The sequence below is a fragment of the Protopterus annectens genome, chromosome 1.part1 (genome assembly GCF_019279795.1).
Source record: "Protopterus annectens isolate FY-2018-M chromosome 1.part1, PAN1.0, whole genome shotgun sequence".
NCBI classification, from domain to species: domain Eukaryota; kingdom Metazoa; phylum Chordata; order Ceratodontiformes; family Protopteridae; genus Protopterus; species Protopterus annectens.
The window spans coordinates 1907997373-1908141551 of record NC_056726.1 but is presented as its reverse complement, the minus strand read 5'-3'; positions in this window follow the sequence as shown (position 1 = coordinate 1908141551).

Genomic DNA, 144179 nt, shown 5'->3' with positions numbered 1-144179 from the left:
TCAGGGAAGTATTTCTGATCATCCAAAACCACCAAACCACTCACAAAGAAAAAAATAACAAAATACCGATCCAAATTACAAGTTTATTGCACTTTAGTGCCTTGGCCAAACAGCCTTCAAGAAGTGATACTCATTAGAAAAAAAACTCCCCTATATATACAAACCTAATTAACAATTATTCAATAAAACAATAACACAATTAAACAATAAAATAAGTAATTAAACCAAATATTTCCAATTCATCTCATGATTCAACCCTGCTGGTAAAAGAGTGTTATACTTTAAAATAAAAACAGCTTCCTTATACAATAATATATTTTTTAACAATGCAGCATCTCCCACTTTAGCAAACACTTTTCCCAAAACTGTTGCTTGTAATAATGTGCAATCACTATTGTGACTTTCCATAAAATTGACAGTGATGGAACTTTCTGCTTTTTTTATGTCTCTAATGTGTTTCTGCAACTGAATTTTTAACTTTCTGTTACTCTAACCAATATAAAAAAAAGGTTGCAGGGACACCTAAGACAATACATAATACCTTCAGTATCACAAGATAATCTGCCAACAGGGTTAAATTTGCTGCAATTAATTTTTTGAAAATTTGGAAATACAAACTTACGTACATTACAATTATTGCAGGAGACAGTACCTGCACATTCTAAAGTCAGCGTAAAATTTTCTTTAGGTAACACAAAATATGCTTTTACCAATCTATCTTTCAGGCTCTGTCCTCTTCCATATGAGATGAATGGCCTTTTACATATAATTTTCTGTAACTTGTCATCCCGCTTTAAAGAAATCCCAATAATAATTGACTAACTTCCATAAACTTTCACTTAAGTCATTCTAAGTTGTTACAAAAATATTTTATCCTTAGTATCCACCTTCTGTAAACTCCTTTTATATTTATATTCATGATGCTGTGTAGAATTCAAAGCATCAATTTTACTTAAAGACTCAACAATGATGTCCTTATCATAACCCCTCTGAAGAAACATTAATAATGTCTGACAAACGTCCATATGCAAATCTTCATCATTGTTACAAATCTTAAGTAACCTTAATAATTCACCATAGGGAAGAGATCTTATTGTATGGGAGGGGGGGACAGCTGGTACCGTACAGATACTGGCCCCATCAATAAATTTACTGCGTATGGATGTATGAATAAATCCACCATCAGAGCAACTCAAATAGAAATTCAGAAAACGTGTTTCTTTACCACACCGTAAATCATCAAATTTCAAATCATATATATTATTGTGTAAATCTTTAACAAAATTCTGGACCTCCAAAATACCATTCTTACATACAAATATTAAATCATCTATATTATCTATAACAGAATAAAACATATTTTTGAACAAATTTATGTTTCTAGATGTAATAGGTTCAAAGGTTCATAGATTAGTACTAGGCTAACTGCCCTTTTGGGCCATTTGAAGCATAGCTAGTTACCCCATGTGAGAATCAAACCCTGCACTTTGTGTCTTTAAGGTAAACACCTTAACCATTATGTCATCCTCCCATTTCAAATTTCGCCATTAACAAACTTGTGTACATGGGGGCAGAATTGTCCCCATAGCTGTGCCCTGTAGCTGATGGTAATAACATTGTTAAAACTAAAGAAATTATTTAATAAGCAGAAATGTAATAATTCTATAATATAGTGGGATAATGGAGTATCTTTCAAAAAGTAATGCAAGGCTGCTATTCCATCCCTATGTTTAATATTATTGTATAGGCTCTTCACATCCAAAGAAATTCAATACATATTAGAATTCCATTTCACTCTTGCCATCTTACTAAGAAAATCAGAAGAATCCTCAATAAAAGAGGGAAGCTTCTCAACATAAGGCAACAAAAATTATGTAATATTGAATGGATGTGCCTTCCTTAAAGGTTGGGCATTGGGCTGGCAACTCAGCACCATAAAAATCCACTGCCAATCATTAGCGGACCGGAGTTCAACTGTGGCGACCCCTAACCAGAAAAAGCTGAAAGGCATTACTATCACAATTTTATGGAGAAAATAGTTAGTGTCTGACAAAATTGTCTACCCGGAGGATTACTACTATCCTTATGTATTTTGTGTAGACAGTAAAACATGGCCATATTACAGCCCTCAATACAAAATTTTGTGTCCACCTCACTTTTAGTTAAATATCCTAATTGACAACCTTTCTCCATTAAACACTGATTTTTTTTCTAGCTTCCTTATAGGTATTAACATCACTAACTTCATATACTGCACTATCATTTAAATGTTGGAAACACATACACAAATATTGAGAATAATGTAAAACCACAATTCTGTTGCCTTTGTCACCTGGCTTAATAAATCAATCTTTTCTGTCAGCCAAACTTTTTAAAGCAGCCCATCCATTCTTAGTCAAATTATACTGAATATTACATTTATTGCTGAAAAAATCAGTATATAACTGCTCAAAGGCAAAATTCAACATCTGCAAAAACTGTTTAGCACACTCATTGATATAAGGGGGAATAAAAATACTCTTAAAATTAACATTAACAGTATCAAGTAAACAATATACATTAGACTTATCCTCAATATCCAAAATATCAGATGAACAAAAATAAAACCTGTCGTCTTCACTCACAGCTACTAAGGACTTATTAAATACATGTTGGTTAGTTTTATCAAAGAAAAAACATTTTAAATGCAACTTCCTAACAAATTGAAATATTTCTTATTTCAAAATGTGCAACCTAGGTAGAACAGTCGATATAAATTTTAAGCCCAAATTAAGGACACTCAATTGTTCCTAAGATAGTATATAACCTGATAGATTCACAAGATATGCATCATGAGAAATACAAGAATTACTGCCATCTGCCTTCGATTTGTTTAAAATGTCCTTCATTCGCTGCTGAAGCATTTGAGGTTCCTCTTTTCTTGTAGTTAGTACTACTTGCACCTTCTCTGTTGTTTTGAAACTGTTGCTGATGTACATCTGGTTCCTGTGCTGGAGGAAGTGGTGACTGTCACAGCTAGAGAGATAAGTGGTAGTCAGATGTGTGCAGGAGGTAGAGGATAGGTGTTAGGTTCATTTTATGGACATAAAAAAGAAAATTCTGATCATTTAGAGCATTTGTTGAATCTGAGATAAGAATGTTAGGTACAGGAGATATAGCAATTATGGGAGGAGATTCTAAGTTTACATTGGAAGGTGGAGGATAAAACTGCATGGGAAAAGGGAATTCATTTAAAACACAAGAATAGTTTGCAGAAGACGTCATAGAGATCCAGCTTAGGGAAGTCAGGAGAGTCAATCAAGGGAGAGAAGTATGGAATACTTTTGCTAGGTAAAAGGACAGACAGGCCAGCAAAAGGCTTCTAGACTGCAAATGAAAATGTCTTAAAGAATGCAGAGATTATCACAGTCAGGGAAGTATTTCTGATCATGGCTTGCCATAAAGTGACACAGGACAGAAAAAAATTCAAGTCTGTAGGTAGAAAGTATTTTACTCATGTGGAATCTGATAGAACAAAATGGCTTCAAGATATGGTAGTTCCAGTTAAGAAAGGAGAATAGCAAATTTTCAAAGAGTAACACAGGTATTTGGTGAGATGGATGAAGGAAGCAGGGAGAGGAAGTATAATGAAAGAAAGAGGGAGACAGAACAGCAGGAAATATTTAGCTAGAAAGTGAGATAAGAGGTTCAAAAACATTTATAGTGAGAAGGCCCAGATATAGATAAACTTAACATAGTTGAAAAAAGAAAGGTGTCTGCAGAACAGACTAACAGACTCAAAGTTTGTTTGTGAAGCATTGGGGAAAAAATCACATAGTAGTGGGCACTAGGTAAGTTTAATTGAAAGCTTCCAGCTCTGAAACTGAGGGATATTAAAGCAGACAGTGATGTTCAGTGAGTGACATATATGGAAGGCATATTTCATAAAAAAATATGTTGAGCAGAGAGTTGTTATCATGACTTATACTGGGGGTTATAGATTTTGTAAGGATAGTCCCATAAAGTGTGTTCTATATTTAGAAGGACTAAGGTTAAGCCAGCCTGAATGAGATTTGCTGGCTGTAGATGTTTTTCATGCAGATTTCTGCAAAACTGCTAAGGCATCAGTTAGGCCCAGGTATGGTTGCCATGCTTAGTGCAGTTTTAAGAGGAGAATGTGTTCTTCTTTATGGACAGAAGTTCACAATATTGCATTTCTTAAATGTAAGTCAGCATGAAAAGACATTGTTAATTACTAGCTTATATCTTTGATAAATAAAGTTGAAAATGTATACAGAGGTATTTGCACTATGCTTCAAAATGTTAAGTAAAATAATCTAGGAAGAACAGGTCATTTTTGTTAAAGGAAGACTTTCTGAAGACAACTGGAGACCTTTGATCAATTTCTTAGAAGCTGTTAAAAGCAAAATCAAAATAAAGCAGGGTGGTTATATTTGATATTAAGAAAGCATTTGACACTGTGAGATGGGGCTTTGTAAAAGACATCTAGGAAGGTTGTGGGTCTGGAATATTTTTTGAATGGCAGCTATGGCAATTTATATTCAGCTATCACTAGAATAATTAGAAATATATCTATAGATCAATCAATATTGAAAGAAATTCCACATAAAGGATACCTATTGCTTCTTTTATTTTATTTCTAAAAATAAATAAAGGGCTTAGCACAGTGCATTTGCAGATGTTTAAATGGTCATTTTTTTCTAAGGGACTGAAGGTACATGAAAATGTATAATTATTCACATTTAATTGCGTGGTTCTTCTCTGTAAAGTGAAATATCTTACCAGTTACTTTGGAAGAGTTTTTACTTTTTGACGAGCAATTTGGACTTCAGAATTCTCCCTAAATGTATGTGATCATTCAGTCATATCCATGGATAATGTAAGGGTAGATATTCCAGCTAAGAACAAGAGAACAGAGAATATCAACCTGAAGCATTGCACAACCAAGTCTGAGAAGTGTGGACAAATTGGAAGAATGTATTGTTTAATGTGCCTTCCTTTTAAGACAGATGAGGTCCTGTGAGAATACAGTAACAGAATAAATGTCAGAAAGATGGTGGCTCTACATCATGCTTTGAATCTAGCTTGTCAAACTTCTATTTTATCAGGTAAAAAAAATACCTTTTTACAGCAATGTATGAAATGTTTATTTAGAGAGGCAAATGTAAGAGGACTAGTAAAGGTATAAAGACAGCCTAGAAGCAATTGTGGTCTATCAGACCTTCCTAAATATGTTGCAATGGTAAATTTAGCAGCTTTACAAACGACAGTATGAGATTCATCCCTGCATTGTGTTTCATGGGATAAGCATTAGTTAAACAACTATTAAAAAGATGAAAGCAGGCTCTGAAACATTTAACAATAGTGAAGCTACTCTAGCCAGAGGAGAAATCATTTCAGATAAATATATATAGACTGACTGCCTATGTGAATTGAAAGCAGTAGCTGATCAGAAGATTTTTTTATGGCATAGTGTGGAAAAAAATGTGGGAATCTCTTGTAAGACGGATTGCACCAACAAGAAAAGGAAAAAGGTGGTGATCATGGCAGTGGGGCTTGAAGTAGGAATCCAAGTGCAATTCACTGAAAGAAGGAATTGAAGAAGACATATATTAAAGGTAATTGCACTCTGTTGATTGGAAGGCTATGGGGATGAATTGTGCTAGCAGTGTATTGGTCAGCTGAGTGGAGGAATTAATTTAAAAGTGAAGTGGGCTATCAGAGGAAAACTCTGGTAAATAAGTTTAAGGAAGTTATTTTTGTATGACTTTCTAGAAGTGTGTTTTCTTGACCTAATCTAATATTAATTTAAATTTATTGTCCAACTTATCTATACTGTTATGCCAATGATTGTAGTATAATAATGGGTGGGAGGAGCACTTTCTTAGAGTGATGAATTCTCCTACTTCACTATGATATTATTTTTTCTGTGTAGGCATTGATAATTGATGGGGTTATAAGTACTGTGCCAATACTCCCTTTAGGGGCATGTGCAATGTCAATATGTCTAAACTTAACTGCTGCCACATTACTAAATTTGTTTTACTTTTGTTTGAAAGCAGAGTTGATAAGAGGCCTATGAAATTTAATTGGGAGGAGTAAGAAGGATGTCTGATATATCTGTGCTGGATTATAAATAAGACGGGAGTAGCTACTGGCCCTGTTTATATCTTTGTCTTATTTTTTTGTCTCTTCTTGAACTTGTTAAAGCTATGCTATCTCCCTCCCCCACACAACTGCTAAATGTATGCAGTACAATTTAGACATTTTTTCAAGCCATCATTTTCCATAAACAGTGACAGGCATGGCAGGGTTGTGGTTTACTATTATAAATTCAGCATATATTGTCAAGTCTAAGTCTACAGTTTCCACATTATAGCAATCAGATTGTCAAAAACAGCATTACTGACTGTCCAAACATGCCCCCCTTCTAGAAATATGTTAGCACTTGTTCTTGGGTCCAGTGTGGTAGGATGTTTCAGGATTTGGTGTATGTGTCAGGTATACTGGCATTCTGCATGCTGACTTTGGGGGAATGGGCACTGGTTAATTTGATCGCCTCTGTGTCGAGTTAGTAAACCCAGGGTTGCTATATCTGCCAACTGATGCCTACTGCTGAAAGTCTTTTCAATTACATTTCACACACTGCATATTACTGTATTTTACATGAAAAACAATATTCTAAATAATACTCTAACTGTACTTGTTTTTGATGAGTAAAAGTGGTGGTGGGGTGGGGGAGTTAATTTTCTTTTTTTTTTCTTTATTATTTTTCCATGGCAATCCATTATTATGTTATATCTCACAAGTGTTGAAATCTGTAACTGCACATTTGTTCAGGTCATGACTGAAAATTGGTCTGTGGACCAGTCCACCAGCCCAATTAACAAGTGAATAGGTAAAGAAATGCTCACAAGTAAAAATGTATGCATATATATATATATATATATATATATATATATATATATATATATATATAGATAGATAGATAGATATATATATATCTGTTTATATATATCTGTTTATATATATATATATATATATATATATATATATGTGTGTGTGTGTGTGTGTGTGTGTATATACATATATATATATATATATATATATATATATATATATATATATATATATATATATATATATAGACACATACACACACACATACATATATATAAAAAACAGCTTGCTTCTCCATACTGGGGATTGATTCTGCCAGTACTATTATATACCATCAATTACAACATAGTCAGCTGGTTAAACTACCACAGATCATACTCATCAAATGCAAAAAAAGCAAAACAGTACAAATGAAACTCTGGAATTTTATTTTCATTTTTACTTTGAATAATAAGAAGCACAAATAATAAAACCTTTGGGTAAGTGATAAAGTATTGAATAGTCGTAAACTGAAAAACATACTGAATTCAAACTCCAGAAATGTTAACACATTGAGCTCAAAATGCCTACTTGTAACATACATGTAGTACATAATGTATACTGAGCCAGTACACAGCTAGTCAACAAATAATATCATGCCAGTTAGCGAAACTTGAATCTAGGAGTTAACATGGGCCTTGCAATGGAGGGATAAGTCAAGCTCTTCACACATATACAAGATTTTGATTTCAGCATTTTAATATTTTGAAACATCAACACTGTACATTCAGTATAATGACTTTTGGTATATTCCTTCTCAGTAAGTTAACATTAACCCGAAACCTTTAAATGTAGAACTGAATGTGTAATATATGTGATTAGTCATAGATGTCTGCTCAAAAATGGTGCATTCAGAAGCAGGAAAGTAATCAAAATACAGATAAAAGGCATCTGAACTATAATTAGGGAAAGTTAACTCATTTAAAGAAGTGAGCTGTTGAGAGTATTACTTCTTTTAAGTATGTGATGCGTCTACAATCTGATTTTTGTACAGAAACAAGAAGGAAGAACGTTTTGAGACAAAGGTTAAATGTGTTCTAAAATATTAAACTTAATGAGTTCTGCAAGATTAAATCATCTTCAGACTTAAGATATTCAAGATTTCAGCTATACTCTGCAGTTATTTAAATATGTATTCATATATTTGTTTTCAGTCATTTATAGTACATTATTCGTAAGGAGAGGTTTAGCTTTTAAAAGGTTTTACAGAGGTCAAGTCGTATTTGATCATAATCAAGTGTTTTCATTTTGAATAAAATCTGTATTTTCATTAGATGAATTCCATTAACTGGTATCCTTTGAAAAAATGTCATGTATGTTAGTTTTGCACCTTTACATGCAAAAAAAGCTGGGGCACAAGGAATCAATTTATTTATTCAAGAATAAAGAAGACAAAAGACATATATTCCTGGCACCTTCCATATATTACTTGTAATTTTAAACTTCAGTGGATCCCCACTGGGCTGTATGAGGTTCATTCTGTTCCCAAACAAGAAAATATGCATTTATTTAGTTAGTTATTGACATGTGATTACTGGAAAATTCCAAATGGGTAGGAGACCCTTTTCAGCACAGGCCGAGGGAGAAAAGCTTCAACATATTACAAAGCATTTTAAGAACAATAATTTTACAGTCTTTCAAAATAATACAAAAAACACAGTTTAAATAATTATACTAAATTAGACATACTATGAAAATATTGGTTAAAAACAGTTATATGTTATATGACAATGATTTAATACATACATACATTTTAGCCAGTTTATAGGGAAATAAAAGGTAAGTTAGTATAATACAAAAAGGACTTGCAATATGAAGTGAGAAAAAAACACAGGTTTATGGTATATTTAGAGAGAAAGCCAGGGGAAATAAATTGATAGAAGTAAGGAAGTGAATGAGGAAGGGAGAGTAAGGAGATGTAAAATAAGAATAGGTATTTGTTCACATTTAGGTATATAGTTTAGCCAGGCATTGAGCAACAATGGAGGCAGCTTTTGCCTAGGAAGTCTATCAGAATGGTTTTGATGGATGGGAAGGAGGGCACTGACCTGATGCCTCACAGTCACAGCCCTTAAGGCTAAACAATACACCAAATACACTCGTTATAGGGGACTCTATTGTCTGGTGCACTGATGTCCCGCTCACCATACTGAACAAGGAGAAGGCCACTGTAAACTGCCTGTCAGGTGCCAGGATCCGCCACATAATGCAAGCACTCAAGTCACTCCAAAGCAAGTACAAATATGACTCCATCATTGTACATGCTGGTGTGAATGACCTGAGACGTACCTCCCTGGACTACATGAAAAGAGACATAGAGGAGCTCTCTGATCATGTAGCCCAGGCTGGTATGACCCTGACCTTGAGTAGCATCTTGCCCTCACCAAGAATGATACCACAGTATAAAGACAAAATGATCAGTTTCAACAATTGGCTAAAGTATTGGTGTCATTCAAAGGGGATCCAGTGTCTGTCAGCCTGGGATGACATGCTCGACAAGCCACGTTGCTTCGCTAGGGATGGCTTGCACCTGTTACCCTTAGGCTTTTGTATACTGACCAAGGCTCATGCCACCCCCATAGTGCATTTTTTTAGGCAAGGCTCAAAGGACAAACCCACCTCCATAGACAGCCCAAGGATAAAAAAACTAACGGTAATGCTACTCAATGCTAGAAGTCTAAACCTCAAGATGCACGCACTCGAGGCTCTCCTCAGTTTGGAGAAAATCGATGACTGCGCAGTAACAGAAATCTGGTTCAAGGCTCCTGAGAGCACCCCAGCACTACCAGGTTATAACTCATACCATGCTTTCTGGCCCCAAAACTGGGACCGAAGCACAAAAGGAGGGGGAGTATCTATATTCATCAAAGATACCTACACCTCCAGGTTAGTGGCACTGCACGAAGCATCGGAAACCATCCATGTGCAACTAACAATGGGCAAAACTGCCTTTCAGTTTATAGCCTGCTACAGATCACCCTCCCTTTCACAGGAACCCCACTTGGCATTCCTGAGAACACTGGAGAATATGAAGGTCTCTCCAAACACTATGTTATTGGGTGACTTCAACTACCCAAACTTTGACTGGGAAAACTACTCAAGCCCAAACACCCTCGCCCAACGGTTCCTTGAATTTATAAACTCTAACGCGATGGAACAACTGGTCACCACTCCCACAAGAGGGAACAACATATTGGACCTGGTCATCACCAACATGGGGACTCTATGTTCCACACCAGAGGTAAACCCCTCATTGGTAAGATCAGACCATAAACTAATTTCCCTGGACATCCATATCCCATCCCCACCCCCAGCCAAGGAAAGCACTGTAAAGAATTTCTCAAAAGCTAACTTCACACTTCTCAAGACTGAGGTGGAATCCTTCAAAGCCCCTGGGCCAGAGGATAATACAGCCCAATCTGCAGAATCCTTTACAATTGCATTCTATGAGCACCTGCAGGAATGCATGGATCATGCTATCCCATATAAAACCAAGACCCACTTCTCCAAAAACAGGAGACCTGTCTGGTGGACCCCGGCCATAAATAAGCTATACAAGAGAAGGAGGAAGCTACTACATGACAGAGCAAAATCCCAAAAAGGGAAGGCATCTCTGATCAGTATTAGCAAGAAACTACGATCCCTCATAAAATCATCAAAGGCCAGTTTCGAAAGAAAAATTGCCCTAGACACTAAAGATAATCATAAGGCCTTCTTTAGTTATGTCAGGAATATGGGTGGAAACTCCCAGATATGCTCTGAATTGTTGCATAACGGTACAAATTATACCAAACCTACAGACATAGCCAACATCCTGTCAGACAGATTCAGTGATAACTTCTCCCCCCTTTCCCCCTCAAAGGAGCAAATGCCTATCCCTCCTGAATGTAACCTCCCTGACATCACAGATGCACAGGTGAAAGCTGCCCTCTCCAAAGCAAAAAACACAGCATCTATGGGACCGGATGGTGTCCCAGGCTGTGTCTTACATGAGCTCCAAGAAGAACTGAACCCTCACATTAAGTCACTGTTCAAACTTAGCCTTACTACAGGATATGTACCCAAAGAATGGCGTACAGCCACAGTGGTCCCACTCCACAAAGGTGGCGTGACAACGGACCCTGGGAACTATCGCCCCATAAGCCTGACTAGTCTGGTCTGTAAAGCTATGGAGCGTATTATCATGGAACTCATAAACAAAGACATTGGAAGCCTCCAGACACTGGACCCTACCCAATTCGGCTTTGTTAAGAGCAGATCTTGCCTCTTAAACCTAGTTGATTTCTTTGAAACAGTTACCAAAGCCATAGATGAGGGCAAGGTAGTCCACACAGCCTACCTGGACCTCACAAAAGCCTTCAACACAATACCCAACTTGGGCATCATAAATAAGCTTACCAGCTTAAATATCAACTCCTATATCACAAGATGGGTTGCAAACTGGCTCAGGAATAGAAACCACATGGTCAGAATCAAAGGTGCCATGTCTGAATCCAAACCAGTTAAAAGTGGCGTCCCACAAGGCTCAGTTCTGGGACCTCTCTTATTTGGTATATACTTCTCTGAGGTTCAGGCTAACACGGGGGGACTATGGCTGACAATGTTCACAGATGACCGCAAACTGGGAGCCATAATCGACTCTCCAGCTGACACAAGCATCCTCCAAAAGGGTCTCACGGAGATGGATGCTTGGTGCCTGAACTACGGCCTCAAGCTAAATGCTAAAATGTGCATAGTCATCCCCTTTGGGATAAACAAAGTGCTCACAAATTACCACATAAGTGGTAATCCATTAAGTACGGAAGAAGTAATTAGAGATTTGGGGACCAGCGTAGATAGTAATCTCTCCTTTGATAATCACATTGCCAAAGTGGTTAGAAAGACCTTCTATATAGCCCACCTTATCACGAAAGGGTTCGCATCTAGATCAAGAGAGGTCATTGTGCCCCTCTACTCGTCACTCATCAGGTCCATAATTGAATACAATGCCCCTTTTGGGATGTACCTTACCCGACACCTGCAGCAACTGGAGAGACCCCAAAAGTACCTCACCAAGAGGATCATGGACTACAAACAAATGTCCTATGCAGCTAGACTAAAGAAACTCCAGCTCTACTCAGTTGCTTACCGCCTACTCAGAGGCGATTTATGCCTGACGTACAAAGCCATGTCTAACCCAGAATTAATGGACATGCTCCACCTCAAAAAATCCAGATCCCTTAGAGCTACACGCTCCAGGGACTTAAACCTTAGCACAAAAATAAATAGGACATGCTGGAGGGACAGATTAATTTCCCAGAGGCTCCCCTCACTCTGGAATAAAATACCAATTCATGTTAGACATAGCCCCTCGCTGACCCTCTTCAAGCGAAATCTGGATGCGTGGATGGGAAATCGCAAATTCACCCCTGGGATCTCTTCTGTGTCCCTGCTAGACAGAGGCATGGTAAACTAATCTTAAAGGGCTACCTTCTGTGACCTACTATACAGAGGCACAGTAGGCTAATCTAATAGGGAGATGAAAGCCAAATACACTCGGGCTAGGCTTATAAATGCCCTAGGGCAGATAGCCTAGTATCTACCTATGAACCTATGAACCTATAATACATATAAGGAGTTCCAGGCCTTAACAACACAGTGTGAGTACAGACAATGCCCAGCAGATTTGATAGGTTTGTGAGCAGACAGGAGTTTTGATTACTGGATCATAAGGACCAACTAACAACATAGTTGTGTAGAATGTTATTTAGAGCTCGACTAGCAGATGGATTCTGGATAATTTTATAGGTGGTAAGAAGCTGAGTATATATTAGTTGATGGGGTAGTTCTAACCAATTTAAGCTTTTTAGTGCTATACGATAGTGGTTCTAAAAGGGCTATTTGCTGCAAATTGAACAACTTTTTATAGCATTGTTCAAGCTTTGATTTTTGTGATAAGTGAAGGTTATTAAGGATGGGAGCACCATAAAGAAGTGTGGGGAGGAGATAAGTAGTGACAAGTGTAGCTTTTGTTGCACTGGTCAAAAAGTGTTTGGCTTTATAAAGCATCCCTAGTGTTCCATGAGTTTTTCTTATGCAATGCTTATTTTCTTCTAAACTAAGGACTCATTCGTTGCTCTCCATTTCCTGCGGGCATTCTATAGGGAGTTCTATAGCATCTTTGTGTGGCACATTCTCTTCAGTTTCATCCTGTGTCATCTATTACTCTGTTACATAGGAACTCACTGGTCTATCACTCCTCACATTGATTTTGTCACAGTTGCCACAGTTTCCTGTTTTTTCCATTGCTGTCCAGCTGCAAATGAACATTTATATGGGTTTCCTGTGGAAGGTTCCAAAATATCTTCATATGGCAACTGCCTAATTGCTTTCCATTCCACTGGTTTCTCCTTAATTTTGATGTCTACTGCTCTATCCTGTTGTGGTGCTTTCTGAGATAAATTTGTTATACCGAATTCTTCACTTTGCAGGTACTCCATAACCTCACTCTCTATTTCTTTAACTTCTCCATTACTAATCTTCTTTTCTACTTTTTCTCTTTGTCTTCTTATTTTTTGTATTGTAAAGATATCCTTGTCTGGATTCCTTTGCCTGTATTTGTCTTCAAATATCTTTGACGCCACTCTTTTTGTATTAATTTTGCTTTCTCCTTTGCATAAATATTACACCATATTAAATCTCTTTTATTTTCCCATGTGTATATTTCTTCTTCAGATGTCTTCTGATCTTCCTGCTTCTTCTTAGTTTGTGAACTGCTACTTTCTACTACAACAGGGGTCCATCCCCTCTCTTTTTTAAATTTTCCAAGTCTTTTGGGTTTCTAATAACTTTACAGGAATGGACCCCATTCCTAAGCCAAAGTACAATTAAAGTTCATGAAATTAGTATTGTTTCAATCTTTGATATCAGCCAAAAGTGCTCTTTTGTGGCACCCACAATGTGCCCAGTAATGACTTCTTCTGCAATTCGTATGGAGTTACATGTATTGATAACATATCTAAATGTGATTGTAGATTCTTTTTTTATAGGACCCGTTGCTCCTACTACTATTGGAACTGTTTGGGCATCTTTCTTCCACATTGCTCTCATTGCTGACTGCAAATCCTGATATTTTATGACTTTATGTTTCTCTGTACACAAGACACTCTAGTTGTTAGGTGTGGTAATTTCAGTGATCAATGCTAAATTTATCTTCTTTTCATGGACCACTATATCCAGTTTTCTAGCATCTGTCTTTTGAGCTGTTAGTAATGGTTGATTGCATGTAATGTAGACTTCATCATTTTCTATGATGCTTTATGGCTCATGTTTCCAGTGTTTTTCAGCGACTTCAGTACCATAATGTTTGCACAATCCCCAGTGCAACAGTTTTGCCACATTATTATGCCTTTCAGTACACAGTCCTTTTGTCATTAGTATGTCATAAACAGCAACAAAGTGTGCAACTATTTCCTGTTCTGTTTTACAAAACCTATATTTGTATGTTTCTCCCAAAGGTTCAATGGACTTTGTAAACTAATGTGTACATAGCCCACTATCTTGGGCTGCCAATATTAATGTTTCATCCCTTGGTTTGAATTCACCTCTCCTTAACCATTATTGCATTCGATCCTGGTCTACATGAGGTTCTTACAGAAGATTTCTATAGTCGCAACTATATTTATGCATTTAACATATTTGTTGGCTTCTCATCTGGTACTTCACCTTATATTCTTTCTTTTGTTTTTTGGCACATTTAGTTGTTGCCTGATTTTTATCTACTTCTGGTTTGATTTCCATTCCTGTTTGACACTAATATGCTTCAGCCAGACTAAGCTGGGAAGTCATCTTAGATTTATTCTTCTTGTGTTTCAAAACATTGACTAGATTTGGGTCTTGTGAGGTCAGCAGATATGTGTGCAGTCCCACGATTGCAGATCTATACATGCAATAAATTTCAAGAAGGCCCATGCTTCCTCCAGAATGGGGAATATATAATCTTTAGAAATCATTTGGTGAGCATGAAGCATCCTTCTTGTTTCCCTGTCTAATCTGTCCGCACATGTAGGGGCCAGTCAGTCATTCCAAAACTGTAAGTTAGGATAGGAAGATCAAATTGCTTTAGAGCTTGAATTTTGCTCCTAGATGCCAATTTCAGAATTAATTTAAGACTTCTAAACTATTCCTTACAAAGTTTTATTCACATTTGTTCATGTTTTATTGTTGACCCTTCATCACTTCCCAAACATTTATACACTACCTCTTGCTCATGTTCTTTTATATCACATTCTTGCCCCAAACTGATGTTTTCTTGGTGCTGCAGTTTTCCTGCTTTAAAGGTTGCTTTTGCACATTTATCAAGACCAAATGACATTCTTATATCATCTGAATAAGTTTTGACAACTAGCAGTTGTGCTTTCAGTTTCTCATCTGATGAGCTATACAGTTTTAAATCATAGACAAAGAGAAAATTAGAAGTCTTTATATTTTAATGTTTTCTAGGAACAAAGGTATAGCCATGGTTTAAGCTGTTAAGTAGACAGCTTAACGGGTTAAGGGCAAGACAGATAGCATTGGTGACAGAGTCATCCCGTATTATCCCCCTTTGAATTTTTATCCCTGGAATAATAACTTGTCCTTTATCATGGCTTAATTGCAAAGTGGTCTGCCATTGTTTTATGGTCACTGTAATGTAGTTGATCAGAGTAGGGTGTATCTTATACATTTTTAAGCACTCCTTTTTTTATGAATGTGGGATACTGTGACATGCTTTTTTGTAGTCAATCCATGCCATACTTACATTCCTCCTCTTTTTACAGTTCTCCACTATGACTTTGTTTAACAACAAAATATCATTTGTTCCATATGACTTTTTTTTATTGCTCTTTTGTTCTATTGCCATAATTGAGTTTTCTTCTAAATGACTGTAAACTTTGTCGGCAACAATTCCAGTGTATAGTTTATATGTCGTTGGAAGGCAAATTATTCATCTATAATTCGTGGTTAGCTTGCAGGTTCACTCTTAAGTAGGAGCATTGTTTTTCCTGTTGTTAGCCAGATTGGTGTCTGTTCTGGGTGTGCATATAAATAGTTCTTACTCATGGCTAAATCTTCATTCAAAGATGTTAATACTTTTAACCAGAAGTTAGGTGATGCATCTGGGCCTGGGGTTTAACAATTACAGGCTTTTTCTTAACTTTTTTTAAATCTCCCTGGTTTTTACTTCATCCCATTTCATATCCTGTACCTTTATACCTTCTTATTATTTATTTTACTTATTCTATCCCTTTAGCATCTTTGTTGTGTTCCAAAGGATCTTCATAAATACTTCTCCAAACTGTATCTATTTCTTCTTTTTAGTGGTCTTTTAATTCCTTGCACCTTGTTTCCAAGTTCTCTATAAAACTTATTTGGGTCATCAATACATTGCTTATTTTGTACTTTTCTTTTATATTTATTTCCATATCTTTTAAGGTTTTTTGTGTGTCCTGAGATTTTTAATTCATTATTTGCAATAGTACATGATAGATCCTGATCTGTTCTAATACTGCACTTTTCTTTTATATTTCTAAGAAGTTTTGTTGATCCTTTCCCTCTTCTATACTCTTCTAACAGTGACAATTCTTATCTTAATTCCTTTATAGTTTTCTCTATTTGATACTTCCATGATGGTATACAAGTTCTCCCCTCCCTTTCCCTCACTACCCTGTGTTCTTGTGGTAGAAATTTATCAGTTATTAATTTAGCTGCACAATAACATACCCTGTTTACTTCTGTTATATTGCATGGATCTATATGGTCAGTCCTAATTGCTGTATTCATTTGTTTTATCAAACTTCTGATATTCTGGGTTTTACTGACCGTCTCCAGTCTATTTCTTTTATTGATCTTAATATATCAATCTACCTCTATAAAATCAAGCAACTCTTCTCTTAGCTCATTTTCTTCTAAACTGAGGGCACATTTGCTGTTTTCCATTTCCTGTGGGCATTCAACAGAAAGTTTTATTGCATCTTCCTGCAGCACATTTTCTTCAATTTCATCCTGTGCTATCCCTTCCTTTGTCGTAACTCACTGGCCTATCACTCCTCAACATTGACTGTGTCAGAGTTTCTGCAGTTTCCTGTTCCTTCCCTTGTTGTCCAGCTTTAAGTGAATGTTTTTACTGGTTTCCTGTGGAAGATTACAAACTATCTTCATATGGCACCTGACCAATTGCTTCCCATTCCATTGGTTTCACCTTAATTTGGATGTCCTTTGCTCTATCCTGTTTTAGTGCTTTCTGAATTAGATTTCTTACCCTGAATCCTTCACTTTGCAGGTACCCTATAACCTCAGTTTCTATTTCTTTAACTTCTCCATTACTAATCTCCTTTTCTACTTTTCCTCTTTGCCATCTTATTTTTGTATTGTAAAGTTTTCCATGTCTGGATTATTTTGCCTGTATTTCTTTTCAAATATCTTTGGTGCTGATCTTTTTATATTGACTTTTCCTTTGCATAGATATTATATCACATTAAATGTCTTTTTCTTTCCCATGTCCATATTTCTTCTTCAGATGTCTCCTGATCTTCTTCACTTAGTAGGCACTCCATAACTTCAAACTTCACCTTCTATTTTTTTAACTTCTACTTTACTAATCTTGTTTGCATTCCCTCTTATTGATATTATTTTTTATTGTGAAATTTTCCATATCTGGATGCCTTTGCCTTTATTTCTGTTTGAATATCTTTGGGTCTACCTTCTTTATATTGATTAATTTGGCTTTCGCCTTTGTATGAATATTGCATCATATTGAATCTCTCTTTCTTTCCCATGTCCATATTTCTTTTTTATACTTTTCAACAATCACTAGGTTTTGTTTTCTATATTTTTCCACTTCTTCAGATTCTTCTTTTTCCAAACAGATCAAAGTTTCTTGGTCTATGTACTGTTTTTCACAAGTTTATTGTATTAATGAACACACTTTTTTATTTGAAGCTTTTGATAGTTTTTCTTGAGGAAGTATTTTTCTTTCCTCTAATTTCTCTCTTAATCTTTTTGTATATATTGAGTCTGGAAATTATGATATTTTTGCATAATATTAACAATACATAATTTCATTCTTATCCTCAATAGTCCACTCTATCATCTTTATGGCTCTTCTTTGGCCTATCAGTTTTTGTGATTTTTGTGGACTGCTACTTCCTTCTATAACAGGGGGACCGTTTACAACAGGGGAGGCCATATTTTCTTTCCCATGTCCATATTTCTTCTTCCGATGTCTTCTGATCTTCCTGTTTCTTCTTACTTTGTGGACTGCTACTTCCTTCTACAACAGGGGTCCACCCCCTCATTCTGTATAGATTGAGAGATGATAACTGAGATAGTCAGATATACTAGGATCTGATGCTAGGATCCAATCTGATAACGAATTTGATATCTTGCTATAATATGTGAGGCTACTAATTACCTGTGTGAAACCATAAGTTCACACTAGACCTAGGGTAGTTAGTGTCTATGTCCTACCAAATGGCATTCACATTACATAGTAGTATTATTTCTTGTGGAATTGTTATGGATATCCAATGTAAAATATCTTCAAGTATAGCTGTATTGTCATCAGGAGGGATGTAAAGAACATAAACGTATATTTGTTTATAATTGTTTAATTTCAGGAAAGTAATAAGAAGCTCTGCTGAATTGAATTTTGGTATTTATTTTGTAAGGGGACATGTGATAGTTGTTGGGAAATAATAGATCAATACCGCCACCTTTCCTCTTTATACAGTCATTACAGAGGCTATTATAGTTGGGACGTATCATTTTGGAGTTATTTATGTTCATAGGTTCATAAGTGTTTACTAGGCTAAAGACCACAAGGGCCTTTTTAAGCCTAGCCATGCATCCCAAATCTCTGACAAGTTCTGATACCCTTGATAAGTGAAATTATTGTAATAAGAGATTAACTATTTACATGTTACCTGTTTGCATTAGAGTCATAGGTGCCAAACCAGGAATGGAGTTCCATTTTCCCATCCAATTATGTAATTTCCACTTGAATTGGCTTAGGGAGGAACTCTGCTTCACATGGATGTGGAGCCTGTTCCATAGACGTGGTAGTCTCTGGGATATATCACAATCTCTCCAGCAGGTCTTATTTATATCACAGGCAAGTTTTACGTCTTCAGAATGGGTAATTCTGGCACTGTTTGTTTTGTGGATATACAGGAGGTCCATCAGAGTGGGGTCTGACAATGCTCTGTATCCCAGACACAGATCTCCCCTCAAAAGCATGTAGGAGACAGAATACAGAGACAGGGCCTTGAGGTGGTCTGCATAGGAGATATTACTTACACCCTGTATTTTTTTAGTGAGGAACCTCTGTGGACATTCCAGTTATGCTTGGCTTAAGCCATATTTCAGTTAAAGAGAGAAAGTCAAGTTTATTGTGGGTAATTCAGGCATGTAGTTCAGCAATTTTATTTCTTGTGCTTCTAACGTTTATGGTAGCAAAAGTCAGTTTACTGAGGTTGGGGGTTGACCATTGTAGGGTTAGAGTAGTATGTAGAAGAGAACTGTCTTGATGTTCATTGTGATTGGTGGGGTCAAGATTTGGGGGAATGTCTCCTCCTAGAATTGTAGCATATTGGGTATTATTGATACTTGTGTTTAGCAGAGTATTTTTCTAACTAATTTTGGTTTAGGTTGAGTTTAAATGGAATTAATCAGCCTAGATTTTGAGCAAAGGTGAGAGACATCATTGCATATGTTTAGTTTGATATGTTGAGAGTGTAGGGAGGAAGTATGAATAGGTAGCTGGGACAAAGTTGGGGATATGTTGAGAGCTTTTATAGAGTCATGATAGGATAAAAGATGGCCCAGTACCAGGAGAGGAATACAGGATAAGCTGAGTAGTAGCATAGGTCACTGTGGCATAGCAGCAACAGCTGAAATTTATGAAGGGATGGAGTTATTCAACTTAACAGTGGTAAAATGTTATATACATTATATATATATATATATATATATATATATATATATATATATATATATATATATATATCATTGAATTTCATAACATCTAGCACTACAAATCACAAGAAAATAACATCCCCTCCATATATAATGACATCAAACTACCAAACACACTTTTTGCTATGTTTCTGCTGGGAGGCAAGCCCCCCTGCACCCCCATGTGGGAGGCTCCGCCCCCACACACACCAGTAAATTAAATAGACCAACTCCAAGATCGCACTACATTGGGAAAAAGTTAATTTCCTAACCCCACTGTATCAAGCCCCCCTGCAGAAGCATAGTAAAAAGTGTGTTTGGTAGTTTGGTGTCATTATATGTGAAAGGGATGTTATTTTCATGTGATTTGTAGTATTAGATGGTATGAAATTCAATGTTATGGGTTTTATATGTTTTGGGTTTTAGATGTTCTGGTTATGAAATTAGATGTTATGGGTTTTAGATGTTTTGAAGGGGACCTATATATATATATATATATATATATATATATATATATATATATATATATATATATATTGATGACCAGCTAAAAGGGTGGTCTGAGAATGCCCATCAAGTTACTGACAGCACCTGTTCTCCAGCAATGACCTGCTGTCATACTCCTAAGGATTTCACTATTCAGCCTCAGAGCCAAATTGTCATCCAAATGATGTATAATGTCTATTAGGATCCTGTATATATTCCCTGCTTTGTTTTTCAGCCATTGTCTGGCTGGGGTACTTTCAACCACCAAAGTGGATGAGCAACAACTGTGGCCAATATTCACAGCTCCATGCTTTTGCAACTTTAATGCGATCTTTGATAATCTTTTCTTAAGGAAGGAATGAGGCATACAATTTGTGTTCCCAGCTTTAACCTTTCTGTGTTAGTTGCCATAGTTTTAAAACCAAAAATTATGTGTCTAACAGTTGTAAACAATAAACTGTAATCTGAAAGTTTAAAAAATAAATTACACAAATTTCCCCCAAAGTAATGAATAATAAATTGTGATTTGAGCATTTAAAAAGTGAATTCTGAAACTGGGTGCTACACATTCAAACTATTTCTAGATACAGATATTCTGATTGCTCTGTCTATTTGCTTACCTTGCAGTCTGTAGGTTAATTTGTTACCTTACCTCCAGATCTCCAGTCACTGCTTTTAGTTATGCTCCCATTAGCGGTCTCACAGCAGATCATTGGTCCACAGAACAAGTGGCGGTAGAGTTTTACAGTGTTAATCTGTCAGCCCAGTGCTCAACCTTCCACAGATGGCACACACATGAACACATTCACACCTAGGGCTAATTTAGAATGTCCAATCCACCTGCAGCATGTCTTAGGAATGTGGGAGGAAACCAGAACTGCGAGAGGATGCTCACACTAACACAGGAAGGACATGCAGACTCCACACAGAAGATACCCCAGCCAAGAATCAAATGGGAGAACCTCTTGCTGGGAGGTGACAACGCTAATCGCTGCATCACTATGCCGCCCAAAATTTAAAAATCACATGCCTGTTATTATTTAGTTGACACAATCTGAAAGAATTTGCAAGAAAGACCTAAATTTTACAAGGAGCAGACCACAATACTTCCCAAAAAAGCAGTTTCATACTGCTTATGTCTATAGTAGGTAGTCATCCTTTGCTGGCCTCACAGTGTGTTTTTCCACTTGCTCCCTAAATTGCTGTGCATTACCAGCATCTGTAACACTGCTACAGCTCATTTTACTGCACAATATCCACCTCTGTGAAACCTAAAAGAGACCGAGAGTTTATGCTATCCTGATGAACCAAACACTGTTATATCCCTAAATTGCTGTGCATTCACAGTGTTTGTGACACTGCTACAGCTGCTTTTACTGCACAAAAATCTAGCTTTGTGAAACCTAAAAGATACAGGGAGTTTATGCTGCCCTGATGAACCAAACACTATTATATGTATGTTTCACCACATAAAGGTTATTTTGAAAGCTGTATTTTATGATAATCCTTAACTTGTTAAATACAAACACCTGAGCCGGCAGCAGGGATTTTTCATTCTAGTTCTTCCCCCTCTAATATTATTACAGTAGCTTGCACATGACACTGGATTATAGTTTTTCCTCTAGTCCCTATAGTAATTTGGTCATTAGATGTCTTTTCAATTTTATATCTTCCCTATAGTCTCCCTTATTACCTTAAACAGATTTTGTTTCACTTTTTCTATCATTCTATTTAACCGAAACTCTCTTACTATATATATATATTTAGACTCCTAGCTGCCCATACCAATATAGTCTCATTAATATCTAAAATAACAAGTGTTATAGCTTAATGGACAAATTAATTTACTACTAAAAAGCCAACTGTTCAGAGCAAGTTATAATTTTTACTTGCACATACCTGGAATTTGGCTCTTCCAGCTCTGTTCTTCCTTCGCTATGCTCAGGCTCAATCCGCTCCCCTACCTTACCCCCATTTCCACCCACCCCCAGGCTTACCCAGCTAGCCACTCCACTACGCCTCTCTCTTACACCAATCTCATTTGTATATAGCCACTCCTCTTCTCACACTCTTCAATTCACATCACCATCTACCTTCACTCCACATCAGCTCACTCACACAATACCGAAATTGTACTATCTCAACAGGCTAATATCCCCTACATAATACCCCCAATCTAACCACAACCTACATTAAGTGCAGCCACACTGAAATGTCTACTCACTCCTGTAAAGATACCTACTAAAACTTTTTGACAATACAGCAACACGTTGTCTAAGCAAAATGTGGCCCCTAACCTTTACATTAATAATAAGCCTCACTATCACCTCACACGTAACCTCCTACCACTGTACTAGCAAGTCAAAATTTCAGACTAAATCCCCTACCCATTCACAAGATAGACCAGTATTCTCAGTAATAACTCCTTCTGTCTACAACATCTCAAATCTTGACCATGCCACATACAAAGTAACCGCACACCATCTAAACAACCACATTTCCTCAAACTATAACACATCTATAATCAAATGCCTAAAAAACTATAATTCAAATAGCATCCAAAATCATACATAGTGGAGATGTGCACCCAAACCCTGCCCCTACAAAAATAACAACCCCCCGCTACCAGACAAATATTCTAACCTCCCCCAGGAAACCAACAGATCTCCTTATACTCACCATAAACATAAGGAGCATACTGAACAAAATCCCAGAACTAGACTTTACCCTGGCCCTCTACTCCCCTGACATAGTCATTCTCACAGTGACCAGGCTAAAACCAATAAACAATAATAATGACTTTGTTCGACCTGGTTACAATGTTCTTAGACAAGATAGAATATACAAAACAGGCAGAGGCATTGCTCTCCTCTTCAAAAACAACTTAATCACTTAACTGTTATCCACTGAACAACCCAAGTTCAATAATGCAGAAACTATGTTCACTGAGCTGGAAATCAACTTAAAAAAAACACTTACATATAATTGGTACCTATATTCCCCCCAGCAATAACACTAACACAGTAGAATCCATTGTAGACTGGACATCCCAAAAATTTACCCAAAAAACAATCATGCTAGGTGATGCTAATATTGGCTAGTCCCATACCTCTCAATCTGGAAACATCAAAAACCTGGACAAGACCCATGAAAAATAGATACAAATCTGTATGCTGATTAACATAAAATTTGCATACATAATTATGTAACCCCACCCACTCCACTGGAATTGTGGGATATAAACTTACAAATGCAAACTGAAGAACAGACAACCAAAATATGGCACCAAAGTCCTCCTGCAGCAATTCCAATGTCCCATTACCTGGCTATTTTGCCCCATTTACCATAAACACTAATGTGTGCATACTGCTTTACTTCTACAATGATTATTTGGATTTTATTTTTACATTTTATAGCCCAATGCACAAACACCAATAGACATCTGATAAACAAAGCAACATTGTCTCACAATGAAAATAGACGTGGCATTAAAACTTGTCTGCCCTTGAAACTCACATTCATTGAAACAGCATTGAAACCCACACCACATCCAAAGAAAATGCATCTGGCCAGTGGTGGATAAAGATTACCTTTGGGCTGTTTTCAGACCATTGGCCCCTTGCACACAAAACAAGAAACATACATGTGTTCTTTGATATACCTTCCTAACTTTATTAAATTATATTCCTTGTATAATACCGCACACTTGTTAGACAGACGCAGAGTGCATTTTACATTTATTGTTTGAACATTTTTCCAGTAGGCTGTAGGCAATGAAACAAAATGCATGATGAACCAATAATGACAAAACTGCCCAATTCAGAACATTTCCATCATAAAAGTCTACTTCCACACCCACACTATAAATAGAATGACAGTAGTGTAAGCCATAGGCATCTTGCACAGCTTCTCGCACTTATTTTCAATTTCAGTTTTGTTGGAGGGAACAAAAGTCCAAAAACCAGGGACACATTTTAGACATTGCTTGTATAATTTTGGAAAGTTGCTAGAATAAAATGTGTCACCACCATGCATTTCACTGGCAAATCTTGAACCCAGGACCATGTGTACTACAGTCAGAGCAACATACCACTATGCAAAATCAGCAGTTTCCTGAAAAATCGGAAGACTGAAACTTAAATGGCTATCATTTAGTGAATGCAGTTCTCACTTCTCACCATAGCTCTCAACCTCTTAGCACAAAAAACCTGGACAAAGCCAATAATGGAGGAATAAGGAATACAGTCCCAAAATAGGGACAAATTTCAAATACTGATCTTATAAATGTAGAAAATTCCAAAGAAAGCCTGGAACACACAAATAAGTGCCAACGACTGCCAATAATAATCCACAATTTAATGTCAAGAAATACAAACATGAACACGGACAGTAACGACAAGCAGACTTGCAAACAAACGAATAAACAATCATTGCATACGAAGAGAGTTAAGCGCTTTCAACCATTACTGGTCTTCATCAGAACTACTGCTTACATGCTAATCTGCTGCTTAAATAACCTTTGTGGCACCAAAACCACTCATTACTTTTTAAAAATATACTAACACATGTATACAAGTTTGTGAATAAATAGCAGAATGACTACAAAAGAGTCTCCTACCCATAATATTCACAATACATAAATAACAATACTTTAAAAATGCTTTAAAAAATGCATCAATTAAAATACAATGCCTTAATTAAATACAGTCATATTGGTACGTAAACATGTTATGTGCAAACATCAACAAACCTATTAATATTTATAAGTATGTAGGTTAATAAGGTATTGTCAGGCGACAAACCTGGTAGAACAACTACAACTAATTTTACGCACAATTCATCAGCGGAGATTTCTGAAGTTTTAGCTCCACCAATGGGCTTAACTGATTCGAGTTGTTCAACTAGGGAAATGTACAACGAAGTGAAGACTGGCAAAAATATTAATGTACCAGACAGCGAAGGTGAGACGTTGAATGATAGTTTAGACATACCAAATGGGCAGAAAGAACACAGTCAAGGTCAAGGTAATGTACTTGACATTACAGCACCATTTTCGAGTAGCAACATCAACATGACTGATATCACTTTTGAATTCTCCATTTATGACATTGATTTGGAAGCTAAAAGAACAGGTACTAAACCTAAGCGAGCACTTCCAACTAAGACTTATTCAGCAGTTTCTGAGAATAACATTAAGAGTACTGTTCCATCTACTTTTAAACCACGTGTTATTGCAACACAGCATGAGTTGAGTTCTAAAGAAAAACTATTCAATCAGTTTTTAAACTGCAATTATGATATAGATTATACTGCAGTTAAGAACACCAACGACAACAAGAAAATTAATGTTAATATTGACTATGATGAGACTGGGAATCTCAAAAGTTTGATTTTTGCATTGGGAAAGAAGTTAAAAACTATCAATGGACTTAAAATTGATAATGTATATTTATCTAAATGTGTTGATAGTAAGATTGTCCCGATGGGCTTGAGATTTTTTAAACAAGCCATGGGTATTGATTTAACTGGTGCAGTTAAAGATGAATTCAATTTGTTTTTGATGAATGTGGGTTTAATTATATGCGTTTAATTATTAAAAATAATGATGAAAGACTAAGTAATTTAATACAGGAAGCTGAGAAGCTCAATACACATATAGTTCATGATTTATTATTTACAGAATGGGAAAGGTTATACAATAAGCAATTTTCAGAAGCAGAAAAATTGATTGACAAGGCAAGTCAACGTAAATCAAAAAAATTGTTAAGAGATAGGGAACAATATAGCAAAGGGATAGCATATTCTTGGCCTAGTGCTAGGAATGATATGAAACAAGGATTTAACAATCGTAATAAAAATTATTATAAGTATAACCATTCTAATTACAATCGGGTTAATTATAACAATAATGATGATTATGGATATCAGGAACGAGAAGGGATAAGGGGTCAATATGTAAGACAGGATTTTCAGAGACATCCAAAGGATACAAGTCCACCGTATCAGAGAAAAAAATCCCTTCAACAGGAAGGGATACAATTAGGACTACCAGAATTATTGACCCCAAGCCATAACATTAATAATGATGTGACTGAAGGAAAATATGAACAACCTGTACAAAGTACTAATCAACATCTTGTGAAATCTAGTCACATGTTGATGAATATAAACAGCATCAAGATGATGAAATATTTATCAATGGAAATGTTTACACTTACAAAAATTTTAATATATATAATTATTCTAATATTGTAATTAACAGCATTTATTTTGATTTATTTGTGAAGGGTATGAAATTTATTCCTAATCCAAATTTTAACTTAACTGAATTATTGATAGATTTTAAGAAATATGTTAGAAAGATCAATTTGGAAGTATTTTTTAATAATTCACTTAAAACTGAACATACTAATACTAGATTTAGTAATTTGTGTAATAAACCTAGTACTTTTACACCACCTAATCATCCTACCATAGACACTTTTGATAGAGTAGTAACAAGGGAATTATATCAGGAATGTATTAATTTGAAACAGATCACTAATATTAATAATTTATCACAAAATGAATTGAAGTTATTAAATGAAATTAGGAATGATAATAATATTAGAATTATGAAACCAGACACGGGGGAGGGATAGTACTTTATGATAATTTACAATACACTAAGAAAATATATGATATTTTGTATTTATCAGGTAATTATGCGATGATCTCCCTTAATGAATTACATATAGCTTATCAACGCATTGATTCGTATATAGAGGAATATTTATTAGATGGTCATATTACTGAAGAAATTTATAAATTTATAAAGGTTAAATATCCTAAAGTAGCTTCACTTATAGGAATACCTAAAATACATAAAAATACTATAGACCCTCCGTTTAGACCAATAGTCGCGGGTAGTCACTCCAAAACATTTTTTATTGGCAAGTATATAGACATTCAATTAAAAAGTATGTATTCGACTATCAGGCATATGGTTAAGGATTCCTGGGTGTTTCTAGCTAATTTTCCAATAGATATAGTAAAAAACAGCAATAATTTCACTACTTGTATAACCACAGTTACAGTGGATGTTATTGACTTATTCTCATGCATCCCAAAGCAGGAAGGTTTAGAGGCATTTAAAAATAGTATAGTAAAACATACCAATTTTGACTGGGATGAAATATGTCTATTGGTGGAAATGATGTCCATTGTCTTAGATAATAATTTCATATATTTCGAAGGAGAATATTTTAAGCAAACGAGGGGGGTAGCTATGGGGGCAGCCTGTGCCCCCATATATGCAAACCTTGTTATGCTACATTGGGAGGACACCATTTTGTTCCCCAGTCAATATTTCACATACGTGAGATATTATTCAAGGTTCCTTGATGATATTTATATCCTATGGGAAGGTGAGCAAGAAATGTTGCAACAATTTATAGGATTTTTAAATACAAGTAGTGAATATTTAAAATTTACTCATACTGAAGGTAAATATGGACTAGCGTATTTGGACACCCATATCTCTTATAATGATGGTAATGTTTATTCTACTATCCACAGGAAAAGCACATTCTCTAACAGCTACTTAGCATATAGTAGTTGTCATCCACACAAAGTTAAACAAAACGTTTTTAAGGGGCAATGCATTCGTGCAGCACGCATGGTATCTAATTTTGAGGATATGAAAAAAGAATTACAGTTTATTAAATGTTTATTTATTCAAAGAGGATATCCTGAAGAAATGATGGACGCAACAATAACATATGTTACAAACCAATGGAATATTAAGTATAGACCACTTTTGGGAGTTGGTGATATAATTTTTCAAAATGATGATACAAATTCCCTTACAAACACATCCAATAATAACTATCATATAATGTTAATATTACAATATAATATAGGTGTAGACCAGATCAAAAAAATTATTTATAAATTTTGGTATTTGATTAGTAGTGATACAAGTTTAATAAAATTATTGGGATCCAAACCCAATTTCATATATAAAATGGGCAAAAATATGAAATATCTTTTGGAACACAGACATATAGAGGAGAAAAATAAAAACTTTTTGAGTAATAATACAAGAAGTAGTAAATGTGGATTCTGCAATCAATGCAGATATATGTCTTTGGAAAATAAAATAAAATTACGGAACGGTTTAAAATCTAATATAAAATGTAGATATGGTAACTGTAATACAAAAAATGTAATATATTTAGCTAAATGTAGAAAATGCTCAGGCTTTTACGTTGGAAAGACAGAAAGATGTCTTAAAAAACGTATTTATGATCATATATACAGTATTAAGACCAAGGATAAAACTAATGCACTATCTAGACATGTAGAGACTGAAGGTGTTGACCATAATTTTATGTTTAGCATTCTTGACACTATTGAAATAGGTCCTAGAGGTGGTGATATTAAAAGTTTACTTGCATATAAAGAAACATGGTGGCAGATATATTTAGATGCCACCACTTTTCCTGGTTTAAATGTATTTATATCTACTAAATCGTTATTAGTATAAAGTGAGTTATTTAACAAGAACTACAAGATATATATATATTTATTTATTTATTTATTATTTTCAGTTAAGGTTTTTAAACAAGTTTTAAATAATTTCAACAACTATTTAAAATATTTATTAAATAATTTTTTTAGATTCGTAGTTTGTAGTATGAACATATAATAGTCCATGCTCATCTTCGCTGTTTATTTTGCTGTTACAGTTATTATTACTATTACCACTATTATTAATATTATTATCATTATCATTATTATTATTGCTACTTAAATACCCAGTTATTTAATTATCTATTTATTTTCATATATTATAAAGTATTAGGTTACATATATCATCTAAAATATTTTTAACAACAATTTTGAAAACATTTTTAGTAATTTAATAAAATAAACAATTTGTAATTGTCATAGAAACAAATTCATCTGCACATAAATATACACATTTTGCTATCATTATTTTACATATATCCATTACATATTTTTTATATATTCTTTATCCACATACAACATACTTATAAATATTAATAGGTTTGTTGATGTTTGCACATAACATGTTTACGTACCAATATGACTGTATTTAATTAAGGCATTGTATTTTAATTGATGCATTTTTTAAAGCATTTTTAAAGTATTGTTATTTATATATTGTGAATATTATGGGTAGGAGACTCTTTTGTAGTCATTCTGCTATTTATTCACATACTTGTATACATGTGTTAGTATATTTTTAAAAAGTAATGAGTGGTTTTGGCGCCACAAAGGTTATTTAAGCAGCAGATTAGCATGTAAGCAGTAGTTCTGATGAAGACCAGTAATGGTTGAAAGCGCTTAACTCTCTTCGTATGCAACGATTGTTTATTCGTTTGTTTGCAAGTCTGCTTGTCGTTACAGTCCGTGTTCGTGTTTGTATTTCTTGACATTAAATTGTGGATTATTATTGGCAGTCATTGGCACTTATTGGTGTGTTCCAGGCTTTCTTTGGAGGTACTGTGAAGTATATCTTTTTTTCAAATGTAGAAAATTGCTAGAATAAAAGGTTTTGTATTACCATTTATTTTCTGAAAAATATGAAGTCTGAAATTCAAATGCCTGTCATTATTTAATGAATTCAATCCTGCAGTGATTTGCCACAAAAATCCTGAAAAACCACAGATTTTATGAGGAACAGATAAAAAATATGAGGTACAAATGTAGAAGTTGTGGTGGCTAGGTACTCTGGGCTCTTTTTACCTTGTACCCAAGGTACAGGGTTTGAGCCTGAGTACCTCTAGCCACCAGATGTTTAGAATAGGGGTATTTTCACACACACACACACACACACACACCCGCTCCTGGTTTCATCCCTTTATGCCATGCATCCCTAAATCATGCTCAGTCAACTGCTAAAATTATTTTAAGTTCTTTTCAAGCCATAGCAAACTGAGTTCATATCCAAGCAAATCTCCTTGCTGTGCTTGCAAATAAGAATGACACAGCATATCTGTTATTTACATTTTATCTCTCCATTTATAATTCACTGTCAAATTCTGTTTCTGTAAATGCAGTAATTTTCATTAGAACCTGGGCAATGTCCTTCACAACTTCTTAAATATAGTTTGCAATGGTTTAAGGTATTTTTCCACTATCATTTTCTTCACGTAATTATACTTATAGGACTTTTTACAAGCATATATTTTGGATAGCAGCTGTTTCTTTCTGTCAGAACACATTTTGCTAACAATCAGCAAAAACTCTTTATCCATAAGCAACTGGATAGTTCTCTGACTGCATTAGTCATACACATGCACACACACACACACACACACACACACACACACACACACACACACACACACACACACACACACACACACACACTTTCAGTTTCCTTACTTTTCATGCTTGCATTTTGCCAGCCCAGTCATGAATATAAAATCATCCTTTCAGAAATAGACCAGCCATCTAAATCTTTTCCATTCAACCCTTCTAAATCCTTTCCATTCCCACTTGCAAAACTGGAAATGCGAAAACTAAAAAAAAAAACAAAGGAAAAACATTCTCTTGGAGTGCCGTTCCCACTTGCAAAATCATTTGAACAGCAAGGCAAGCCCCAGCCAGAAATGCGAGCTCCCTGAGCTCAATTCCGACAGGCTGGTAGCTCTGATGGAGCTGACGTCATCATGCATGTGATGACGTCAGCTCACAAAGCATGAAGACTAAAAAAATAAAGAAAAAAATCGGAAATGAAGGGGTGGCACTCGGGAATCATGGCACTCCATTATTTGGACCCCCAAACTCAGTAAAAACTGAGTAATTCAGGATGGTTGGGAGGTATGGCTAGTCCTCCTATAACTTGCTCCACCTCACTAACCACATTAACCTACATGGTTTCACTCAGCTAATAAAAACCACAACATGGGTAGATAAAGCATCAAAAAAGGAGTCCATCATTGACTGGATCCTTACTAACAGACCATCTCAAGACTCAATCCTACCTGTCAGGCTCTCTCCCTGACACCCTCAGTGAACACCTTCCTACATTTATAATTAGACCACAAGTGAATCGATTAAAATCCTTCACCTTCAACAAATCCGGTATACAATGAATTTTAAAACCCATGACTTCATATCTGCACCTAATCAATGCAACTGGAGACCACTCTCATCTCTTCTCCTGGATAGTGCCATAGACTACTTCAATAACACTTTTCTAACCATTCTAAATCATCTTGCCCCTATCAGAACTGTCAGAACTAAATCCAGCTATGCCCCCTGGCTGCCCAGTGATACCTATCTACTACTAAAATGAAGAGATAAGGCATGGGACTCATGGCATTAAAATAAAACTCAAACTAATAGACATGCATACCAGGAACTAAGGAACAAAGCCAAAAAACAAAGTAGAACCAACAAAAGGAACCACTCTATAGGCATTCAAACTAAACACAAAAATAACCCACAAAAATTCTGGGCTGCCATTAATAAAATCCTACAGCCAGGAAAGAACAGTACTCCACTCCCAAACATTGATACCACCCTCAATAATATCACCACCCAATTCAACAAACACTTCACCAAATTCATCCTAGCCCTCACCAATAGTAATTCTCCCACTTCACATCAAAACTTATCTTCCATACCAGCAGACCAAAACCTCTTCTTCTTACAGCCTCTCCCAAAGAGCACAATATATAAATACCTAAATAGGCTTAAACCTACAACCCTGGCTGTTGACAAATTACCTGCAAACTTTCTAAAGATTGCAGTCAAAGCCATCTCTTACCCAGTTTCCATGCTCATTAACTGCTCTTTACCAGAACAATGTGTTCCTTCTCTGTGGAAAATGTATCATATAATACCACTCCCCAAAGGAGATAACTCTGTGAAACTATCTAATTACTGTCCAATTACCATTCTACCTCCCTAATCTAAAATCCTTGAAAAATGTATACATTCCCAAATAATGTACTATCTCCTCACTAATTAACTGCTAACCAACACCAAACATGGATTCCATCCCAATCACAGTACTACCACAGCCCTTATTAGCTTTACCCAGTAAACAATGGTAACATAGCATCCACTGTATTCCTAGATCTCTCCAAGGCCTTTGATGCTGTCTTCCATCCCAGACTCATTTCTGCACTCTCTCCAATCTTAATCTCAGCCACTCCACACTAGCATGGTTTCAAGACTAACTAACCACCAAGCAATAAAATGGCAAAACTCTTTATCTCTCCTCCTACCTGTCACCTTAGGGGTCCCCAAGGATCCATTTTTGGACCTCTTCTTTTCAACATACTCACCATCCAACTCCACAAAGTTATCTGGCACATGGCTCTAGTCCAGTACAGACTTTACTCTAATCTGCTCGGGCCTATATTATAACATCGAAGTTCTCTAACATCGACTGTTATAATATCGAACCCATAATGTCGAACGCTGAAAACAGCAAAGGTGCAGGACATTGAATTCTTTCTCAGTGAAAGAATTTGGTGGGCCATTGCTGTGGCTTCGCTGTTTTCAGCGTTCGATATGTTGGAGCATTATGGGTCAGGTTCAGGTAAGTGTGTGATTGTGTGTAGGTTGGGGTTAGGGGGTGAGTTGGCGAGTTAGGGTTACGGAGTGGGTCAGGTAAGTGTGCGGTTGTGTGGACGTTAGTGTTAGGGTGTGGGTTCAGGTAAGTGTGTGATTGTATGTAGGTTAGGGTTAGGGGGCAGGTTAGGTGAGTTAGGGTTAGAGCTCAGGTCAGGTAAGTGTGCGATTGTGTGTAGGTTAGGGTTAGGGGCGGGTTAGGTGAGTTAGGGTTAGGGCGCGTGTGAGGTGAGTGTGCGATAGTGATGGACCTTAGGGTTAGGGTTGGGTTAAGGTAAGTGGATAGCTAGTACTGTATGTAAAGTTTAGTTTAGGTGTAGGATTTTAAGTGTATGTGTGTGGATGGCTGTTTTTTGTGCGTGTTTGTGCTGTGTGTATGTTTCTCGGAATAGCGAAATTTTCCCTGGGAGAAAATTTGCTATTCTGACTGTTCGATGTTTTCACACTTCGGTGTTTAGGGTTCAATATAATAACATTCGATGTTAGAGAACTTCGATGTTATGATATAGACCCAGTCTGCTCTGCCCCTCAGTCCCTCAACACCAGGAATTGACACAGTCTTTTACTGCTGTGGAAACCTGGTTAGCCAATTCTCAACTAATACTTTACCCCAATAAAGCACAGCTAATGATATTCTATCCCACTAACACCTTAGACCCCATACCACCATTCACTATATTCTCAGCCACTAACAAACCTATCACACCTGTCCAACACACCAGACTTCTAGGGTTTATCATAGATCACACAAATTCAATATGCACATTGCACAGACAATAAAGAACATCCGTAAAAAACTCAGAACCCTATGTGGATGCAAAAAGTACCTCACCAATGACAGTAAAGTCACCGTCACAAGAACCCGCCTATTATCCACACTCTTCTATGCCTTCCCCATACTCATCAACCTAAACCAAGCAGACTTTAACAAACTGAATACCTGCTACAATAAAATAGCTAGGTTTGCTACAGTCACCCTCCAGGATACATCACTGCATAGCAATCAAGCAACTATTCTGGCTAGAATTACCCAACCTGCTCACATATAACCAGCCTCCAATATCCCACCAAATTCTATATTATCCCGATAGAGTTCCTGTTCTTCAAGGTCTACTTAATACCTACTCTAACAAACACCTATTAAGATCCACCAATAAAGCACTGGCTGACATAGGCAAAAGCAACAATAGCTCTGGGGACTCCTTGTTTTCCATTTCTGTTTCAAAAGCATGGAATACCATCCTTGTAGATATTAGGACCACAGAAAAGAAAAATCATTTCAGAAAACTCCTCTGGTCCCATTTACATAGATCATGGTTATGTAATTGCTCTGACCCAGGGTTAGCTTCATTTAATTAGATCATATCATACCTTAACATTCTATGAAAGCTTACAACAGCTCCTTTGTATACTCTTAATCAATGTGTGTTTACTGTACTAGCCACGGATGAATGTAACCAAATGACTGAACAAAATATCCTTTCAACTGTATTGTTTATTGCAACAAGCTTTTCTCCCTGGTCCTCTGTTGAAAATGGGATCTATGCCCAGTCAGACTTTCCTGGTAAACAAATGTAAAATAATAATAATAGAATAATACTCTGTGGTACTTCATCAGATAAGTATACACAGGACAAATCAGAAGACATAGAAAAATTAACATCACATGACAGAATGTCATGTGACAAACATTCAAATCCAATATCTAAAACACATTTCTTTAAGGAATGTTTTTATATATTCATTTAGACCAGGAGATTTTATTTAATTTAATCTACTGATCCACATATATTCAGCCTTTTCTGTACCATTCACAATATTACCACTCATCCATTTAATGGTAATTGTGTGCAAACATCCTGAACTGAATGAATATCTATTACAGTGTCACAGAGCATGAATGCACTTAAGTTTAATGAAGTATTTTATTTTATCTGTGCTGTTGTTTGCAGTTTACCTTTTGACTTGAAGTATCTTTAATTCCAAAGCATAGATGTAACTGGTTTAAATGTCAATATGGGTTTCATGATACATTATAAGACTTAGGAACATCCTTCCACAGCTACGTAAAGAGAATACATACATATTAGATCTGCTATATGGTAGCAAATAGTTGCTATACTGATAATTCAGGATTCTTATGATGCTTTTTTCTGGCCCCAATCTATTGACCTTCTCAAAAGGTTCTGATATATGAAAGCTATTGACAGTGTGTAATGCTGACACCTACTTTTTTCAAACAGAGTGTAACACTTCTAATGCTAATTTTAGTAATCATTAACTTGATAGTAAGTAAGACTCTAGTATTAATACAAGTAAGAGTTTAATTTTAATAATAGCACTGTCTTCTGGCTTTTTCCATTAGGGGTCACCACAGCAGATCACAGGAGTGCAGATTGATTGGCAGTATAATATCAAGTTTGTAATATTATTGCAATCATTTTATAATTTTAATAATATTAAGATTGGTAACATTAAGGTTTTAACATTATAGCATGGCTGTGTGTTTAGTGCTGGTACTCCTCAAAGTGCCATCTAGGAATTAATTCTGAAAGTATGTGATATATGCAGTGCATAGTAAACCTACCTGCATCTTAAAAGTTCTGTCAATAGTTAAGGGAAGGGTACACATTTCTTTTTTATCTTTCTTTTTTTTCCTCTTTGTTACCTAGAACACATTTTATATAGCATACTAAGTGCTTAAATAACATATATTTTAGTATTTTATGTGGAGATGTCATTCTGCTCTTTCATGTATATCTGCATTACCAGTTTAGAGGTATTGAAGTATCGATATGCTCTGTGCTAGCATGTTATTTAAGTGGCAGGACTTCCATATGTCATATCAATATTCACAGTGAGTTACACCTCATCAGTTCTTTAAGATCAAAATGTGAGACTCAAAAAACATAAAAAAATAACATTTTTTTTCACAGGGGCCATGACCTCTTGCACCAACCTAAATTCCCTGGTTGCACAAAATGTGGAACAAAAGCACAAGTAAAATAAACTATTTTATTAAGTTATTACAAATATAAGAGCTTTCACATTATATGACACTTTATCAGGCGAGTACAAATACAACACAAATCATATGATGTATAAAACAAATTAAAATCAGACTTGAAAACCGAAAACATCCACTAAAAGTGATCTACCAGCTCATACAATTTAACTGACTGGAGTGGAGTGAACTGTAATATAAACAAATAGATAAAAAGCCACTCAGACAAGCTTGCCTCAATGAATTGTCAGTATATACCTCATGGGAGTCTGTGTTTTTCAATAACACAGCACTATGACCTTGATATTATTGGTAATGGTATATATGTTTAACCAACACATCGATTTCACACAGATTTAGGTTCATAGGTTCATGGGTGTATACTAGGCCTGTATAAGTCTAGGTGTGTAACCCAAATGTGACTCACAAATTTCATTTCTATAGGTGGTGATTTGCTGACTGCATCTGTCAATCAGAGGCAGAGGAGCCAGGCTAGGTATGAATTTTGGATTACACATCCATTGCTAATACACTAATAAATTAGTACTTTTTTTCCTCCTGTGGTTTTGCAATTATTCTAGAAAATTTGTATTCATTATAATTTATTTTCCCATCATATGTCATATCCAAAGTATCCACTACCTATGGAAAAAGCTCCCCTGGCATGTCAAGCAATATAACATTTTGGTTTCCTTCAATTCTGCCTTGACAATTACAGGGACAAACACAAAATTACTCCTTAAGTAAGCAGTAGGGTGTTGTTTCAGCAGAGTTTCATTGCCAGGCTCTATATTTTCACTCAGTTCACATACCTAGTAAGAACTTTAGCTAGATAATTTTAACTAATACTGGCTAAATTTTCTATCCTAAATTAATATCAACCAGTTCTAGTGCATCATTTAGAAAGGCCCTTCATTTTAATAGTAGGCCATGTTCACACACCTATGTGCACATAGACACATGCAGACATACACAGACACAGACATGCAGACAGACGGAATCACCCACACACACATACACTTTGTTATAGCATCAGTCCAGTTTCATGGGTCTAAAGAGGATAAGAAAGATATTATGTATCATTACTATTATGCAAGAAACCCAGAACTTCCAAACAGAAGATATACAAAAAGCTTAAGAAAGAAATTAGAGAAAAGAAATATACTTGCACAAGAAAAATTGTCAAAAGCCTCAAATAAAATGTGTGTTCATTAATAGAACAATATTTATAAAAAAAAGCATTATATAGACCAAGAAACCTTGGGCCGTTTGGAAGAAGTGACTGAGGAACTGCAAAAATATAAAGAACAAAATCTAGAGATTTTTGAAAGGTATAAACAAGAGATATGGATATAGGAAAGAAGGAGGGATCTAATATGGTGCAACATCTACACAAAGGAGAAAGCCAAATTAATCAATACCCCCCCCCCAAAAAAAACAGCCCTAAAGATATTCAAAGAGAAATACAGTCAAAGGCATCCAAGTATGGAAAATTTCACAATGCAAAAAGTAAGATGACAAAGATGAAACATAGAATAAAAGATTAGTAAAGTAGAAGTTAAAAAAAATCGAAGTTGTCATTATGGAATACCTGCAAAGTGAAGGATTTAGTGTAGAAAGTCTAACATAGGTTGTATCACAGCATGAGGGAACAACTAGTCCCCCAAGTAAGGAGAAAGAGAAGGAGCAGGAGACATCTGAATAAGAAATATGGACGTGGGAAAGAAAAAGAGATGTAATATGGCACAATATTTATGTAAAGGAGAAAGCAAAACTAGTCAGAAAGAACTACAGAAAGAGCAGCAGCAAAGATATTTGGAGAGAAATACAGGCAAACGCATCCAGATATCAAAAGTTTTACAATGCAAAAAAATTAAGAAAAGAAAGGTGAAAAGTAGAAAAGAGGATTACTAATAGAGAAGTTAAAGAAATAGAAACTGAGGTTATGGATTACATGCAAAGTGAAGGATTTAGTGTAGAAAATCTAACTCTGATAACGTCAAAGCAGGATAGAGCAATGGATCCCTAGCTTAAGGAGAAATCAGTGGACGGGAACATCAGATCAGTTGCCATATGAAGATACTTTGGAACCTTCCATAGGAAACCAGTACAAAAGCTCAGTTGGAGTTGCACAGCAAGGGAAGGAACAGGAAACTGTGGCAACTCTGATGCAGCCCATGTTGTGGAGTGATAGGCCAGGGAGTTCCCATATGAAAGAGCAATGGATGACACAAGATGAAACTGAAGAAAATGTGGCCCAGGAAGATGCTCTAGAACTTTCTATAGAATGCCTGCTGGAAATGGAAAACAAAGAAGGTGCCCTCAGTTTAGAAAAAATGATCAAGTGCCATCATGGAAGCACCATATAAAGAATTAAGACAAGAAGTGTCACTGTTAGAAGAGTCAACAAAAATACTCAGAAAGATAGAAGTGATAAAACAATGGACACTATCAGAAGAGATCAGGCTCTATCATGTACTGTTGCAACTAATAAACTAAAAATATCGGGACAGGCAGAAAAACGTAGAAGATATGCAGATAAATATAAAGGAAAAATACAAAGTAAGCAATTTATTGATGACCCAAAAAAGTTTTTTAGAGAATTGGGAAACAATGCAAAAGGAATAGAGACACCATCAAAAAAAGAAGAAATAGATACATTTTATAGAAATATCTATGAAGATCCTGTGGAATATAAAGATGCCAAATGGATAGAAGAAGTAAAGAAGGAATAAGAAGTCCAAGTGTACAGGATATGAAATGGGATGAAGTAATGGCCAGTGAGATTGAACAAAGTTAAGAAAAGCTCCTAACTGGAAAACTCCAAGTTCAGATGCAGTACCTGACTTTTGGCTAAAAGTATTAATATCTTTACATGAAGATTTAGCCATGAGTAAGTATGCACACCCTGAAAAACACTAACCAGGTTAACAACAGGGAAAACAATACTGCTACTTGAAATCAAACCTGCAACTATCCTAAAAGCTACAGACCAATAAGTTGCCTCCTGGCAATGTATAAAATATGCACTGAAATTGATACCAACAAAGTTTATAATCATTTAGAAGAAAACTCAATCATTGCAATAGAACAAAAGGGAAACAAACTAAAGTCTTTAGGAATAAAGGATCATTTTTTTGTTAAAAATCATAATGGAGAACTGTAAAAATGGAAGAGTCTAAGTATGGCATGGATAAACTACTAAAAAGAATTTGACAGCATCCAACCTTTATGAATGAAATAGTGCTTAAAATGTATAAGATCCACCCTACACTGATCAATTACCTTACAGTGACCATGAAAGAGTGGCAAACCACTTTGGTGTTAAGCCATAATAATGGGCATTTTTTTATACAAAGGGATAAAAATTCAAAAGTGGATATTCCAGGTTGACTCTTTAACAACACTGTTCTTTTTGTCATGCCCTTAACCCATTAAGCTGTCTACTTATCAGATTAGGTCATGGCTATAATTTGGCTCACAGAAAACAACAAAGTGTAACAAATTTTCATCTTCTTTTCATGGATGATTTAAAACTGCATAGTTCATCAGATGAAGAACTGAAAGCACAACTGCAAGTGGTCAAATTTTTTTTCAGATAATAAAAGAATGTCATTTGATCCTGATAAATGTACAAAGGCAAACTTTAAAGCATTAAAGCTGCAGCTCAAGGAAAACATCACTTTGGGACAAGAATGTGATATAATAGAACTTGAGCAAGAGGAAATGTGTAAATATTTGAGAAATGATGAAGGGTCAACAATAAAACATACATACATACATACACATGTTTCAAGCATGGGCATTAAAGCCCTTCTAGCTTGCCAATATGCCAAAACACTTGTTCCCATAATAAATGTCCAGACTATTCTTAATAATATCTAAAGTACTACTTGCATTAATGTAATTTGGTAGTCTGTTCCAAGCATCAGCTAATCTGTCAGAGAACCAATTATTTATTTTATTTTACATTTGTTAACCGGGCTAGTCCAACTGGATACATGTCCATTTTCAGTGGAGGCCCGAGGAGAAAAGCTCCGCTAACTACTACTTAACATGTTAAAAAAATATACAGAATTATGTCATAAAAAGAAAACATTTTCTTTAAATTTCTTCCAGGATGTATAGACACAAGAGTACAATATGAGACTTAGCAGGAAAATAAGATTAGATGTTTTACTTAGTTACAGTATTACTCCATTATACGTGAGAAGCAAAATTAGATTTATGTCTAATAATAGAGAGAGAGATAGGAATACTTAAGAAGTGGAAGTTGTGGTATACTAGAGTTAGGAGAAGAAGGAGAGGGAGGTCAGTAGAAAGGAAGGAGGGAAAAAAAAGAAAGAAGTTAGCCAGGGTTATAGCAAGAGCATAGCCAGTGGTTGGTTAGGAAGATTTTGAGTTGAATTATGTATAGTGGAAGTGAGGTCAGGGATGTGATGTCTGATGGTAGTTGATTCCAAATTTTGCCAATTGAGTTGGAAAATGTGGAGTCACCTGCTATGTTATTTGATAGAGAAGTTTGAATCAGTATTTTGTTAGAGGAGCGAAGGTTCTTCAAATTGGTATAGGGTTTTATAAGGGTGGAGAGCATTGGTGTGTTTTCAAGGTGATGAAGGGCTTTGTGGGCAATTGTAAGTTGATAGTACTGTATTAGGTGGGGTAGTTCCAGCCAACCTAGTTTTGTGAGATTCAAGCAATGGTGAGTCCTATATGGAGAGGCTGTAGCAAATCTGGCAATGTTGTTGTATGATGTGGCTAGTTTATTGAGATTATACTTAGAAAGATTAGTGTATATGGGGGAAGCATATAATAGGGTAGAGATTAAGTGGGTTCTGGCTATGTTAGATCTGACTTCAGGAGTTAAGCAGGATTTGATTCTGTAGAGAGAACCTAGTTTTCTGTTAGTTTTTATTGTTGAGTTAATATGAAAGTCAAATTTTAGTTGGTTGTCAATAGTAATACCCAAAAGTTTGGTTGTTTGGTCTGGAGTGATGAGGGTGCCATTATTGGATGTGAGTGTGAAATCCATTGAGGGAGACAGGTGTGTGGGTGGAAAGATGAGAAGTTTGGTTTTCTTGGGGTTAAGGAGGAGACAATGATTAGCAAACCATTGCTCTATGGTGGTGAAGGTTTTTGTGTGAGGGAGTGAAGTTCAGTCTGAGTTGAGGCAGAGCAAATGATGGTAGTGTCATCTGCATATTGAATACAGGTAGATAGAGGTGTAGATAGATGAAGGTCATTTATAAAAATGGAAAACAGAAGAGGACCTAAGATGGAGCCCTGAGGGACTCTTATAGAGGTGGGGAGAAGATCAGAGAGATGGTTGTCCCAGAGAACTGCCTGTTTGCGATTTTCGAGATAGGATGTGAACCAGCTTAATGCAAGATTGTCCAGAGAGAGGGATTTTAAACGATGTAAGAGGAGTTGGTGATTAACCATGTCAAAGGCTTTTGACAGGTCAACAAAGAATGCTGAAGATGGAGTATTATTGTTGCGATTTTTGTTTATAGAGTCTATGAAGGATAGTAAGGCTGTGGTAGTACTGTGGCATGGTCGAAAGCCATGTTGGCAGTTAGCTAGGAGATTCAAGTTTAGTAGGTGGTTAAGCAACTGTTTGTGGATGCATTTCTCCATTATTTTGCAAGGGGATAGTAAAGCTATGGGGCGGAAGTTAGAATACTCTGTAGAGTCACCTCCTTTAAAAGGGGATAATATGTGAGATTTTCCATACTGAGGGATAGTACTTTCTTTTAAGGTCCTATTAATCAATACAGAGATGGGGTAGGCTATAGCTTTTGCACTTAGTTGGAGGTATTCTGCTGGTAATTTGTCTGCTGAGGGGTTGTTGGTTTAAGTTTTTGAAGTAAGGACAATATGTAGGAGGTGGGTATAGGTTTAAGATGAAATGGGGGGTGGAGCTAGGGGTTAGTATTTTGGAGGTATCAGGGTTTTGTTGGTTAGCTAGTTTTAATATAGCTGAAGTAAAGAAGGTATTAAAGGCATTAGCTGTTTGTAAAGGTGAGTCAGGGTTAGAGCCTAGTGGATTGTGTGACAGCTTTGGCAGGGATAGCAGTGTGTTAATAGCGGACCAAAATTTATGTGGTTGGTGAAGGAAGATTGTTGTAGTTGAGTATAGAAGTTTCTTTTATCTTTTAGGATGGCTTGTTTTGTCGTATTTCTTTTTTGTTTAAAATTGAGATGATCAGTTATGTCTCTAGTGGTTCGCCATTTAGTCCAGGCTTTATTTCTATGAAGTATTAGTTGTCTGTTTGTGTTTGACAGCCATTTCGGTCTCTTAGCTTTCATTCGTATTGAGCATGAGGCATGGTGTTCAAGGATGTTGAGAAAAGTATTATTGAAATCGTTTACAGCATCGTCTATAGGATGAGCTATAAGAGGTGACCAGTTAACTTGCATAAGTTCATTCTGAAACAGATTGGGGTCAAAATGTTTTTTACTACGGGAGAATCGAACTTGGGTTGGGATAGAAAAACTAGTTTTATGCCTGTTAATATAGGTTAGGGAGTGATCGCTGAGGTCATCTGGGAGGGTTCCTGTTGTATATTTTTCCTGGGGACTATTTGTTAAGATCCAGTCAAGTATGGTTTCTTTATTATTACATTTGTTTGTTCTTGTTGGGGAGGTTATGTTTTGTGTGAAGCCATGGAGGTTAATAAGGTTAGATGGATTAGCATGATTACATAAGTTCCAGTCAATATTAAAGTCTCCTAGGAGTATAGTTTCCTGTAGGAGGTTAAGTGAAAGCCAGTTTAGTAGGTCTTCTAATATGGGAAGATTTTGCCAGGGGGAATATAGGTACAGATAATATTAATAGTTTTGTGAGGGTTGAGTTGAAGTTTTGAAATAATAATTTCAACATTAGTGTCAGTTGGGAGGGTATGATTTGTTTTACTTATTTGCAATCCGGCTTTATAAAATATAGCTACGCACCACCTTTTTGTTTAGGCGGTCTTGTCTGATGATATTGTAGCCAGGGGGGACTATTTCATTATCTTTTATTGAAGGTTTGAGCCATGTTTCAGTTAGACAGAGAATGTCAAACTGTTGGACATCTAGAAGAGCATGGATTAGTGGAATTTTATTACAAATGCTACATATATTTAGATGGGCAATAGAGAGTGATTTTGGGGGTTTGATTGTTACTGTTGGCTTTGTATTAACTGGTTGTGTGTTAGTTAATAGTGAGGATGGGACAGGGCCAGGGTTGGGGTGTATGTCTCCATCTATCAATGAGCAAATTAATAAAAGGTTATAAAATTGAGGGGGTTTGCAGTAGTAAATATCATGTTTTTTATGGTTATGAATAAAGTATTTAGTGTGAGAGACGGTGATATTTAGGTTGGAGATATGAGGTTTTGTAGATGGCACTGAGATAGTTTGTGGATGTAGTAGGGGGAGTAGATATTGTGTGTTTACGTGGTATGGTAAGAGATGAGGGTAAGGGATGTTCATAGGAGGTTGAGAGATAGGTAGAGGTGAGAGTAGTTAGAAGAGTTAGTAGTAGTAGAGGGTAGTAATGGTTAGGCATGTTAATTAGATTTGGAGTGAGTGGCTTGATAAGAAATGGTTTAAAGAGTAAAGAGGAAGGGGGAGGGAGGAAAGTATTATGGATGGGGCAGGGACAGGATCTCGAGGGGGGAGGAGAGTATTATGGATAGGGTGGGGACAGGAAGTGGTTGTGACTGGTTCTGGAGAAGGGAGGTGTGTCTATGTGGGGATAAATGTAGAGGTTGCAGGGGGTGGAATTTGGGGCAGGGAGGAGCGGAGTGAGCCAAGGCTTAACGGAGCGGGAAGAGACAACAGAGTTGTAGATGTACAGAGAAGACAATCAGTAAGGTGGAGACACAAGCATGTAACCTTGTAGCAGGTATTTAGAATGTAATAAATGTAAGGTGAGGTGAAGTTTGAAGCAGAAAAGTAAAATAGAAGAGAGATATGGCAGGGGCCAGAGAGAAAGAAAAGAGCAGTTAAGAGCTAGGAGATCCAGGTACAAGACAAAGGTACTGAAGAGTAAAGAAGTAAGCAATTAGGCAGTAAACCAGGTCATAGAAGGATGCCACCTAGTGGAAGGCAGGTGTAAATTAGGGTTTTGCAGGTAAGAAAGGGGTAAATGGGGAGAAATAGTAAGGGAAAAGAAGTGTCAGGGAAAAAGATAGGATGTTTACACTGGTGACTATGGGGTATAATAGATAAAGGTCTGGAGAAGTATAGGGTTAAGAACTAGGGCTGTTGGCTGCTGGCAGTCCTGGGCAGGTAGCTAGAGTAAGATACTCAGGTCAGAGGATTTGTATTTAAACATGTATAAATAACATACTTTTACAGTCTCTTTTGTATGAAACCACTGAAGATAACAGGGTTGGGGCTTAGTTGACACAAATGCTGGTCTTCCAAGAGGGCAGAGTCACTTGTGTAGGTGATTGCAGGGTCCAGGTAGTCAACTAGTAGAAATAGCAGGAGAGAGAGGAAGATAGAAGGCAAAAATGGAGAAAAATATTAGAGTGCAATTATAAATTTCTAACAGCTTTATAACAACCAGGTGAGCATTAAACACGTTTGTACTTATAGTAACATTCTCATCTAGAAAAGCAGATACTAAATATACATATTAAATTATAAGAACACCAGTGTGAAAGGTTATTGCAGTCAAAATGCCATTTAAAGGATATGATAGTTAGAAACAGATAATACACTACTGTAGAATTAAGACCATAGTAATTTAGCTTGCACTACAAAAATAGAAACTAACTAAATTCTAAATTATAACAACTACAGTAAGCCAGGATATTGATATCAAAATAACATTGATAAAATACGATATATAATACGCTACTACAGAAGTACAGACTAAAATAAAAGGTTTCAATGGGTGGACAGATAGTGAGGGGTTGCTTAAGTGAAATCGTTCCACAGTCAAAGTTATTTACATGCCAGTGGAAGCAGTCGCTTGAAAGAAACTTGGCTAATGTTAAGAGTTAGCAAACGTTTCATAGTTACAGGCTAGAAAATGCGACTATGTCTTCATAACTCTTGGAACAAAATAGTTTAAATTTAACAAGAATTACTATGTGTCGCACCACACTTGTATCGATCCGATCAAGGTTGATACAGGACAAGCACAAAGCTGTTGCGTTATGCGCTGATATCAGATAAGGTTTTAAATTATTTAAAACTCTATCTTGGGAATTTAGAATAACATAAGGTGTTCAATAGTGAGGTTTCTGGGCTTAATAGCAAGCAAAGGCGCTATGATTCAGAGACGCCATGTGAGAAATAGCGCTGCTCAGTCAAGCTTACATTCATGTATTGTGACACCAGGTACCCACAATTACATTCCTGACAAAAAACAAGTCAATTGGGGTAGAAAACAGTAGTTAAAACAAGGCTAAAGAGGGATAGCGCTAAGAACTGGCCAGGTATACGGTAACACACTGTAATCCTCATTCAATGTTATCACTTATAGACTGGTGCTAATAAGCTCTGAAGGGACAGTTGTTATGGTGAGCCAATATTTAATATGGGAGTAGTACTAGGAAATGCCCAACCAGTTGGTCTGCACTATAATCTCTAGCATGCATTCATTTTAGAGAGTAAGAAGGACGTCCTAAGCCAAACTGATTTAATCTATTGCAGCAAATAAGCCTTCCCTCAGTACAAGTAAAAATCACTCTTCATAAACGACCACAAAATACAGCATAAAGACCATCAGTGAGTAGTCACAAGCAGTAACGTAACAATTCCACAAGGCAACTATAACAATTTAACAGTGCTAGATAGGGACAAATAGTTAGAAAAATCTTAACCATTGAAACGCAATTTAGGCATGCATACACAGCATGTAAAAGAGCTACGCTATTACACTACTCATGGATGCGTGGAATAAAAACCACGTTTTCATTAAAAGTTAAATACAGAAGTAAATCATAGCACACTGAGTTAACAAAAACACTCTGAGTAACCGTCCAGCACCAGGTTCGGGACGTGTAGCAGCCAAGCAGCGTGTTGGGAACAAAGATGGCGTCCAGGGATATGGGGATATATTTATAAGAACGCTAAGAAACTAGGGGGAGGGAGTGGGGGAAGAGCATAGGTATGAGTATTAGGCGGGAAATATTGATAAGGGAGAGAGGTAAATAACTGGGAGGGGGTGTCCTGATAAAGTAGGTGGAGTATGGAGATGTGGGCGTGGGTGAGGTAATAGTGTGGGAAGAGGGGGAGTATGTAGTTGGGGAAAAAGAGCCACAAGGGAAGTGTAAGAAATGTAGAGGTAGGAGACAACAGAGTTGTAGATGTACAGAGAAGACAATCAGTAAGGTGGAGACACAAGCAGGTAACCTTGTAGCAGGTATTTAGAATGTAATAAATGTAAGGTGAGGTGAAGTTTGAAGCAGAAAAGTAAAATAGAAGAGAGATATGGCAGGGGCCAGAGAGAAAGAAAAGAGCAGTTAAGAGCTAGGAGATCCAGGTACAAGACAAAGGTACTGAAGAGTAAAGAAGTAAGCAATTAGGCAGTAAACCAGGTCATAGAAGAATGCCACTTAGTGGAAGGCAGGTGTAAATTAGGGTTTTGCAGGTAAGAAAGGGGTAAATGGGGAGAAATAGTAAGGGAAAAGAAGTGTCAGGGAAAAAGATAGGATGTTTACACTGGTGACTATGGGGTATAATAGATAAAGGTCTGGAGAAGTATAGGGTTAAGAACTAGGGCTGTTGGCTGCTGGCAGTCCTGGGCAGGTAGCTAGAGTAAGATACTCAGGTCAGAGGATTTGTATTTAAACATGTATAAATAACATACTTTTACAGTCTCTTTTGTATGAAACCACTGAAGATAACAGGGTTGGGGCTTAGTTGACACAAATGCTGGTCTTCCAAGAGGGCAGAGTCACTTGTGTAGGTGATTGCAGGGTCCAGGTAGTCAACTAGTAGAAATAGCAGGGAGAGAGAGGAAGATAGAAGGCAAAAATGGAGAAAAATATTAGAGTGCAATTATAAATTTCTAACAGCTTTATAACAACCAGGTGAGCATTAAACACATTTGTACTTATAGTAACATTCTCATCTAGAAAAGCAGATACTAAATATACATATTAAATTATAAGAACACCAGTGTGAAAGGTTATTGCAGTCAAAATGCCATTTAAAGGATATGATAGTTAGAAACAGATAATACACTACTGTAGAATTAAGACCATAGTAATTTAGCTTGCACTAGAAAAATAGAAACTAACTAAATTCTAAATTATAACAACTACAGTAAGCCAGGATATTGATATCAAAATAACATTGATAAAATACGATATATAATACGCTACTACAGAAGTACAGACTAAAATAAAAGGTTTCAATGGGTGGACAGATAGTGCTTAAGTGAAATCGTTCCACAGTCAAAGTTATTTACATGCCAGTGGAAGCAGTCGCTTGAAAGAAACTTGGCTAATGTTAAGAGTTAGCAAACGTTTCATAGTTACAGGCTAGAAAATGCGACTATGTCTTCATAACTCTTGGAACAAAATAGTTTAAATTTAACAAGAATTACTATGTGTCGCACCACACTTGTATCGATCCGATCAAGGTTGATACAGGACAAGCACAAAGCTGTTGCGTTATGCGCTGATATCAGATAAGGTTTTTAAATTATTTAAAACTCTATCTTGGGAATTTAGAATAACATAAGGTGTTCAATAGTGAGGTTTCTGGGCTTAATAGCAAGCAAAGGCGCTATGATTCAGAGACGCCATGTGAGAAATAGCGCTTAGTCAAGCTTACATTCATGTATTGTGACACCAGGTACCCACAATTACATTCCCGACAAAAAACAGGTCAATTGGGGTAGAAAACAGTAGTTAAAAACAAGGCGCTAAAGAGGGATAGCACTAAGAACTGGCCAGGTATACTGTAACACACTGTAATCCTCATTCAATGTTATCACTTATAGACTGGTGCTAATAAGCTCTGAAGGGACAGTTGTTATGGTGAGCCAATATTTAATATGGGAGTAGTACTAGGAAATGCCCAACCAGTTGGTCTGCACTATAATCTCTCTAGCATGCATTCATTTTAGAGAGTAAGAAGGATGTCTCCTAAGCCAAACTGATTTAATCTATTGTGCAGCAAATAAGCCTTCCCTCAGTACAAGTAAAAATCACTCTTCATAAACGACCACAAAATACAGCATAAAGACCATCAGTGAGTAGTCACAAGCAGTAACGTAACAATTCCACTAGGCAACTATAACAATTTAACAGTGCTAGATAGGGACAAATAGTTAGAAAAATCTTAACCATTGAAACGCCCGAATTTAGGCATACGTACACAGCATGTAAAAAGAGCTACGCTATTACACTACTCATGGATGCGTGGAATAAAAACCACACGTTTTCATTAAAAGTTAAATACAGAAGTAAATCATAGCACACTGAGTTAACAAAAAACGCTTACTCTGAGTAACCGTCCAGCACCAGGTTCGGGACGTGTAGCAGCCAAGCAGCGTGTTGGGAACAAAGATGGCGTCCAGGGATATGGGGATATATTTATAAGAACGCTAAGAAACTAGGGGGAGGGAGTGGGGGGAAGAGCATAGGTATGAGTATTAGGCGGGAAATATTGATAAGGGAGAGAGGTAAATAACTGGGAGGGTCTCCTGATCAAGTAGGTGGAGTATGGAGATGTGGGCGGGTGAGGTAATAGTGTGGGAAGAGTATGTAGTTGGGAAAAGAGCCACAAGGGAAGTGTAAGAAATGTAGAGGTAGGAGACAACAGAGTTGTAGATGTACAGAGAAGACAATCAGTAAGGTGGAGACACAAGCAGGTAACCTTGTAGCAGGTATTTAGAATGTAATAAATGTAAGGTGAGGTGAAGTTTGAAGCAGAAAAGTAAAATAGAAGAGAGATATGGCAGGGGCCAGAGAGAAAGAAAAGAGCAGTTAAGAGCTAGGAGATCCAGGTACAAGACAAAGGTACTGAAGAGTAAAGAAGTAAGCAATTAGTACACTTCTCATTCCTATAGAATTTTCTACATAGGTTATCTGACTATTCTCTAGTACTTTTTGATAACCCCAACATTCCCAGAGGTAGTTGGCCCTAAATGCCTTATACACCTGAATAAGATCTCCTCTTAAATATCTGTAAGAGACACTGTGCAAGTTCTGTGCTGTTCTGTTCTGAGCACTGTGCAAATAGAAGAGAGATATGGCAGGGGCCAGAGAGAAAGAAAAGAGCAGTTAAGAGCTAGGAGATCCAGGTACAAGACAAAGGTACTGAAGAGTAAAGAAGTAAGCAATTAGTACACTTCTCATTCCTATAGAATTTTCTACATAGGTTATCTGACTATTCTCTAGTACTTTTTGATAACCCCAACATTCCCAGAGGTAGTTGGCCCTAAATGCCTTATACACCTGAATAAGATCTCCTCTTAAATATCTGTAAGAGACACTGTGCAAGTTCAGATATTTTAGTCTTTAATAATAACTTAGATTTTCACATCCATGGATGCCCTTAGTATATTTCCGCTGTACTCTTTCCAGTTTATTCATGCTTGTTTTCCTATAGGGTTTCCATATTGTTATTCCATACTCAAGTTTGGGTCTAATGTAACTAACAAACAATGGCTTCATTATGTTTGATTTCCTAGACTTTATAAATCTTTTTATACAACCTATAGTTTGATAACTATCATTAGCCAATTAGTTGATATGATTAGAAAAACTCATAGCTGAATCTACCCATATATTCTGGTCCTTAAATGAGTCTACAGCTTCAGTCACTGTGTGCTGTATTAAATACTCACCTTTCAGTTTATGTCCCCCAAATCTCATATACTTAGTTTTTGATGTATTTATCAACATATTATTCTCCTCTGCCCAAATAGTCAATTTAGTCAAATTATTTTGCAGACATGCCTTATCTGTAACACTTGTAATCAGTTTATCCAATTTCAGGTTATCAGCATATAGACTGTAGAACACCTCAAATGAAAAAGTAAAATCTGAAATATATAATCTAAATAAGTAAGGGCCTAGTACAGTGCCCTGTGGGGCACCTTGAATGTAACCAAGGATTTCACCTGTCCAGTTGGTGTGTGATACTTGTCATGTCCTATTTGTAAGCCATGCAGCTATCCATCTTATCAACAGTACATCAATACCTAGTTGTACTAATTTATTGATCAGTGTTTTGTGCATGACCCTTTCAAATGCTGCAGTTAAATCTATATAAATCACATCACAGCACAATTTTTCATTCATAGCTGCTATTATATTGTTATAGAACATCATGTTACAGTTGGTAATAGATCTACTATCAACATATGCATGCTGATATATGGTTCCAAGTCCCAATCTATACAGTTCTGACAATAACCTATCCAGTATTACCTTCTCCATTATTTTTCCACAACATGAAAGTAGACTTAAGGGTCAATATGATTTTGGGTTTGTTCTACTCCCCTTTCCCTTAAAGACAGGTTTAATAAGTGCATGTCTCCAATCTTGAGGAATCTCCCCATATGTATATGACCTAGTGAATAATAGATGTAATGGCAGTGTAAGTTCTTGCTTAAGTGTTCTCAAATCATTGTTACATATTCTGTCTCCTTCCTGCGCTTTGTTTGGATCCAGTTTGCAGTTCTTTTTCAATATAATCCAATTTGATTTCAGTATCTGGGGTTACCTGGATATCACTAGGACAACTTACCACCCCTTTTGTGGAGCCAAACTGTTTTGCATAATATTTTATAAATATATCTATAATATGTTGTGTCTGAGAATAAATTTTAGAATCTGCACACAGTTTATCAGTTTGTGTATCTTTACTCCTTCCACATCTTATGTATCTATAAAAAGGTTTCCTATTATGCTCAATATCTTTTCTTCAAATTTTTCTTGATCTTGTCTAACACTATGCTTAATCTGTTTGTCCAGCTCATTTATTTCAGTTTTCAAAGTAGTAGTTCAACCTCTCTTCCATTTCTTATATTTTTGTCTCTCACTTTAATCAGGTATCTTGTTAGCTCTTGTTTTTAGGGAAATATACCCCCTGATGTAACGTGCCTAGATCCTGATGTTAAAAATTTCTTTGACATTTTGCACTCAAACAAATTCTCTTTTAAAACTTTCCACATTCCATCTGCAGTTTTTCCACTGAACACCTCACTCCAGTTAGTTTTATATAGTGACTTTTTTGCTTCCCTGTAATCTGTAGTTAACCTTCTGTGCATTGGCTTAGATTTCAGTTTGGCAGAATTATCTAGCAACACATTAACCTTTATGACCCCATGATCACTGCACATCACTTGACTTTAAGTTACAGTAATTTCTTTAGGAATGCAAACAATATCTAGTATATTCTGTCCCTGGTAGGTTTTTTTACAATCTCAAGCATTTGTTGTTCCTGAATATACTCTGTGAATAATTTCTTTACTAACATTGTTGAATCAATATTATTCCAGTCTGCTTCTGGTAAATTTAAGTCCCCAGCTAATATTATTCTTCCCTCCTGTGTTTCATGTAAGAAATGTATGAATTCCTCTAGGTCATCTGCACTTGACTTTGGTGGCCTGAACACTCCAACAATCCTTATATGTCCCAGGGTTGTCTTTATTGTCACAGTTACAGTCTATAGTATTGGTATTATCATTGAACATGTAATAATCACATGTCTCATAGCCATCTTTAATGCCTATCATAACACCTCCACCTGATTATTTGTTAGAATGTCTGTTACAATAAAAACATTTATACCCTGACAGAACTGGTTTCCAGTCATTGTACTTTAACCATGTTTCACAAACTATAACAAAATCAATCTTGTGGGAACGTAGCAAATTTTCTAATAAAATCACTTTATTATTAATGCTCCTAGCATTAACAACCATCAGAGATGCATCAAATGTTGCTATCTGTGAACTGTTACATTTCTGACCTGGCAAAAATCCTGGCTAGTGTTTGTCAAATATTGCAAAATATCTGCTGCAAAAATTCTCTTCCCTGATCTAGACAAATGCACACCATCCAGTCTGAACACGTGTTCCCAAAAAAAGACTTGGATGCACTATACATTTCCATTTTTTAAAACAGGACATTTTTCCATGTAGGTGTTTATCCAAAAAATCTTTTCATTCACAGTGACCTGGCTATCCTTCCTATAGGTGATTTGTGAAAAATATGTCCTAACACCAGAACAAGCAATACTATCTAGGAGGGCTGTCAGCTCCTGACTAACAGTCAGAGTATCTTTGTTGGTGACATCATTTGTACCAACATGAATAAAAACAGATCCATACTTCCTTACATTAAGGCATTCCAAGGCTTGTTTCACATCTTCTAGTTTTGCTCCTGACAAGCATAACACTACTAGATGTTCATTATCATCTCTGCAAATATATGTATCAGTTCCTCTAATAACTGAATCGCCAATTACAAGAATATCTTTGCTGACCATCTCTGAAGAATCTTCAGCTTCTAATACAGTCATTTCAGCTCTATCAATTGTTATGAAGGATAGAACTTCGTCATTATTAATTTTATTAATTCCAATGTTTTCATTGCGTATTAAAGTCTCATTCATCTGGCACTGTAAATCCACAGCTTGAGCCATGTAGTCAACATCTGTATTTCTCTTCCTTTTTCTTACAGTAATGTTCTTCAATCCTTCCACGTTCAGTTTTGATTTCTTCCTTTTCTCCTGCCCCTTACCTCTTTTTTCTACCTGATAGACAGACATCTTCATTCCCTGTCACCAGTGTATTACATAAAGCAGATTCCTTGTTACTACGTATTCTCCTTCCTTTACAGTCATTAGACAGTTTCTTTTTCTTCCTTGTTATTTGTTGAGAACTTCTTCCTTTCTTTCTTTTTTTGTTTCCTTCTAAACAAACCGGATCCTCAGATTGCTGAGTACTTGCATCCACAATTCTATAGTTCTCAGGGGCCTCATCATCTTTCATAGGAATTGAATGTTCTTTGCAGAAAATAGATGCATCATTTCCTAAATCTGTTCTGTTTGTTCTAAGCCTAACATTATTTAGATCACCAGTCCAGTCATTAATATATGATACAACAGTTCTTCAAGCCATGCCAATTGCACATGTGCAACCATCATCATTAAGTCGAGATTTGCTTCTAACAATGGTAAGCAAATCATCCAACTTTTAACACGAGGAACAAAGATCACCAGTGTTATCAGCTGTTACAGTAAAATATGCATAGCATTTATTACACTGTACAAGATACTTGTGCATTAGCAAATTGTTAATTGCATACTCATTTAAGGAATCCATATTCAGCTTTAATTGAATAAAATATTGCAAAGGAAAAAAATTACACAAAGTAGCAAAGAATTCAAAGGAACTTAAATCAACTTCTATGACAAAAATTATACCAGCAATATACAACTAAATAATAAAATACAATAAAGTTGTTCTGACCATACAAGTTCTACCAGCCAGACAGAAGTTGTAATTTCTTTACGTTGCATGCGAAGTGCAATAGCTTCTGCTCGCAGTCTCACCTCCTTTTAACAGTAAAAATAAATAAAACTTCTCTTACCAGTCAACTCCACAACAAATCACAAATAAAGACAGGATTGTTTTAATATGCTCAGAATCCATGAACAAATGTGAATAAAATTTAGTAAGGAATGTTTTAGAAGACTAAAATTAATACTGAAAACAGTGTTAACATCTAGGAACAAAATCAAAGTTATAAACCAATTTACTCTTTCTGAACTTATAGTTTTGGAGTGGCTGATTGGTCCCAAAACGTGTTGGATCGGTTAGACAGGAAAACAAGAATAATGCTTCATACTGATCAAATTATTTATAAAAATCAGTGTATACCAAGACTATATATTCCCCATTCTGAAGGAGGTATGGGCATCCCTGAAATTGATTACATGTATAGATCTGCAATCATATGACTGCATACATACCTGCTGACCTCACAAGATTCAAATGTAGTGAAAGTTTTAAAACATGAGGAGAATAAGTCTAAGATGACTTCCCTGCTTAATTTAGCAGAAGCATATTGGTGTCAAGCTGGAATGGAAATCAAACCAGAAGTAGATTAAACTCAGGCCACAACCAAATGTGCCAAAACACAAAAGCATTGAAACACACATGCACATGGAGGTGACACTTATCACAGTAGATGACCTACCCATCTATTAATGTGCAATACAGAGTGATATGACCATTGCATGCACCACAGTGGCTTGTTGTTAGAAACTGTGTAACTGTGCTTGTACAGTGGATGACATCTGTATGGGCTGACACTAGGTTGGCAATGTGGGAATTCACAGGGTGGAACAGGCACACAAAATGGTATAGCCATCTCACACACACACACACACACACACACACACACACACACACACACACACACACACACACACACACTAAAGACAGCCACAGGGGCTGTGCATACAGAAACACATACACAGTTTCCAATAGGCATATTAGTAACTCTATGCATCCGCTTGTATGTACTATAGTGCTGTGTAGACATGACATTCTCCACATAGATTATATGCCTGGGATATAACATGCAACCTCTTACAACAGGTAATCTTGAGAATGCCTTCATGGCTGGTAGGATAACCTACCAGATATAGTGATTGGTCTCATCTACTGCTCCTACAAACCTGCACACGTGCTAGAGTAACAGACTTTGTATCAGCATGATGTGCCAGTCAGGTATGAGATCTGATGCTGGCTTGTGTCTCACTACAGTAACTGTGACATATTTGACAATGATATCACAAAAATGCTCATTGTTAGGGAACACAGACCACATATGGGTTTCAAACATGTGCATATCGCATATACATCTGTACAGATGAGTGGTATGGGCAGTATAGTGTTACATGGTGCATGTGAGGCAGATGCCATTAACAGGCTCTTTAAAGTAATCTCATGGGTAGGGGGTCAACAAGCCTTAAAATTGTATAACCTACACACACAACATCCACATGAGATATGCTTCACACACACACTACTAGAGTTGTCAGTATTGAGATTAGAACTCTACCTAATTATTTCCACTATAGTATTACTCTGTTAATGCACATGCCACAGAGCTTAGAGGGTTTGCAAGTGTATGCATGTACATCTAAATCGAATGACATCAGCAAGCCTTGAAAAGTAGGGCAATGGGACGTGTACTGGATGGTACATGCCTCAAAATGGAATAACCCACATCCTCAGAGGATATGATTCTCATCCATATACACACACACACACACACACACACACACACACACACACACACACACACACACACACACACACACACACACACACACACACACAGTGATGATGTGATTCTTACACACATGCAGACAGACACAGTATGACAGTTGCCAGTACTGAGTTTAGAACCCCTTCCTAGCTAGTTATGTGTACTACAGTGTTACACAGTTATCACACACACTATGGAGCTTATAGGATTTAACAGTGTTGCAAGGTATGTCTAACGTGAGTTACATCAAGAGCCCTTGTAAAGTATGGCAATGGGAAATGTACTGGGAGGAAAGGGCATCAAAATACATTACTCTAACGTACACACTTACAAACACCTTCACTCACACATAGGTTCATAGGTTCATAGATTAGTACTAGGCTGACTGCTCTTGCGAGCCATTTTAAGCCTAGCCAATTATCCCTTGAGAGACTCAAACCCTGAACCTTGTATTTGCAAGGCAAACACCTTAACCATTAGGCCACCCTCCCAACACACACACACACACACACACACACACACACACACACACACACACACACACACACACACACACACACATTTGCCACAACTGAGTGTAGAACCCCTGCATATCTAGTTACCTGTACTACACTGTTACTTAGTTATTACACATGCCATAGAGCTTACAGGGCTGAGAGGTGTCCAAAGGTACTTCTAAGGACAATGACATTAGCAGGCCTTCTAAAGTAGGGCAATGGGAAGTGTTTTGGATGGGAAAGTCCTCAAAATACTTTGTCCTACAAACATACACACACAGACACATTTGCCAGACCTGAGAATAGAATCCCAGTCTATCTATTTATTTGTACTATACTGTTACATAGTTATAATTGCATGCACCAATGAGCTTACAGGGTTGGGTAACATCCAAAGGTATTTATAAGGACAATGACATCAGCACGACTGCTATAGTAGGGCACTCGGAAGTGTAATGGTTGGGAATGGCCTAAAACTGTTTCACCTGCAAAAAAGCAAACACACACACACACACACACACACACACACACACACACACACACACACACACACACACACACACACACACACACACACACACACACACACTTACTTGCATTTACCAGGACTGGGATTATGACCTCTACCTATCTAGTTATTTGTACTATAGTGTTACACAGTTATTGCATGTGTTACAGAGCTTAGAAAACTGACCAGTGCCCAAAGGTGCTTCTAAGGTGAATGACATCAGCAGGACTGCAAAGTAGGGCACTGGGATGTGTACTGGGTGGTAAAATTCTCAAAATACTTCAGCCTGCAAACATACACACATTTGATAGAACTGGGAATAGAACACCTGCCTAATTAGTTATTTGTACTATAGTGTTACACAGTTATCGCACATGCTACAGAGCTTATGTGGCTGATAAGTGCACAATGGTACTTCTAAGGTGAATGACATCAGCAGTACTGCTAAAGTAGGGCAATTGGAAGTGTTGTGGGTGGGAAAGTCCTCAAAATACTTCATCCTGTAAACATATACACAGCCTATAGACATACACACTTGCACACACGCTCACACACACACACACACACACACACACACACACACACACACACACACACACACACACACACACACACACACACACACACACACATTTTCCAGAACTGAGAATAGAACCCCTGCCTTTCTAGATATTTGTACTATACTGTTACATAATTATTGCACACACCACAGAGCTTACAGGATTCGGGCTGTGTAAAGGTACTTCTAAGGGGAATGACATCAGCAGGACTGCTAAAGTAGGGTACTGGGAAGTGTTGTGGGTGCGAAAGTCCTCAAAATACTTCATCCTGTAAACATACACACTTACACACACTTGTACACACGTTTGCCAGAAATGGGAATGGAACCCCTGCTTATCTATTTATTTTTACTATACTGTTACACAGTTATTGTACACACCATGAAGCTTATAGTGCTGGGGCTGTGCAAATATACTTCTAAGGGGAATGACATCAGCAGGACTGATAAAGTGGGGCACTGGGAAGTGTACTGTGTAGAAATGGCTTAAAACTGTTTCACCTAAAAACAAACACACACACTTACATTTGCCAGGACTGAGATTAGAACCTCTACCTATGTAGTTATTTGCACTGCAGTGTTACACAGCTATCACACATGCTACAGAGCTTATAGGGCTGACAGGTGTCCAAAGGCACTTCTAATGTGAATTACAGCAGCAGATCTTGTGAAGTAGGGCAATGGAAAGTGTACTGAGTGGGAACAGCCTACTTATACTTAAAGCTACAGACACACACACACACACACACACACACACACACACACACACACACACACACACACACACAAACACACACACACACAGGCATGTGATGTGATATTATAACCCCCATCTTAGTACTATTACACAATGGTGCTCACCTTCATGCTGGCACATGTGACTGGTTGCAACCGGTATGCCACTGTCCGCAGTAAGACATCATTCTATACCATTCTGGATATCTGTGTATATGTCTCACTCTCTGTGTGTCCCCATGTGTCTCTCTCTCTCTATCATTGTCTGTCTGTCTCTTCCCCATGTCTATGTGTGTGCATGCTTGACATATTGTTATCTGTTGCCCATATATATGTCTGTGTATCACATGCAACAGATGAAGATATATCACATATGGGCCACCTACAGCTAGCTGAGGGTAATCCTGTCTGATGGGTGTGTGTAGGGACATTTAAGGTGTACATAGCTGTCTGTTTGCAAAGACATATATGCACAATGCCGTTATATAGTTTGATATGGGATCCAACATGGCCTGTGATACTCTAAGTGTAGGAGCATGCCCAGTATGACATTCTATAGTGAGAGTGGGACTCCATTCCAGAGATAGTTGTACTCCAATCTGGGGTTTTGTGTGTTGCAGCCATACCTCTCAAAAGTAAACAGGACTTCCCTAGAGGTTCTGGGTTTATTTTAGCAGAAATATTCTACATATCTGAAGTCTGACACTGCAATGCATTGTGTCATTACCTAGTGGCAGACATCCTCAGATCCTCACAGTGCTTTACCATGCAAGATATATGATGCACAAATCAATATTATGAGGCCGATGATATGCATTATTGCCCAAAAAGACCAGTTGAGAGGTGTGGCTACAGCCAGTTGACTGATGAAGCTGTGTAAACAGTCCAGCAACTTGGTGATATACTGGCTGGGGATCTCCTGCTTGTGTGGTATTCTTTTAACTGCAAATTCATATCCTGGTGTGGTCATACCTCTCAACTGTACATTTTTTGGGAGATTGTCCAGGTGTTTGTCTAGAAGTTTCATCCAGTCTACATAAAATTGTGTTTTTATGGTGAGTTAATTGCATATAATTCAAGGCTGACATTACAAAATAATGACAGGCATTAGTGTTTCAGACTTCATAACCTTCAGACAATTCCTGCTAATGCAAAATCCTTATTCTTTCAACTTTCTCAGTATGTAAGGGCAATATTTACAACATGTGCCTATCATTGTACCTTTGTCTCACTTTTATTTATGATCTTGTCCAGATGTCTTGCTGTCAAAGGTTGGGAGGTATGGATGTGGGTACAGAGTGCATTCTACTGTGCAGAAATGTCCATTATATGTGTAGTATATTCCACATAGCACTTTGACTTCCAGGTATGTCAGTGGTAGAGCAGTACAGAGTAAAGTGGTGAACCACTGACTGACAGTTGTGTATAGGTTGTATAGGTTGCTATGACGTTAGTAGGGTATTGGCCCTGAAGCCCTTATAACCCACGCAGATGAGAGTGTAGCCCATATTATGTGTGTTATCAGCACACATAGCATCTGTCCAGAAAGGACACAGGTGGGATCACAGGACTGTATTTTGTGTTTCCCATGCACTTATAGAGGGAGCACATCAATACGGGTATTGAGACACTTGGCTTGCTGATGACAGGGAGTATATTCCACAGATGGGGGAGTGTGTGCTACACATATCCATCACTCCAACAATCTGTACTGATATCACAGCTCAGGTTGATGCTGTGCATACAGGTTGATGGAGTAGGCCTTGAGTTCCAGATGTGTGACAGTCCCATCAAGGCTGGTTCTGGATTGCTTTGTATGCCAGACAGGGGTCAACGCAGCAGAGTCTGCATGGAACAGGGTAGAGGGACAGTGCTATTAGCCTATCTGTGTAGAGTAGGCATTTGGGGTTTGGGGTAAGGTCTTAGTGTTTGCAAGACCCTAGTGTGTGGGTCTACATGGTCTGTGGTGTGTAGATCTGTGGAGTTCTCATGTGATTTTGCCTCTGAGGTGTCCATTGTTTGGGTTTTGTTTTGTTGCAAGCCTCCATTTACATGGGTGTGTACTGTGTATTTCCAGGTGATGTTTACTGACTCATTATACTGCATGGCACCTATGTTACTGCACAATCTGTTCTGGTGTGCACATTCTCCATTAGTTCGGCCAGTAGTTCCCAGGGCCCTTATGTGTGTCTCTTTGTCCTTCTGTAGTCCAGTTACAGGCTTTGCCCAAAGTGGCTGCTGTTATGTATTTGTAATTCTGTTGTGGGTGGGGTACATTCTATTACATCACACACAAGGTTGTGGACTTCACACTTCTGAGTGTACCTATTTAGCAGTTTGTCCATCATTGCACCACTCCATTTGCTGTGGTCCTTAGATGGTTTGTGTTTCTATATTGCTATATGTTATTATAAGGCTACATATGGCCCTAGCTGTCATACCATCACAGACTGACATCTCGACAGGACCAACACAGACTGACATCTTGACAGGACCAAATATGATAGTCAGACAAAGGCCCACACATGGGGACAGGGTGTTAATAATGTTCTGCCAAACATAGACAGCTGGGAGACTGGATTGGTAATTGCTTGCTTGCACTTATGTCTGCTTCCCCACTGTCTGCCATTGCTGTTTTGACATGACCCTTTCTTGTTTTGCAAATAGTTTACAGGCAAATGCAATGTTAGAACAAGCAGAACGGATATACAAGGCATACTTGTGCTCCTTCTGTGACAACCTGTGCCATTCCAGGTGTATGGCTGTTGGGCAGTGACATGTTGTCAATACTGACACAGAAAGGTGGGAGCCTTTTATAGGGTCTATATTAAATAACCAAAGAGGCATTTCAGCGAACACATCTTTGGTGACACATAAACAGTGAACATACAAAACTGCAAATGTTGACATCAGCGATTTCTTTCCCTGGGAAAGAAATTGCTTGTCCAAAAACAAAAAAAAAAACATCATTAGGAACATAACAAAGTGGGCAGCTTTGTCCCCCCCACACCTCCCAATGTGGGGGTTGTGCCGCACACACCCCTAACTAAATATACCAACTCAGAGATTGCACTACAGTGGTGAAAATGGCAAACTTATATGGATGGCCAAGCGATTTCTTTCCCAGGTAAAGAAATCGCTGTTCTGAATGATCGCGGATTAGTGCGTTCATTCATTATGTGTCACCAAAGAGGTGTTCGCTGAAATGCCTCTTCGGTTATTTAAAATAGACCCCCTTTTATACACTGGCAGTACACTGACCTTCAGATACCTGTTGTCTTACTCGCCACCATACCTTTCAAGGTCTGAGAGCCAGACATCTGGACAAAGCCATAAGTAATTGGGGGATGGAGGCCTAAATATAGGGACCATTTTTAAGTACAAACCCTTAAAGGTGATTCAATAACATGTTTTGCATTATCATGCATGTTTCTATAGGGTATGAAGTATGACACTACAATCTGTCATTAGTTTCTGGCCTTAGTCTTATCTGATTTGCCAATGAATTTCCAGACAACCACTATTTCATGATCTACAGACCACAAATATGATGCAAAACACTGGACATTCTGCAACAGCTCTGTACAGTTAAGAGGTATGGTAGGCACTGTGTAGGTTACTCCAAGCTGTGCACTCTCCATATGTGTGGCCCCCTGACCATGACCTGTACAGCTTTCCTGCATTAACAGATATTGACATCTGAACAGTGTGTACAACTCCTACCATAGGTGTAATTGACATGCAGAATAGTTGGTACTGCAGTTCTTGGAACATAGCCCTGTCAAAGACAATACTGTATTTAGGCCACTATGACACAACAGCCAGGAGTAAGTGCTGGCCAGATCCTGACAGCATTAACCACACATATACATAGCTCATTGATCCCTGCATATTGTGGACATGCAACAAGTTATCATGTTGATTGGGACTGCCCTGGCAATGTGTGCTCTGCTGCTATTTCCCTACAAACATACATGTTACTGCATTTCTATGGGAATATGGGTGTGAGGGGCACACCTGACAACTGTACACATTTGGGCAGAATGTCCTGATATTTGCTTTACATTTTGGTTCTATTTAGCATAGAATTGTGCCCTGTCTTTGAGACTAGTGGCATATCACTTAAAAGCATAGGTCAGATTGTAATGGCATATATTTGAGTTCAGACTTTTACTCTTCAGAGCCTTACTGCAACTGCATGACCTGCTGTGCTATCACTGTGAGGGGGTATTTCATCATTGTCACCATTTGTGGGCCTTTGCCAGACATTTCTTTATGGTTTTCTATGGCTGACTTGCTGGGTGAGGCTGACAGGTGAGTATGGGACCCCCACACTGACATCCATTCCTGTGACCTATGACCCCCATTTAGTTGCCCCCACATAAACTGCAGTGGGATATGTCACCTTTGGTACTACTGCATAGTGTTGGGAATCCAGTATTGGGCAAACATTAGTTTGTGCCTGACATAGCTGTCAGTTGTCTGCTGCTATCCCAGTAGGCCCCCCATTCTCTTGCATGCATGCAGCAATACCATAGATATGCTTCCAGAACATACTAATCCATTCATTTATTGTTAAGAAGACTAACTTACTGTGTGCCTACAGCAGTTGTGAGGAAGGTGTTTGAGGGCTGCCTATGTCGGATTCACGCAGTACACTGCCTATACATGGTAAGGCACTGGTAGTGTGATGTGTGTGGCACCCATTTTACTGTGTGTGTGAGTTAGAGAGAAGTGTCAGCTCCTGGGTCCCTACAGTGTCAGTATGTGTGCTATGCATTGCATCTTTGCCAAGGCCAAGGCATACTGGGCCTGTCTCCGTCTGCCTACAGGAAGTGGCTCAGGGGGTTCCTCCACTGAGTCCCTCTCTGCCTATCAGGACCTTGGCAATGGTGGGCGGCTGTGTGGCTCTTCCCTGTGCTGTTCCTACTGCAGCTGTTTCCACAAGATCATATTGTGTAGCACGGCACATACTATGAACATGTGTGTACATGTGGCTGGAGAGTACTGCAGGGCTCCACCAGATATGTCAAGGCAGTTGATCCGTGACTTGAGCATCCCAAACACATGCTCTATAATGATTGTGGTTTGTGCGTGTGCCTCATTATGGTGTTTTTCTGTGGGTGTGTGTGCATTTCTCATGGATGTCATCATCCACGGCTCCAGTGCATAGCCAGCATCTCCCATCAGATGGCCATACGGGATGTCCCCCCTGGCAAATCCATGGTACAGCTGTGAGGAATGCCAGATATGGGAGTCATGATAGTTTCCAGGGATGCCAGCACACACATTAAAAATAATGCCCTGGGCATTGCATGTGACCTGGCAGTTGATGGAGAAAATGCCCTTATGGTTTGTGTAGACCCTACCCTGTTCACCAGGTGGTGCTTTGATGTGGATGTGCATGCAGTCTATGGCATCCAGTACCTCTGGGTTGTCTGCTACATGGTAGCAGTGGCGCATATTGCTGGTCCTCTCCTCACGGGTGCTGGGGAAGTAAATGTGCTCACCGGCATGTGGTAGCACGGCATCCAGTAACTAGTGGAGTACCCTGGATGCAGATGCCTGAGAGACCCCCATGATGTTCCCAGTAGGTCTTTGAAAAGTACCTGTAGCTAGTATTCCTAAGGCTGCACATACCTTGGTATCACTGGGATGGGTTCCTCTCTGTTGTCTCTGGGTCTGAGGTAAGGCTGGCACAGCTCAATGAATTGCTGGAGTATGTCCCTGTTCACCCTGTAGTGTTCTAGTATCTCCAGATCATAAAGCCCCTGATAGGTTACCCTGTGTCTGAACACTCTTCTCCTCCTCCTCAGTCTGGGGCGGTTGTTAGCATTATCCTACTCAACACTCTCAGCCTCTAGCACACACTTTTGTCGGTTAAAATTACCCTGAGTGTGTACACCAATGGTGTAGAGTTTGTGTGAAAGACCAGACTGGAAAGTGTTTGCATAGTTTATACTGTTGTGCTGCAGATGCTGCCTGTATGATTGGCTGATTACGATACAAATCACCTACCAGCTATATTATTTGCACTTGATTGCTTTTATTCTGCTATTTCCCATTTCCACCCCTTTTAAGCCCATGCAAACCCGCTGCCCAAATGTAAACAGTTCTGCTATTTCCAGGATTTTATTTAAGAGACAGTGTGCACTGCACAAACCCGTTTAGATACAGTAAACACTTTTAAGCAGAAATGGCCCTCTCCTGGATGTGAACATGCTCTTCATTTCATGGAATAAGTAAATAGTGCCAAAGACACACACCCTTGCTTAGCTGTACTTAGCTAAGCTCAAATGGAAGCCATGGAGTTCCAATGTGCTTACACAAGGCATGACACACCCACTTTTCATGTCAGCTACTTCTCCTGCTTACACCACTGCCTTAAAGCTCCTACACAGATAGTGCATCCAGACAATGGTCTCCCATTTTGATAGTCAGTAAAATTTGTTCATTTGCATACCCCACTGCCTTAGTCCCTTGTTATACCACTACACCAGAGCTTTTCTCCTTAGCAACCAGTGTTACCTGTTATTATTTTGATTCTGCATGCTATACACTGTAATGGCAAAATGCAGGTTTCATTTAAAATTGTCTTTTCACATTTTTTTTATTTGCTGCACAATCTTGTTTGCGTGCCACTGCGCTATGCTTAAACGGCCGAAATCAGTCAAAAAAATAAACTTTGATTTTTATAATTTTGCAACGCTTTTCCATGCCAATGGCCATATTTTTGGCAATTGGCATGCCTAATGATCATAATACATGCTTTACTTTGAGCTGTCATGCCCCTGTTTGTTTTTTGCAGAAATGTACATGGTCAGTAACCGAATACATTTCTGCAATGGGCACTGTTCTGGCATGGATGCCTGCCTGCTTACTGAATTGCTAATTCACCGCATTTGAATGATTTTCACCAGCAAATGAGTGGTGTCCATGCCAGAATAGTGCTGGCAGGCTCATACATGGCCCCAGCCTTGTTTACTGAATCGCTTGGTGGCCATATTCCATGCAGAAACTGCTGCACTATTATGGCATGGAAAAAAATGCTTTACTAAATCCCGGGGAAACATTTGTGTTTCAGACTTTATATTCTTCAGAACATATGTAATAATGCAACAACTTTAATTCCAGCAACTTTCTAGGTTTATGGCAACAATATTTAAAATCTGTCCCTATGGTTGGGCCTTTGCCCCCCCCTCCCCCAAACTTGCTGGCTTTGTCCAGATTTTTTGCACTAAGAGGTTAAGAGGTATGTCAGTCTGTGAAAATACCAACATAGTACTATCTCACATGCAAAAGATGTAATTCCAGCTTAGAACCATTAAGACCATAACCTCTGCTAGCTTCCCTAATCCACAGAGCCACACAGGTCACAAGACAGAGAGGAGTCATTCATCACACAATCAACAGCATAAATATGTACAGTGTTATCATGCATGAAGAGAAACATGCAATGTGGAAGCAATATCTCTGTTACAGCCCTAAGATTGCCTGGTCCAATGATACACCACAGCTAATGTTCTGTTAAAGCAGTTATATGGGTACACTGCTGTGTTGGGTGTGGGGTTACAACAGCACATTATCAACTTGGGTAGACAGTTGTCCTCATATCATGTGTGGCCACTGTTTAACATCTTCCTTGCGTGATGTCATGAATATTCCAACCCTGAGGCCTAGTGAATATTAAGGAAAACATACTATTGGAATGGGTGTCTGTAGTCTTATGTAGATGTTACATCTGTACAAATAGCCCACTATATTTCATTGCATAACAGCAGCAGATGCATACATATGATACCATATTATAGTAATCCTTACAATTAATGTGTAGGTTAGAGACTTACCTTGCGAATGCAGATATTGACAGACCTGTAGTTCAGGGCTGACTCTGTGTGATGCAAGCAGTACACAGCCAATACATGGATAGGTACAGGTTGTGTGGGTCCTGGCATCAGCTATTTTAATATATGTATGTGAGTAGGAGTAAGGTGACAGTCCTTAGGGCCCTATGTTGTCACTGAATTTTCTCTGTGTTGTCTCTTAGCCAAGACTAAACAAGTGAAACAATGAAGCAAGTTTTTTGGTTATCAGTCTTTTAGCCAATTCCAGGGCATACTAGGCCTGTCTACATCTGCCTGCAGGGACATCATTAGGGAGCTCCTCCTCTGAGTCCTCCTGTGAGCGTGGCTGTGGTGACCTAGACACTGGTGGGTGGCTGTGTATCCCTTCCTCCTGCTGATCCTGCTGCAGCTGTTTCCACAGGATCATATTGTGTAATATGGCACATACTGTGAACATTTGTGCACATGTGACTAGAGAGTACTGCAGATCTCCACCATATATACTGAGGCACTGGAACTCTGACTTCAGCAGCCAAATCACAAGCTCTATGATGCTCCTAGTTTATGTGTGTGCCTCATTATGGTGTTCTTCCATGGGTGTGTGCATTTCTGATGGGTGTCATCATCCACAGTTCCATTGCATTGTCAGCATCCCCCAATAAATAGCCATGTGGGATGTCCCCCCCTAGCAAATATCTGGTACAGCTGTGATGTGTGCCAGATATGGGAGTTGTGGTAAGTTCCAGGGCTGCCAGCACAAACATTCATGATAATTCCCTGGGCATTGCACATGACCTGGCAGTTGATGGGAGTGGTACCCCTTTCGGTTGAAGTAGAATCTATCCTCCTCTCCAGGCTTGATATGTATATGAGTGCAGTCTATGGCATACTGCTGGTGTTCCCCTCTGTTGGCTCTGGGTCTGAGATAAGGGCAGCAGAGCTCAGTGAGTTGTTGTAGTATGTCCCTATCCAGCCTGTAGCGTTCTACAATCTCCAGCTCATGTAGCTCCTGGATTGTTACCCTGGGCCTGAAAACTCTTCTCCTTCTCTGCCTAGGCCTATTGTCAGCAGCAACAGCAATATTGACTTCAACATCTAGTACATACAGATGTAGAAGACCTGCATCAGGCCCTAGCATTCTTTCAGTAAAATTCCCAAGTCTGTGCTCCAATGGTACATAGTATGGGGTAAAAATCAAATTGTAGGGTGTATGTATACTTTATAGTGTTCTACTGTAGTTGCTGCCTGTATGATTGGCTACCTATGATGCATTGCACCTGCCTGGTATATCATTAACATCAATTAATGGCCCTAGTTTAAGTTAAACAAGAGTCAAAACTAATTAATACATCATTGCCTTTTAGATACTCTCAGCAATGTGGAACGCCTTGCAAAATGCACACCCTGTAGGTAAACAAAGCTTAGCAGTTAGTGAACAAACCTCCAAGACTTCCATGATCAGTACAGTGGCATGCCATGCAAACATGTGGAAACACGTGCCCCATGGGTAAACAAATCTTAAAAGTCAGTGCACACCCCCATACTTCCACGCTCAGCATGGCGGTATGCCCCGCAAACAGGTGCAGCTAAGCTCCAGTCAGTTTAGAAGTTATTGCACACACCTTCTCCTGATGTCAGCTACCTCCTGTGTGGACGCCAACATGGGTCTTTCCCTACACAGAGAAGATATGCGGACGTGATTACCTCATTATGCTATTCAGTAACTCCATCTCATTTGCATAGGGTCCCGTGCTTACAACCTGGAAACTACATGCTTCTAAGCCCTACCACATTTGCAACAGCACCAATGCACCATTGGAGGTACTCCACACAGGGTCCTGTAATACATTTCTGTGTCATAATATTAATTGTGTTATTTCCACTTTTCATTTGTTAAGGCATGTTTGCGCACCGCAGCACCCCATGCAAACCTGCTTAGATTATTAATAAAAATTTTAACATATTTTCTGTAAGTTTGGTGACACACAGAGGATAGTTCTGCTCATATCTGTGTATGGTATTCCATTTCTGTTCATCTATCTACATTTTTACAGCCCATTTTTGTCTGTCTACATTCCTGTACACAGAATTTCTCCAAGTACATAGTCTACACTGACACGGGTTCTGCAGAGCTGCCTATCTGGTTGCTGGATATCTCAGACTACATCATTTTTATGAAATTCACTTGCTTATGAGGTGATTTGTATGCTCAGCAGTGCTTACTGGATCATAATCCTGCTTACTTCATGTAAGCAGCATGGCACAATGCCTACATGGTAAAAAAGACTGTGCAGGCTTTATTAAATTACCCCATTATCTTTCAGATTCAGTGCAGCAACAGACACAATGTATGTGCTGAGAAGTTTTCTGTATCGTCTTGGAAGTGTTCTATTGTTTTATGACTTCAAGGATCTGCAAAGATCTGAGGGAAAGCCTTTGTGTATGTATTTTCACAGGTATGTGCTAAATTCTGCTAGCTTTCAACAGTGGGGGTTTTAACTCAGATAGAGTCAGATAACAAGAAATGATGTCATTCTACAAGATACCCAAGCAGTAATATTTGAAATATCAATTTAAGAAGTCTCTAAGAAAGTGAGAGACTGCATTCTATATTCTGTCTTTGACCTGACAATATTAGCTACAAGATCCATTCACCGCACATTTGCCTTGCCTGTAAGTAAATTTCTAGGGTATAGTAATTCTCTTAGATATAGTCAGGAATATAGCAAAGCTTAGCTTAGATATTTTTCTTTATTTATTTGAAACTGACCTACAATGTTATTTTAAATATTTCCTGTGATTTTTGAACTCTGATGTTACTGTAAATATATTTAGTATTAACTTGTTCTTTTATTATTTATCATTGACTCCAATGGAGCTCAGGAAGTTTGCACTGTAACTTCCAATGTCCTCTCACATTTCAAACAAATGTTCATATCTCTGAAATCACAGGGGTTATCAAAGAAGTATAAATGGTAAACTCTTCAGAACAAATCATTTTTATAGTGGTAGTATTCTTTAGGTTCTAGGTCATAAACAGAATTTTATAGGTCACAGTATACATGGTAACAATTAAATTTGTAATATTTTGTAAACAACTTAAAATATCTCAGCAACCACTCACGTTATACACATACTGTCAGCAGCATTTTATTGATCTAGCTGAGCGCTTTCATATGAGGCTAAGGAGTTCTGTCGGTGCTGCTTAGTTTTTGAAATATTTAGAAAAATGTGAAAATTATATCTATATAAATTAATATCATAAAATCAACAGTTAATATCTGTTTACCTGCACTAGACAGATGTAAAATATTAATGCAGTTGAGTTTGCCATTGTGTAAACGTTAAGATGAAATCTTTTAAAATCTTTTACATAGCAAGGTTTTGGAATCATTGATGCAAATATGAAAAAGCAATATTTGACACCTAGAGGCATCAGTAGGAGTTAACTGCAGATGCACCTGGAGGCATCACTCGGATGTAATGAGTTAAACCTTTCATTATAGCTGGTCCGTCTAGACATATTTAAGCTCTGAGAGGACTTACATATTTATTTAGTTGACATTGTGTAGACCACTCCTAATAGCATTGCTCTTGCTCAAACTACCATTTGTATTGATAGTAACATTACTCAGTAAGATTGGATATTCTTTGTTAAGGGCCTTAAAGTAGATGATAAAGAGCTACCTGGTGGCAGTTATAAATACCATATATTCTGGCCCAAAGGGGGCATAGCTAGTAAACCTGTGCCAGCCTTTCCTAGATGTTTGTATGTATAAAACACATCTCCAAGCGTGTATGTGTCAGCTACTTGGGTAGCGACATGAAGCACTGGTTAGACAGAGAGGGTGCAAGAGGTCTTGGCTTGGCCACTCCACTAAGATCTCAACTCTATAGCTGTGCCAGTGGGGAGTCTTATTGGGGATCTTGAGAAAGAGGAAGAAACCAGTCCTGGACTGACTGTGGTCTCTGTGTGCTCTTAAGGGAAATTGCACCTGATGCAGAAAGCTGCATCTGGTAATACTGTGTGTGTACCTGTCATCATCCCAATGTATGTCCCCCACTGTCACCAGTGGTGAAGATTGAGGCTCCTTGATTACTGGGCCAGTGGTGGGGCATCACAAAGGTACTAACAGTTAATCTGGAAACACTGTTATCAAAGATATCTAACCTTCCATCTTTGATCATACAATTAATTTCTAAGACAGCTGTGCTAAAATCTATTTCTGTTCATAACAAAGAAGATATTTATATGTGGGCAATGACATTATTTTTAAAAACTGCATCTTTGCTTCTCACAACCCACCACAAACAAAGTGCAAAATGTTGTGAGGGAGTAGGAGTAGACAGTGGTCAGAGCATTGTTGTATGATATTGAGAACAAGTAGAGAAAGGATAGTCTGGTAGGCTTGAAAGACAGTGTGAAGTATTATGTTCCAACCTTCTTGGTGAAAGTTTTATGACTATCACATGATACATAATAAAATATTGTAGTCCATTTAAAGGGGTCATTAAGCATTGTTCTCCTTCTAGATCATCAGCGTCAATCATCTTTGCTTTACTTACCTGTCTCTGTTGCATAGAGCAGTGCATCAGAAAGACAGGGAACAATTATATTTCCCTGAATATAATAGATAGTACACAATATATGGTGTAATAGTATTAATTTGAAACATCATGTGACTGAGTTTGGCTTACTAGGTGCTTTAGAGATCAAGCAATCAATCCTAGAAGGGAACATTCAAGCAGCATCTACAGGTTTGGGTTAAAATGGTGAACATAGAATAGAAATCAACTTAAACTAAGTTGGTTACTTTTCATACTGAAAATTCTCAGAAATATTTGCAAAGAGCATCAGTAAATACATGAGTTATTAATGTCATAGTGAGTTCACAGTGATTTGTTTCTTGGTTCTGCAATGGTTGTTATCTGATGCTGCATATTTTGTGAAGTGGTTTATGTTTAACATGCTCAGCAACTTACAGTCTTAGCATTGATAGTCAGAATCACTCCAACATTTTCAGATTTAGCCTAATATGAGATTTACTTAAAGTACAAGTCAACACAGTTTCTCCAGCCAGCTTGGTTGATGTGGGCATCCTGAGACAGTGTATTAACTGCCTCATGTTCACCAATAACCCTCTGCTTCTAGAGCACACAAACGCAACATGTAAGAGATGCAACTATATTAAGAACCTTGAATCCATACTCTGTCACACCCCAGTCAATACATATGATGTACATATGCGGGTCATCATACATACCTTGTCTCTTACTCCACCCAAACTGACATCCCATATACTTACATATGTGGAGGTCCTCAACAGAAACATACCTAAACACCAGAGACCTCCCAAAGACAAATACAAACATGCTACACATAATACTTCTTCTGCATAACACAATACACATAATAGCTCACATACCAGTGTCTCACCTGTAAAGTTCTTAAGGAAAAACACAAAACTAAGCATATTAGTCATAGGTGATTCCATCATGAGACACACAGATGTCCCTCTCACTGGGCTGGATAAGGAAAAGGTCACGGTCAGCTGTCTGTTAGGTGTCAGGATATGCCATATCACACAGGCACTCAAGACTCTCAACAGCAGGTACTGTTATGACTCTGTCATAGTCCATATTAGTGTGAACAACTTGAATAGTACCTCTCTGGCCTATATGAAGAGAGACGTGTTTGAGCTCTTGGACTATGTGTCTCAGGCTGGTATGTTCCCTAGCTTTAAGCAGCATTTTACCTTCACCTAGGATGATGTCTCAATATAAACAGAAAATGATTGACTTCAATAATTGGCTTAGTTTCTGGTGTTATTCCAAGGGGATAAAATATTTATCAACCTGGGATGACATGATCGATAGACTTCAATGCTTTGCCAGAGAAGGTCTTCATCTGTCACCCCTGGGATTTCAGGTACTGGCCAAGGCTCTTGCCATCCCCATAGTGTCTTTTTTGGCAGTATCTCAAGGACAAAATTCTTGACATACGAACTCCATCTAAGAACAACCGCAAGGTTTTGCTGCTAAACACTAAGAGTCTTAACATGAAACTGCATTCACTTGAAGCAGTCCTCACCTTGGAAGAAATAGACATTTGTGCAGTCACGGAGACCTGGTTCTAGGCTGTGGAAAGCACCCCAGCCATACTTGTTTACACTTCCTTCCTCATGTGCAGACCACAAACTGAAGGTGTGAAAGCTAAAGGAAGAAGTGTATCAATATTCATTAAAGACAAATGCTCGGGCTCACTTCATTCTCCTCCCACCCCCATTCCCATCCACCCCCATATCATTTCCTTTATACTTATCCATACAACACACCCCTTCCTGTCCTCCGGATCTAGCAGTACTCTTTCCCTCCTCCTTCTCTCTAATTTACAGCATTATTCAATACTCGCAGTAGCTCTCATCTCTCTCTCTCTCTCTCTCTCTCTCTCTCTCTCTCTCTAACACCCTCTACTGCTTCCATCCTTAACCACACACACACAAGCTCTATTAGTCTAATACATCTTCCTTATAAACTTCTACTTAACCAAAAAAAAACTGATTATTCTTATCCTTTACAATGACTAACACACTGTATGTCATAATTTATCTCCCTCCTTGACTTTTTCTCTCATCATTAACAACCCTCCATCAATACTTAACTTCAGTCAACAATAGCCCCACAAAATCTCACAACCATATCTTCTCTTATCCACAACAATCTGTGGATATGTCCTCATCCATTCTTCCATTAAATGCTCCTCTACCTAGAATCATAATTCCTCCCTCTTTTGCTATTCATTCTAAAACTAAAACTGAATATCTCTGCAGCGATATTTACAAATATAAGTCCCAACTCCATCCTGCAGCCCTACTTCTATTGGGAGGCATTCACCCTAACCCAGGACCAGTCATAGCCTCACCCTCCAATAATGCTATTCCTCCCAACAAACATGCCCCTACCCCACCAAAAAAACACAACTCATTCTATACTATGAATATTAGAAGTATACTCAATAAAACTAATGAATTCCATGCCTGAGTTGCCAACCAAACCCCTGATGTAATCTCCCTCACAGAAACATGTCTGAAACTGCATATCCCAGACAGTGATATTCCTCTCCCAGGGTATGATATACTTTGCCTTGATCGCCCAAAGAAAAAAGGAGGTGGAGTCACCATCATATACTCTAACCATCTAGCCCTCACTTGTATTAATGAACCAATCACACCTTTCCCCCAGCTGAAATCCTATCACCAAACCTTAAACTCAATAACTTCTGCACCATTACAGTAGTAGCTATCTACATTCCTCCAGGAAATAATATTACCCTGCTAGAAAACTTCTTCTCCTATCTCACTGAACAATACTGAAATTAATTAATTCTCCTTGGTGATGCAAACATAAATTGGCTAGCTCTAAATAACCCAAACTCAACCTCATGCATTAATCTACATACCTTTACTCAACTAATATCTGAACCCACACACTTCAATAACTCACAAATGCCAAGTACCTTAATTGACTGGATACTAGTATTGGACCCTTCTATATATCATAACCCTGAAACCCTATCTAACACCCTTAGTGATCACTCCCCAATAAAATTCATTAGATCCACCCCCTCATTTTACCAGATCCCATAGATACATTACTTGTTTAAATCTTTCCAACTTCTCTCCTGGTACAACGTTTTAGACCCTTTTCACCAGAATAAATTGGAATCACCTATAGGATCTTACTCTAGATGAAGCTGGCCAATCTTTTAACTCTATCTTCCTTGATGTACTAAACTCTCTTGCACCTCTCCACACTGTTAGAATAAAATCTAAAATATCTCTATGGCTCTCAAAAAAAACCTGCACCCTAATGAGAAATAGGGACAAGCATTGGAAAATTTGGATGAAATATAAACTCCACTCTGACTGGCAAAACTACAAAGAACTTAGAAACATAACAAAAAAACACTTTTTCTAAAGATAAAAAGGAATTTTATTTTAACCCTCCTATGGCACTAAAATCTAATCCCAGAAAACTTTGGAATTCAGTCAACCAAATATTGCACCCAGGTAACCCTTCCTTCTCAAATCCCTACCCTAATAACACACCTGATGAAACTGCCATTATCTTTAACACCTTATTCATTGAAACTGTAACAAAGATGGTTAATACAAATCCTCCCCCAGCTAAGGATTCTAATCTCACAGTCCAATCTTCTAGTTCCAACCCCTCCAAACCCTTTTCTTTGCAATCTGTATCTACTACTCACATCAAATCTCTACTCTCCAGACTAAAACCCTGCTCTACTTCTGCTGATAACATTTCTTCCTTCTTCCTCCAGCTAACAGCTGATACTCTTGCTTTTCCAGTATCCATCTTAAACAACCACTCTATCTCTGACTCAAAAGTCCCATCCATCTGGAAATAATTTTACACATTACCTATCCTCAAGGGAGGTAACTCCCATGAAATCTCTAATTTTAGGCCAATAGCCATTTTGTCACCTCTCTCTAAACTACTTTGAAAAATATATACATAAACAAACTCTACAGTACCTAACACAGGAAACCCTACTTATACCAACTCAGCATGGTTTCTGTCCAAAACACAGTACAGCTACTGCCCTTATCTCCTTTACTAATGTTTGTTCGCTGGATTGTGATAATAATAAACTGGCGTCCTGCTTATTTCTAGACCTTTCTAAACCCTTTGATACTGTCTCTCACTTTCTACTTCTGGCTAAACTGACTAATCTCAACTTCTCCCCCACCACTGTCTCTTGGTTTTCTAGCTATCTCTCTGATCGATTACAATCTGTGAAACGGCTCTCTGTACTCTCTCCCCCCTCCCTATAAAAAAGGGAGTTCCCTAAGGATCCATATTGGGTCCTTTGCTATTTAATATCTTCACAAATTTACTCTATATCTCTTGCTCTCAGTCATCACTTGTACAATATGCAGATGATTCTACTGTGATCCCTATCTCTGACTCTCCCTCTAGTCTTAACTCTACTATTCAGGAAGCCTTTACACCAGTGGAAACCTGGCTCACCAACAACCAATTAATTCTGAATCCCAAAAAAATAAACTTTTACTCTTCCTCCCTAAATCCCTTAACCATCTAAAAACTAACTTCTCTATACTGTCTCTAAATAAGACTCCAATAGTACCTGAAGCTAGCCCCAAACTCTTAGGCGTCACCATATATGATCAACTTAAATTCAACTTGTATATAAATAACTGTATTAGGAAGACTCATCAAAAAACGAGGCCTTTTATACAGAAACAGAAAGTTTTGCAGTTCCAAAGCTAAAGTAACCCTATCCCATACTTATCTCCTACCCATAACCCTATATGGTTCGCAAATACTCACAAATCTAAACACTACTCTCCTAACAAAACTTAACTCAACATACAACAAGATAGCCAGATTCGCTGCCCAACATACCTATAAAAGCCATCACTGTGTCTCACTTCAGCAACTAAACTGGCTGGAACTTTCTAAACTATTTCTTCTTTCTCAGCTCCAGATTATACACTCTATATTATACCAGTCATACTACTGCCCTAACCTATCCTCTTATGTATCCCACCACTCTCCAACAAGATCATGTCAAAGTTCTGATCAAGACCTACTACTTATCTATAAACCTAGCACTAATATGGGATGCAACTTATACAACTATTATCCTACATTGCATGGAACAAACTTTCTCTTCATATTAGATTACTAAATCAACCAAAACAATTAAAAGCAGATGCTAAAGAACACTTAAAATACTCTCTGGTCCTGCCTCTGTTTACATCCAACATAAAATAGACCTCCATCCCTAAATCTGCCTACTAATCAGCCACTCTCCACCTTTTCCGCTTTTCTACCTTCCCTAATTTGCCTATCAGTCCCATTTAACTTATATGTATCATCCTTAAGTCAAACGCTTCTCTTTTCTAAATTTCTCCTCCATACTGCTACCTGAAAACAAATAATGTTTTATATTGAACTATTGCTTTATGACTGTATGTTTATATCTCTTCTTCATACACCTACATGTGCACATACATTTATTATGACATGTAAGTATATAATAATCTAATGTTGTTTATACCATATATTAGCTTCTATGAATGTGTTTTCTGTAATTTGTTTTTGTACATTTGCATCTGTAATTTTTCAGTTGTAACTGTACTGTATCATATGTTTTGGAGCTTTTTTCCCTGGACCTCTGCTGCAAAAGGGCTATTTTTTAGCTCAGTCAGACTTTCCTGGTCAACAAATGTAAAATAAAATAAAATAACTACATCTCCAGATCAGTTAGATAGTATGATTCCCTGGAGATACGTATTACACCTGCACCCCCCCCCCATAGCACAAACTAAACTAAAAAAAAACTTCCCCAAAACAGATTATAACCACTTATGGGATGGTATAAATAGCTTGTCTGCACCTCCTCCCTCAGATGGAACTGGCAACTTTGCTGACTTCTACACAAATGCTTTATACAAACACTGAACAACTGCATTGATGCAGGCGTACATGATAGGACCAAAACAAGCTCCTCGAGGAAGAGCAAGCCTGTCTGGTGGAGAACTGCCATTAACAGACTTTACAATAACAGCAAGAAATTGCTGTCTAAGAGTAAGAAGGTGTGAGCTCCAAACTGGAAACACTCCCCCCTAAGCTTAAACAAGCAAATAAAACTGCTTGTGACGTCCTCCAAAGCTAACAATGAATCTAAATTAGCTTCCTCAACTAAGGACAAACATAAGGCATTCTTTAGTTATATCAGTAATCTAAAAGGAAAGGCTCAGATTTGTGCTGAAATCGTAGTTAACAATAGCACATGTACTGAGTATGGGGACATTGCTAACCTGTTAGCCGACAGTTTCTGTGAAAACTTCACTCCCACTTCCCCGCCACACTTACCCTAAGACATCCCTACCACCTGTCCTCTACCCTGTATCTCTAAAGAGCATGTTGTGAATGCCCTCACTAAGGTCAAAAACACAGCATCCATGGGACCTGATAGCATCCCAGGCTGTGTCCTACATGGGCTCAAACAAGAATTAGTAATGCCAGTGGATACTTGTTTCAGTCATAGTTTAAGCACTGGCTTTATTTCAGCTGAATGGAAGAAGGCCACTATTACCCCCTTGCACAAAGGTGGTGCTTCCACTGATCCTGGGTGACTACTATGGAGACAATAATCATGGACCTTATCAATAAAGACATTGGCAACCTCCAAACACTTGACCCTACTCAATTTGGATTTGTCAAAGGGAGATAATGCCTGTTAAACCTGGTGGACGTCTTCAAGACAGTCACCAAGGCCATTGATGAGGGGAAATCAAACTCACTCAGCTAGGTATCAGCCCATATATCATTAGATGGGTCACTAACTGGCTCACTAATAGAACCCATATAATCAAAATAGGGGAATCCACCTGCATTAGCAGACCTGTAACCAGTGCATTCCACAGGGATCAATCCTGGGACTCTACTATATGAAATCTATTTCTCTGAAGTGCAAGATAAAACTAAAGGTCTTTGGCTGACAAAGTTTGCTGATGACTGCAAACTGGGAGTGGTCATAAAATCTCCAAAGGATCTCAACATCCTACAAGAGGCTTTTACACAAACAAATGACTGATCCCAAAGCCAAAGGGAGTTATCTATCTAGCAAGATGCAAACAATGCCCCGTATTCTACATTGGAAAGACAGAGAGGCATTTTAAACAAAGGATCTATGAGCATCAGTATGCCATCAGCAAACAGGATAAAAATAATGCTTTAGCAAGACACATAGTGGAACAAGCTGATCACTGCTTTCACTACACTATTGTTGAAAAAATAGAAGTTAGCCCTAGGGGGGACCATGGCCATTAAGACTTGAGGAGAGGGAGTAATTTTGGAAACTGAAGACTAATGCTTTTTCCTTCCCTGGCTTAAATGATACTTGTTCTTTAAAATGTGTCTTAAAATTAAAATCTTTAACCAGATAAAAATACTAACAGTGATATAAATGTTTTTTTATTTATTTTTTCATTTATTTTTTCAGTATGTGAATTGTAATGTACATACACACACACACATATATATATATATATATATATATATATATATATATATATATATATATATTTTAATACATGCATTCTCATGTATTGTATATATTTCTTTAAATTTTTTTAGGTGTTGTATTTGTGCTTGGGAGAGGTCATGATGTCATAATTAACTGTGTTATTTAAATTGTTTAGTACTGTGCTTTGATGTCTGAAGAAGTTCCTTCATTGTGAGCAAACGAAAGCGCTAACAATAAATTGTGGATTTTGAGCTGGCATTTATTTTTGGTATTTTATTCAACTGGTGCCAAAATCATGACTTTAAACTCATTTCAAAAAATGTATTATCATCCCATTCAGTAAGAGTGATGTTCCTGCTAACTACCACATCAATAATAATAACACCCTAAATATGCACTCATTGGTGAGAAACTTGGGCACACAGGGTTACATCAACCTTACATTTGATGACCATGTCTCCACAGTGGTAAGAAGGGAATTCTATTTTGCTCATCTCATAAGGATGGGTAATGCCTCCAGAAAAAAGGAAATTATAACCTCCCTGTACTCTTCACTCATCAGGTCAATAATTGAGTACAATGTCCCTTTTGGTATGTACCTTTCCAAGCACCTGCAGCAACACATCAAAAATCAGGCACCCTCTTTAGACGCAAGCACCACCTTAATTTCACTGCTAAAAATGCAAGCCTCATCCTTTCTGCTACCATCTCTACTATATGGTGCCCCAATCCTCACCAATATCCAGTCTTCCCTGAAAACCAAACTGGATTCATGTTACAATAAGATTGTCAAATTTGCAACAAATTCAAAAAACTCAACACATCACTGCCTATCTCTACATCAGCTAAACTGGCTCGAACTCCCACACTACCTCACTTATTCACAACTAACCACCACACATAGACTCATATACAAACCTTCATTTTGCCCCTCCTTCTCCTCCTTACTGACTATACACCACCCTAACAAGCCACTCTTCTTCTTCTTCTTTCTGCTGCTCCTGTTAGGGGTAGCCACAGTGGATCATCTGTTGCCATTTCATCCTGTCCTCTGCATCTTGCTCTGTCACACCAACCACCTGCATGTCCTCTCTCACCACATCCATAAACCTTATCTTAGGCCTTCCTCTTTTCCTGTTACCTGGCAACTTCATCCTTAGCATCTTTTTCCCAATATACTCTGCATCCCTCCTCAGCACATGTCCAAACCAATGTAATCTTGCCTCTCTGGCTTTGTCTCCAAACCTTCAAACCTGGGCTGACCCTCTAATATACTTATTCCTAATCCTGAACACCCTTGTCACACCCAGTGCAAATCTTAACATCTTTAACTCTGCTATGTCCAGCTCTGACTCCTGCCTTTTTGTCTGTGCCACTGTCTCCAATCCATATAACATAGCTGGTCTCACTACTCTCTTGTAGACCTTCCCTTTCACTCTTACTGGTACACATCTGTCACAAATCACTCCTGACACTCTTCTCCACCCACTCCATCCTGTCTGTACTCTCTCCTTCACCTCTCTTCCACACTCAACATTACTCTGAACTGTTGCTACCAAGTATTTAAACTCACCCACCTTCATTACCTCTACTCCCTGAATCCTCACTATTCTTCTATCCCCCCTCTCATTCACACACATATATTCTGTCTTAGTCCTGATGACTTTCATTCCTCTTGTCTCTTGAGCATATCTCCACCTGTCCAGGGTCTCCGCCACCTGTTCCCTACTCTCACTACATATCACAATGTCATCTGCAAACATCATAGTCCACGGGGACTCCTGTCTGATCTCGTCCTTCAACCTGCCCATCACCATTGCAAATAAGAAAGGGCTCAGAGCTGATCCTTGATGTAATCCCACCTCCACCTTAAATGCATCAGTCACTCCCACCGCAGACCTCACCACTGTCACACTACCCTCATACATATGCTTTACCACTCTTACATACTTCTCTGACACTCCCAACTTCCTCATACAATGCTTTCTCTAAGTCCACAAAGACACAATGCAACTCCTTCTGACCTTCTCTGTACTTCTCCATCAACACTCTCAGAGCAAACATCTCATCTGTAGTGCTCTTTCCTAGCATGAAACCATACTGCTGATCACTAATCATCACCTCCCTTCTTAATCTAACTTCCACTACTCTTTCCCATAACTTCATGCTATGACTGATCAATTTAATCCCTCTGTAGTTACTACAGCTCTGCACATCACACTTATTCTTAAAAAGTGGTAGCAAAACACTTTTTCTCCATTCTTCAGGCATCCTCTCACTTTCCAAGATTTCATTAAACAATCTAGTTAAAAGTTCCACTGCCATTTCACCTAAACAACTCCATGCGTCCACAGGTATGTCATCTGGACCAACAGCCTTTCCATTCTTCATCCTTTTCATAGCTATCCTTACTTCCTCCTTGTTAATCCACTGCACTTCATGATTCATTATCCTCACATCATCCAACCTTCTCTCCCTCTCATTCTCTTCATTCATCAGCCCCTCAAAGTGCTCTTTCCATCTGCTCAACACAATATCCTCACTTGGGAGTATGTTTCCCTCATTATCCTTTATCACACTTACTTGCTGCACATCTTTACTAGCTCAGTCCCTCTGTCTAGCCATTTGGTACAGGTCCTTTTCTCCCTCCTTAGTGTCCAACCTTTCATACAACTCTTCATACGCCATATCCTTAGCCTTTGCCACCTCTCTTTTTGCCATGCACCTCATTTCCTTATACTCCTGTCTGCTTTCTTCATCTCTCTGACAATCCCACTTCTTCTTCTTCACCAACCTCTTTCTCTGTATACTCTCCTGTACTTCCTCATTCCACCACCAGGTCTCCTTGTCCTCCTTCCTTTTTCCAGATGTCACACCAAGCACCTTTCTAGCCATCTCCCTTACTAGCTCTGCTGTAGTTACCCAGCTGTTCGGTAACTCTTCATTGCCACCCATTGCCTGTCTTAACTCTTCCCTGAACCACCCTAACAGGCCACTAAGATCTGAAAATACAATGATGCTGAAAGTTGAAAAACCAAACCTTGAAGCTGGTCAAATGCTGTACTCTTTTACAGTCTCAAGACTAAGAAATTCCCTCCCACCTTCTATCACAGCAATCAGTAATCCTGCTCTCGTCAAGAACTCTCTCAGAGCACACCTCTCTTTTCTCTGGCAATCTACTTGTGCCAAAATAACACCTCCTAAAGCCTGATTTCACTACTATAAGCCTCTACAATATCACTACTATCTGAGCTCTCTTTGACTTGCTCATTGCAACTGCCTATGCCTACAAAACTCCAACAATTAAGAATCAAAATTGTAATCCTACCTGACTAATTCCATCTTCAATGATCCAATTGTACATAGTGATGGATTATAATGTTTGTGATCAAGTTGTACCATTAGGCTTATATTTATTTTTATGCGCTGCACTGTATATACACTGTATGTTGCTTTTTTTCTTGTATGTACCATTATTGTATGTGGAGCTTTTCTCCCCAGGCTTCTACTGAAAATGGGCTCACCTAGGCCCAGTAGACTTTCTCAGTTAACAAATGGAATAAACAAATGCAATAAATAAAATTGGAGAGACCACAAAGGTTGCTCACAAGGAACATTCAAGGTCTTCAGCATCTGTCATAGGTTCATAGGTTCATAGGTTCATACTCTATACCCATATTTTGTGTCTCCTCTGCAGTGACACTGAGGTAATCCCTGGGGTATATCACATCTCCCATCCCATGGTCAAAGATTCTCTTGAACAAGGCCAGCGGGTAACATAGGTTCAGAGACCCTTGAGGACCTTTGGTCCTTTTGGTGAGGTCCTCTCTGCAATGTCAGTGTCATTAGCATTGAAACGAATGGGGGGATCCAATCATCCAATCATTGGTCTGATGGTGGTAGATATGGGGGAACTATGACCTCCTTGATCTGATTCAGAATCCTTCATGATAAAGGCAAGCCTAAAGAGGTCTTGCACTAGCTACATGGGTGCTCTAATGACAATGACAGATACCTACTCACCCCAGTCCCCTGGGTCCCCTCTTCTTTCTATCAGTCAGTGGATGCCCACCTATTTGGTAGCTAAACTTTGTTTTTCCGAAGGGTATGACTATGCATTTTTGGCATTTGTATGATTGTCCTATGAGAACTGTCTGAAAGCACTGTCATTTTATTCTGTTTCATACAGACTGCTCAGAGGTGATCTCTGCCTTGCATATAAGGCAGTCTTTAACCCTGCTTTATTGGAAATTCTGCACATCCGTAAGTCAAATGGTACATGGATTACTCTCTCTAATGACCTTAACCTGTTATGTGACATTAATAGAACTTGCTAGAGGGACAGATTTGTCTTCCTGAGGTTACCATACCTTTGGAACAAACTCCTGCTTCATGTCAAGCAGAGCACCTCATTGGCTCTCTTCAAACGCAATCTGAACGATTGGATGGGTAACCGTATTTTCACCTCTGGTGTTCTACCTATGTAACTCTTGCACAGGGGTGATAGGTGCTGATAGTGGAAATAAGGGTAAAACTTGCCTAGGCTTGTAAGGTCCCTAGGGTTATTAGCATAGTAACCTCCTATGATCGTATGATCCTATGTCAGCATGTCATGACTTTTCATGCAGCTGTTATGCTGGAAAAAGTGAGATATCTGTATGCATTAGAGCATATTTGTTGCTCAGCTTTTGCAAAGTAATCCACTGAAAAGAGACATTGGCCCAGTCAGCCTTTCACAGTCAACAAATGCAACTACCTAACTAAATAACTAACAAATTAATGACCACATACACACACACACACACACACACACACACACACACACACACACACACACACACACACACACAGGGTGTGTGAGTGTGTGTGTGGGTGCATATATATGCATGCCAACATTTTTTCTTTAGTTGCATTAAACTAATGATCGAAAAACAGAGCACCATGATTAATGCATTCCAGTAATGTTCCTGCTGTATATTGATGGCAGAAATATAAACCAGGCTGTTTACAAAGGTTTGTTAAATCTTCTTTCAAGGTTTAAGAATTTTAGTTAACAAAAGGGTAATGACATTTTAAATGAACATTTTCCCATTTTTTTATTACACTGAAAATAACTATTGACATTTCCTTTACATGTCATAATAAAGGAATGAAGAGGTGAAAAGAAAAGCTTTACTTCATAATTCCAAGCACAGTAATCCTTTTGTTTGGGGAGTTAGTGATGTTTGAAAATCTGAAATTGATTCAGTCCATTTTGAAGCTGCAGTACAAGCCTTGATTTTCTTTTATACTAGTCTGTGCTCTTACTTTTTTTTATTACTGATAACAGAACTTTTTAATTACCGTGATCATCAGTGAAAAAATTGGTTTCTGCTACAGACAATTAAGCCTCAGCTAAGCTATTTTTATCTTCAGTTATATACTTAAATCAAAGTTTGAATGTTCTCCTTCTTTATCACTGCTGAATAGATTGCATTACTTCATACTACAAAGCAAACTATTGCTGTTTTATTAAAGATGCACCTTGCTGCTGAACAAGCAATATTGCAAGCCATTTGATGGTTGTAGGGCTGAATTAACACATACATAATGATAGAAAGTTTATAGTTCATTATACCTTGGTGTAGCTTGATAGTACTTGATTTTATATTATTTATTTGAACGGTGTTCCTAAGCACATTGTGAAACCAACATAACATTTAAGAGTATCCCATTTTTCAAATTTACTAAAAATATAAGGAAGTGACATTAAAAGTAACATGCAAGTTACAGATATATTTAAAGACACATTAAAAATGCACTGGTTATTACATACCTATAAGAATGAATGAGAGAGAGAATGCGGATCATTAAGCACTATGCAGAATAATGGATAGCTTGTTACAGGATTTGAGGAATTTTAAATGTGAGTTTACCTTTTATTCTGAGGAAACATGAAGCAAGTATTGGTATCAGAAATGAAGCATTCAAGCATGAATGTTTTGATTTGTCCTTACTAAGAATAAATACCTTTTGCTATGGAATTAAGATTAAGCATTGGTTGTTGAAGCCACTAACATATGTCATCTCTACACTGACTGTATATTTTATTTTGTCAGCATCCAGGACTGGTAAACGTGTATAAAAGATTCACATTTGTACAACTTTTTTCTGTGTGGGAAAGGAAAACACACCGGCGCAATGCACTGCTTAGTCTGTGGAATGACATTACCATATTCCTAGCTATATAGAGAGCAGTGCCCTTTTGAATTACGACTAAGACAAACTCAAAAAACAAGCAACCCTGGTAGAATCACACTATCAATCAGTTATACAACAAAAGAAAAAAAATCTTAGACAGTTGTAGGAGGAACAAAGCCGTACATACTAAAAGCCCCCTGACAAATCAAAACAGGCAGGTAAGAGAATTAATTAATAGTTCAATGGCTAAATGTGAAGAAAAATAGCTTTTCAGGCAAAGGACAACCACAAAGCTTTCCATAGCTATGTCTGTAACCTCAGAGGAAATACACAACAATGTGCAGAACTTATTGTAAATAGCATCACCCACACTGAACCAGAGGCCATTGCCAACCTTTTGGCTGACAGGTTCTGCTCACATTTCTCACCCCGGCCCCCCCTCTGATAGTCCAAAGGAATTACCACATAACACAATCCCCCAACCATTACTAGATAACAGGTCATTAGTGCATTTTCCAAGGCCAAAACAGTGTATTGATGGACCCTGATAACATCCTGGGATGTTAAATAAATAGCACAAAACATTACATCTTTGGTCCCCTTGAATCACTTTTCAGCTGGAGCCGTCAGTCAGGTTTTGTGCCCAAGGAATGAAAGATGCCTACAGTCATTCCCCTGCAGAAAGGAGGTCTAATTACTAATCCAGGTAACTACAGGCCCATCAGTCTTACCAGCCTGATATGTAAAGCCATGGAAAGAATCATCATGGACATGATAAATAAGAACATAGGTAAACTGCAAATGCTGGACCTATCACAGTTTGGCTTTGTTAAAGGAAGGTCATGCCTATTAAATCAGGTAGACATTTTTGGGAGGGGCACCAAAGCACTTACCTCAACCTAGCCAAGGCTTTTGAATAATACCCAACTCAGACATTATAGACAGGCTCATTCATTTAAGAATAAACCCTTTTATCAGCTGCCGGATAGCCAATTGGCTCATTGTAGGGCACAGGAGGTCACAATATGTGAGGCCAGTCACTAGTGAAGTCCCCTAGGGGTCTGTACTGGGCCTGCTCCTATATGGGATCTATTTCTCTGAAATGGAAGCAAATGCTGAATGTTTATGGCTGACTAAGTTTGCAGATGATTGCAAGCTGGGGGTAATCATCAACTCCCCTGCAGACACTAGCATTCTTCAAGAAAGCCTATCTCTAACTAATAACTAATGTCAAAGCCATGGTATTAAACTCGATGCTAAGAAATGCTTTATTGTACCCTTTGGGTAATCAACCATTGTGGCTAATTATCATGTGGCTAATACCCCTCTAAGAGTTGATCCAGTAGTCAGGGAATCTGGATATGCAGGTAGACAGTAGTCTTCCCTTTAATAACAATGTGGCCACAGTGGTGAGGAAATTATTTTATATTGCACAACATATAAGTAAGAACAATGGCATCTAGGTCCAAAGAGGACCAACCATAGAGTCCAGTGTTCCCTTTGGTATGTACCTGACCAGGCATATGTAGCAACTAGAGTGACCTCAAAGGCTCCTTACAAAAAGAATGCAAGGCTAACAAAGCTGCCTTATGCACTTTACCTTAAAGCCCTTTCCCTTTACTCAGTCTCCTATGGAGTGCTGAGGAGGGATCTATGCCTGTGTTATAAGACATCCACAAACCCCACACTTATGAATCTCCTGCATATTTATAAGTCAAAGTGTACCAGTAATATAAAGTCTAAGGACTTGAATTTTGTCTGTGATATAAACAGAATATACTGGAGAGGCAGATATGTGCCCCTGAGACTACCCTTCTATGGAACAGGCTTTCCATCCATGTGAAGTTGAGTTTGTCTATTACCCAGTTTAAGTACAACCTAGACAAGTAGATGGGGAATAGAAAATTTGCACCAGGCTTGGCATCCTTATCCCTTATGGACTGAGGTAACTTATAAAAGCATGGCACTCATTGTCCTATTTTTATGCAGGACATCATTACTATTTTGGGAAAACAGGTTTAGAAAGGCACCTTGGGTCATTGGCCTAGTAACAGTCTGTGAATCTACAAATCTATGACGTGCATTTGACTGGGTTTCTTATCCATGGTGGAAAGTAGGGATTCCTGGCTAAAGTCACAGAAAATTAAATGTCCTACTATTGAATGCAAGTGTTTCTGGTTTAACATTGGTTAAAATCCTGACATCAAGGAGCATCAAGCAAAAAATCACATATTGTACAATTTCTAAAATGGCTCTATTGTTAATCTGAGAACACAACTAATTACACAGTTTATGCTATATCAACTTGGCTTCTTATGCACTTCTGAAATTGTACAAATTTCAGTTTTTATTAGCATGATAAGAATTTACTATTGTTAATGTAATGTACAGCTAATTGTTTTGTTTTGGGTTTTTTGTCAACTATACATCTCTATTCACTGCTATTTATTATGCTCATTCTGTTTGTTTTACAAGCATGCTCCATCATTAATTTGTTATATATCTAACAAATGTAATCCAGTATTGTAATCTGTAGCCTCCATATTGGCCTTAGTCAATATTGAAAATGGTCTGCAGACCAGCCCACCAAACCAGTTAACTTACTGACGAACTAACTAACAACTAACTTAATGAAAAGAGCAGGGACACTATCCCGACTGCTCAGCACCAACCAATCATCCAAAAAACATCTTCTGCAATGACATTTTTGCATATTAGTCATATTGCAGAGATATGGGTAAGGCATTGGGCTGTCATAATTATAGCATTGTACTAGATCTCTCTTATCTCCTCTCACTTGGTGCATTAGGGTTCCACAATTTCTTGAGTGCTGTGGTCAGGAAGTTCGAAGGAATTTTGAGTTGAAAGGTTGATGGGAATTTGAGACCAAAGCTTTGTCCCATGAAAGGAATCAATCCTTTTGGTGGTTCTGCAGCATTAATTTTTACTTTATCCATTACCTCATGAAAGGATTCAGACCTTCTTGCGGGCTCTCTACCATGAATTTTAACTTCATCATAAAAGTCTATAGATTATGTCCTGTGCTAAGCTAAGTAGCTGACAGGAGGTTGTTGTTTATTTTTCTATTCGCCTATGTTTACAAGCATATATTGTATTATTCCATATCATGTGCTGAAGAGATACAAAGAAACATTATTTCTTCTTTTTCTTTGTACAGGAGTTGTACTGTTTTACCTGAAATGAAAATATTTTCCCATACATATTATGAAGGAAACTGAATATTTCAGTTACCATGCCATGAATATGCATTCTGTTGCAGGCCTGGATAAAGTATCAAAAAGTGGGCATAGGAAGAACTTTGGATTTTAAGATGAAATTAATGCAACTTTGATGGCTAATTATAGGCATTTTACTCTTTTTTGGTGGGGGTAAAGAAACCACAGGATTGGCTGTTATTTTTTTTTTTTTTTTGTAACAAGACTGTGTGCATGTGTCTGTGTTTTTGTGTGTGGACTATATCAGATTGTTGTCTAATTTAAAGAAAGCCACATATAAACAGATTGTTTTCTCTTTTTTCCCCTAATGCCCCTTTAGTGTCCACTTTGCTTGTGAGGCCAGAGTAAATGGCTTCTGGATGTCCAAACCCTCCAAACAAAGTAATTTCTGATATGAAACCATACTGTGTAGTCAAATGTGACACAGGTGGGTGTTTAAATATTAACTTTCTCTTCAACATACCAAATCATCAGAAAATTGTTTTAGTTTATTTCAGTCCTGTAACTCCCATCATGTAGAGCTCTATATGCGGCATTTGGTTCTCTTTTATTTACACAACTGATGCTTAGTACTTTCCATAGTTATTGCAGTTAGTATTATGTGGGCTATTTCGTCTAATAACCCTTATATTAATGTTAATAACAGCCTGCATTTAAATTGGAACCTGTGCACTGAGAGAGAGCCTTACAAGACTGTCTGCAAATATATAGAGCTGAGTATATTTTTCTGTATTATTCTGTATTATAGAGCTAAATTGTTGCTTAGATATCTGTTGTCTTACTTTTCTGCAAATATACAGAGATCAGTATATATTTTTCTGGTTTTATAAATTTTCACTGTGATTCCTCACATCTCTGTTTACACTGTCTTCCCCACCCCCCTCATTTTCTGTCTTGTCTTCAGCTGATATAACCGACTTTATAGCTTGTGTGTTGCTTAACTCCAGGTTCACTTAATTTTGACCTGTTAATAACAGCCTGTATTTAAATTGGAACCTGTGCACTGAGAGAGAGCCTTACAAGACTATCTGCAAATATATAGAGCTGAGTATATTTTTCTGTATTATTCTGTATTATAGAGCTAAATTGTTGCTTAGATATCTGTTGTCTTACTGTTCTGCAAATATACAGAGATCAGTATATATTTTTCTGGTTTTATAATTTGCACTGTGATTCCTCACATCTCTGTTGAAACTGTCCCCCCCCCCCTCATTTTCTGCCTTGTCTTCAGCTGATATAACTGACTTTATAGCTTGTGTGTTGCTTAAATCCAGGTTCACTTAATTTTGACCTGTTAATAACAACCTGCATTTAAAGTGGAATCTGTGCACTGAGAGAGAGCCTTACAAGACTCTCTGTAAATATATAGAGCTGAGTATATTTTTCTGTATTATTCTGTATTATAGAGCTAAATTGTTGCTTAGATATCTGTTGTCTTACTGTTCTGCAAATATACAGAGATCAGTATATATTTTTCTGGTTTTATAATTTGCACTCTGATTCCTCACATCTCTTTTGAAACTGTCTTCCCCACTCCCCCTCCCTGTTCTTGGTTGTAGTTTAAATTTGGTGGCTTTTGCAGTGCCCACCCTACTGTAGATTTGATCTAGGACACTACCCCAGTCCCATCTCTTTACCGCATTCTACCTAATAAACCCTTTCTGCACTTGCTTTTAGTCCTTTTTAATTTAATTAAATTTTTTTTCAAACTGTGTGTGGACTAATATTGCTACATACTCAAGTGTGCCAGTTTGCACTGCATGTGAATTGTTTTTACTATTGTTTTTGTACTTTTCTGAAAAAAAAATGTAAGCCTGTTTCCTACCTTTCCTGTAATTAGTGTTCCAGATACAGATTTGCTGTATCTAGGACTGTTGGTAAGCTTCTGAGCCCCCCAAGCCTTTCTGTGTTGGAGGGAAGCCTTCTAGCTTATCAGTGGGAGTGATAAGCATTAGGTAACCTGTCTACCATATAAGGAGTGGTTCTGGCCCAGAATTTGTAGTTATTGGCCATTTGGGCGGTCTTCCATCTCTCTCAACTTTTTGATTTGAAGGCCTGCATTTGCACTTGTTTCTGTCCTGTAACTCCTGGGCCCATTTCATTTGCTCACTCAAAAAAAAAAATGTATCTGCTTTTACTGTATTTGTGTTTCTTCCTACTTTATTTTGCTTTTGCATCATCTTAATAGTACTCAATTGTCATACTGAAACCAAATCAAGAATCCAACACAAACTAGAAATATATATATCCAAAACAATAAGAAAAAACAGCGGGCAATCGAAAAAAATGAATGAAATTTGGTTGTGAAGCACTTTCGGCTGTGATGAATGCCAGCCTTTGTGATGATGATGAAGGCTGGTTTAAACAATTTTCATAATTTTTTTTCATTCATTTTTTGATTGCTCTCTTTCTTATATATTCTTATCTAGTACTCAAATGTATTTATTACTGCTTGGTGTAAGTCATTCTAAGCCTTTTAGTTTAAGCACTTGGGCTTCAAACCAGTTGTTTTACATTAAGAAGGTTTGTGGTCTGCACTGTAGTGGCAGAACAGGTAGCTTACATCCTTCTAAGTTGGGAACTGCTGACTGAGGGCTCAGTGTCTGTTATTCTAAAAGTGTATTAATTCTGGTTTAAGCATTTGGGCTTCAGGCTAGTTATTTTACATTAAGAGGGTTCGTGGTCTGCACTCATGTGGGAGGAGAGGCTGGACTCTGCCCTTCTGAGATGGGAATTTCTGGTTAAAGGCTTATAGTGCCTGCATATTTGAACTGTTTCTTACTGAAATTGGTACACCTTGTTTGCTGTAGCATAGACTAGATCCAGGCCTGCTGAATCTAGCTTTGTTTGTATAACTTGAGCACTAATCCAGGCATTCTTTAAAGTATGTAATTGTATTCATTATTGCTTGGTAGTAACTTGATTAAAGTGTAGCTATCATTCTAAGTCTTTTGGATTAAGCACTTGGGCTTTAGACCAGTTGTTTTACATTAGGAAGGTTTGTGGCCTGCACTGTGGTGGCAGGACAGGTAGTTTACATCCTTCTAAGTTGGGAACTGCTGATTGAGGGCTCAGTGTCTGTTATTCTAAAAGTGTATTAGTTCTGGTTTAAGCACTTGGGCTTCAGGCCAGTTATTTTACATTAAGAAGGTTTGTGGTCTGCACTCTTGTGGGAGGAGAGGCTGGACTCTGCCCTTCTGAGCTGGGAATTCCTGGTTAAAGGCTTATAGTGCCTGCATATTTGAACTGTTTCTTACTGAAATTGGTACACCTTGTTTGCTGTAGCATAAACTAGATCCAGGCCTGCTGAATCTAGCTTTGTTTGTATGCTTGTTGTTTGTTTGCTTGTTATTTCCCTGAAATGCTAATTCCACCTAAAATGTGGCTTTTCATTGCTTTTGTGGATCCTTAGTGATATCTGCATTGCTTACTGTACTTAATTCCTTGTTTCACTTGAAAGAAAGTTACTGTTTGTCATTTTTGCATTTAAGTTACCTGTAACACATTGCATTAAAGTTACCTGGCACTTGCTCACTAAAGCAATTATATAAGTCAGCACTAAAAAATTAAAAGCACTACACCCTCACAAACTCCCCTTGAGTACCTTGTTCCCCATTGGCCATTTTTTCAATTATAAAGGAATTCCCAATACTATTCTAGCATGTCCAAAGGTCAGTTGTCAATCTCCTCTCCAGTCCAGCTGGTGAATCTGGGAATCTTGAGGCAATGTTACAACTGCCTCATGTACACAGACAACCCTCTTCTCCTCCCAACAAATTCCAACACATGTGAGAGATGCAACCATATAGCCAAACTGGAGGCTAAGCTCTCTCAACTCAGTACTGGCGTAACCAGTCAGGAGGAGAAGGAAACCACACTCACTACAATTCCAGTCTCACATAGACCTACCACAACAACAAACCAAACACATAAACACACAAAAACATACTCGGAGGCTCTGAATAAAAATCTGCCTAAGCAGCAGAGACCTCCAAAGCAGACACCCAAGCAACTACTACCCCAAAACAAAACACGTGCAACACATAGCTGACAAAGCCAGTGAGCAGAACAGTCACAGCCCTTAAGGCTAAACAACACACCTGATACACTTGTAATAGGTGACTCTATTGTCAGGCACACTGACATCCCGATCACCAGGCTGAACAAGGAGAAGGTCATGGTGAGCTGCCTGTCGGGAGCTAGGATCCGCCACATAACACAAGCAGTCAGGTCACTCCAAGGCAAGTACAAATATGATTTGGTCATTGTCCATGCTGGTGTGAATGACCTGAGACGTACCTCCCTGGACTACATGAGAAGAGACACAGAGGAGCTCTCTGAGCATGTAGCCCAGGTGGGTATGACCCTGACCTTGAGTAGCATCTTACCCTCACCAAGAATGATGCCACAATATGAAGACAAGATGATCAATTTCAACAATTGGCTTAAGTATTGGTGTCATTCAAAGGGGATTCAATGCCTGTCAGCCTGGGATGTCATGCTCGACAAGCCATGATGCTTTGCTAGGGACGGCTTGCACCTGTCATCCCTGGGCTTTTGGATATTGGCAAAGGCTCTTGCTTCCCCCATAGTGCCTTTTTTTAGGCAAGGCTCAAAAGAGTATCACAAGGGATAAGAAACTAAGAGTAATGCTACTCAACGCCAGAAGTCTAAACCTCATGATGCACACACTCAAAACTCTCCTTAGCATGGAGAACATCGATATCTGTGCAGTAACAGAAACCTGGTTCAAGGCTCCCGAGAGCACCCCAGCACTACCAGGTTATACCTCATACCATGCTTTTTGGCCCCAAAACTTGGACCAAACCACAAAAGGAGGGGGAGTATCAATATTCATCAAAGATACCCACACCTCCAGGTTGGTGGCACAGCACAAAGCATCAGAGACTATCCATGTGCAACTAACAGTGGGTAAAACTGCCTTCCAGTTTATAGCCTGCTGCAGACCACCCTCCCAAACCCAGGAACCCCACTCAGCCTTCCTGAGAACACTGGAAAATATGAAGGTCTCTCCAAACACCATTATGTTGGGCGACTTCAACTACCCAAACATAGACTGGGAGCATTACTCTAGCTCCAACACCCTTGCCCAAAGGTTCCTAGAATTTATAAACTCAAATGCTATGGAACAAGTTGTTACCACTCCCACAAGAGGGGAAAACATACTGGACCTGATCATCACCAACATGGGGACTCTATGCTCCAGACCAGAAGTGTATCCCTCACTGGTAAGATCAGACCATAAACTAATCTCACTGGATATTCACATCCCGACCCCACCCCCTGCTCAGAAAACCACAGTGAAAAACTTCTCTAAAGCAAATTTCACACACCTCAAAACCGAGGTGGAATCCTTCAAAGCCCTCGAGCCTGTGGAAAATATGGCCCAGACCGCAGAATCCTTTATAAACGCATTCTATGAACACCTTCAGGAATGCATGGATCATGCAATCCCAAATAAAACCAAGACCCAATCCTCCAAAGGCAGACGTCCTGTCTGGTGGACCCCAGCCATAAACAAACTATACAATAGAAGGAGGAAGCTACTACATGATAGAGCAAAATCCCAAAAAGGGAAGGCATCTCTGATCAGTATTAGCAAAAAACTATGGGCAATCATAAAATCATCTAAGGCCATCTTCGATAGAAAAATTGCACATGACACTTAGGATAATCACAAGGCTTTCTTTAGTTATGTTAGGAACCTGGGTGGGAATTCCCAGATATGCTCAGAATTACTACAAAATGACAAAAAATACATCGAACCCACAGACATTGCCAACATCCTAGTTGACAGGTTCAGTGCAAACTTCTCCCCCCCTCCACACCAAAAGAGCAAATATCTATCCCAGCAGAGTGCTGCCTCCCTGACATCTCAGATGCTCAGGTAAGAGCCGCCCTCTCCAAATCAAAAAACACAGCATCAATGGGACCAGCCAGTGTCCCGGGCTGCACCCTACATGAACTCCAAGAAGAGCTAAACCCAAACATAAAACTACTGTTCAATCTGAGCCTTACTAAAGGATATGTACCCAAAGAGTGGCGTACAGTAACAGTGGTCCTTCTCCACAAAGGTGGTGCCTCAACGGATCCTGGAAACTATCGACCCATAAGCCTGATTAGCTTGGTCTGCAAAGCTATGGAAAGGATCATCATGGACCTCATAAATAAAGATATTGGGGACCTACAGACACTGGATCATACCCAGTTCGGCTTTGTTAGGGGCAGATCCTGCCTCTTAAACCTGGACGATTTCTTTGAAACACTCACCAAGGCCATTGACGAGGGGAAGGTGGTCCACACAGCCTACTTGGACCTCACAAAAGCCTTTGATACAATACCCCACTCAGGCATTATAGATAAGCTCACCAGCTTAAATATAAACCCCTATGTCACTAGATGGGTTGCAAACTGGCTCAAGGACAGAACCCACATGGTTAGAATTGCTGGAGCCATGTCAGACTCCAAACCAGTTACAAGTGGCGTCCCACAAGGCTCAGTCCTGGGACCTCTCTTGTTCGGTATATATTTCTCGGAGGTACAGGCCAACACGGAAGGACTGTGGCTGACCAAGTTCCCAGATGACTGCAAACTGGGTGCCATAATCGACTCTCCAGCCAACACAAGTATCCTCCAAAATGGCATCATAGAAACAGACAACTGGTGCCAGAGCCATGGCCTCAAGCTAAATGCCAAAAAGTGTATAGTTATCCCCTTTGGCAAAAACAAAGTGCCCACAAATTACCACATAGGTGGTAATCCATTAAGTACAGAAGAAGTAATTAGGGACCTGGGGACCCAAGTTGATAGCAATCTCTCATTTGACAACCATGTGGCCAAAGTGGTTAGAAAAACATTTTATATAGCCCACCTAGTCATGAAGGGATTCACATCTAGATCAGGGGAGGTCATCGTGCCTCTTTACTCATCCCTCATCAGGCCCATAATTGAGTACAATGCCCCTTTTGGGATGTACCTTATCAGACACCTGCAGCAACTGGAAAGACCCCAAAAGTACCTCACCAAGAGGATCAAAGGGCTCAAACAGATGCCATATGCTGCCCGGTTAAAGAAACTCCAGCTCTACTCAGTGGCATACCGCCTGCTCAGAGGCGATCTGTGCCTGACGTATAAAGCCATGTCCAACCCAGAATTAATGGACATGCTGCACCTCAGAAAATCCAAATCCCATCGAGCTACGTGCTCTAGAGACTTGAACCTCAGCACTGAAATAAATAGGACATGCTGGAGGGACAGATTCATAACCCAGAGGCTCCATTCACTCTGGAATAAAATCCCAGTCCAGGTTAGGCAGAGTCCCTCATTGACTCTCTTCAAGAGGAATCTTGATGAGTGGATGGGAGATCATAGGTTTATCGTGGGTATCACTTCTGTGTCACTGTTAGACAGAGGCACAGTATACTAACCTTGAAAAAGGGCATAGCAAAATTAATTTAAAATGGGTAGCGAAAGCCAAACACACTCTGGCTAGGCTTATAAATGCCCTAGGGCAGATAGCCTAGTATGATCCTATGAACCTATGAACCTATATGTTAACTTCAAGACTGGTGTACCTGAAAGTATGGTTAGCACTCTGTTAATGTAAATACTGCATTGACACACTTAGCATGCAATGCCCCATATTTGCACTTACAGTATTCATACTTCTGAAGATCATAGTTATTGGCATCAGAATTTTAGCAAGCGTGTGTGTGTGTGTGTGTGTGTGTGTGTGTGTGTGTGTGTGTGTGTGTGTGTGTGTGTGTGTGTGTGTGTGTGTGTGTGTGTCTGGGGGGGTAGTGAAAACATAGTTAAAATGTACTTATTATAAGCCCTTACTTTAAGTGAAATAAAGCTAAACTTAGTCAAATACCTCTTGCAGTCACCATTACAAAATTCTTGAATCTTTTTTTGGCTTATGTATGCTTAGCTATCATTGCACTTGTCCAATAACTTCTAGTCTATAATACTTAAGTTATCAATTCAGGTGTCATCTACTTACCTTTGATATAGGGAAGTTATATTTTTATTATGATTTATATTACGGTGAGAATGGGAAAATACAGCTCAGAGCTCTTAAACTGCATTTATGTGCACACATCTGCCTAATCACTGATGCTTCTGTATATCACCTACAATGAAGACAAATACATTTAGTAACAAATCATGTTATACCCTTAAGAATTCCCACATAAATTAGTCAATAAAAGCTTAAAGAAATGCCATCAAATAAATGCAGGACACAAGTAAAAAATATCCATTAAATGAAAAACTTACATTCAAACCTCTGGGATGTAAACCATTTTCAGTATTAATTTAGACTCTTCTAAATTTTAAATGAAACTCCATCTCCATCTTTGCTGAGTATACATGATGTAGATGGAAATCTGCTTTACTGGACTTCAGTTTCTTTGGTAAGCAAACACATTTCCTATAGTCATAACTGATAGTTTTGTCTTAATTCCAAATGTGGACACTTTCTTGTTTACTTTCTTACATCATGACGGCTTTAATTAAAGCAATTTGTGCTGTATATGTTAGTAAATGCAGAATAAGGTGCATGCAGTATGTAAAATCTGAGAATCCTTCTCTGGGATTAAGATACTGGCATTCCTGGTTAATGCATGCTGATGCTTGGTGCTCATAGGTAAAAAAGCAATATAAATTACATGCATGTATGAAACATCTGCATATGAATCAAGCCAGTAGGGTACTTAATAATAATAAACATTTTTTTAGGAATATATTTTTCCAGGTGTTTCAGATTCTAGAGCATGCAAAGCTATATTAATATTATTAACATGATCAATAAAAAAGAGAACCTAAGTCATATAGATTGTAATAATTTCTTAATGTAAGCCATGCAAAAAAAGAATGCTCTTTCATTTAACTAAAGTCAAGCAAGCTAAACTAGTAAAAGTAGCAATAATAATAATAATAATAATAACAATAATAATAATAAAGCATTGTGATATAAGAAATGTTTTTTTTTCATAAAACATGTCATCTCTAATTATCATGATGTTATTTGTTTACGCATGGAATGAAAATAATGTAGTTAGAAACCCGTAATTGATGATATAGACCAAGCCAACAATAAAGCAGAAATGTGCCATAAGTTCTAGAAAATGAGATATCAGGACAAATCCAGTAATGTGATTGTTTGCTGAATTAAACAAATAATTGATACCTTTGTGTATTATCTTAGGAATGGCCCACAAAACTATCTATAGATATATCTTAAACTGTTTAAATTAACAAGTATGTTCTTAATATTCAAGAAATTCCACGAAGCCATCTTGTGGATATACCTTAAACTACCTATTATAAAAGTTACTTGTATCTGCTCTATAAAACTGTATGGATTATACTATACATCTCTGGATATAGTGAAATGATCGAGTTAAATATTGATGTAATACAAAGTGAAACAGAAAAAAACATGCAAAAGGCTGAGGAAGATATAAATTTGCTGTCATGTTCTTAAAATCAAATGTATTCAAGTACCATAATAAAAACTGCATCATAATTTGTATTAAAGTCTCATAGAGAAAATGTTCACGTACATAGCAGCGGAAATACTTTTAAAAACTAAAGTGACAAGCTCAGATGTAATGCATATTAGTCATGACGTGCATAAATGGGGGAGCTTAAATAACTGAAATATATCTAAGTACATTAATTAATTTTCTTGTACTTTACTGTTTGCTTAAAAAGGAAGAACTGTCAATTGTAGAGGCCAAATAACTCACTCTGTGAGGTTTTCTTTGCTTGCGACATAATGTGATACTTCTCTTCTACCTCACTGGCTTCCATATTAATAAGAAGTAATTTGATTAATTCCAACTTGTCTGCTACACAGCCTAGTAAAAGAATAACAACAAGCATTTTTGCAGGCTGTCTTTGCACAATCCATTTAGAGCCCACCCCCTTCCACCACCATAATCCATACTTCTCATACCAATTCCAATGCACAGAGCCATAGAGAAAATCAAAAAAATGCAATGATCTCCTATGAAAAACACTCAAGAGGAAACTCAACATTAAAGGATTTGAACTAAACCAGGTGGAACCACTTCAAGTTGTACTTCAGCAAGATGTAAAACATCTTATAACACCTTATAGCTTAATAGTATTAAGAAAAGATAACTTAATTGTAAATTATAGTCTGATGAAATTAAATGAAAATAGTTTATATTCATTTTTCTTGACTGTTATCTGCAAACAAATTGCTAAACACATATTTAGATTTTGCCATAATAAAACACACTGCAAATCTTAAAGGTCTACTGAGAGTGAAAAGTTTCAAAATGTAATAAAGCACTGTACAAATGTAATATCATCTATCATAACAATAAAGGCATACAGTAGCACTAAACATAAAATAAATATGATATTAAAATTGTGAGATACGATTGAATGTAATTGTGGCTGCTGTGACTAATACAGAGTATAACAAATGATTTATACACACTGTTTATTATCAGTTAATTTCAAAATAATACTGAATGTATTAAATATATAAAAACATTCCTGAAAATTGAATAGCATGCCAGAATTTTAAAAAGATGGTAATTGGAAAGACGTTAAAATGGATGCAAGTAATATAATCTGCAAAATAACTTAGAGATTTATTTTATCCAAAGTTCTTAATGTTGCAAATTTGAAGAAAAAAAGATATTTTAATGAAGTATTGGCCTTGTTTTGGAGGCAAATTAGTTGGATTTATTGATTAAATAGGTAGGACTTAGTCACCATAAACAGCAATAAGATCTACCAACAAAGGACAGTCACTATTCTAATAATAAAAACGGAGACATTCTGGCCCTGTTGACAAGTGATTTTTTTTTAATTTCACAGTAAATTGTTACAATTATAGTTCTGCTACTCCTTTATTCTTTCCTCACCTTTTTGCTGTTTCCTCATATTTCTATTTTAAATGAGTCATTTTTAAAGTGTTTTTTTTACGATGGTCTTGTTGAATCACATTTTATTAGTAATCATTATTGTGTCATCCCTGATCGAAACACATGGTACTAATGCACAAATTATAACACTGTGCTTATTTAATAGATGAGAATGTTTCATTTGAATGGCTACATGATTTTGCAGTTGTTATAAATTAATATCTCTAAGATGATCTCAAGTATAGCATAAATGGGTAATTAGCTTGACCAGCATCTGAACTAAGACCTCATTCAAACAGTTCAGAGAAAGCATAACTGATGTAACATAGACTGACAATTGCTTGATTGCCATCACATAGGATACACATAGTGATCATTACATTGGAAATGAATGTCTTTTTAGCTTAATGCTAAAATTAATATAAGGAAATAATAGAGAGGAAAACAAGTTATCCCTTGATACATATGATTGTATTTGTAATAATGTGTTCACCTGGCAAAGGACAAAAACATGAAATCAAACATGAAACTTAGTACAAGAAGAATGGAAAGCAGAACTATCTTACTTTAGTGTTGTGTGCTGATGGTGGACTTAGTAGATACAGTGTCTTATTTGAAAATGTACAAGTAAGTGGTGAAAGTTCCATAATGACTTTGTCCTCCTCCTCATATAATACAGCAAATATCAACAAAAGGAATAAGTCACTCCATTATACATGGTTGCAAATACCAATAGGTGTAGTATTTAAAGGGGGATAACATAATCAACATGTTTTTGATTGACAGGTATTATTCTATGATGCCTAAAGTTTGCAAAAATTGTTCAGTACAACTGTCAGTTGTAATCCAATATAGTGCAACATGGTTTTGGTTGGCAAATTGTTAAAGCCAAATATAAACAAGAGTAATAAACAGTAACATTTCAATTTGCACATATGTGGATAGACTTGGATACAGTGTTTAATGAGAAAACAGCATATAGAAACATGTTTAATGATAGGCAATTTTCTGTGATGCACAGTGTTTGTTAATATCATTTGATATAATGGATGATGGAGAATCAATATACAAGAGCATAGTTTTGAGTGACAAATGCTATTCTGTGATTTATGATTCTGAAGAGATATATCAAAATAAAATAGAAATATTTCAGTATATTTTTTCGTGTTTGCAAATATTTCTATTGTTTATTTATGAAGCAACATATAAAAATATGGTTAAACAGCCAAGTGTTTAATGGGATGAAGTAGAGACAAAGTATAGTAAAAGGGATAGTTCCCTCTATTTTACATCTTTGTAAATATCATTTGCTGCAATACTTTGTGGAGAAACAATATAAAAAATATAATTTTGAATGGCAAACACTTTTCTGTTATGCCCACTATTTATTATTTTATTTATTTTATTTATAGTTGATTTACAATCATTTACAACCATGTTTAAACAGGTGTTACATTATGTGTGACAAGCATAGCATCGCTGTAGTAAAATATGTAGTATCTTGAATGGAATAGAAGAATTGTTATTACATTTGTTTATTTATGGTATTTGGTTGTATCTGATGTGGCTGTCTATAGGGGGCAGGCTAGACTAGGAGGAGGAGGAAGTTAAGTATGTGTGCAGGGATTTTTAAAAGCTGGGAGGTTAGTAGTGGTGTGGATGGAGGTTCTATCAGATTTTGGTTATTGGATCTGAAGGTGGAGCTGAGTGAGGGACAGAGGGATGGATGGAAATTGAGTTTGTGGGCAAGAAGGTGAGATAGTTAGGAAGCTTGAGCCAGTTTAGCTTGTGGAGAGATACACAGTGGTGGGTTGATGCTTTGTGGCTAGTTGCAAATTTGGCAATTTATTATAACATGAGGACAGTTTTGTTTTGAGGATGATTGGAGGTTTGTTAGAAGTGAGCTTAGTAGATGTAGAGAGGAATTGATTTTGTCAATAAAGCATGCCAAGTTTGTAGTGGGTTTTTTATGTTTAGTAGTAGATGGCTATTGAATTTGAGCTGGTCATCTATGTGGACCCCTAGTAGCTTGCTTTCAGATACTAGTTCAAGAGTTGTGTTGTTTTGGCTGGTAATAGAGACTACATTTTTGTCTATGGTTGTGTTTTTTGAGGGGGTAAATATCATAAGTTTGGTTTTGGATGCATTGAGTACTAGATGGTTATTTTTCATCCACTGTTCAGTAGTAGAGAAGGCATCTTGGGTTAATTTTAAGAGAGTAGGAATGGATGTGGCTGAACAGATTATGGTAGAATCATCTGCATATTGAATGAGTTTGGCATGGGGAATTGAGTGGAAGAAGTCATTTATAAATATATTGAAGAGTAGAGGACCCAAGATGGAACCTTGGGGGACCCCAGTGGGTGTGTTCTGGAAGGAGGAGGTGGCTTTTTTCCATTTGACAGCTTGTTGTCTATGGGAGAGATAGCTGGTGAACCAATTGATAGAGGCAGGTGATAGGTTTAGGTTAGAAAGCTTGGTAAGGAAAAGACTGTGAGATATGGTATCAAAGGCTTTAGAGAGGTCGAGCAGGAGGTTGGATACAATAGGCTGTATTTACTGTTTCTAGGAAGGAAAGGAGGGCAGTCATGGTGCTGTGGTTGGGTCTGAAGCCATGTTGTATGGAGGTTAATAAGTTATTATCTAGAAGATAGGGAAGGAGTTGGAGATGGATACATTTTTCTAAGAGTTTTGATATAGGAGAAAGGATGGCGATGGGATGAAAGTTAGTGATATTGTTATTTTTGCCTCCTTTGTGCAAGGGTATGATGAAGGATCTTTTCCAGAGTGTGAGAACAAGGCCTTCTTGTATAGAGTGATTTATTAGGATGCTGATGGGGAAGGCAATGGATTCGGCAGCAATGTTAAGGAAGGATGAGGGTACGTTATCAGGTGCATTAGAACAAGGTTTTAACTTTTGCAGGAGTTTTTTTATGGTAGAGGTAGGGATGGGTTTTAGGGAAAAAGGTGGGAGTTGAGAGGAAGGAGGTGAGGGGGAAGATAGTAGGTGGGATGTAGGTACAGAGGGTGAGATGTTATTGGAAAAGGTTGTGGTAAGTTTAGAGATAGAGTCTAAGAAGAAGGAGTTAAATAGATTGATATCAGGAGCATTTGGGTCTGGGCTTGGGTTTTCTGCTGTGCCAGGTTTTAGGAGTTTATTGACGCCTTTCCAGAATTTCTGGGGATTGGTTTTATTGTTGTTTTGAAGTATGGAGTAGTAGTTTTGTCGATCTGTTGTGATAAGCTTTTAACTTATTCACGAAGAGTTTTGAATTCATTAAGGGTAGAAGGAGTTTTGTTTCTTTGGTATCGTGCCCAGGTTTTATCTCTCAGTCGCATGGCAGTTAGTCTATCTCTTGTTAGCCAAACTATCCAGGAGATTTAGGAAAGTTATGTTGAAATATGCAACAGCATTATCCAGGGGTAGAGTTTTTAGTGGGTTCCAATTTATTGATTTTAGGGAGTCTGAGAAGGTTACAGGGTTAAAGTGTTTGTGCAGATGTAGTTATGTGTTGTTTGTAGTGGACATGGAAGACGTTTAGTGTAGATGGGAAGATGGTCACTGAGGAGTCAGGTAGAGTTCCACTGTTGGTGTAATTATGGGGATGAGATACTAGAATCCAATCTAGGATACTGCCACTAGTGAAGTCTTTAGAGGGTCTGGTAGTCTGATTGATGAGCTGAGAGTATTGATAAAGGTTAATGTTTATGTGATGTGCGGAAGACCAATTTATATTGGTACCACCCATTATAATAGTTTCATTGCTGATATTGATAGAAAGCCAGGATAGGATATCTTCTAAAACTGAGACATTGTCACCTGGGGGAATGTAAAGTGAAACTAGGCAGATTTGTTTATGTTTATTCAATTGAAATAGAGATAATATTAGTTCTGCATTGGAGAAATTTGGAATGGGTTTGTTATATGGGTTCTGCCTTTTCTGATTATTGAGTAGTTTGGTGGTAGAACTTCAGTGTCTTTTATATGGGGTTTTAGCCAGGTTTCGGAAATAGCTAAGATATCAGGTTTATTGTGAAGAAGCCATGTGTGAAGACTGGGGATTTTGTTCGCTATGCTTTGGGCATTTAGAGAAGCCAGTAGAATGGATTTAGATGTAGAGGTGGTGGTGGTTGGGCCTGGGTTAGGTTGTATGTCACCAGATAGGAGTATGGTTATAAGGTAATTTGTTAAGTAACTAATGTGTTTGGACTGCATTGTATGAAGGTTGTCTGTTTTTAGATGATAGATATTGGAGCTTAGAAAGGGTCTCTAGAGTTTATAAGATGTGTTTAGTTTGTAGTGAAAAAAAGAGATGGGAGTTAATAAGATAGAGTTCAGCGGTTATTGAGTTAAATGATTTTAAGTGAGAAGAAGGGAGTGAGCTGGTTGAGTGAGAGGGTGCTAGATGATTTATGCTGTTGAGTTGGGTGAGGTAGTGGGTGTAAAAAGTAATAGTAGATGGAATAAGAATGATATGTGTTTTGCAGTCATGATTTCATTTTGAAGTAGTCTTGTATGTAGTATAGGGAAAAAGAGGTGAGAGGGATATTGCGGTGAAGGGGAGGGGTATAATTGGTGGAGAGGAAGTAGGTGTGGTTGGTATAGTTTGGGAGGAAGTGGGAGTGGTTTGGGTGGTATAAATGTAGATGCACTGGGGGTGGGTGGGATTTGGGGGTAGGGGGAGTGGTGAGGCCACTTGGAGAGCAGGCAGGACTACTACACCTAGGAAGGTTGGCAGCAGGACAGTGTGAAAAACAATCAGTTGGTGGAGGTAAGAACTGAGGAAGGTAAGCAAGGTGGTCAAAGTGACTCTTGGAGTGCAGTATAAGGAAAAAAAGGAGAAGACAGAAAGTAGGGGAAGAATGAATAGAGCTGAAGTTTAGCAGCTAGTATAGGGAGGGATGTTAAAATGTGGTTGAAAAGTGCAAGGGAATGAGTGATGGAGTGTGATTAGGTAGATGGATAAACACTACCTTCTGAGTTCTATTTGCAATTATCACTTTCCCAGAATGCCTGATACTCAGAAGTTTTAGCCAAAATAAATGAGGAATATTTCACTTTCCTTTGCATATCTATAACTATTATTTGGTGGAATACATATTGGAGAAACAAGGTAAGCAACCATATTTTGATTAGCAAGTGCTGTTTTGTGATGCTTCATGACTGCAAAATATTTGCTTCACCATACAGCAACATGGTTTGACAACAATGTATGAAAAAGTGCCCCTTACAGACTTGTTTATCATCTTCTATAACGGCCTTGACTCCCTGCACTTATACTTTGGCATGTTCTTACCATCTATGAAGTTCATGCATAATTTTTAAAGAATAGCAAAATACTCCATTATCTTCTCATAGTCAATGATTTTTTAAATGGAATAAGCATCTCCTTTTATTTGCTGCATGTGTAGCATGCAGATATTTTCTTTTTTACCATAAATCATTCCACAAAGTGTGTCTTTGAAATCTATCTGTGGCAAAATCATCAATATAAGGACTTATAATGCAGCCCAGTAAAAAATATTATCTCAGGTTGTTTTGTTGTTCATTATATACTTCTGGTGTTTGTCTTAGCTATACTCCTTCACAACTCTAGTTAGCTATCAACCATTTCTTGGGAGTTTCAGTTCCCATGTTAAATATAAATAAACCTTTACTTGAGTGACTAAACAGTAAGATATCATGCTCATAGCACATATTTCTTTAACAATAATGGAGTAACAGTCACCAGATCCAAAGAGAAATAAAGAAAAGAAAAAGCATCTAGACACAGGAACCTTACTACATTGTTTATGAAAACTGAATCAAAACTTTAAAAACTGAAAACTGTTAACTGTTTCTTAGCTTGAGCTGCAGCCATTAAGAGTTATAATGCCCCTAAGACTTTTACCAGTTCATTAACATGTTCTATAAGCTTCACATATGGACTGGATTATAATGCTTTAAAACATTGTATGTGAATCTGAATGGAATGCGCTGATACTAAAATGAGCACTTTTAAATTATTTTGCTTGTTATTGGAAGGATGGACTTCAAGTCTTGAATTGCAAATCTGTGCTAATTATAAGCTTAACTACTGAAAAACGGAAAATGTAGTGTACAATGTTAGTGCTGATACTGAAGCCTACATGGGTCATTTGCAAATGACAAACTTGTAATAGGGCTATACTAAAAATGAAACATGCACTAGACTCTTTGGGAACATAACAAGGTAATCTGGAAAGCCTATGTCTAAAGCCAAGTTACTGAGATTGCTATTTGGGACACAGGGAGAGAACTAATTATCTAGAGTGTATGATAATAACAGTATGGGAAGTAGTAAAGAAAACTTAGAGCATCAGTCAAAGGAAGAAACTGATATAGCACTAAATGCATATAGTACACATTGAGTTACTGCAACAAATACAGACATTATACTTATAATTGGAATACTGTAAAAAACAAAGACAAACCTCACTAGACTATATGAAGAGAGACATGACTGAGCTCTCTGATTATGTGTCCCAACCAGGTATGTCCCTAGCCTTAAGCAGCATTCTCCTTTCTCCCTTCTCCTAGGATTATGCCACAATACAGACAAAATAAATGATTGACGTCAACATTTGGCTTAGTTTCTCGTGTCATTCTAAAGGGATGCAGTACCTGTCAGCCTGGGATGATATGGTTGATATACCATGATGCTTTGCCAGAGATGGTCTCCACCTGTCACCTCTGGGATTTTCGCTACTGGCTAAGGCTCTTGCCTCCCCCATAGTGCCTTTTTTAGGCAACATCACAAAAACTAAATTCCTGATGCAAAAATATCCCCAAAAGTAACCTTAAGGGTATGCTGCTAAATGCTAGGAGTGTAAATCTGAAACTGCACACACTGGAAGCACTCCTCACCTTGGAAGATGGCAACATCTGTGCAGTCACTTAGGCCTGGTTCAAGGCCATGGAGAGCACCCTGGCCATACCAGGATTTAATGACTTCCTCACGTTCAGACCACAAAATGAACATGTGAAAACTAAAGGGGGAGGAGTATCAGTTTTCATCAAAGATAAATACACCTCCAGGTTGGTTAAACAGAATGATTCCCTACAGTTACTCCATGTGCAAATAACTAAAGAAAAGCCCACCTCCAAGTTATTGCCAGTTATAGATCCCCCTTCATAAACCATAATATCCATACTGCCTACTTGGATCTAATTGAATCACTCAAAATACAACCAAATCCAGTCTTTATGGTTGACTTTAACTATCCATCCATAGACTGGGTAAATTATATGTGTATAAACACATTTGCCCAAAGGTTCTTGGACTTTGTTAACTCAAATGCCTTGGAGCAGATAGCTGGCACTCCACAAGATGCCCAAACATTCTAGACTTGGTACTTAACATTGTAGAACAAGTGTGTGGCACTCCCTGGTGAAGTCTGATCATAAAGCAGTCTCTTTCAAAGTAATAATAGTATCACCACCCCCCACCAGGAGAAATTAGACTAAAGAATTTCTCCAAAGCCAACTACTTTCTTTTACGAGAAGGCATTAATAGCTTCAAAGCTTCTGTCCCCACTGATGGCAAGGACACCTATACCAGGATATACACCAATGCATTGTATAAACATCTATACAATTGTATTGACTCAGCCATTCCTGATAGGAACAAAGCAAATTGCTCAAGAAAAAACAAGTCTACCTGGTGGACATCCACCATAAGCAGGTTATACAATAAGAGGAAGAAATTACTGTCTAAGAGCAAGAAGGAACAATCTCAGAATTAGAAGTACACCCTTCTCAACTTGAAGAAGCAAATGAGACATCTTTTCAAGTCCTCTGAAGCTTACTGGAGATCTAAATTAAAATCTCTAGCTAAGGATAACCATAAGGCATCCTTTATCTACATCAGAAACCTTAAAGGAAAAGCCCAGATTTGCTCTGACCTAGTAGTGAATGGTACAACATATACTGAACCAGTGAAAATAGCCAATCTGCTAACTGACAAGTTCAGTGAAAACGTCTCCCGTGTTACCGCCATATATACCCCAGAATATTCCTACCACCTATTCTCTACCTATTATCACTAAAGAGCAGGTCTTAATCAATCTCTCTAAGGCCAAAAACACAGCCTCTGTGGGACTTGATAACATCCCAGGCTGTGTTCTCAATAATTTAAAACAGGAGTTAGCAACACCATTGGGTACTCTTTTCAAACACAGCCTAAGCACTGGTTTTACCCCTGTTGAATGGAAAATAGCTACTGTCATCCCCTTGCACAAGGGGGTGCATCCACCGACCCTGGGAACTATACATCCATTAGCTTAACCAGCCTTATCTGCAAGGCCATGGAGATAATCATTATGGACCTTATCAACAAGGATATAGGAGACCTTTAAGCACTTGAACCGACACAGTTTGGTTTTGTTAAAGGGAGATCCTGCATGTTGAACCTGGTGGATTTCTTCAAGACTTTCACCAAAGCCCTGGATGAAGGCAAATCTGTGCATACGGCCTACCTAGACTTGGCCAATGCCTTTGACACAATCACCCACTCAGGCATCATGGAAAAACTTACCCAGTTAGGGGTCAACCCATATACTATCAGGTGGGTTGCAAACTGGCTCAATGACAGAAGAAACACAATTAAAATAGGGGACTACACCTCCACCAGCAGACCCATTACTAATGGTGTTCCACATGGATTTGTGCCGGGCCCCCTATTGTTTGGAATCTAATTCTCAGAAGTACAGACAAAAACAAAAGGCCTGTGGCTGACAAAGTTTGCTGGTGATTGCACACTGGGAGCAGTCATTGAATCCCCAGATGATGTCAACATTCTATAAAAATAGCTTACACAAATCAATGATTGATGCCAAATTCATGTCTTAAACTCAATGCAAAAAATGCATCAAAGGTAATGCCCCTGCAGATTATCATATTAATAACAACACCCAAAGCTTTAAATCAGTGATGACAGATTTGGGCACACAGGTTGACAGCAATCTTACAATTAATCACCATGTCTCCACAGTGCTAAGAAAGGCATTCTTTGTTGCTTACCTCATAAGCAAGGGCATAGCTTCCAGACCAAAAGAGGTTATAACCCCCTGTACTCTTCCCTAATCAGGCCAACAATAGAATACAATACTGCCTTTGGTATGTACCTAAACAAGTACCTTTAGTAACTGGAGAAACCTCAAAGGTTCCTCATAATGAAAATTCATGGTTTTCAGCACGTCTTACATGGACAGACTGAAATCACTGTCATGGTACTCTGTATTGTATAGACTAATCAGAAGTAGCCTGTGCCTTGCATACAGAGCAACCTCTGATCCTGTCTTAATGTAAATGCTGCATATTCATAAGTCAAATGGCACATGTTTCACTCACTCTAGGGACCTTAACCTAGCATGTACATAAACAGGACTTGCTGGAGAGACAGATATGTTTCCCAGAGGTTGCCTCTGCTCTGGAATAAATGGGGTTTTCACCTGTGCCCCTCTTGGATTTAGATTTGCTTATAACATAGATCCTTAAGTGAACAATGGTTGAACTTGTCTAGGCTTGCAAGGTCCCTAGGTCCATTATCCTAGTAGCCTCCTATGAACCTATGAAGCTATGAAAGGAAAAAAAAAAATTATAAAATAAGACAACTAAAAAGTACAAGAAAAGTTATTAGACATATAAACATCTTAGCTAATATAGCCAAAATGAGAATAACTGCAAATAACCCACCAGATAAATAGTCCGTCTTGCACGAAGATAAGAAATATGTATATTCAAATTGTAACTGCTATAACGAAGCAAACAAGCCAATCACAAATACAATGTATAATGAAGGTTCTATTTTGCTATGAACGAATATTTTATGTTGCTTTAAATAGAACTAATTAGATTGTATTTGTGATTGGCTTAAAATATCTGAATGTCTATATAAGCATTTGGGATTAAATGTGTCTTGATCTGAAGAAGCTATTTAGCGAAAGCGTTCATCAATTTATACCTGCAATAAATACATCTTTTTTACGATTTTCAACTTGTTTTGGACTGCCTTGTTTGCTTCGTTATAGCAGTTACAATTTGAATACACATATATCTTAACTAATATAACAACTTAAAAAAATCACTAACTAAAATTATATGAAAGTAAGAGGATCATGGAAGATGTATACAATATCAAATGATCTCAAAGCAGAAGCATTTGTTAGAGGTGAGAAGAAAATTCCTAACTCTGGCCACTGGAATCATACTGTATGCACTGTGTGTACTGTATATGATGAACTTATCATATAAGCTTATAGCAGGATCAAAGTGGTGATGAGAGGAGGAAATGGGTTAACTGATAAGAAGCCAGGAGGGTGAAATGAGATATTACATAAATAGGAGGAAGATATAGGACATTTAAAAAAAAATAAATGAGATAAGCAAGGAACATTGGTCAGAACTTTTTCTTGTGTACAAAAATCATAACACAAATGGGCAATCTCAAAAAATACCATAGGTCGTGCAACTAAAAAATATATTTTAGAAATAATGGGAAAGGATTTCTTAATTAAGATCATGTACAATGCCATACATTTAGCATTTAATGTGCTTTTACAGCACAAATTATACAGAGAAATGTTTCGTTCTCCTTATGATCCAGTTTATGCAAGGTGTGCCTTTTGTACCTATATACCACATTCAAAGAACTCACAGTTCATAGAAGTATGGAAACATATTCAATCTTCATACTGTAGTCGTTATATATTTATTAATTATTTATTTTTGTTTATTTCAGTTTGATTACCAGGGAAGTCCACTGGGCCAGAATGTGCCCATTTTCAGTGGAGGCCCGGGGAGAAAAGCTCCATAAGAAACACAATTAGAGGTTACAAAAAATGCCAAATGCAAAAGTAAAATACATGTATGAATTCATACAAAACAAGTATAGTAAAAGAATAAATTGTCATTATACATGCAATGAGACAAAGGTTGCAGGTTTTTACATTCAGAGCAATAAGAATCAATTGTCAAGAAATAGGCATCAGTGATTACTTGATAGTTGCGTTATATACATGCTAGGAGTCAAGAGAGAGAAATTGAATGATCAGAAGGTAATGGATTAGGTTTGTGTTAGGTAAATAGAAAAGGAGAGGATGTATTGAAGTTAGGAGCAGGAGTTTAGTAGGCTCTATGGGGAAATTTATTTGTATTTATGTAGGGTGAAAGCAGGAGCATTTACGTTTGAAAGATAGAAATGAAGAAATTAAATATATATATATATTCACTTTATATCACGGTGGTGGTGCTGCGGGGAGTTGTCGCCTCACAGTAAAATGCTGTTCGATTCTCAGCTAGAGCGTCTTCTGCGTGGAGACATGCATGAATGGGCATACCTTCGTTGAAGGTTATGCGTCAGGGCTGGTAACTCGGCACATAAAAATTGACTACCAATCATTAGCGGACCGGAGTTCCGCTGTGGCGACCCCTAACCGGGAAAAGCAGAAAGACACAAACAAACAATCCTCAAAATATTGAAATATTGAAATTCAGTATTTCGAAAATATAAAGTCGAATTTTTGAAACCACGAAAACTCAGAACCACGAAATTCAAAATCTTGCACACCAGAGATTTTGAATTTCGCACTTCTACGCAACACACACACACACACACACACACACACACACACACACACACACACACACACACACACACACACCATCCTTCCCATACACAAACACAAGCTCTCTGCTACATAAAAGCAGGGTGGCTACCCCCAACACCCCCCTACTTAAATATTCTCACTCCGAGGTAGCACTACACACAAACGCACACACACACCCAATGCCACCACACAATCTACATTCTCCTCTCACACACACACATCACAGCAACAAAACACACTGACACACACCACAGCCATTACCCAAAACCCTTAAGTCACACACACACACACACACACACACACACACACACACACACACACACACACACATGCACACACACTTACCTGAATCCATAACCACAGCAAAACCTCAGAAGCATGAAATTCAAAACCTCCGGTATTCGAGGTTTTTAATTTTGTGCTTCTGAGATTTTGCTGTTCTCAGGTTTACAGTTTTTGGACTCAAAATACTGAATTTTGACATTTCAGTATTCCGAGTTTCTAAAGTGAATCTATATATATATATATATCTATATATATATATATATATATATATATATATATATATATATATATATATATATATATATATATATATATATATATATATATATATATATATATATATATATATATATATATATATATATATATATATATGCACACACACACACACACACACACACACACACATATATATTTGTGTGTGTGTGTGTGTGTGTGTGTGTGTGTGTGTGTGTGTATATATATATATATATATATATATATATATATATATATATATATATATATATATATATATCTATTACGCATCTCAAACATTAGTCTTATTCAAAGCTTCTGCAGTGTTGCTACTGTAGTCACCGGTAGTGCCATACATTATGGCTCAGTATTCTTGACCAGGATATATCTCTGTAACAGTAATGATGAGCTGTGGAAAATGTAAATAAAAAAAAATTATGCATTATGGCACAACTTGAACATGTGAAACACTGTATTACTGTACTAAGCATTTTTAAATTATTAAAAGCATATTTTCTGGAACATATCAATAAAAGGTAAGTAGTAGAAACTAGTGAAGGAAACATTACACATCACCTTCCAATATTAAGCAATAGGGATCCACTTAGAATCCATGGTCAGTCTTAAATTTCTTCAAAAATACTTCTAGTATATACATATGGGAATCCACAACTATGAACACGGGGCTATAGAAATCAAGCATTCTGAAAGCTTGTACGTCATAAGCTTGACAAATGAGCACACACACTATGACCATAGCACAGTACTAGAATGATGCCTGGCAGCTTTTTATGAAAATAGCATCAGACAAATATACATTCATGCAAAGCCCTCAGTAATTAAACATATTACATTGCTTGTTTTCCACATCATGCATGTTTTTTAAGAACTGTATCACAGTCTAATAAGATTTTTTTTTTATGAGGGTAACAATTGTTACAAATGCCCTTTCTTCTTTAGCTTTTGTGAAATTTCTGCTTTAAAAGTACATAATGAATTCTATAAAACTGCAGTGCTATTCTCCTACAGTGAAGTGGTCATGGGTCAATGAATACGTTAAACAGCTTTATTAAGAATGTATTCAGTAGAGGCTATTGTTAAAGCATAAGAATTAAAATCTGTTAAATTCCTTGTATGTGAAATTTTAGTCTCTTACCAAGCAGTCCTTTGCTGCTACTAATGACTACATTTAGATTTATATACAATTAGGGTCATTACTGATAAAATGGGATTTTAAATTGTTAGGCCACACTAAATGGTGTGTATGTGTGTGTGTGTGTGTGTGTGTGTGTATTGTCTAGCTCATGTACTGCACCTAAACTTAATATGGTCAGCAAAAGCTGTACAGATTATTCTGCCTAAGTGCGGTGAAGATGGACAATTTTCACTTTAGTATTTTGAAACTTTTTTTTTTATTCCTCAAGGTGACCTTGCTTGTCAAAAGCTCCAAAGAAGTTGACAGTAAAGCCAATTTAAATTGAAGAGAACCAGTTGACGAGTTATTCTTCCTGTGGACACTGTGGATTATATCTCTGGACATAACAGGAATGATGCTCTCTGTATTCATAGACTGATCATTTCACTTATGGTACAATTTGGGACGATGCAGTGTTATTTCCAGATAAACAGGTGATATATATATATATATATATATATATATATATATATATATATATATATATATATACATATATATAAACCTAGTGTGCTGAAATGACATAAATCTGATACCTGTATGATTAATGTGAAAGTTTTCTTGGAGCATATCTTTAAGGTATTAGTAATAGCAGATGGGGAAAGTGGAAAAATATACAATCAGGTTATGAATAGAGCAAGTACATTCATTTCTGTAGCTGTAACCTTAAATTCATATGGAGGTCATTTTATTTCCTAGATAACTGGAAGTCTGATTTGAAAGTGACTGTTAATGAAAAATCATGTATAAAGGACTTTCAGCATTGTTTGCGTACACACACACACACACACACACACACACACACACACACACACACACACACACACACACACACACACACACACACACACACGTACGTGTGCATGCTCGTGTGTGTGTGTGTGTGTGTGTGTGTGTGTGTGTGTGTGTGTGTTTATGTGCATTATATTCTGAGTGCATAATTTATTTCTCAGTAAGGCAAATGCCGCAGTAACCCTTTTTTCTGTGTTATAACCAGCAAAATGGACATGGTTCACTGAACAACTAAAGCAGCTTTATTAAGAAAGTATTCAGTAGATGCTTTTGTTAAAGCATATGAATTAAAAACTGATAAACTTCCTGCATGTGAAATTTTAGTTTCTCAACAAAGGAAGCTTATTGATTGCTATTCTTTCTTTCATTGAATTTTAACAATATTTTCAACAAAACAAAGTAGAAAATGCAAATTATTTTATTCACTGCACACAGTGAATAATAGAATTCTTCATATTTACACTTTAAACATTCTTAGCCATATTTATTTCATTTTTAGTTTATTTTGCAAAATAATATTTATGTCAAATTCAGTTCTGTATTTCATTATTCACAATTCATATTATCAATTACTGGATGTGTCTTTCTTTTGATTGTTATGTTAACAAATTAACAAGAAGCTATAATTTAAAGTACAGCAACTGCTAGATGTGTGTGTTAATGTCCCACATATTTAATAGAGAAATATAAAATTTAATAATGTCTTTCAATTAAGTATGAGCACTACCATTAATAAACAGGTTGAGACTTCTTAAACTGTTAATTAGTCTGTCATTAACTATCTGTACTGTCCTGCAGAGAAGAAACAGGAAATATATTCTCAAGAAGAGTAATACACATCTCAGTGGCACTAATCGATTAACAAAATATGTCTCCTACTTCTAGTCCAGAGTCTACTCACATACTCACTGAAATCTTTAGATGTGAACTGTTTTTAGCTGATGTGCCATCAATGTTTCGACATGGGTACACTTACATTAACAGAAAAGAAAACAAATCATAATAGATATTTTTGTTCCTGTTCATGCATTATATATATATATATATATATATATATATATATATATATATATATATATATATATATATATGTTTTCTTTTAACTGATTAACATTTACTTCAACATTACTTGAATTTCTCAATCTGTGGCTTCTCTTAAACCTCACTCCTTCTCCTCCTGATAATTATTCTGCATACATTGTTCCCACAAAGTCCATTTATTTCTATGTAATTTCCTCTGTTACTTTTCTAAAAATTCCACCTCCAAATCTTTTATCTTTTTTACAAATTTTAATACCTCCTCTATGATTTTGATTTAGATTTTTGAGTAATTGTTTGTTTTGGAAACCAATCATATTAAGCTTATTAAAGTCTTACAGTGTCTGGGCAATTCATTTCCTATACTGGAGCTTAAAAGAATCATTTCCATATTTACAATTGTTTGCTCCCAGCTCTGACAAGGTACTCTCCAGGAAATTTGTAAAATGTGCAGGAAATTTTTAAAATCTGCTAATTCATTACATTCTTTTTTTAAACATCTTTATTGAGTTATCACTTTTGACATAGGCAAACTTACATTTATATAAAAGTATTCAAACCATATTAACAATTTCACAATTACAAACGTTATACATCCCATATACTGTTCTATGCAATATAATCAAACCAATGTTACATGCTATGTTCAGCTCCTGCCTTTTCTTAAACCTTATCCCTCATCTAAAACATTTCCCTGCATGTATTGTTCCCACAATTTCCATTTTATATGTATTTTACGCCTACTTTTTTTTAAACATCCCATCTCCTGGCCCTTTATCTCTGTTATAATATTCTCTACTTCAAGTATAGTTGGTTTGGACTTTAATTTCCATTTTCTAGTAATTGCTTTTTTGGCAGCTACCAGAATTAAATTAAACAAGGCATTACTATGTTTAGGCAATTCAGATCCTGTAGCCCATCTAAAAAATAATTGCCTTAGTTACACTCATTTGCTCATCCACTGTCCCGGACAGAGTATGATATAGGGAATTTGTAAACACTGCCGGCTCATTACACTCCAACAACATATGCTCCTAGGTACCCTTTGTTCCCCATTATACAGGAAACATTTCCCAGCTACTTGAGGAAAATTTCTTCCAAGTGTTTGTGGGGCATAAAAGTGACTATGCAAACATTTCCATGCAAAACTCCTAAATCTTCTAGATTTTGTTGTATATTTAGGAGCTATACATATGTCACTCATTGCTTCTTTGTGAATTGCTTATCTGATCTCTCTTCCCAATTTTTTCTGACCTTCTATGATTTAGTCTTATAGTTATTGTGCAATATTTTATATGCCCTACTAATTATTCTTTTTTGTTGTTAACAACAGCTTCTGTTCCAGATTTAAATAAAACTCAACCAATGTAGCTCTTTCACTTCAGATTCCCTTATTTGCTTCTCTTAGCCTATACTCTGATTACAGTTACTGATAGGGAAGGCAATCTTTAGCCTGTAGTCCAAATGCCTCATTGGCCTCTTTCCATTCTATTACCTTTTTTTGTCTAATTATTTGTTCCCAATACTTTGCTTCCTTTGCCAGCTTCCTCCAGTAAATTCCAGCCTCTCTTGCCTATTCTCTGTACCATTGATTGCAGTTATTACTATGAGCAGAATCTCCTTTCTTCATTTCTCTGTTGGCTTACTTCTTAGTATATTTTCTGGTACTTTATGAGTATAATATTATATATATGTTTTTATTATCCTTAAGGATCTGCATCCAAAATCTCAGTCTTTCCTTATTTGTTGAATTTCCCACCTACTTATCATCCCTTTCCACTTTGAAGTATAGTTTCATGCTTGTGCTATGCATAAGAGCCTTAACTGTGTAGCTCTAAAATATCTCTTCAAGTCAATTAATGTTAAACCTTGTTGTTCTATTGGAAGACCCAGTTTATCCCACTTGACTCTTGCCTTCTTCCCCTTCCAGATAAATCATTCAACTCTATATTAGTTTCTATCCTCAACTTCTCCTCTGCTAGATAATAATCCTGACCTGTGTATAAAACTAAAGTGACTAAAATCATATTACTGCTGTATCTTGCTATCCATATCCATATGCATAGGCACAAGCTTCTATTTCTCAGTTTTTGTATTATCTTTTCTTTAGTATCTTTGCACAAATCTTTACCTGCCATGACAGAATCCTTTTTAGCCCTTACTCCTAAATATTTCATTTTATCATGTCTCCATAAATATGGATATCTCTGAACCAGTTCATGTGTGCACATAGTTTAGAGCTATAGCCTTTGTTTTATCTTCATTATTTTTCTATCCTGAAAAATATTGCCAGAATGTTCCACAACAATGAGATGTACTTTCCTGGTTTTGTCAAGTACAAAATAATATAATCTGCAAATAACACCAACTTTTCTTGATTACCATACCAATTACATCCTTGAATTTCTGAGTGCCTTATATTTTTTGCCAGTGATTCTAAATATAATACAAATAACAAAGAGGAAAGAGAACAGTCCTGACTGCTCCTCTGTGCAGACACAACTTATCAGAGACAAATCCTCCCACTTTGATTTTTGTCACTGATTCCTCATATATCCTTCTAATTAACATTAGTTTTGCACCAGGAAATGTAAATGCTTCCATTGCCCTACTCGTAAATCCCAGCTTACTCTGTCGACTGATTTCTCTGCACCAAGACCCACAAAAAACTTCATTTTTATACACTCTGCTTCCTTCTGGATTATCCTTGTTCTATCAATGTTGTCAAATGTTTACTTCCTGTACAGAAAATCACATCGATCCATCATCATCAACTCCCATTTTGCCATTTTCTACATGGAGTTAGGGTGTCCATGTCTATCAGTTTTGGCAACAACCTTGCCATTCTTTCAACCATTATAGACATAAACACTTTATAATTATGGTTTAAAACTGAAATGGACCTATATGATCTGATGGCTGTCTACTATCTTTAGGTATTAGAGCCACCACTGCTGTTTTCTAGGACATTGGTGTTTCTCCTCCTCCTTTTAAAATGCCATAAAATATGACCTGGCAGATCTTTATCACTTCATCTGTTCTAGCTTCCAAATTTCCACCAGAATACCATCCATTCCTGGAGACTTTAATGCAGATTGGTTATGCATCACCATTTTATCTCATTTCCTCCTATCTTAACTGTTAATTTTTGAGCCTCACCCACCCTAACCTTGGCATATTCAAGTCTTTTGTAAAAATTTCTATTTCTGTTTTTTCTTGATTTCTCCACTTATTTGCTTTATACAAATTTTCATAAAATTTTCCACAGTACCTCTAATACCTCTACAAGATCTCTATTTATCTTGTTATAGGCTCTCAAGTTTGGCAATAACTATGTCTAATTTCTGTTGCATAAGTCATAATAAATAAAGTTTTTGTGCTCTGCAGTTATTATCAAAAAACAGTTGCTTCACAACAATCGTTTTAAACTCATGCATATTATCCACATACTCCTTTATTTTCTCTTTAGCATTCTGCAATTGCTCCTGTTCTTGTTGTGTGAGATTCCCCTTATTCTGTAATATGTTAATGCTCGTCAGACCTTTTAAATAATTTTTGTTACTTTTTGACCATATTCTTTTTCTTTTATAGCTGCCATATTTTTAAACCCCACTTTCATTTGATCCCACTCACTAGCTATAACTTCTTGAGTACTTCCTATCTTCCCTAATAACTCTTGAATAATTTCCACTATCCATTCCTTAAATACCTTCCATTTTCAGAGGGAGGTGGAGAAGCACCAGTGTTTCATTTTTATTTCATTATCATGTATTATATCTTAGTTGTTATTGGCACATATTCTGAGATAGTGAGGGTATGTGGTGAATCTTTCAATTAAAGGCACATGTTCTTGTGAAATATAATTTCTGTCTAGCCTAGTCCAGTTATTGTACCTTGGGGAATACTATGTAAACTCTGTCTGAGTTTCTACTACTGAATTCATGTCTTCCATACCAAATATTTTCATATATTTTTTTAGAAATCTGCCCTCTTGTTATATTTCCCCACTAGGGCCTCAGATACATCCTCAGTGTTGCAATTCAAATTCTAGTCCCATCTGCAAAAAATATTCCCTGCTGAAAGCTGATTATTTCTCCTAATTTTTAAGCCCCTTAATAGCTGTTTTAGGTAGAATATAAACACATGCCAACAATAATCCTCTTTATCTTTATCACATACAAGAACAACTGAAATGCTTTACTATAAAGCATTCAATTTATATCATGAGAAGTTTTATACAAACACTGTTAAGAACAGAAATTGATTTTCTTAGAGTTACTTTTTTCCTTCTTCTTTCTTCTCCATCAGTACACTTCCAAACTTTAATGACATGGATGGAGCGAGGCAAATACCTTTCAGTTTCCCACAAGTTTAACAAAGTCAACAAATGTCCACTCTTTCCACTTTTCTTGTACAGACATATTTCATAAATGCATTTGATTATTTTCAGTCATATATTCATTCATTCATTTATTTGTGCTGGTCTTCTTCCTGCTCATCTCCATCTCTCAACTCCATATTCTGTTTCAATTCTAATGTGCTCACAGTTTTTCTAGTCAACTCATGTGCTTAACTCTATCACTCACATTGTTTCCTTTGGGACAGAAGAAAGGATTTCACTGGCATGCTTTATTATCAGGAGAATGAGCAGCAGAGACCCCTTCTGTTTGATGGCTCACTTTTTGTTGACAAACGTGTATTTCCTCCTTAGCCTGTTCTACATCAAAAATAACTTTGATTCGCCAGGAAAAAATATTTTAAAGACATCTGGATAGGGTAGCTTGAATCTCATACCTGCCTCTCAACATTCCCCAATTAATGGAATACATTTGTTTCTCTCCTGCCTGGTGTACAGTGAATAATCATTTTCCATGAATACTCTATAGCTCTGACTTTTAATACTTTACTACTTTTCCACAGTTTTGCCAGGATCAACTCATTCTGCTTGTAGGTTTGCACCTTTACTAATAGAGATCTTGGTTGCTTTCCCATTGCCAGATTTGGAACATAAACACAATGTGCACTTTCAATTAGCAATTCCTGCTGTTCATAGGTTCATAGGTTCATACTAGGCTATCTGCCCTAGGGCATTTATAAGCCTAGCCAGAGTGTGTTTGGCTTTCGCCACCCATTTTAAATTAATTTTGCTATGCCTTTTTTTGAGGTTAGTATACTGTGCCTCTGTCTAACAGGGACACAGAAGTGATAGCCGGGGTAAACCTATGATCTCCCATCCACTCATCAAGATTCCTCTTGAAGAGAGTCAATGTGGGACTCTGCCTAACCTGGACTGGGATTTTATTCCAGAGTGAAGGGAGCCTCTGGGTTATGAATCTGTCCCTCCAGCATGTCCTATTTATTTCAGTGCTGTGGTTCAAGTCTCTCGAGCTCGTGGCTCGATGGGATTTGGATTTTCTGAGGTGCAGCATGTCCATTAATTCCAGGTTGGACATGGCTTTATACGTCAGGCACAGATCGCCTCTGAGCAGGCGGTATGCCACTGAGTAGAGCTGGAGTTTCTTTAATCGTGCAGCATATGGCATCTGTTTGAGCCCTTTGATCCTCTTGGTGAGGTACTTTTGGGGTCTTTCCAGTTGCTGCAGGTGTCTGGTAAGGTACATCCCAAAAGGGGCATTGTACTCAATTATGGGCCTGATGAGGGATGAGTAAAGAGGCACGATGACCTCCCCTGATCTAGATGTGAATCCCTTCATGATTAGGTGGGCTATATAAAATGTTTTTCTAACCACTTTGGCCACGTGGTTGTCAAATGAGAGATTGCTATCAACTTGGGTCCCCAGGTCCCTAATGATGTCTTCTGTACTTAATGGATTACCACCTATGTGGTAATTTGTGGGCACTTTGTTTTTGGCAAAGGGGATGACTATACACTTTTTGGCGTTTAGCTTGAGGCCATGGCTCTGGCACCAGTTGTCTGTTTCTATGAGGCCCTGTTGGAGGATGCTTTTGTCAGCTGGAGAGTTGATTATGGTGCCCAGTTTGCAGTCATCTGCGAACTTGGTCAGCCACAGTCCTTCCGTGTTGGCCTGTACCGCCAAGAAATATTTACCGAACAAGAGAGGTCCCAGGACTGAGCCTTGTGGGACAACACTTGTAACTGGTTTGGAGTCTGACATGGCTCCAGCAATTCTAACCATGTGGGTTCTGTCCTTGAGCCAGTTTGCAACCCATCTAGTGACATAGGGGTTTATATTTAAGCTGGTGAGCTTATCTATAATGCCTGAGTGGGGTATTGTATTGAAGGCTTTTGTGAGGTACAGGTAGGCTGTGTGGACCACCTTCCCCTCGTCAATGGCCTTGGTGACTGTTTCAAAGAAATCGAGAAGGTTTATGAGGCAGGATCTGCCCTTAGCAAAGCCAAACTGGGTAGGATCCAGTGTTTGTAGGTCCCCAATATCTTTATTTATGAGGTCCATGATGATCCTTTCCATAGCTTTGAAGACCAAGCTAGTCAGGCTTATGGGCCGATAGTTTCCAGGATCCGTTGAGGCACCACCTTTGTGGAGAGGGACCACTGTTGCTGTACGCCACTCTTTGGGTACATATCCTGTGGTAAGGCTAAGATTGAACAGTAGTTTTATGTTTGGGTTTAGCTCTTCTTGGAGTTCATGTAGGACGCAGCCCGGGACACCATCTGGTCCCATTGATGCTGTGTTTTTTGCTTTGTAGAGGGTGGCTCTTACCTGAACATCTGAGATGTCAGGGGGGCAGCACTCTGTTGGGATAGATATTTGCCCTTTTGGTGAGGAGGGGGGGTAGAAGTTTGCACTGAACCTGTCAGCTAGGATGTTGGCAATGTCTGTGGGCTCAGTATATTTTTTGTCATTTTGGACTAATTCTGAGCATATCTGGGAATTCCCACCCAGGTTCCTAACATAACTAAAGAAAGTCTTGTGCTTATCCTTAGTGTCCCGTGCAATTTTTCTCTCGAAGCTGGCCTTAGACGATTTTATGAGTGCCCATAGTTTTTTGCTAATACTGATCAGAGATGCCTTCCCTTTTTGGGATTTTGCTCTATCATGTAGTAGCTTCCTCCTTCTATTGTATAGTTTGTTTATGGCTGGGGTCCACCAGACAGGATGTCTGCCTTTGGAGGATTGGGTCTTGGTTTTATTTGGGATTGCATGATCCATGCATTCCTGAAGGTGTTCATAGAATGCGTTTATAAAGGATTCTGCGGTCTGGGCCTTATTTTCCACAAGCCCGGGGGCTTTGAAGGATTTCGCCTCGGTTTTGAGGCATGTGAAATTTGCTTTAGAGAAGTTTTTCACTGTGGTTTTCTGGGCAGGGGGTGGGGTCAGGATGTGAATATCCAGTGAGATTAGTTTATGGTCTGATCTTACCAGTGAGGGATATACTTCTGGTCTGGAGCATAGTGTCCCCATGTTGGTGATGATCAGGTCCAGTATGTTTTCCCCTCTTGTGGGAGTGGTAAGTAGTTGTTCCATAGCATTTGAGTTTATAAATTCTGGGAACCTTTGGGCTAGGGTGTTGGAGCTAGAGTAATGCTCCCAGTCTATGTTTGGGTAGTTGAAGTCGCCCAATATAATGGTGTTTGGAGAGACCTTCATATTTTCCAGTATTCTCGGAAGGCCGAGTGGGGTTCCTGTGTTTGGGAGGGTGGTCTGTAGCAGGCTATAAACTGGAAGGCAGTTTTACCCACTGTTAGTTGCACATGGATAGTCTCTGATGCTTCGTGCTGTGCCACCAACCTGGAGGTGTGGGTATCTTTGACGAATATTGATACTCCCCCTCCTTTTGTGGTTTGGTCCAAGTTTTGGGGCCAAAAAGCATGGTATGAGGTATAACCTGGTAGTGCTGGGGTGCTCTCGGGAGCCTTTAACCAGGTTTCTGTTACTGCACAGATATCGATGTTCTCCATGCTAAGGAGAGTTTCGAGTGCAGGCATCTTGAGGTTTAGACTTATGGCATTGAGTAGCATTACTCTTAGGGTGACAGGTGCAAGCCGTCCCTAGCGAAGCATCGTGGCTTGTCGAGCATGCCATCCCAGGCTGACAGGCATTGTATCCCCTTTGAATGACACCAACACTTAAGCCAATTGTTGAAATTGATCATCTTGTCTTCATATTGTGGCATCATTCTTGGTGAGGGTAAGATGCTACTCAAGGTTAGGGTCATACCGGCCTGGGCTACATGCTCAGAGAGCTCCTCTATGTCTCTTTTCATGTAGTCCAGGGAGGTACATCTCAGGTCATTCACACCAGCATGGACAATGACTGAGTCATATTTGTACTTGCCTTGGAGTGACCTGAGTGCTTGTGTTATGTGGCGGATCCTAGCGCCCGACAGGCAGCTCACCGTGACCTTCTCCTTGCCTGGTGAGCGGGACGTCAGTGTGCCTGATGATAGCATCACCTATTACAAGTGTATCAGGTGTGCTGTTTAGCCTTAAGGGCTGTGACTGTTTGGCACACTGGCTTTGTGAGCTATGTGTTGCACGTGTGTTGTTTTGGGGTAGCGGTTGCTTGGGTGTCTGCTTTGGAGGTCTCTGCTGCTTAGGCAGATTTTTATTCAGAGCCTCCAAGTATGTTTTTGTGTGTTTATGTGTTTGGTTTGTTGTCGTGGTAGGTCTATGTGAGACTGGAATTGTAGTGAGTGTGGTTTCCTTCTCCTCCTGACTGGTTACGCCAGTACTGAGTTGAGACAGCTTAGCCTCCAGTTTGGCTATATGGTTCCATCTCTTACATGTGTTGGAATTTGTTGGGAGGAGGAGAGGGTTGTCTGTGTACATGAGGCAGTTGTAACATTGCCTCAAAATTCCCAGATTCACCAGCTGGACTGGAGAGGAGATTGACAACTGACCTTTGGACATGCTAGAATAGAATTGGGAATTCCTTTATAATTGAAAAAAAGGGCCGATGGGGAACAAGGTACTCAAGGGGAGTTTGTGAGGGTGTAGTGCTTTTAATTTTTTAGAGCTGACTTATATAATTGCTTTAGTGAGGAAGTGCCAGGTAACTTAAATGCAATGTGTTACAGGTAACTTAAATGCAAAAATGACAAACAGTAACTTTCTTTCAAGTGAAACAAGGAAATAAGTACAGTAAGCAATGCAGATATAACTAGGGATCCACAGAAGTGCTAAAAGGCCATGTTTTAGGTGGAATTAGCGTTTCAGGGAAATAAACAAACAACAAGCATGCAAACAAAGCTAGATTCAGCAGGCCTGGATCTAGTCTATGCTACAGCAAACAAGGTGTACCAATTTCAGTAAGAAACAGTTAGAATATGCAGGCACTATAAGCCTTTAACCAGAAATTCCCTGCTCAGAAGGGCAGAGTCCAGCCTCTCCTCCCACAAGAGTGCAGACCGCAATCCTTCTTAACGTAAAATAACCAGTCCAGTTACTTATCTGTGCCTTCATAAAATTAATAGTCTTTTCCTTTTAGTTTCTCTGGTACAGCATAAAATTTCAGAATTTCGCTACAAGTTCTGTCCTCTAATTCTACCATTTTTTTAAATATGTCTTCTTGAACAGTGTCATAATCAGCCAGCCTTTTCTTCATTCTGACCTCTGATTTTTGCAGTTCTATCAGTTCAACTCAGTATCCATTTAAAGTTTCTTCTGTTTTTCTAGCCTTGTGCTTTTTGAGTTGATATGCTCCTTCACTGTTTCATTTATTTTAATCAGCTCTGAGAACATTTGACTTATTTTTCCTCTACATTACTGGAAGCCATGGCTGGAACTTGAACTGCTTTTTGCTGAACATCTGCAGAATGCTTCCCAGTCAGTGATTTATCTTCACCTTTTCTGGTTGACTTTCTTTATTGATCTCTTAGTTTCTTCTTTGTTGGCATGCAGAGGTGTACTTACTAGCCAGTAACTGAATTTATTTAAAGTGATAAGCTTCTTGACCCTTGTCTTTTGTTTTTTTCACACTGGGAGAGCTGAAGTTAAGCTGTTAATCAGTATGCATTAATCTTGGAAAATCTCCAACTCATTACATTCTTAATTACCTTTCTTGTTCTCAACACACCTTCAGCATTTGCTCTCTACTTGAGGAAAAATTCTCTGATGTCTGCTTAGGGAATAAAAATACTGATGCAAACACTTACAGGCAAAGTTCTAAATCTACTTGCCATTTTTTGCACACTTGGGAGCCATACAAATACCCTACTATGGCTCCTTGGGTTCATAGGTTGTTACAAGGCTTGCAGTTTAGAGGACCAATGAGAAGCCTTACCCAAGTTCCCCGTTGCCCCCACTAACTGTCCGGTTAAGTAACTTGTTCATGGCCCCACAGTAGGTAAATGAGTGCTGAGAGAATTAAATCCTGTATCACAGAAAATATAGCTTAAAAACTTAACCTTCTCCACCCACTGCCAGAATATCTTTTTGAACCCCTGCTGATTGAGTCTTATAGTTATTATACATTATTGTATATGCCCTACTAACTATTCCTTTTTTAATAGAAGCATGTATTTTAGACTCAACTAAAAAATAACCACAGCTGGTCTTTCACTGAGCACTTCCCTATCCAATTCTCTTTGTCTGCACTCTGTTTCAAAACTGCAGTACACACTTCTACTTGGTCTTATCCCATCCCATCCCAAGTCTGTCACCTTTCTCTAATTAATTGTTCCAAATACATTGGTTCCTTTGTTAATTTTACCCAGTAAATTTTAGCCCCATCTTGCCTATTTTCTTTGCCACTACTTGCAGTCATCACTATTGATACATACTACTTTCATCATTCCTGTGTTCACTTAGTTCTTAGAATACTTTTTGCTACTTTACAAATATGAATTTTGTATTTTTTTTAATTTCTCCAAATCTTTTGAGTTTCTAATACCATGATGGGAATGGACCCCATTCCTAAGTCAAATTTTGATAGTTCATGAAATTAGTATTATTTTAGTCTTTGATGTCAGCCAGAAGTATTCTTTGCAGCACCAATAATGTGCCCAGTCATGACTCCTTCTGCAGTTCACACGGGGTTACATGTATTGGTAACATATCGAAATACGATTGTAGAGTCTTTAAGACCCATTGCTTCTACTACTATTGGAACTGCCTGGGCATCTTTATTTCACATTGCTTTCATTTCTGCCTGCAAATCCTGATATTTTATGACTTTGTGTCTCTCTGTAAGCAAGACACTGTAGTCAGTGGGTGCAGCAATTTCAATTATTAATGCCATTGTTGGCTTATTTTCATGGACCACAATAGCTGGTTTTCTTGCATCTATCATTTGAACTGTTTGTAATGGGTAATCCCATGTGATGTAGATCTCATCATTTTTATGATGCTTTTGTGGTTCATGTTTCCAGTGTTTTTCAGCTACTTCAGTATTATAATGTTTGCACAATCCCAGTGTAACAGTCTTGCCACATTGTTATGCCTTTCAGTATACAGTCCTTCTGCCATTAGTAAATCATAACCAGCAACAAGGTGTGTAAATGTTTATAATTCTGTTTTACAAAACCTAGTTTTGTCTGTTTCTCTCACATGTTCAATGGACTTTGTAAACTAATGTGTCCACTGTCTTGGGCCACCAATATCAACCTTTCATTTTTTGGTTTGTATTTGTTTCTCCTTAACCATTCCTGTGTTTGAGCAACACAAACAGTTTAAAATCAAGGTTTACAATTTAAATTGACTTACATGAAGCTGTGTCTGAAGGGTCTTTACCAACTTTGGGTAATACAGCCACAGCAGCTTTCTTCCAAGATGCTTGTATTTTCCTTCCATTTAATTACTGCTTAATAAAGCCCTCCAGATCTTTATCACTTTTGTCTTGCGTAAAAAAAGAGATGGTTGGCATAACGGTTAAGGTCAACCTCACAGATACAAGATTAATTTTTTGTAATAGTCTGTAGACTGGTAGTCTACTATTTACATATGAGCCTAAGATCCAAAGTAATCTCATCTGCTTCTGGACGACATTTCTCAGTTGATTGATTATACATCACCATTGTTATCCTCATCCTTTCCTATCTTAGCTATTAATTATTTTGCCTCACCTTTCTTTAATCTTGGCATAGTTATGTCTTCCATAAATATTTTTCAGGTGTACCTTTTTGTGGTTTTCCTGTTCCACTGTTTTATTCAAATTTTCAAATAATTTGGAAGTATCTCTAATACCTCCATAGAATATATTATTATTGGTCTTGTCATAGATTCCCTGTGTCTGGCAATGACACTTTCTGTTTTCTGCTACCAAAGTTATAGTTTAGGTGCTCTGGAGCAATTAATAAAATATTTGCTTAATAACAATCTTTCTAAACATGTATATTATCCAATTATTCCTTTATTCTCCCTTTAACACTCATCATGTACTCTTCTTGAGTCAGATTCCTCTTCTTCTGCAATATTTTAACCCTTCTAAATGATTCCTATTATATCTTTCCAATATTCATTTCTCTCTTATTTCTATACTATTTTAAAACAGAACTGCAACAACATCTAAAAGAGACTTGGCTCGGAACCTGCATTATTTCTGGCTAGATTCTTTCTCTGTATTACAGCACAGCATTAAGCATTCGTATTTTATTGTAAATTTTAAGTCCTAATTCTACTGTAGTGAACTTTCTATTGATGATCTAATGTATTGCAAATAATTTATTTGGATTCTTAAAATTAATTATATTGTACTTTAGTTATATGTTCTAATGGTTTCAGGGTTTTTCTACCAAGTCCTCCAATAAAAAGTGGTATTTATAGACTGATAGACATTCTTGATGAAGAAAAGCAACAAATAAATAAAATAAACATTTTAAGTGCATTTTCATGCAAATCATGTTTTAGTCCTCACCAACAAATTATATTGTCTGCAAAAACCTAACTAATTGTCGTACAATTCTCTTAAGCTCCATATTAGTAAATTTGGTGAAATTTAAAATACATGACAGTGTAATTCTCATTCCCTGACAGTTATCTGCTATCTCCACAATTCTTCAATTGTTGTCTTTCTGTCGTCTTTCACTATTGGGGCCCCTTTTGCAATGCATTATACACCCCATTTCCTGATACTGTGCTAAATATTCATTCTGAAATCTTTGCTTTGCTAAATATACAAGATATTTTTTCTCCATACGTGTCTCCTGTACATTAATATTTACAAGGTATGCTTTTTCATATAATACAGTATTCTTTGCTTTTTGAGTAGCTCCTCAATGCCATATACTTTCACTGATATAATTAATAAGGCAATTATTCTGATAAGAAGCAATTACTTTCATATTTTGCATGACAATTCTTTTTAATAACTTAACCCATCCCCAACTTGCAACCCATATGCACACATTAATGCTTCACAGACTGATTTTATATGCATTTGTTGTTTCTCGTGTCTATTGAATTAATATTACATTTCTTCAGACTTTTTGCTGCAATAAAATTTCTCAGGAAACCAAAACACTAAATAACTTCATTTAACTCACAACAAACACACAGACTATGTACACAAAAAGGGAAGTTATCCCTCCATAACGGTGTAATTGCATGAAATAGGCAGCTACAAACATAGGCTTTATTGTTCTAAAATTAGGATTAATCCTGCTGGAAGAGTATGCTAAAATCTGTGTCCCATTTTGCATGGATAACTTGTATCATTCTGCGATCTGAATTTCTCTTTCGATTGTGGACAACCACATCTTGGCTAACTGTGTTTTAGCCTTATTAAAAGTGCACCCATTACCCTTAAATGAAAACACTAAACTGAGTGTTAAAGACTGTTGTGAATGCACCTACTAATGAAAGTATTCACTTAAATCATTATTAGATTTCATTTATTTTCACTGAACTGCATGGCCATTGTACTTTAAATACTAGTTACAATGTTTCTTATAAAAATGTCTTGGAGCTCATGCTTAAGTCATTTCCTGATTAATTGCAAGTAATTGTAGACAAAGGCCTCTGCTAGTGGAAAATAGCTATTAGCTTTAAAAATGCAAGAAACAGCACTTTCTGGATGCTAGATTAAAATAAAACTTGCTTGCAGTTTAAATTAAGAACATTAATCTGCACTTCCACCTGTAAAATACTAAGGGAAATTATTATAATTTTATATATATATATATATATATATATATATATATATATATATATATATATATAAAATGCAATTTTACATCCCTAGCAGACTAAGATCACAATATTATATTACTTATATCTTATTATTAAAGTCAAACGGAGTAAACTGCTAGTAAATACTAATAACCAAACTGAAGTGGCAAAAGCACACAACTACTTAGACCACAGCAAGGTTCCACAAAATCTCCTTTAATACACAGTTAAAATTAAACACTTTCACCCTGTAGTCATTCAGGACTTCTTCAGAATAAAAGAAGTAATTTACACAAAACATTTAAATACTCTCCCTTGGTAAAAAACTCCAACACTTTTTAAAGGGACGAACACTTTACAATATATGAATATAACGTTCAAAGTGTGTTTCGATCTATCTAATAAGTTGATTGTGAACATAATCACGAAAAGCGCAATAAAAAATACTAAATAAATGAACACAGCAGAGTGAAGAAAAGAACACCAGAGTAAAAAAGTAACAAGACCCACTAGTCTAATCAAAACTCTCCATATATATCACAACTTTAACTAAGCAAGAAATGCCTCCAGAAATAAGAAATGAATTCAAATAACTTTTTAAACTAAATCTCTTTTCTTAAATTTGGAAGACTGGTGCTTAAAATTAAAATTGAAGACTAAAAATGTTATAAAAGGGATATATTACTAAAAAGGCTATACAGATTTCAGATCAGTTGAGACTCAAAATAAATATTATAACTTAGAAGTCCTACATTTTCAAAATACGCTTAAAAGAAATAAAATAATTTACTCTTAGACTGTTAAAGGCATTCAGTTTGAATTGCCAGCAAGTTTCCCTATAACAAAGCCAGTTCTCACAGTCGCCCCATCTAGGATCAATCTTAACCTGCTCTAATATACAAAATAAAAACTCAGTATGTGTAGGGTGTAATAGGGAATTGTGTGCTATAGGCCAATTGTAGTAGGTGGGGGTTCAAAGACACACCCTATAGCAGTTTTTTTTCTGTGTGCTCTGTCTTCTAACTCCGCTACTTTTTTTAAATTGTTTTTCTTGAGAAGTCTAATATTCAGACAATCTTCCCTTTATTACAGCTTCTGATTTCTGCAAAAGCTCATTTAAATAGCTACTTGAAGCTTCTTCTAATATTTCCAGCCTTTTCTCATTTGACTTCATATATTTCTCCAGGGTCTCACTTCTTTTTAACACATCTAAATGGATTAAATTTGTATTATTCCTCTAAATTATTCAATATAATCTCCTGTACCAAAGCTGAAACCTGAACTAATTCTTTCTAAATAGCTGCAATGCTTTGTACCCTTTTATTTTCTTGCTGATTTTCCCTTACTTTCTAAAGATTTCTTCTTTGTTGACATCCAGATAGTTGTGTTTCTTTCCAGTAACTGAATTTTACCCAAATTGTTAGCATTTGCTTGATTTTGGCACCTCTGTTGCTCTCAAACTGGGAGAACTGTAATCAACCTGCTTTTCTGGGTGCAGCAATTTTGAAATCTATTGTGTTATCAAATATTGAGAACCCAGGGCCTCTACAACTGCAGATATGACTGATATAACTGTATTCCTGCTGACTCAATCTTCAAAATTTTGACAATTCATGGGTTCATAGTTATATACTAGGCTAATGACCACCAGGGCCTTTATAATCCTAACTATGCAATCCAACCCTGTTGTGACCATATGCATCACTGTGCTTATTAGGAAGGGTATGTTAGTTAGGAAGTTCATAGAGGTTATGTGGGGGCTATATTAGTTTGGGCATTAGTGTGTACCATTGTCTGTCAGACACATGGGGCCAGACCTGGGCTGATTGCCCATCCATTGGTCAAGGTTACACTTAAACAGAGTAAAGGACGGAGAATCCACTTAAAACACCAGTTTATTGCACCTCTAGTGATTCGGCAACTGCCTTCAAGGAGTATCGATACTCCTTGAAGGCGGTTGCCGAAGCGCTAGACGTGCAATAAAATGGTGTTTTAAGTGGATTCTTCATCTGTGGTCTTCAGTTTTGTCTTTTCTTTTTGGTTCGTGCAGAGTAAAGGATGGAGTCTGCTTCATGTGGATGGGGAGTGTGTTCCAGAAAATGGGGATACTCTGAGACACATATCTGTATTGACAACATATTTTATTTATGTCACATCCTTGGATGTGGTGGTTCTGATGCTGTTCATTTTGGCACATCCTTGGATCTAGTGCTTCTGATGCTTTTCATTTTGGCAATGTGAAAAAGCTCCAGAGTTCACTCCAGACTAAAGGAGGGAAAAAAAAAGATAGAAGAGGGATGAATCTGAGGCTGCCCATCCAATTATCTAGGTTTACTTTGTAGGTGGCAAGAGTGTTACTCTGCTGGACATGTAGTGAAGGCTTGTTCAAGAGGTGGAGGAATATGCTGGGGTATGAATTTATCATGCTGACATTTTTTTATTTTTTATCTATCTGTTGATGACAGTTTAGTTCCTTTAACTGGCTACATGAGTTACCATTTGTTTTGTGATAGTATAGGAGGTCAAAGAGGGTTGGATATTTTATGGTTCAAACAGCTAGACGGATGTCTACAGAGGAGATTATAAGGGGCTATAAAGGACTAAGTACAAAGAGAGAGCTTCCAGTCTGTCGTAATAACTAAGGTTTTTGAGGTTAATAATCGTTTTAGATATTAATGCCTTAGATCTTTCAAGTTGAGTGCTAGAAACCTCTGAGGTCTCTCTAATTGCTGCAGGGGCTTAGTATGGTACATGCCAAATGGGAAGTTATACTCAACTATGGGCTGGACAAGTGTCAAGTATACAGGGCTATAGCTTATTTTGATCTGAAGAAGCTTTCCTTACTACAGTAGGCACATGGTGGTTGAAGTTAAGGTCGCAGTCAACATGTGCTCCTAGGTCCTTTACCACTTCATGAGTACTTAAGGTATTGTTGCTGATTTGATAGTGTGAGGGGACATTGTTTGTGCCAAAGGGAAAGATCATGCATTTCTTTGCATTCAGTTTGAGACTGTCACTAATACACCAGTCATTGCTCTGTGTGAGAACATCCTGGAGTATACCAACATCATTTGGGAATTCAATGATTGCACCTAGTTTACAGTCATCTGCAAACTTGGTCAGCCACAGCCCCGTAGCTTTGACCTGAACTTCTGACAAGTATGTACCAAACAGTAGGGGACCCATCACTTACCCCTGTAGCACCCTACTGGTAACAGGTCTGCTGGTTGATGTGGAGTCACCCACTTTGATATTGTATGTCTGGTTTGTGAGCCAGTTGGTAACCCATCTTACAACGATGGGGTTTACATTCAGTTTGCTAAGTTTATCAGTAATGCCTGATTGTGGGATTGTGTCTAAAGCCTTTGCCAGGTTGAGGTATGCTGTGTACACAGATGTTCCCTCATTAATGGCCTTGGTCACATTTTTAAAGAAATCTACCAGATGTAACAGGCAGGATCTGCTCTTAATGAAGCTGAATTGGGTAGGATCCAGGGTTTGGAGGTCACCTATGTCTTTATTTATGAGGTTCATAATAATACATTCCATAGCCTTACAGATGAGACTGGTCAGGTTTATGCGTCTGTAATTCCCTGGGTCTGTTTCTAAGCCACCTTTGTAGAGGGGGATAACTGTTGCTGTTCCTCATTCCATAGGAACAAAGCATCTGGTTAGGCTATGATTGAAAAGAGTACTTAGTGATGATGCTAGTTCATATTTTAACCTGCTTACAAGACAGACTGGGATGTTGTCTAGTCCCAAAGAGGCTGTGTTTTTTGTCTTGGACAAGGCTTGTAGGACCTGCTCTTCAGATATGTAGGGTGAGGGAAATTTGGGGGAAGGTTTGTTGTATGTTAGGAGGGATAAGGGAGTGAAACTTTCATCAAACCTATCTGCTAGCAGGTTTGCTATCTCTGTGGGGTCAGTGTGTATGATACCATTGGACACTAGTTCTGTATAAGCTTGGGTCATCCCCTTCAGGTTACTTATGTAGCTGTAAAAGGCCTTATGGTTATCCTTGACTCTGCTTGCTAAGTTTGTCTCAAAGGACCATTTGGAGGATTTGACACGTTGTCTTATTTGTCAGTTGAGGCTGAGGAGGGTGCTTTTTCATTGTTAAGACATTGCCTTTGTATACTTGGACAGCAACTTTTTGCATTTATTGTAAAGTTTGTTGATGTTGGATGTCCACCATGACAGCTTGTTTTTACTTAGGGCTCTGGCTTTGATTCTTTCTGGTACGGCCGAGTTAATACATTCATGAAAGTGATTGTACTGGGGTTTAGTGTAAGCTTCGGCATAGTTACCACTTATACCTTCACCAAGGATGGTATACTTTTCCTTGGTGAAGTTTTTTAGTCTGATTTCACCCTTTATGAGTTCTGGTGTTATTTCCACCCCAACGGTGACTGATTTGTGGACAGTTTTCATTAATGAGGGTTTGACAGTTGCAGCAGGGTGTCTGTTTGACATGTTGTTAAGGACCAGATCCAGAATGTTTGTTCCCCCATGTCAGGGTATGGACAATTTGCAACAGGGCATTTGAATTAACAAAGGCGGAACTTTTGCATTAATGAGTGAGGGCTAGAGTAATTTTCCCAGCTGATGGAGGGATAATTGAAATCCCCCATAACCAGTGTGTTTGGTAAAATTTGAATTGTCTCCAGTTTTGTCAAGTAGGCTTCATGGGTGTCGTGAGCCATGGAGGGGGAGCTATAACTGGCTATGTCTTGAATAGGGGTCTTACCCACTGTAACCTGGACCTGGAGTAACTCCATGGAGTTGTCCAATCTAATTAGACGGGTAATGAATTTATCTGTAATAGATAATCCTTTGGTTTTCACACTTTCATTTTGTGGTCTAAAGGTGTGCAAAGCGATGTAGTCTTGCAAGGCTGGGGTATTATCTGAGGTCTTGAGCCAGGCTTCTGTGATTACACAGACATCTACATCTTCTAGTGATAGAAGTGCTTCCAGGGAGTGTATTTTTTGGTTTAAGCTCCTACCATTTAGCAGCATGACCCTTATTTTGTTCTGAATGGTTAATTTCATGTTGGCAATGTTGTTTTTGAGACCTTGCCTAAAAAGGCAATATGGGGGAGGCAAGAGCCTTTACCAATATATGAAAGCCTAGAGGTGCCAGGTGCAAACCATCTCTGGCAAAGCAGCGAGGATTGTAGAACATGGCTTCCCAGGCTGTCAGGAAATGGATCCTCTTTGAATGAAACCAAAAACTGAGCGAATTCTTGAAATCAGTCATTTTTTGTTTATATTGTGGCATCATTCTAGGTGAGGGTAATATGCTGCTCAAGGCTAGGGATATACCTGCCTGGGACACATACTCAGAGAGCTCACCCATGTCTCTTTTCATATAGTTCAGTGAGGTACATCTCAGGTCATTCACACCAACATGAACTAAGATGGACTTATGATATATGAACTTTCTTTTTTTATTTAAAGTTAACTGTACAATATTGTTTCACATTTCATCTGAGAATGTTATCCTTGCATCAGTTGTTAACATAATCTAAGTCATATTGGAGTTATTGTGAGGGCTCTACTTTTAAATTTTGAAGTCTCAAATCTTGAAATTTCTTATGGTCGAGATGATAAGATTGAAGTTTTGAAACTTTGAAATTATATTAAAAAAAAAAAAATATATATATATATATATATATATATATATATATATATATATATACATATTTTTTTTTATGTTTTTGCAGGGGGCACACCCCCCTGCACCCTATACCCCCTGTTAATTAAATATGCTAACTCTGAGATCACACTACAGCAAGGAAAATGATAAATATACCTTTCCGCACTGTACAGCAATCTCCATTTTAACTACTTGAAGTTTCAAAACTTCATTCTAATAGTCTCAACCATAAGAAATTCAAAGTTTTGAAACTTCAAAATTTAGAAGTAGACCCATTGTGAGATGTGGAAGATCAAATAACAATACCCAGTTTACACTCATCTGGAAACTTAGTTAACCATTGATCTGAAGTTCTGAAACACAGATGCTAAAAAGGATGAGGCCCAACACTGAGCTTTGTGAATGACCTGTGTTAATTTTTTGCTTATAGAAGTAGCACCTGTGATCAAGACAACAAGTTAGCTATCCGGTGTACTACAAAAGGATTTATATCCAGATTTACAAGTCTGTCAACAATGTCTGCGTTGAGAATAATGTCAAAGGCCTTGGCCAGGTTCATCTATGTGGTTATGTACTGCATAACCACTCTCCATTGCTTCTGCAATGTTTTCAAGGAAATTAATGAGGTTACAGAGGCAGGACCTTTATTTATTGTTGTTTTTTTCTTTTATTTATTTATTTTATTTACACTTTGCTAAACAGGTTAGCCCCAGTAGGCCAGCAGTTTCTTTTTAGAGAGCTCCATGGTGGTATTAATACTGACTAGGGGAAGTTTGACCAGGGCACCAGTGAAATTCCCTTTTTCTTTTCAGTAAGAGCCATGGGATCTTTTACATCAATCTGAGCTGCTGTCAACCAGGGCCATATGCAGCACAAGATGAACTATGCAGCTGCCTAGGGCTTGGTGCTAGTTTTGGGGGGGGGGGTTGCCTGTTCATAAAACACTTAAAAAAAACACTCCTTCCAAAAAGAAACTTCCAAAAAACAAAAGAAATATTCCACTCAGTTTGCTCTTTTGAAAGAGATGAGCTATTCCATCAGCATGAATGCACTGTCATTCAAGTGTCAGCACACACTGGACTCCCTAAACAGGAGTTCAGAATCAAATCAGTTGGAGATTTTATCACTCATACAGGAGGAGGATTAATCATCTGAGCAGGAGATGAGTTCTAAATTATTTTGCTCTTTAAATCATTCGAGTAGCATAGAAGTGCTTCCAGTCAAGTAGAAGCTTTTGAATTAGCACTCTTGCATTCCTCCCACTCTAGAAAGATTCATAAGTGTGTGTGTGTGTGTGTGTGTGTGTGTGTGTGTGTGTGTGTGTGTGTGTGTGTGTGTGTGTGTGAGTGTGTATGCACTTGTATGTGCATGTGTTTGTGTAAGATGATTACTCTAGTCTGGATAATTGAATTACTATAGTATAAATTAACTGCCCAGTATTGACTGCAAGCTGAAGGATTACAGAAAATTTAGGTAAGGTAAATCACCAGGTATTTCAAGTGATCTGTAAACTCAGTTATTAGTGTGTCATACTTATTGCTTAGAAATACATATTTTTATCCACCCAAGCAAAACTATCTGGTGAAGTAACTTGCTCAAAGTAATAGTAGGCATATGGAGTTAGGGAGGATCAAAATATGTACTCTTGACTACATGAAGCAGCTCATAAAGAACATAGAGCATAAATTTACTGCACTAATGCCAGGCCATCCTTAGCTTCTTTAATTTGTGATAAATCACTGGGGGTAGCAGTCAGTCAGAAATGCTAGCCATTAGATTTTCATAGTTATTGTTCAGAAAATGTGTTAAAAATTGATTGGAGCTGTCTGGCACTTAGAGCTTTGAGCCATTAATAAATTGTTTCCTGTAGTCAAAAGTAGAGGGTTTGAATCCTTCCACCTCCATTTGTCTACTGTGTGGCTTTAAGAAAGTCACCCAGATATAGCTCCTGGGTCATCCATGAAAAGGGAGACTTTGGGCATTGAGTTTATCTGGTTATGAAATAGATAAAAATGATATTTAAATGCTTTGCCTTTTGTCCCTCATTATTTTTTACTTTGCGCAGAATTCTTTAGCTAAGACGGTGACAGGTAGTTTTATCTCTTCCTTTTAAAATTTGTGGCTTTCTTTTTTTAAACAAGAAAGATCTTTATTAAATTATCACTTATGACATAGACAAGCATGCCTTTATATAAATGAAAACAAACCATATTGAGATAGTCTTAATTTTAGTTGCAAATATTATACATCACTTATAATCTACCCAATCATTGTCAAACATTACATAGCTCATTCAAATCCTGCCTTCTTTTAAACCTAATTCCTCCCCTGTATGTATTTTCCCACATTTCCCATGTAATTTGCTCCTATGCTCTTGAAAAGATTAGAATTCCAGTTGTTTTATCACTTTTACTATAGTCGCTACTTCTACTATCGTTGGTTTAGACTTTGATTTCCATTTTTTAGTAATGCTTTTTATGACAACCACCATAATTAGAGTGAGCAAGGCCTTTCTCTGTCTAGGCAATTCCGATTCTGTGTCATAGATCAGAAAAATCATTTGCCTAGTTATGCCAATTTGCTTACCCAGTATCTCTGATTGAGTTGTCTGCAGGGAATCTTTAAACTCTGCCAACTCATTACACTCCCAGAGAATATGTTACCAATTATTTCTTTCTTCCTCATCCAACCTCCAACATTTGCTGTCTACTTGAGAAAAAAATCTTTGAAGTCTACTTGGAGTATAAAAAATCCATTCTGACAAATTGCTGTGGATTGCAGTCATTAAATAATGACAGGCATGAATGTTAGAACGTATGTCCTTCAGAAAATGTTTGCTAATACAAAGCTCTTTGTTCTAGCAACTTTCTAAGTATATTTGAGAAAGTTTTAAAATACATTCCTTATTTTTGTGTTGTCTCTGGTTTGATCTAAGATGTTGAGAGAGCAGAAGGGGTTTGCAATGAGTTCTACTATATGTTTTTAACAGCATCAAGCTTTGCTATATTTCTGGTCCATTATTTATGAATTTATTTATTCACTTATTCTCAAGAAGATATTTGAGGTGTACAGTCCTGCAAGTGACTGTAATTGACATCTGTGTATGTTTAAATATTTATTTTCTTCAACCCACAGTAGCTAATTAAGTAAAGAATGGAAATTATTATACTAAACAGGAGCATCATCACATGAACCACATTCTTTGAGTACAAGTTTTGGATTCCTTACTTTGCTGACTGGCATAGTTGTTATTTGATAGTAAATAAACTGGACAGTATAATATCCACTAATGTTATATTAACAATTTAAATGTGAACGCATTTTTAATTAACCTTGTTTTTTTTCAAGTGAGTGGGTGTGAAATGCACTATCTATGACAAACAGTAATCTGTCCAGTATTTAGTGCAGATGAGAAAGGCAATGAGTTTGTTCTGTGGTGCAGGGTTTGACTCCAACAGCCTTCATTTTATTTATTTATTTATTTTACATTCGTTAACCGGGATAGTCCACTGGACACAGGTTCATTTTCAGTGGAGGCCTGGGAAGAAAAGCTCCACACATTTGAATAACATGTACAAAAACTACAAGTTTACAAAGTATATTTAGATACAACGCTTTAAACCTTAGTTAAAAATCCAAATCCCATCGAGCTACACGCTCGAGAGACTTGAACCTTAGCACTGAAATAAATAGGACATGCTGGAGGGACAGATTCATAACCCAGAGGCTCCCTTCACTATGGAATAAAATCCCAGTCCAGGTTAGGCAGAGTCCCTCATTGACTCTCTTCAAGAGGAATCTTGATGAGTGGATGGGAGATCATAGGTTTATCCCGGGTATCACTTCTGTGTCACTGTTAGACAGAGGCACAGTATACTAACCTCGAAAAAGGGCATAGCAAAATTAATTTAAAATGGGTGGCGAAAGCCAAACATACTCTGGCTAGGCTTATAAATGCCCTAGGGCAGATAGCCTAGTATGAACCTATGAACCTATGAAAATGCAGTGAGTCTTAATTAATAGTAGTATATTCATACACAGCAGCCACAATTAGTGAAAACAGAGAAATCTTACAGTAATAGATTCATTACTCTAAATAGATATATAATGACCTCAATCATTGCTGGAGAGAGTCATGTGTAAACCAACAGCTTTTTAAAGGTTGTTGGGGTCTAAACCATGACAACAATCTATTTTTATTATATTGTATGCATTTATGCAGTAATAGAATCTAGACTTATCTGTTCATCTTGACGTGTGAGATAGTTAAGGTGGTAGAGGGTCTAACATAGTGGAGAGTCTAGCCTGGTGAAGTGCAAGAGCATAGCCAGTTATTAGTGAGATGCAGTTTTAATACTTTTTTGAACTGTATGAAGGAAGTGATAGTAGTTATGTTATAGGGTAGAGCATTCTATATTGTGGATACATAATTCGAAAAGAGGACGTCACCTGCTGTATTATTTGACTTAGTTACAGTGAGAATAAGTTTGTTACTGGAGTGAAGAGTACTGTTACTGGTGTGGAGGTGAAGTAGGCTTTGCAATGCAGGTTTTTTTTTCTGGTTGACATAAAATTGTATTGGTCAGAGAGAGTTAGTTTTAATGGCGGAGTTGAGGAAGTTCCAGCCAGTTGAGCAGCTTCCAGGATGAGCAGTGGTGAGATCTAAATGTGAAGTCAGGGGCAAATCTAGCTATTTTGTTATAGCAGGAATTAATCACAGCTAGGTCTGCTTTTCTAAGGTTGGTGAGAATAGGTGAGGCATAGAGGAGGATAGAAATTAGGTGAGTATGAGCTATAGTAGCTTTTGTTTGTTGGATACAAAATTGTCTGATTCTATAGAGGGTACATAGTTTTTTTGTGAATTTTCGTGATGGTTTGGGAAATAAGAATATCCAATCTTAGATTGTTATCAATCTCAATGCCCAGGATTTTGGTGTGCTCTGTGGGAGAGATAGTAGTTTTGTTACTGGGCATGATATTAAACATAGAAGTTGATGAGGTAGACCTAGTGGGTTTAAAGAGTAGCAGTTTGGTTTTAGCAGGGCTTAGGATGAGTTGGATATTGGATAGCCATGTTTCTATAGAATAGAACGATTCCTGATTTAATGTGTGAAGTTCCTGTAGTAAGGAAGCTGCACAAATTAATGTAGAATCATCAGCAGGATGACAGATGTTTTGGGAGTGGAGGAATGAAGCTTATTGGTACAGAGGGTGCGTGGCTCTGACTAAGTCACATCACCAGGCAGTGGTTTTAGGATGGCCTGAAAATGAACACTTGCATCCAGCGGACTGTCCCAAGCTGTTAACAAACATAGTGCACATTTGTTCTTTGAAATTTTGCACCCTTCACATAGATGCTGATTAGTGCTGTACTGCATGCTTTTTGATTATGAGTCCCAAGACATGCCTTGTAGTTTAATGGGTTGTCAGATTCATTTTCAATTAATGTGAGTTTCAAGGGAAGAAAAATTTGCTGTTGCTCATGCTAAGTCTGTTTTAGTGAGGCAGTTTTGATTTGTTTTGTTTAGAAAATGGCTGTCAGTATTTTTGCTGTCATATTTGAAATATTTAAGTTCATCATTGTAATACATATAAAAAAAGAAATAGTATGTGCACTGACAAATTTCATGGCAAATGAGGGGAGATAGCCAAGAAATATAATATTGGTTTGTCTTGGGGGGATTCCAGTCTATTACCCTGCCTAGGGACCCTTTGGTCATGATTCTCTCCTGCTACTAACTTAGGCAGATGGGGTCATGGTTTAATGTCTCTTCTGAAGGATCTTCCTTTGACAAACCTGAATTGATAAGCTTCCTAGGTTAACAGATTTTTAATGCCCAGATTTATGAGGTCTGAGTTAATACACTCGATTATTTTACATGTGAGACTGGTAAGAATAACAAGTTTATAGTTACCATGGTCTGTGGTTGGGCCACCCTTAATAAATGGCATTATAATGGCTGTTTTTCAGATTTTGGGAATGAAATGCTTTCCGGTTCGATTCTCAGCTAGAGCGTCTTCTGCGTGGAGACATGCGTGAATGGGCATACCTTTGTTGAAGGTTGTGCATCAGGCCTGGCAAGCCGGTACGTAAAAATCAACTGCCAATCATTAACGGACCAGAGTTCCGCTGTGGTGACCCCTAACCGGGAAAAGCTGAAAGACACAAACACAAATCAGTGGAAAAGTTTAGATTAAAGAAGTAAAGTAGGGGTTCAGATAGGTCATATCTGGCTGTGATAAGCTAGTAAACTGGCATACTATCTGGGCCCATGTCTAATGTAACCTTAGCTATTCAGAGTGATGATAGATCTTGATCCATAGCAATTAAAGAGGGGACTGGAATTATGTAATCTGTGGCATAGCTATAAATTTGTATGGAGTACAGTTTGCACTTTATTTGTCAGCTAAGATATTAGCTGTGTCTTTTTTTAAAGGCATTTATATATCTTTACATAGATCTTTGTGTTTTGCTTCAGGGTCTTTCTAGCTGGGTCTTATCTGCAAGTAGAAGTTGGTTGCCTTGCTTTCACCCTTATTCAAGAAACCCAATTTCTGAGGTAAATGAAAACATCTGCATCTTCTAACTGTTAAAAGCTTTTGATCTTATCTCTTCACTGTGAAAGTTTTACATCATCCACCACTCCTACTTTTTGAGTTTCCCTTTGACTTTGGTCTACAGGCTGTGTCAACTTGTTCATATGATTCTATGCTACCTGTATAATAAAGTACATATTTTTATTCATGTGATTACATATTTATTTCTTTTTAATTTGTTGATTGGATAGGTGGATCAGTTTGAGACTTCTTCAACCATGACTCCTCTCCATAGCTGTTACAGGCATGTGGTACAAACAAATTAACATATGCTTATTACATTATAGCTTTCAAACATACCTCTCAAATGTCCATATTTGTGCTGTGTGTCCAGATTTTTGCCTCATATTTCTGGTCTGTTCCTCAAAAAATTTGTTTTTTTTTTGGCAAATTGTTGGAAATCATTGAGGAATGTAGTCATAAAATTAATGATAGCTCAGTTTCAAACTTCATACCATTCAAAAAAATTCTTGTTAATGTTAAACCTGTTATTCTATCAACTTTTAAGTTTGTAAGAGCAACATTTAAAAGCTGTCCCTATTTTTCATCCTTTGACCCCTTATCATTTATGGCTTTGCCCAGATTTCTTGCTCTAAGAGTTTGAGAGCTATGCTTTCAAGATATCTTGCAACATGTTAACTGGTTTCATAGTTTGTCAGTTGCACACTGCTATGTTTGCTTGAAATATTAAAATCATTATTTGGGAAAAGGAGTGTGAGCTGAAAGCATTTACAGTTTAACAGTTTTGTTAATTTTATAGTGTTTTGAGATATATACATTTATTTGCAGGTAGGTTGGAAAACTGTAATGTCAGAGTTTTGCCTCCTGTCCCAACAGAAATTCTGCAGGTGTCAGGAGGTATAAATTCTACTCTGGCTAGATGTGAAATACTTAAGGTAAATAAATACCCCAGCAGTTAGATTTAGTGCATCTCTGTTGGTGCATATGTATTTTGCGGCTCTAAAGAGGACAGTTAAAGTATTATGGCCATCTGTTAATCCAGTCAGCAAATTTAGAAGAGGGCAATATTTGTTATACTTCATTATTTCTTTGTGGATTATTTTTCAATGAGTTTGCTATTGGGTAAATGATGGATGAGAGACAGACTTTTTTGGGTCCAGCAGGGGACTGTATTTTTGGTAGGGGAACAATGAGAGCATTTGCCCTCTGTAATCTCTGTGGGTTCCCCTGTGGAGTTTAAATATTCGGGTTATATCTTTTTGCTTTTTTTTCCTCCCGCGACTGAACATTACTGCTGTTATGATATCTCTTGTTCTATTTCTTCTATTGGAGGCTGTGCTCTATGATGTATGTTAGTGTACTGCCCCAGGATATTTTATAATGATTACAATAAATGATCACTAAGATTATTACTGTTTCACCCTCCTCAACTATTTATTTTAATACTATTCATCCTTTCACCCCTACCTCCACAGATAATTCTTTTATCTATCACCAGCTATACTGAAATATACCACTCACAACTATTCTTTACTATGTGCAATACTATTTTGTCTTGCCTGTCAATACTTGCAATTTCCTTCATTCAAACTAATATGAATATGCATTGCTGTTTCAGTCTTGTATTAACAATGACGGAATGGGTATGTCTGCCACAAGTCTGCATTTTATTATCTTAATCTGCATTAGTGCAGTGTCTTGAACAATTGTAATACAAACTCAAAGTACAGGGTTTGAGTCTCACCTTTGGAAAGCATGACTAGGCTTAAAAAGGTCCCCCAGGAGTCATTAGACTAAAAATTATCTATGAAGCTATCATTGTATTGTCATGCTATTTTACTAAATTATACATTATATAGCTAAACATTGATAGATACTATTCAAGTTCCCCACCTCGGTTCAGTTATCATTAGAATACTACTCTACAATTATTATTATTATTATTGTTACCAATCGTTAAACTTCTCTAGGCATGACATTAAAAATTCCAACTACTCTACGTAACAATCCTGACATGGTTGTATCTATAATTTTTTTGGTTTTAGAGTTTGTACTGTTAATTGTTGCTTAGATCTCTGCTGAAACTGTTTACCACCTCCCCCTAATTTCTGTTGTGTCTTCAGTTGGTATAACTGTTTTTTACAGCTTGTGTGTTATCTAACTCAAGGATCACTTGCATAAAATTAGACCTGCTACAGCCTAAATTTCATTGCTGGAACCTGTGTTCTGAGAGACTACTTTTAAATCTATCTGCAAATATACAGAGCTGAGTATATTTTTTTGGTTTAAGAGTTTGTACTGTTAATTGTTGCTTAGATCTCTGCGGAAACTATTTTCCCACTCAGCCTCCCTATTTTTGGCTTGTAGTTTAAATTTGGTGGCTTTTGCAGTTGCCCGCCCTACTGTAGATTTGATCTGGGACACTCCCCAGTCCCATCTGTTTACCACATTCTGTCTAATAAACTCTGCATTTGCTTTTAGTCCTTTTTAATTTAATTGCACTTTTTAAACTGTGCTTGGTCTAATATTGCTACATACTCAGGTGTGCTAGCTTGCACTGCATGTGAATTGTTTTTACTGCTGTTTTAGCTACTTTTCTGTAAAAAAAAATACTGTAAGCCTGTTTCCTACCTTTCCTGTAACTAGTGTTCCAGATACAGATTTGCTGTATCCAGGAATGTATGCAAGCTTCTGAGCCCCCCAAGCCTTTCTGTGTTGGAGGGAAGCCTTCTAGCTTATCAGTGGGAGTGGTAAGCACTAGGTAACCTGTCTACCACATAAGGAGTGGTTCTGGCCCAGAAATTGTAGTTATTGGCCATTTGGGCAATCTTTTCCATCTCTCTCAACTTTCTGATTTGAAAGCCTGCATTTGCACTTGTTTCTGTCCTGTAACTCGTCTAGTGCAGATACAGATTCTTAGTTTTTGCACTTAAATTTGCTTATTTGTGCTCAGCACTTGTTCAGAACTTGTAAGCACTAAATGAGCTACCAATTACTACAGCACTCAACCTTCATCATTACCTAGAGGAAAACAGTTTTTGTACTTACTTTTCTCACTTGCTTAGAGAAAAACAGCACTTGTACTCACTTTCCTCACTTATCTAGAGGAAAATTGTTTTTTATTCAGGCATGTCCAAGGGTCAGCTCCCAGTGTTCTCTCTTGTCTATCTGATGAATCTGGGCATCTTGAGGCAATGTAGAAATTACCTCATGTACACAGACAACCATCGCCTCCTACCACACAACATTACAACTTGTGAGAGATGTACTTATCTAGCCAAACTGGAGGTAAAGCTCTATCCAATCAAGAGGAGAACGTAAATATTTGCACCACTCCACACTCATCACATAGTCTCACTAAATCTATACCCCCAAAATCCACACATAGTAACACAAAAACATCCATGGAGGTTCTCAATAATAATCTGTCTAAGCAACAGAGACTTCCAAAGCAGAAACGCAAGCAACCTCCATCCCCAACACAACCCAAATGACACATAGTCTACAGACTCAGTTAGCCACTCAATCACAGCCAATAAGGCAAAACAACATACCCAACACACACTAGTCATAGATGACTCTATAGTCAGGCACACTGATGTCCCACTCACCAGGCTAAACAAGGAAAAGGTTACTGTCAGCTGCCTGTCGGGTGCCAGGATCCGTCACATAACCCACGCACTCAGGTCACTCCACAACAAGTACAAATATGACTCTGTCATTATCCATGTTGGTGTGAATGACCTGAGATGTACCTCCCTGGACTAAATGCAAAGAGACATGGAAGAGCTCTCCGATCCTGTATCCCAGGCAGGTATGACCCTAGCCCTGAGGGCATTCTGCCATCTCCCAGAATGATACCGCAGTACAAGGACAAAATGATTGACTTCAACAATTGGCTAAGCTTCTGGTGTCATTCTAAGGGGATCGAGTATCTGTCTGCTTGGGATGACATGGTCAACAGACCACGATGCTTTGCCAGAGATGGCCTGCACCTGTCGCCCCTGGGATTCCGGATACTGGCCAGGGCTCTTGCCGCCCCTATAGTGCCTTTTTTTAGGCAAGGTTCAAATGACAAATTCACTACCATAGCAGGAACAGGCAAGCAAAAACTGAGGGTAATGCTACTTAGTGCTAGAAGTCTAAATCTCAAAATGCACTCAGTCGAGGCAATCCTTAAAATGGAGAACATCTATATCTGTGCAGTGACTGAGACCTGGTTCAAGGCTCCAGATAGCACCCCTGCATGACCAGGCTATAACTCGTACCACACTTTTCGGCCATGTAACCTGGAGTGAAACACCAAAGGCAGAGGTGTGTCTATATTAATTAAGGATATCCACACCTCCATGCTAGTTGCTCAGCATAATGCATCCAAGGTTATACAAGTGCAACTAACTCTGGGCAAAACTGCAATCCAAATTGTAGCTTGCTACAGACCCCCCCCCCCATGCCCCAGGATTCCCACTCCTCTTTTCTTGATGTAATGGAAAATATTAGGGTTCAGCCAAACACCCTAATAATGGGTGACTTCAACTACCCCACCATCAACTGGGAAAACTACTCATGTACCAACTCCTTAGCTCAATGCTTTCTGAAATTTATAAACTCCAGTGCTCTGGATCAACTTATTCACACCCCCACCAGGGGCAACAATATCCTAGACCTAGTCATTACCAACATGAGTGACTGGTGTTCCACACCTGAAGTCCGATCCGATCATAAGCTAATCACCCTTGATATCCAGAAACCTGCCCCAACCCCCATTAAGGAAACCATGGTAAAAAATTTCTCCAAAGCCAACTTCATGCTTCTTAAGACAGAAGTGGTGAACTTCATGACACCCATGCAGATGGACAATACAGTTACAACTGCTGAATCCTACACAAATGCACTCTATAAACACTTACACAAGTGCATGGAT